Source organism: Melopsittacus undulatus, chromosome Z (genome assembly GCF_012275295.1).
Source record: "Melopsittacus undulatus isolate bMelUnd1 chromosome Z, bMelUnd1.mat.Z, whole genome shotgun sequence".
Lineage (NCBI taxonomy): Eukaryota > Metazoa > Chordata > Aves > Psittaciformes > Psittaculidae > Melopsittacus > Melopsittacus undulatus.
In genome coordinates, this window is record NC_047557.1 from 64,747,936 (window position 1) to 64,892,114 (window position 144,179).

General features: G+C 40.4%; 1 protein-coding gene across 1 annotated transcript; it reads left to right on the plus strand.

Annotated features, from left to right (window-relative positions):
• The first annotated feature begins 18,104 nt into the window (after positions 1–18,104).
• Positions 18,105–105,828, plus strand: CSNK1G3 (casein kinase 1 gamma 3). Its single transcript, XM_034073098.1, has 13 exons — positions 18,105–18,248; positions 38,326–38,737; positions 41,813–41,853; positions 49,097–49,166; positions 64,757–64,905; positions 66,196–66,430; positions 77,529–77,614; positions 77,745–77,829; positions 87,743–87,891; positions 88,900–88,995; positions 91,222–91,317; positions 105,522–105,628; positions 105,813–105,828. The coding sequence occupies exons 2-13, from the start codon at positions 38,560–38,562 to the stop codon at positions 105,826–105,828; spliced, it is 1,308 nt and encodes a 435-aa protein (XP_033928989.1). The 5' UTR covers positions 18,105–18,248; positions 38,326–38,559.
• The last annotated feature ends 38,351 nt before the right edge of the window (positions 105,829–144,179 follow it).

Genomic DNA, 144,179 nt, shown 5'->3' on the forward strand with positions numbered 1-144,179 from the left:
ATTAGAAAGTACTAATATAGAGGGATGTTATTTCTGAAACCTTTTCAAGGCTTGGAGTGGTCCCTTAAGGTTATTCCACTCTTTTTCTTTTGACATCTATTTTCAACTACAGATATGTCCTGATAGAATCCAAGCCTTTTTCTTCATTACCTTTCTTCTAGAGTCTGGAGGGATTGTTCCAGGCACAAGGATAGTTCATTATCTTTAATTCAGGAACATACTGTATTCAGTCTAGCCTGTGTGGTTAATCATATAGTTCCTTGCTTAGATTTTGTGAACTTCAGTGATGCTTTGGTAACCCAGATCCTTATACTTTTTTCCTTCTGGCATTTCTGATTCAGAGGGAAAGAAGCAGAATGCATACATTTCATATTGCCAGAGCTTTTATTAACTACACTACAAATAGATGAGATATGCTTTTCTCACAACAAGTATGTTGGTCTAGAGCCCTTAAGGCATATCCTCCTCCCCTCTCTTCTCCCAGCTGAGATTTCCTGTTCTTTGTCCTAACACCTTATTGTCATTATTTCTCAATTTCCACACCTTCAAAAAACTCAGGGAGCCACGTCCTGCTAGATAGCTTTCATGTCCTACTGTCAATGGAGTGGACATTCTTAATTTGTTTGCAACATAAACTATATAGTGGAACTGGGATTAAATACCTTTATGCAGTGTGGATTCTACCCAAAACTACAATATTCTTTTGCCACAAGGAGAAATAAAGACTGGGACTTACGCCCAATTTGAACTGAAAAAAACCTCCAAACCCTAAAACCTTCAGTGCAGTGTTTTGAAAGGAGTAAATTGCTTACTCTTTGAAAAGAGTAAATTAATTTTGAGTTAGATGATACACAGAGATGGATCTTCAGTGGTACATTGGCTTAATACGAAGGAATTTCCAATTTTCTTTAGATAAATGTCACCATTCAATTTTTTACCTTATAATGCCACTTCACTTCTTAAAAACAAGAGTTATATAAATCCAAGCTTGATTTGCATTTTAAACATATCATAGACATGTGTACCAATCTGATTTTTCAGATGCTGCAATGATAAACTTTCCTGGACAACACTTACAAGACCAAATCAGGTAGCAGTTGAAATGCGAGATGAACTCCAAGACAGTGTGTTCTTAATGTTTCTTCAGATTGGATTGCCATGAATACAAAGTAGCAGCAATGTATCTTTTCAAAGTAATTTTCCTAACAGAATAGGGAAGTGAACTTTTCTTCAGATGAAAATAGAAAGTATGCCTTGATACCTCTGGGCACTGATACATCTTTGTTTTCAGAAAGCAAAGGAGGGAAAATTAAGAAATATATGGGCTAGACAATTCAGAGATCTGCTAGCTGCTTCAAGATAGTTATATTCCAGTGCTTCATTTGCTTACATAGGAATATAAATCAGAATATATATAACATTTGCAATCTTTAAAGATAAGCAATAACTAAGGATAAAGTGTAATCTGTAAAACTAGAAATTTGCTTATATGATTTTGGATTGACAAAAAATTTCTTCAATTTAACTGATTAAAGTAAAATCTAAATTCCTGAGAAACTCTCCCCATGGAAATAAAAATATAAAATAAAAAAAGTCTAATAATATGAGTATAGCAACCTATTTGTATAAAAACCCCCTTGTATTGTATTTACCTCTCTACCCTTCCCATGCATTCCAATTTTATTATGTAGCAGCTTTCAGAATTCAGAATAGATCACAAATGCAAGGACTTTCACAGAAATGCAGTTCATAGAAATGTCCTTGATCTTGTCATGGTAATCCTCAATCCCTGAGCTTATCATTTTGCTTACTATACTATTACTTTTTATGAATAAAGAAGGTAAGTTTTGTGGAAATAGCTATGTTTTTGGCACATCATTACTGAGTTTCAGGAGAAAATTATATAATAAATTATATAGTAGTGGTAACACAGAGCGAAAAGGAACCCTTAAAATCAGACTTCTTTTGAATTAATGAAAAGGCAATGATATAGAAACATAGAATAGTTAGGATTGGAAAGGACCTTAAGATCATCTAGTTCCAACCCCCCTGCCATCACCAGGGACACCTCACACTAAACCATATCACCCAAGGCTTCATCCAACCTGGTCTTGAACACTGCCAGGGATGGAGCATTCACTACCTCCCCAAGCAACCCATTCCAGTACCTCACCACCCTCACAGGAAAGAATTTCTTCCTTATATCCAGTCTAAATGTCCGCGGTTTAAGTTTCAACCCGTTACCCCTTGTCTTGTCACTACAGTCCCAAATGAATAGTCCCTCACCAGCATCCCTGTAGGCCCCCTTCAGATACTGGAAGGCTGCTATGAGGTCTCCACGCAGCCTTCTCTTCTCCAGGCTGAACAGCCCCAGCTTTCTCAGCCTGTCTTCATATGGGAGATGCTCCAGTCCCCTGATCATCCTCGTGGTCCTCCTCTAGACTTGTTCCAACAGTTCCATATCCTTTTTATGTTGAGGACACCAGAACTGCACACAATACTCCAAGTGAGGTCTCACAAGAGCAGACTAGAGGGGCAGGATCACCTCCTTCGACCTGCTGGTCACGCTCCTTTTGATGCAGCCCAGGATACAGTTGGCTTTCTGGGCTGTGTGTGCACACTGCTGGCTCGTGTTCATTTTCTCATTGACTAACACCCCCAAGTCCTTCTCCACAGGACTACCATGAATTTCCTTTTTGCCCAACCTGTAGCTGTGCCTGGGATTGCTCCGACCCAGGTGTAGTACCTTGCACTTGGCATGGTTAAGCTTCATGAGGTTGGCATCAGCCCACCTCACAAGTGTGTCAAGGTCCCTCCGGCTGGCATTCCTTCCCTCCGGCGTATCAATAGAACCACACAGCTTGGTGTCATCAGCAAACTTGCTGAGGGCACACTCAATTCCATTGTCCATGTCAGCAACAAAGATATTAAACAAGACCGGTCCCAACACAGATACCATTAAAAATGGCTTAAAGAGGGTTAGAAATGGCAAAAAAAGGCTTCAAAAGCGATAGAGAAGTGCAAAAACGGGTTAGTTATGGCCAAAATTGGCCCCAGAAGTGTTAGAGGTGTGCAAATCTGGGTTGTAAAAGGAAAAATATGGCTTCAAACAGGTTGCAAGTCGTGAAAAATGGTTTAAAACTAGTCAAAATTGGCTTTAAAAGGGTTAGAGATGAGCAAACATGGGTTAGAAATGGACAAAACCAGCTTAAAAATGGTTAGAGAAGTGCAAAACTGGCTGTGAAATGACCAAAGATGGCTTGAAGTGGGTTAAAAATGGCTTAAAGAGGGGTAGATATGACCAAAAATGGCTTCCAAAGGGATAGAGAAGTGCAAAAACGAGTTAGTTATGGCCAAAATTGCCCCCAGAAGTGTTAGAGGTGTGCAAACCTGGGTTGTAAAAGGAAAAATATGGCTTCAAACAGGTTGATACCTGAGAGACACCACTCGTTACTGATCTCCAGCCGGACATTGAATCATTGACCACAACTCTTTGAGTGCGACCATCCAGCCAGCTCTTTATCCACCGAGTGGTCCACCTATCAAATTGATGGCACTCCAATTTAGAGACAAGGATGTCATGTGGGACAGTGTCGAACGCTTTGCACAAGTCCAGGTAGATGACATCAACTGCTCCACCCCGTCCATCAGTTCCGTAGCCCTGTCATAGAAGGCCACCAAATTGGTCAGGCAGGATTTCCCCTTAGAGAAGCCATGCTGGCTGTCACCAAGCACCTTGTTGTTTTTCATGTGCCCTAGCATGCCCTCCAGGAGAATCTGCTCCCACATTTTGCCAGGCACAGAGGTGAGACTGACTGGTCTGTAATTCCCCGGGTCATCCATTTTCCCCTTCTTGAAAATGGGCGTTATATTTCCCTTTTTCCAGTCATCAGGAACTTCACCTGTCTGCCATGATTTTTCAAATATGATGGCCAGTGGCTTTGCAACTTCATTCCCCAGCTTCTTCAGGACCCGCGGGTGGATTTCATCAGGTCCCATGGACTTGTGTACATTCAGGTTCTTAAGATGGTCTCGATCCAGATCCTCATGTACAGTGGGCCCAAGGTCTAGGTTTTCACAGTCCCTGCGTCCACCTTCCGAGACTCGGGTGCTGTGGTCAGAGCCTTTGCCAGTGAAGACCGTGGCAAAGAAATCATTCAGAACCTCAGCCTTCTCCAAGTCCTGTGTAGCCAGTTCTCCCAATAGCTTCCGGAGGGGGCCTACATTCTCCTTAGTCTGTTTTTTAGCCGCTACATACCTATAAAATCCCTTCCTATTATCTTTAGCATCCCTTGCCAAGTTTAGCTCCAATTGGGCCTTAGCTTTCCTAACCTGGTCCCTAACTTCCCGGACAACATCCCTGTATTCCTCCCAGGCCACCTGTCCTTATTTCCACCTTTTATAAGCCTCTTTTTTCCTGTGATTTTTTCTCAGCAGCTCCTTATCCATCCAGGGAGGTCTCCTGGCCCTCCTGCTGCACTTCCTTCTAGTTGGGATGCAACACTGCTGAGCTTGTAGCAGGTGATCCTTGAATGTTAACCAAGAGTCTTGGGCCCCCTTGCCCTCTGGGGCTATATCCCATGGAACCTTGCTAAGCAGGTTCCTGAAGAGCCCAAAGTCTGCTCTCTTGAAGTCCAGGGCAGTGAGCTTACTGCATGCTCTTCTCACTGTCTTGAGGACCTCAAATTCGACCATCTCGTGATCACTGCATCCAAGACTTCCCTGGAGAGTCACATTTCCAACGAGCCCTTCCCTGTTGGTGAGCACGAGGTCAAGCAGGGCACCTCTCCTCTTTAGCTCCTTTATTGCTTGCAGAAGGAAGTTGTCTTCCACACAATCGAGAAACCTCCTGGATTGCTTGTGCCGGGCCGTACCGTCGCCCCAGCAGATGTCAGGGTGGTTGAAGTCCCCCATGAGAACAAGGGCCTGTAAGCGTGAGGCTTTTCCTATTGGTCTGTAGAGTTCTTCATCCACAGGTTCCTCTTGATCAGGCGGTCTGTAACATATCCCCACAGTAATGTGTCCCATCACTGATTTCCCCTTAACCTTGACCCACAAACTTTCTGTTAACTGATCACCTGTCCCCAGACATAGTTCCATACTCTCCAGCTTATCCCTAACATAAAGGGCAACTCCCCCTCCCCTCCTACTGGGCCTGTCTTTTCTAAAAAGCCTGTAACCTTCCATTCCAACACTCCAGTCAAAGGAGCCACCCCACCATGTTTCGGTGATGCCTATTATATCATAGCCCCGTAGATGTGCCCACATCTCTATTTCCTCTTGTTTATTCCCCATGCTACGGGCATTTGTATAGAGGCATCTGATGCGAGCTCCAAATGAAGCCGGCTCAGTGGCTGGAGTGGCTAGAATATTACTACATTGCTCAGAGTATTTATTATAGGTGCTGTCAACTGACTGGGTGTGTTGGGATGGAATGATGCTCCCCTCCCCAAACACAACCAGTTTAAAGCATCCTTGACAAGTCTGGCAAGCCTCCCAGCAAAGCCACTCTTCCCTTTCTTTATCAGAGCACTTCCACCACCCGCCAGTAGGCCTGGCCTACAGATGTGGGCCCCATGTCCAAGACACCCAAACCCTTGACTATGACACCACCCTTTTAACCATTTATTAACCTGTCCAATCCTCCTTGCCTTTGGAAGGTCCTCCCCTGTGTCTTGGAGAATTGTCGAAAAGACTATCTGAGCTCCAGAGCCCCTGACCACCTCTCCCAGAGCTCTGTAGTCCTTCTTTATACTCCTCAGGCTACTACTGTCTATATCCCTAGCACCCACATGTATCGCTAGAAACGGGTAATAGTCCGTGGGACTTACTAGAGCAGGCAGCCTCTCCTCAACATCCCTGATCCGTGCCCCAGGTAGGAAACACACCTCCCTTGCGACCGGGTCAGGCCGACAGATGAGCGCTTCTGTCCCTTTCAAGGCAGAGTCCCCTACTACTACAACCCACCGCTTTTTCCTGGTGGCACCAGTAGAGATCTTCTGTACCAGTGCACCAGCCGATTGTTTCCAATGCAAGTGCATTTCCTCATCAGCCCCCTGCAGGACAGCAAAGCGGTTCTGGGTGGGTACAGCAGATTTAGGAGGAAGCCCCTTGCTTTTAATTGCTCTCTTCTTCCTTTGGTTGTTTTTTTTTTTGTTACTAATTCCCAGCTTCCCTGATCAACAGCCCCTTCTTTTCTCCATGAGTTAGAGGGGAATCTTGAGGCCCCTGTGCTGTTTGGTCCTGGAGCAAGCAGTCCTGCTTCCTCTCAGCTTCCCTGACATCTTGCAGCTTACTGACAGCATCCCGTAGCTCAGCCACATGCTGGAGAGGGCCTCCATCAGGGAGCAGCGAGCACAGCCCTGCCCATTCTGCACCTTTCCCTCACAAGACCAGTGCAGGCACTCTCTACACTCCAAGCTCTGCACCGCAACCTCCGCACTTACCGGCTCTGTCTGGGTGCCTACGCTGGCCACCACCGGAGCGGCCGGGGCAGAGCTCCCAGACCAGACCCTGGTCGTACAGCGAGTGCTCACCATCCCGCTCGCCTGCCCGCCCGAACTGCTGCGCAAACTGCCTCAGCCCGCTCTGTTTGCCCGCTCCTGGTTGCCACGCTCCCTGGGTAGATTTTTAAGCACTCACAGTTGGTGCCACTCCTCCTGTCTCCGCCCCCAGTGAGTCACCTCCTCGCAGTAGCTGAGCTCTTTGCAAGTCCTATCGAGGACTTGAGGCTCCCTCCTCAGTGGCTCTTGTCGCTCTGTGGTGAGGCGTCTGGACGTTGATCTCCCCCGGCTCCGCTCTGGTGCCACAGGCGTCCTTTCTGAAGCCACCCCCCTCAGAAGCCAAGCAATTAGTACATTGTCCTGTATGTTCCACCTAATGGTATAAATGGTTTCTGTTTCTGGATGAAGCAGTAAATTTTACTTTGCCCTCCAAATCCATATGAATGAAATGTCCAGAAATATAATAGCCATATCTTAAAAAGATACATAAGGCATCTTTAGGGCTAATTGTCAAATAAAGGCTGAAAGCATTCTAATTCATAATTTGTGGAATAAACTTTTAAGAAATGCACAGCATAGATAGAAACATAAATAAAGCCAAGAGAATCTCCTTTTGAATGCAAGTTATCAGCAAAGTTGTTTTTTAGGGCCAGGTTCTGCCCTGATCTCCTGTTTGTGCAATATAGTTCATTGATCTCAACATTCAGAGAAAGTATAAATTCAGTGATCAATCCAGTGCAATATTTATATCTGGAAAACCAAACAAAAGCAATACAAATCTAAGTATGAATTTTTACTACTATAAAACTAGTTATTTCCAACAGGAAAACAAGATTAGGTGATGACAGCTATGATTTGCTTCTCTTTAACATTTTAATGAGAAATATGTATTCCCATCCATTTCTGTAAGTATAATAGGATACATATCTTCAGTGAATTCTCCAGCTCCTACTGGTCTAGGTAGTACAGCCATAATTTTGTTATATAGCTCTGTTTATGATCAATTCCTCAAGTTAAGGAAAAATTTTTAGTGTGAATGGGTGGAATGCTATTCATTGGGTGGAGAATTAGAAAGCCAAAAGGTAGGTGGAAAACCTGTAGAATCTGTTCTGTTTGCTCAGTACAGTGATAGACTTGAGCACGTTCATCATTTGCCATTAATTTTTCCATAAATATAACCAGTTTTATGTAAAGGTGGAAATGGAAACTCACAGTTTATAGAACAAGGCTGGAAAATGATTCCTGAAATGTAAATAAGAAACACAAATGGCATAGGTTTTGGTATGTAAGAGTAAAGTTCTAAAGGAACCCTTGCGATTCTGGATAGTCAAAGGTACAGCATACACAGACTCCAAAAGATATCACACGGCAGATACAGACTCCAAAAGATTCCTAAGGTGGCGCACAGGAGTCTTTTGTGTTGAAAAGGAGGAAGCTCTTGATGTGTGCTAGAAATCGGGTTTACACATATTTTAGAATATGTGATCTTCTAATAAGTAACAGGATATTCTTGATAATGTTATATGACACTGAAAGAAAAGTATGTGTCTTTGGAAAGAGCTGGAGTGATTCAGCAAAAAAAAAGAAAAAGAGTCCTCTCGTCTGAATACAGGTCTGTTCCCCCATATACTTCCTATTTAAATGATCTCCTATTGCATTTTGTGACCTTTGACTATACTCAGTTAATTAACAAATTAACTTGGTACTGTTATGAAATATTTTGTCTGATCTCTCAGAATGAAAGAGTTTCATGGGAAGCAGACAGAATACAGACAGTGGTGGGATTTCCTTTGGAAAACACTGAAGGCCATCATCTGACATGTGAGAAAGAGCAACAACTCTAAAAGATGATGAGAGGGAGGCAGAAATGTCTACAGAAAAAAAAATACAAAAAGTTTATTCTGTTCTTTTATCAGATGCTTCTAATAAACTTTTTTGTTTGCTTTGTTGTCCACAAAGCTTGTCTGGAAATGGTTAGGGGGAAGAGTCAGTTACCAAGGAACAGCAGTTAGAACAATGGCTGGAAAAAGTAAATTATGCATTGCAGAAGAGTTGCTTTGTTTGTACTCTCTATGCACCAAGAATTAGTGATTTGTCACTAATTCACAATTGATCATCTCAGATAGAATTCAGACAATTTATAAACCAGAGAACATGATTTGAGGGCGGATATTGGGGGTAAGATGGGTAAGAATCTACATTCAGGCAAAGGACTATTCATTGCTTCTCTTCAAGGAAAGGGTTAGGAAGAACCACAGATACTGGTGAAGCCACACGGTGAATCATTTAGCAGCTGGCATAAAAACCAAATACAATTTATAGTGTGTTTTGTAACATATTAGCAAATGCAGCATTTAAAAAACCCTAGAACTTGACTAATTGCTATTATAAAAGGAAGCAGAAATATCGTGGAATACCTTGAAACACATAAATAGTTCATTTGTACTCCCACATTAAAAGAGAAAAATAAACACAAAGATATAGTGCATGAAAAATATGAAAGATGTTTACATCATAGAAGTATTTCTTCTGCGTGGTTTTTTAAAAATTGAACTTGAAGAGTTGTGGATTTAATTTCTAAAACATTGAAAATAGGGTGAAGAGAATATAAGGAAGTTTATACTACTAAAAGAAAAAGTTACTCTAAAAAAATCTATATTAATAAGAGAAAGATCCATTTTTAAAAGTCTGTATCAGCTTTAATTAAATTAATTATACTGGATGAAGTTGCCAAGCCACTGTCCATCATATTTGTGAAGACATGGCAGGTGGGTGAAGTTCTGTCATGGTTTAAACCCAAATCGCACAGCTCGTTCACTCACTCCCCCCCTTGCTCCCCCAACTCACGGAGAGTTAGGAAGGAGAATCCAAAGAATGTAGCCCCCACGGGTTGAGATAAGAACAGTTTAATAGCTAAAGTATAACACAAATCACTACTGCCACTGTTACTACAAATAATAATGATAAAGCCAATAACAAGTGAAGAGAATACAACGCCTCATCAGCCACTGACCCATAACTCACCCCACCCTGCCTGACCGAGCACTGACTGATACTGCCTCCATCCCCCCAGAGCTCCTGCCCTTCCTGGTCTCTCCTGGTTACCTCCTGGGTATGGCGTGCTATGGTATGGAATACCTCTTTGGCAAGCCTGGGTCAGGTGTCCTGTCTCCAGCTTCCTCCCAGCCTCCCTTCCTTCCCTGGCAGAGCATGAGGCTCAGTCCTTGGACAAACCAAACATTTGAGCAGTAACTCAAAACATGCTTGCTATCAGCAACCATTCCCAGCCCGAAAGTCAAAACACAGCACTGCACCAGCTACCAAGAAGGAGAAAAAATGATTGCTACTGCTCAGCCCAGGACAAGTTCCCACTGACTGGGAAAGGAGAAATATAACGCCCTTTTTAAAAAAGGGAACAGCTAGAAAACTACATGCCAGTTTCAGTTTGGTTCCCACCAAGATCATGGAGTAGATCCTCCTGGAATATATGCTTAGGCACATGTACAATAAGGAGGTGGTAGGTGACAGCCAACATGGCTTCACTAAAGCCAAATCATACCTGACAAATTTGGGGCCTTCTATAACAGGGTTGCAGCCTTAGTGGGTAAGTGAAGAGTGACTGATGTCATCTACCTGGAATTGTGCAGGGCATTGGACACTGTTCCACATGACATCCTTTTTTCTAAACTGGAGAGGCATGAATTTGATGGATGGATCACTCAATGGATAAGGAATTGACTGGATGGTCACACTCAAAGAGTTGTGGTCCATGGCTGAACGTTCAAGTAGAGTCAAGTGATGAGTGGTGCTCCCCCAGGGTCAGTAATGTGAGAGGTGCTGTTCAACATCTTTGTTGGTTAAGTGGACAGTGGGACTGATGCACCCTTATCAGGTTTGCTGGTAACACCAAGCTGTGTAGTGTGGTTGACATGCTGGAGGGAAGGGATGGGATCCAGAGGGTCCTTGACACACTTGACAGGTGGGCCAATGCCAACCTCATGAGGTTCAACAAACAGAAGTGCAAGGTCCTGCACCTGGGTCGGGACAATCCCAAACACAACTGGATTGAGAGCAGCCCTGAGGAGAAAGACTTAGGGTGCTGATTGACGAGAAGGTCAATATGAGCCAGCTTCAGCATGTGCTTGCAGCCCAGAAAGTCAACAGTATGCTTGGCTGCATCAACAGGAACATGGCCAGCAGATCAATGGAGGTGATTCCTCTTTTCTATTCCTCTCTGGAGTACTGTGTTCAGCTCTGGGGCCACTAACATAAAAAGGATGTGGACCTGTTGAAATGAGTCCAGAGGAGGGCCAGAAAGATTACCAGACGACTGAAGCACTTCTGCTATGAAGAGAGGCTGAGAGAGTTGGGCTTGTTAGCCTGGAGAAGACTCAGGGGAGACCTTAGAGCAGACTGCCATGATTTAAGCCAAGCTCATAACTCAGAACCATACAGTGTTGAGGCAGGAGTCATGGACAACGCAGAGACAATCAATGTGATCAAGTGATTGCCAAAGTTTATTCAGATACAGTGCTCCTTTTATACCCTTACACCCTTAGGTTTCTTTTGTAACAGCCTTGGATACTGAGCTCTAATTGGTTAGTCTAGAGGTTTGTCGTGGTTTCAACAAAATCCGCACAGTTCACTCACTCACTCCCCCCCTTTTGCTCCCCCAAGTCCCGGAGAGCTAGGAAGGAGAATCCAAAAAATGTAGCCCCCACGGATTGAGATAAGAACGGTTTAATAGCTAAGGCATAACATAAATCACTACTGCTACTACTACTACAAATAATAATGATACAGCAAACAACAAGTGAAGAGAATACAACACCTCACCAGCTACCGACCCATAACTCACTCCACCCTGGCCGACCGAGCACCGCGTTCTCCTTCCTCCATTTTCCTCCAGAGCTCCCCCCTCCTGCTCTCTCTCTCCCAGTTGCATCCTGGGCATCACATGCTATGGTATGGAATACCTCATTGGCTAGCCTGGGTCAGGTGTCTTGTCTCTCCTTCCTCCTGGCCTCCCCTCCTCCCCGGCAGAGCACGTGCTCAGAAAAGGCCTTGAACAAAAACACCCTCAAAACATGCTCGCTATCAAGCAACTGTTCCCAGTCCAGAAGTCAAAACACAGCACTGCACCAGCTACAAGAAGGAGAAAAAATTACTGCTACTGCTCAACCCATGACAAGGTTACTACCATTTACAAAGCTAATGTTTATAACTTGTTATAATTGCAATTAAATACCTTAATCTAAAAATACAGTGGGAAACTACAACCTTGGCAGAGATCATTCTCTGCACGTTTACAGTAGAAAAGTACAGAGACCTAACAAGACAATTGATCTTGCTTATGCCTGCCAAGAATCTTTTTACTTTACAGTAATAAGGTTCAGGGTATTGGGATCGCTCACTATGAAGCCTTGGCTCTTTAAGAATTCCCACAATGCAGCTCCTCACTCACTCCTCCTTCCTTCCTCCCCTGATCCCAGAGGGATGGGGAGGAGAATCGAAATAACATAGCTCCTACGGGTTGAGATAAGAACAGTCCAGTAACTAAGGTATAACACAAACCCTCTACTGCTACTACCAGTAATAATGATAAGGGAAATAACTAGGGAAGAGAATACAACTGCTCATCACCTGCTGACCAATATCCAGCTTGATGCGAGCAGTGAACTAGCCCTTCTGGGTAACTGCCCCCAGTTTATATAGTGGGCATGATGTGCTGTGGTATGGAATACCTCTTTGGCTTGCCTGGATCAGGTGTCCTGTCTCTGTTTCCTCACGACCTCACCTCCTCCCTGGCAGACCATGAGACTCACAGAGTCCTTGGTCAGAGTAAACATTACTGAGCAGCCATGAAAACATCGGTGTTACCAGCATTGTTCCCAGGCTGAAAGTGAAAAACACAGCACTGCACCAGCTACTAAGAAGGAGAAAAATGATGTCTACTGCTGAACACAGGGCACAGACTTCCAGTACCTAAAGGGTGTCTGCATGAAAGCTGCAGTGGGACTTTTTACAAGGGTATGAGGTAGTCAGACAAAATGGAATGGGCAGGTATAGATTTAGATGAGATCTTAAGAAAAAGTTCATTACTATGAGGGTGGTGAGGCATTAGAACATGTCCAAGAGACATCATGGATGCCCCATCCATGCAAGTGTTCAAGGACAGGTTGGATGGAGCTCTGAGCTACCTGGTCAAATGGCAGGGGTGTTGGAACCATAAATGGTCTTTAAGGTCCCTTCCAACCAAAACCATTCTATGATTATGATTCTATGACTTGTAATGGTTTCATTATACAGTTTAACAGGTTATTTCCCCAGCTGTACTAAAATAGATTTTGATGCAGTTCAGATGAGGCACCAGTGAAGATCTACATGTCCTCTTTCTGCTTTTTTCATGCAGCTGATTTCCATCAGCTTTTAAAAACTCCTTATTGTCCATTAGCGTAGAAGACGTCAGCCTGAATATAGCACTTTTTCACGTCTCTTGCTGACATAACAGTATTCCTCTCAGGTTATAAGCAGTTCTGAGGAGACTGCTAAGAAGTCAGCTCAACTGACAACTTTGGATTAAGGAAACAAAGTAGTATATTTACATGTGGGTCAGACCACATAAACAGCCAAAGCCTGTGTTTGCTTTTTTATTTAAAGTAATGACAACTTCCTAAAATTTTATGATGTATGAGGATGATGTATTACAGTGATTCTCAAACTAGGCAGGGTTTTTGCTGTCACCATAGAAATGACAGTACTACACATGCAATCACACAAGTTCCCGATTCTTTGCTGGGCCCCAGTCAAGCACAGCAGAAGACAATCCCCACGTTTCTCTCTCATGGTCTTAAGTCCAGGTTCCTTGCTGCACTCTCTGCACTCCGAAGAGAACTATAAAAGGCTACTTGTGGTCCTGAAATTTTGGAACCTACAAGTGTACCTCAACCCCAATCTGCAATCAGTGGAGTGCAGCCAAGTAAGGTCTTTTTCCTTCACAAACAGTATGTGTTGCCAAGCTGCATGAACTTTAGAACAAATGAAAAATAACCAGTGTTGTTTGTTTTCTCTGTTTGTAGGCACATATTCAAGGCAGCCAGGAATAGACTCTCTCCACTGCCTCTCCACATAGAACTAAAAGTTTGCTAAGTGCTGGCTTATGATTCTGTAGTTTAGTATTCTGCAGTAATTTTTGTATCAGTAACTGGGAACTCTTGGCCTAGAACAACAAATATTAAGGGAGTCAAAATTAATTTGGGTGATCCAGAAGAAAGAATTTACTGCAGCAGCTTATATTCCTGCCTGTTTAGCTCTATTCTTAGGTATTGAGATCTTCTTAGGTATGTGGATTAAGTTACAGGATCCTGAATGGCAGAAATCTGAAAGGACTGTGCTGAAGATACCACAGTGAGAGCAATCAGTATAAATGAGCTTGACTGGCTTAAGTCATATGACAGTGGAAAAAAGACCAATATCTAGAACTGAATATGAGTTTAAAACATTGGATGTAAGGAGGAATTTTATGATTATTTCTTCCACGTGTGCAAAAAGAACAAAGATCTTAACAAACTGGAAGACGTTTTTAAGAGAAATCTGAACTGTAATACATAAAAAGCAGAAGTTATGCCTGTGGGGTTTTTTTTGTGCAAGTTTTTCATTTACTAGTATCTAATAATTGACTATTTTAATATAGCATGAAGGAATAAGTTCATTGGGAAACATTGCATAAATGAAATTGTGTAGGCTTCTGTAAATGGCTGTTGAAATCTCAGTGCAAAATGATGAATATTAAACTGAAAGTTGTAATTTTACAGGGAATGAAATATCTTGTCAACTTTATAAGAAAGTACTTCCTAAAAATTAAGTGCTTTGAAAAGTTAAGAGGCATGGTATCTAGCAAGTTGTTATTTTGCTGTGTGTGCAGGAATTTTCAAAGGAGTCCATGGAGGCAATAATGCTCAGTCTAGGATTAAACATTTCAAGTATTTTTTCCTCCACTTGGAACAGCATTCATGCATGTACACTGCAGGATGCATCACATTAGTGCTGGTTTTGGCTGGGGTAGAGTTAATTTTCTTCATAGTAGCTATGTTTCAGATATCTGCTGAAAACAGTGTTGATAACACAGGGGTGTTTTTGTTATTGCTAAGCAGTGCTTACTTAGTGTACTTCAGCTTCTCACACTCCCTACCAGCAAGCAGGCTGGAGGTGCACAAGAAGCTGGGGCAGATACAGCCAGGGCAGCTGACCACACACCATATGGTGTCCTGCTCAGCATATAAAGCAGGGGAAGGAAGAAAGAAGGGAGGTGTTCAAAGTGATGTTGTTTGTCTAAGTCACCATTACACATGATGGAGCTGCCTGCCCATGGCATGATGGAGCACCGCTTTCCTGGAGATGGCTGAACACCTGCCAGCCCATGGGAAGTGGTGAATGAATTCCTGGTTTTGCTTTGTGTGCACAGCTATTGCTTCACTTATTGATCCACAAGTTTTCTCACTTTTACTCTTCTGATTCTCTCCCCCATCCCACTAGGAGGTGGCTAGGTGAGCAGTGTTGTGGGGCTTAGTTGCCAGCTGGGGTTAAACCACATTATAAAATCAAAGCCATCACACTGATTTCTTGTCTTATATACCTGACATACAGCATGCCTTATCTGTGTTGTTCGTAACGATTAAGAGTAGAAACACATTTTACACGTAGTAGTCACCCACTTTCTTCACCATTGCAGCCTTCTTAGCACCCCAGAGATGCACTTTTTGTTTAAAATTCTGCGATGTGGAAGACATCTTTCAATTGTGCCTTATGTACTTCACCTGAATCCTAAAATTACAGGTTATTAAGTAATCTGCTGAGCTGAACTAAAGGCCAAGGAATTGAATTTAAAAAAAAAAATCAGAAACCATAACTTAACTGGAAAAATACCCTCCAGCTTTTTTATAAAAATAAGTCTCCACTTGTTATTATATTACGACTGCCTGTTTAGAAAAGGTTGAGAAAAGCATATGACTATTATTGAGGAGTCCATTTCTGATTAAATTTGACAGAAAATTTGTCAACAGATTCTACAAATCTGGAATTGTAGTAATCCAAGACTTATTTTTCTCTCTGCTTAATTGCTTGTAAAAGTGGATTGCTTACGTGTCTCACAGGATACTGCAATACTAATGGCAATTAAGTATATGCTTACTCTTTGATGAAAGCATCTGTTACAGAGGGAAAACTTTAATGCAAAACAACACAAACCTGTCTGCATTGTTCCTACAAGTTCCCACAAGGTCCTGCAAGGTCCTACAACTGGGTCGGGGCAATCAGAAGCACAGCTACAGTTTGGGCAGAGAAGTGCTTCAGAGTAGCTCTGGTTCACCAAGGACTTGGTGGTGTTGGTTGATAAGAAACATAACATGACCCAGTTTCAGTGTGCTCACAGCTCAGATATCAAATGTGTGTAGGGCTGCATCGAAAGGAGTGTGACCAGCAGATCAAAGAAGTTGATCCTGTCCCTCTATTTTGCTTTCATGAGATCCCATTTGCAGTACTGTGTACAGTTCTGGTGTCTTCAACATAAGGAGGACATGGAGCTGTTGGAGCAAGTCCAGAGGAGGGCCAAGAGGATGATCAGGGACTGGAGCACCTCCTGTATGAAGAAACGATGAGAAAGTTGGGGCTGTTCTGCCTGGAGAAGAAAAGGCTGTGTGAACTCACAGCAGCCTTCCAGTATCTGAAGGAGGCCTACAGGGATGTCAGAGAGGAACCCTTCATCACGGTCTGTAGCAACAGGACAAGGGGCAATGGGTTAAAATTTAAAAAAGGGAGTCTTAGGTTAGATATAAGGAAGAAGTTCTTTACTGTTATGGTGGTGAGGGACTGGAACGAGCTGCCCAGGGAACATGTGGCTACCCCATTCCTGGAACTGTACAAGCCCAGGCTGGACCTGGCTTTCAGCAACCTGATCTAGTGGGAAGTGTTCCTGCTTTGGTGGCCATGCCCTGGGCACAGCCTGCGGGGCTCCCTCCTGCGACGCTGTGCAACAGCTAGGGTCTGGTCAGCTGAGGACAGCGCTGCCTGCACTCTCAGCCTGGGAGTCAGCGGAGCCCTTTCTCCCTACGGCCGAGGGAGGCTCCCGCAGCCAGGCTCAGGCACTCCTGCAAGCCCTGCTCCCTCCCAAGGATTCCAGTGGGCAGAGAATGTCAGCCAAAGCCTTGGCAGTGTACCAGGGCAGGCTGAACAGGGCCTTGAGCAACCTGGTCTAGTGGGAGATGTACCTGCCCTCGATCTTAAGGTCCTTCCAACCCTAACCATTCTACAATTCTATGAAGTCCTTGCAGTCATTCCTACTCTGCTCGTCCTGTTCACAAAACCACAGAATCATTTAGATTGGAAAAGACCCTTACAATTGCCTCAAGGCAATTATCAGTAGGTTTAAATAACCAGATTCCTTTAAACATAAGCATATCTTTTTTAATGGGAGTATCATGGCACAGGTTGCCGATAGAGATTTTATGGCAAAAGTAATTAAATTTCAACTGAGACTAGGAAATACATGTAGGAAAAGAAGAGCAAATGACTTCTGTAAAGTCTCTTGTGGCTATATTCTTTGTCCTGGAAAGATTTCTAGAAAGCTCTGGAAAGATGCAAACTTTCCTTAAAAAATTATTTGGACAATCAATACTTCAATCTGTCCGAAGCTCCATGTTATTCCTTTCATCCTCTTCTCTATATTTATAATCACTGCAGAAACAAAGAGAAAAAAAAGCTGTTAATAAACTTTTAAAGCTATTTTTAAGTTTTCGAATGGAAAAAAACCTAAACCACCCTCAGTATATTAAATGCTACTCTTCCCTGACCAGAGAACTACAAGATGGGTAATAGCATTGCCGAGAAACTACCAAACATGAGCATTCCGCACGGAAGGGTACTGGCGTTCTGGATACTAGTGGAGGGGACATCAGAGGACTGAGCAGAGGTGTTTCCAGACGCGCCCGCCTTTTCTCTGCAAGGGACCCAGCCGCGCCCGGGCACAGGGCAGACTCTATACGCCGTTCCCACCTTAACCAGCTACCTTTGCCCCTGCTGAGGAGAGCGGCCAAGTGCAGCAGCTCATCGAGGCTTAAGGAAAGGGTAACGAGCAGCTGCGGCGGGAAGACTCACCGCGCGCCTCCTCTGGAAACAGACCTCGCAGTTGCGGGGGAACCGGCGAACCGACCGGCTGCGAGGAGCAGCCCAGACCACACCCCCGCCCCAAGCCGCACTCTAGCTCCGTCCCCACTGCAGACCACTTCGAGCACAGAGCGACCGCTATCAGTCCCTCCGCGCTAAGGCGGCACCTACCAGACACAGCCACTCCCGGCCCCTCCCTCATTGGTTACCTCCTCTGCCCACCAGCAAGCTCTGCCCTCTCCCGAGGCCTGGCGTGCATTTCTCGCCTTCTGATTGGTCAGAGCACCCTGTCAATCTCCGCAGAGAATGGCTGGAGGCGCCGGTGGTTGTCGGCCTCATGCTCCCTCTCCTGTCTCTCTCAGGAAGGCTCCGCCCACGCGCGCCCCTCAGCATCCGGGCTGTAGCCTTGGTTGCCCCCTGCCTCGGCGCAGCGCGAGTGCGTCCTTTGCGGCAGGATCCATCTCTGAGCTCCGGCATTAGGGCAGGGAGCGGGGCCCACTCTGCTGGACTGACACCGAGGCCGCCGAACCTCTTCCCTGCAGCACGGTGCAGCCGGCTTCCCACGCTCAGCCACAGCAGTTCCCGGTATGTAGCTGTCCTGGGCCGCCTTTCGGAGGGGCGTTGATCGCAACATCTGCAGCATCTCTTTCAGCTGAGGCCTTTTAAGTGAATCCCTTCCCCTCGCTCCGGTAGCCCGGGGGCAGAGCCCTGTGTGTGCGGGCTCGAAGGTGGCGATCGGAAGGAGTGGTGGGGTGGGGAGAGCGGCGCCGGCTGTCCCGTAGCCAGCGCGAGTCCTCGCTGCTCCCACTCCTCTAGGCGGGAGGGCACCGGGCGAGCCGGGCGGGGGCATCGCTTCAGCGTGGGCCGTGACTGGCGGCGCGGAGCAGCGTGACAGCTCGCTGCGGGCGGTGGAACGGCTCCCCGCGTTCCTGTCGCTTCTCTCCTGGGTGGCAAAAGCTGTCGCAGGAGGCTTCGGCTGCCCTCCCCTGAGGAGCAGGGAGCGTTGATCGCGGCGGGTTCGTTTTCTTTGCTGATCGCCGATTTCGTTGCTGCTGGCGGTGGTTAGTTCCACCGAGCACTTAGTGGTGGTGTAGGAGCAAAGTAAGTTCGTTTCACCGTTCTGCAGAAGCAGGTTGCTGAAGTGCATTTGTACTGGCTTGGTTAGCCGATTAGAGGCAAACTAAGGTGCCAGTACTTACTTATCTAAGCGTTATTTGCAAACGCACTCTGAATATATGTTGGTTTTAAGTTTAATTCATTAAAAATCTCAAGAGTGTTGTTTTAGGTGGTTTGCAATGAAACTTTTACAAAGCTTATTTTCAGGCTTCCCTGGCAGACCCTTAATCGAAGTTTTTTTTTCTTATACACATTTTGCATGTAAAATATTTTGTAAATAGATATTTGGGTTGAAATGTACACAGTGCAAAATTATCCTTTATTTTGCATGCTCTTAAGCGTGATCAGAAGTGAGGCACACTGTTAAGTGTATTGGGTATTGCTACCTGCATTATGACTACTTGAAGGGGTAAACAATTTATCTGGCCCGTACACTCACACCTTATCTGAAAACTAATGAATTCCTGGCAGGCATATTTAATCCTCAACAGCGCTGGGATGTGATTTTTCCTTTCAGAGGTAAAAGATGAGATTGAGGTTTCTTTGTTAACTATATTTCAGGATATGCCTTCTGCTGACCTAAACATCCTTTTGTCAGTTTCTTTTGAAGGAAGAAGTTTCAACAAGTGAAACAGTATTTGCAGTGAAAATAAGAGGTATTTTATTGTGCTGGCCTGAAATAGAGGAATTATTTGGTCAACAGCAGACAAATTCATAAGCTGAGAATGACTTTCAGTTAATTCAGTTAATGAAATGAATCTTTTTGTCTTGTTCTGTACTGTTATAAGCAAATGCTTATAACATGTAAATTAATTCCGGAATCTAGAGTGCCAGATACATCATATATCCTGTAGCACTTTTTCCTGTGTGAGCAAGATAAAGGTATTCAAGGTTAGTTAAAAGATTCAACCTGTTTGGAAGGCCCTGTCTTAAAATTTTTTTGAAGATGTTATTCTCTTAAAAGTCACTGAACCTACAAGCAACGTTTCTTCATCCAGCCTTCTCATGTACAACTAACAAGATTGAATTTACTTCTTGTGGTAGTTTTTCATTTTTTAATATTTTTGTAACTAGATTAAATAAATTTTTAAAGCTGATGCAATGTATCAAAATTTAGTGTCTCAGTTGCATCTGCAGTGTTCCCTGTGATAATAGGATTGTTTATGCTTCAGTTGTGGCTATACTAAGTTGTTTCTGTGATGAAAAGTATCAAAGTTACATACATTTGTAGCATCTTTACTTTTGTCTTAAAATTGTGTTTTAATAAAATTTTAGGGAGTCTCCTGGTGTCATATCAAAGTCATAACTAAACAATATATTAAATATGAAGAATAGGGAAGTGGCAGTAGCTCTTTTTTTTTTCCAGTATCTTGTAATTGCATAAAAATTGACTGTCTGAAGAACAGGGTACTGATAGCTGTATTAACTAAGTTGTTTTTTGGTTTTTTTTTTTCTTTTTAATAAGTCATACCAGCAAATCAGTTTTTTCAGTCTGTTGCAGACAAAACATATAGCTACTTCTTGTTCCTTAGGTTTTTCTTTTTGCTTTTAACTGATTGCTTTGGAATGGCACACACAAAAATTATAATGCAGTTAAAGGCACACAGAAAACACAGGAAGAATGAAGTTGTGAAAGTGTTTGGGTTGCTGCTGATTTACATTTTCACTGATTCAGCTGGAAACTACCAGCAAGAGTTTTCAGTCAGTCCTGTGTACCCCACCTGCAGCTGTGTGAGCAAAAGAGCTGTCACAGTGTATAGGGAAAGAGTGGGATAATGCTTTTCACGAGGAGACATTGGTTAGGTGATCTTAAACTGAATGTGATATCTAGGGGTTATTTATCAATGAAAATGGGATTATACACTCCCAAGGAGCAACTAAGGTACCCTGTAAGAGTTGGCGAAAGTGTAAGAATTACAAGTTTGCTTTGATTCTGGACCTTTAACATTCTTTCAGTAATGTTTTGAGACTTCTATAAAATTATTTTATCTGATCTATTAAAAGGCAAAAAAATAACTTATCTAATTGTCATATACTTTCTAGCAATCCTTAATTTGATGATTTTTTTATTTTTTAATGCAGACATTTTAATGCTTCCTCAGTGCTGCTGCAGAACCAATGCAGTGAAATTAAGCCTGCTGCTGTTGAGCTTCTTTTCTGAGTGCAGTTCTGTGAGGCATCCTAGACATTGTCACTGGGGCTCTAGGGTCTTATGGGGCTATAGCTGAAATAGTGCAGTGGAGAAAAATGTATGTATTTAAGCTAAGCAGTTATAAATGAAAGCACATTAGGAAGAAAGTAGCTACAAGCAAGGCTGACGATCACAGATAAGACAGTGACTGGAACATCTGTCCCTCCCCGTGACCTTAGGTAAGCCACTTATAATTCCATGTCTCCTCTTCTGCACACGGAGAATGTAGAAGAGGAAACATTACACACCAGTCTATGCTGTAGAATTGGTTTGCACTTTGGTTACTTAAGAGAGCTTTTCAAAGCAGTACTTTCAAAAGGATATTCTGAAAGTCTTAGGAAGTAATACTCAGCTTTGTTAAAAAAATTTAGGTTAATTTATTTTGATCAGATTTAGCTCACCTGTGTATTTAGTTCTAGGGTTCAATTGATATGTTCATTAGCTGAAATGAATGAGTAGGTGGATTCTTTCTAAGAAGAGCTGCAGAGAATATTTGTGAACATTATATATGCAACACTTTCAGAATATTACAGATCTATGTTTATTAGTGCATTCTCCTAATGTACTTACTGAACTGCATTATCCTTTATCCATTGCACAAAGCAACACATTTCATGGTACGTGGTTCTCGTTTCACATTTACCTTTCATCCACATTTGTCTCCCTTGTTTATTCCTTTAGCTGTTTTTGAATATATCTACATATGAAAAAAAGCTCAGCATGCAAGTTTTTTAGGAAACCTTTTTAATACAAGATAAATAATATCCACTTTTGGCTTTTTGGCTGTTCAGAGAGGGGTATTTTATCCAAATTTGTGTACCCTATAAGTATGGAAAGATGATGGGGTTTTTTTGTTTGTTTGGTTTTTTTTTGCTATTTGTGTGCCTAGTATCTTATTGCTGCCTTGTGCAGTGTTGTTAGGAATGGGAGAAGACATATTGATCAATTAGAACTGTCTTTGCAAAAAGCATTTACTCAGATAACTGTAGATCTTAGAAGACCATAACAGACACACAAATAAGATTTACATATTTCAGGTAGGTTGAAGCACAGAATCAGACTCTACAACTCTACAAGTGGGGATATTATAATTAGTTTAGGTACTCATTATCATAAGTCTCCTCCGTCTGGCGCTTGCGCACTGCCCTCTGATAGTCATGGGCAGGGGTCTTCTAGATGAAGTAAGTCTTCTTCCCACAAGTTAGCTGAAACCAACCATATCTGCAAATTTCTGATAGCAAAGATTAGAATAGTGTGACCTTCATGCAAAATTTATTGCAAGCAGAACAGGATGGGCAGGCAAGGAGTATCGTAAGCTAGCAGATGTTTGGGAGTCACAGTCTTCAAACTAACTGATAGTTAGAAGGATGGTAAGAAATAAGTCACTCATTAGAAGGATGAAAAGAAGTAATTCCCTCTTGTTAGTAAGACTACTAAATTCTGTTAACACACCACAGGCATACAACACAAACATTGTTCTCTATGTTAGACCTAAGTTAAAGTAAAAGTATTTTAACCCTATGTTTTCCAGGCACTTGCTTTCCTTATATCAGGTTTATTACTTACTCTCACTTCATGTAAAACATCACTAATGTAATTACAACAGTGCTTTCCTATGCTTTATGATTTTCCATCTAAGCTTACTGACCTAAACTTTTAACATACCAAGACTTTTAAAATAACTATACTGCTTAGCTAAAATCTGTTAGTAATTTAATGTAGTTTTTCTAGGAGGGATATTCTTTTTCCCCAGTTTAAGTGGATGTAATTTCCTGTGTGGGAATTTATACTCTTCATCAACCACATGCTGAATTATTTTTGATTAAGACAGGATGTGGAGTAGAACAGTGAGGTTAATGTCCTCTTCAGTAGCATGAAAATAGATGTTTTGTGACAAGCAGGGCTTGGGTTCCAGTTTAAAGTGTGTGGTTTGTCACAATTTCTTGTAGTCTCTGTATTTATTCCCTGAGGTGCCCTGCTCTTCATTCAGTAAACCATGTACAATAAGAGAAAGTAAATGGAGCAGTTTCAAACAGAGGCGTAGTTAATCGTGATGTTTGTGGCAGTTAGGCTATGGAGGTCATTGTGAGCAAGTGCTGTCTTTTCAGAGATGCACTAAACCAGCTGTGAAACAGCAGTCATTGAAATGATATTGCAGGCTGTTGGGAAGGTTGTCTTCACTACTAACAGGTGTTTCTACCCCTACCTTATCCCTGGCTGTTCAGTTTTGTATGTGTCTTCCACTGAGCTGATTCAGCTTCTGTTCAGAAGCAAGTTACTGTTGAGCATGTGAATGTTCTACTAGGTTAGTGAGTCTCATTTCTCTATAGAGGTGTTTGAGCACTGAGACTGGTCTGAAATAGAGCAGCAGGTACCTGTGGCCAGATGCAGCAGTGGAGAGGCATAATGCTGACCCCATTATATTGTCTGATTGCAGGGGGGCTGGAACTAGATAATCGTAAGGTCCTTTCCAACCCTAAACATTTTATGAGTTTTTAAAACAAAATTTCAGACTTAGATCATATTGTAGCCTTAAAACTGTTCTTTTGGTTCAGTTTAGGTTTGAGGTGCTAATTTGTAAATGTTCATCCCTTATGTTTGGAGGGCTGAATGGGCTGTATTCTTGTAGAAAAATACTTTTGTATTTCATATGCTTCAGAAGAATGGGATTCTTGGCAAGGTACCTTTGTGACACTGGAACTTGTGATTTATTCCTGGGTAGGATGCACCCTTGCAGCCTAGAAGAAAGTACCTTTTACAATTTTAATATTGTATTGTTATGTGTAGAAAAATCTTGAGTACCTTTCTGTATTTAAGGAACTAAGCGTTTTTCAAATTAGATTGTTATATTTGAATGTGAAAGACTTTTCCTGTTTGAACAGACTTTTCTTGTTTTTTGGTTTTTTTTTTTTTTTTCGTGTAATGATATGGAACAATCTTATAATGGTAATCAGTGTTGCTTTAGAGGAGTTCCACTATCTTAAAATTAAGTAATAATTAATTTCATGCATTGTTGATGTAACATTAAATTTAGATAAGGTCCATTTAAATTCTGGAGTAATCTTGGAAAGAAGTAATATTATAGAGGTTTCAATCAGGGACAGGGTTGCTTTAAGGACATGGGAGATATTTTTCACTCTAAATTCGACCATTGGTGTTATCATACTTGTGTGTTGCTAACACTGGCTTTTGAAAACAAAGCAGTTCAGTGTGTTTTTCTATTCTCTTTCTGTGGAAGATTGCCTCAAACAATTGCTACTCAGTAATTTCTTAAAGCGTTCCAGGAGTAGGTTGCTTAATGCATCAGGTTATGAAAATTTTTACTTCTGTTTTAACATTTGCTGCCAGTAGGCTGAGGTATCTCTAAATCATGGAGTGTTGAAACTAGAATCTACAGGTAAACAGGAGGAGAAGAATTTTACCAGCAGGAAAACAGAAGGGCCAAAGAACGGAGAAGTAAATGTCTTTGCCTTCCAGAAATGCTCTTTTAATGTTTGCTTTTAATTTTCTGATTTTGAGCTCTGTGTAAAATCTGTTTATCATGTGTGGAATTTTCTCTGAGGGAAAGAAATAAAAAGGTATTTTTTAGGGCTATAGGTTTTCAATCTGCAGTTCTCTCATCTGCTGCCTATACAAATGTGGAACATATTGGGCAGTTTTAACCAAGCTTAGATTTTTATGCCTCTGAAGATATGTACCTACAAGCTTAATAAAACCTAATTTAGGTAATAGTAGATACTTGTCAACTATCCACACTGAAGGATGGATGTTACCTGTTCTATGGGTTAGTAGCTTGAGAGCTATTCAGCTTCCAACTTGCGATACTGGGCAAACTATAGTACATATCTCTTCTTTGCTGGAAGTGAAAGTAAGAATTTTATTGTGGGAAAAAAAGAGGGGTTTTGCAAAAAATAAACGTCAATATGTAACACAGGGAGGCCTAGGAATGCTGTGGAAACATGGAAGATAGTCAACAGGCTGAAGTTACTTTGATGAAGCTCTGTGGTGTTAAGACACTAATCTGTGGAGAGCTAAGTTGTGCTAATATTGTTGCTTTTGAGGAACGATTTTCTTACTCTTCTATCTCAGGCGCCCTAATTAATAAGAGTGTAACTACACAGTGCACTCATCAAGACACGGACATTTTCTCACTTTACTGCATGGAAAATTTGTTTTAAATTAAAATTGGTGTAACTAGCTAATTTTCATCCGACCCTTGCAAAACTGGTATCAGTAGAAACCAGGTTGTTTTGTTCTTGGAACTTTTAATTTACACCACATATTTTCATGTTCAGTATTCTTTGGTTTTTATAGAAAGCTTTGCTTCACTTTTTTTCCTCCTCCCTCCTCACCCCTCCCCCGATTTCATAGGAAGTGATTCAGGAATAGTTGAGAGGGCAAGTAGGTTTTGGTAAGATCAGGATGAAGAAAAGCAGAGGTACAAAAACATATTTTCAGTAGTTCCACGTTGTCAAAGCCTGTGAAATTTCAGTATGTGCCTCTGGAGGTCTGGCCTCATAAAAAAGGAATAATACTCAGTACTGCTGGTATTACCATGATACTTGTGTAGAATCATAGAATAGTTAGGGGTGGAAAGGACCTTAAGATCATGTAGTTCCAACCCCTGCTGGTGGCAGGTACACCTCACACTAAACCATGCCACCCAAGGCTTCGTCCAACCTGCCCTTGGACACTGCTGGGGATGGAGCATTCACAACCTCCCCAAGCAACCCAGTCCAGTACCTCACCACCCTCACAGTAAAGAACTTCCTCCTTATATCCAATCTAAACTTCCCCTGTTTAAGTTTTAACCTGTTCCCCCTTGTCCTATCACTACAGTCCCTAATGAATAGTCCCTCCCCAGCATTCTTATAGGTCCCTTCAGATACTGGAAGGCTGCTATGAGGTCTCCATGCAGCCTTCTCTTCTCCAGGCTGAACAGCCCCAGCTTTCTCAGCCTGTCTTCATACGGGAGGTGCTCCAGTCCCCTGATCATCCTCGTGGCCCTCCTCTGGACTTCTTCCAACAGTACCATGCCCTTTTTATGTTGAGGACACCAGAACTGCACGCAATACTCCAAGTCAGGTCTCACAAGAGCAGAATAGAGGGGCAGGATCACCTCCTTTGACCTGCTGGTCACGCTCCTTTTGATGCAGCCCAGGATACGGTTGGCTTTCTGGGCTGTGAGTGCACACTGAAGCTGGCTCATGTTCATTTTCTCATTGACTAACACCCCCAAGTCCTTCTCCGCAGGGCTGCACTGAATTTCCTTTTTGCCCAAGCTGTAGCTGTGCCTGGGATTGCTCCGACCCAGGTGTAGGACCTTGCACTTGTCATAGTTAAACTTCCTGAGGTTGGCATCAGCCCACCTCACAAGTGTGTCAAGGTCCCTCTGGATGGCATTCCTTCCCTCCAGTGTATCAACCGAACCACAGAGCTTGGTGTCATCAGCAAACTTGCTGAGGGCACACTCAATCCCACTGTCCATATCACTGACAAAGATGTTAAACAAGACCAGTCCCAACACCGATCCCACTTGTTACTGGTCTCCAGCTGGACATTGAGCCATTGACTACAATTCTTTGTATGCTGCCATCCAGCCAGTTCATGGGATCACATCGTGATCTGTCAAGCATGACTATTTGATGTCTTGTTTTCTAGGTTTGTTTTTCAGGAGTGTAGCAGCATGGTAGTTAATGTGTGATGTGATTGAAGTTGCAAGTTATAAGATTCCAGAGTTAAAATAACTTAACTTGAATTTGTCACTTCTCTGAATTCTTACAGTAGAATGTGACTGTATTTACAGATAATGGTGAGAAGGAGTTGGTCTCAGTGAATTAAATATACTTTTAATTTTGAAAACTGCTGTTTACAATCACTTTGGAATGCTGGAGCACATAATATACCTTATTCTAAGTTATAACCTGAAAACAGAATTACTGTCTTTTGTACTTTTAGATTTTTTTTCCTTTTTTTTGCCATATAGTGCTGGAATGCTTCACTATTGTGCTTAATTTCGGCTTCAAATGTAGTTACGGTGTTAGATGGAATGCCATGCCATCCTTGCTTTGTTAACACATCTTTTGGATGTGTTAATTTTACAGTTTCTTTGGCCTAGCCTTAAACTGATCTATACCTTTCAGTTGTTCTGCTTTAACAGTTGAGTGCTGACGTTACAATGCTTAATGTAGTAAATGGAAACATCCATTATGTAGCATTAGCTAGCTCAGCATTAGCTTTCTGTCAGCTGTGGACAGCATACCCTGTTTCAGTGTGTGGGGGGTGGTGTCAGAGGAGTGAAAAAGATTACTGGAATGCTGCTTAATCATCAGTAACCTCCTTTCTTAGCTTTATAGTAATTAAGCTTTAATGCTGTCATTATTAGATTTGTAAAAAATTATTCCTTCTGTTATACCATGCCTTTCTGAAAACTAACATTCAACTGTACTCTGAAGTGATGATTATGTGATCCTGTGAGAAGAATGCATGCACAAAAATTTGAACCAAGTAAGTGCATTCGCTTGCATGGAGTCCTGAATTGAAGTCTGTGGGATTTTGTGTTGAAAGCCTATATGAAGTGGGATTTATGGATTACAGCCAAACTTTTCTTCTAGGTCCGTGAGAAAATATGAGTATTTATGTACTGAACAGAAAATAGCAGTCTTTGGTTGTTGATACTTACATTTATAGACATGAAGAGATTGCTCAGGGATCTTAGTTGTTACTTTGTTAGTTCGGTCTGTCATTTGGGGAAGAATTGTATTGAGGTAGGGTGACCTGGGTGCTGTACATGTCTTAATGATGTGACAGTATTTCACCGGAACTAGCAGCTGGGTTATGGAGAAGGCTGCATTACTGTTGGCTAGGTTGTAGTCTTTTGAGTGGCAAAATTAAATGTACAGATCAGATGATAGATTTCTTCATGTGACTTTAGACTTTGTACCAGGAAAAATTACAGTACCTTGACTAGAATGGGCTTTTTAAACAAGTTTCAATAAAGATAAGATGTATCTTGGTTAGTTTTTATATTGAGGGAGAGTTCTTTGAATGTGTCAATAAAGGTGTTCTGTTTGATGTTGTGTAGTAAAGAAGGATTATACATGGTTATATCATTGCTGATGAACTTTCTCTAGGGAATTTGAGATATATGTGCAAATTTAGAAGTTTATTCTAGAATCTTGACCTAATTATGGACATTGAAAATAATTATGGCAGTTGATACTGTAAAAGAGAAATGTATTTTTTGATTTTTTTTTTTTAATATATACACAACTTGCCAGGAAAACATGGCTTTTTAGAAAGCTTGCTTGTGTAAATTTTCATTCATTAATAAATCATTTGGACTTACCTTTTCAATTATGCTGCTTCTTTGTGTGAACTCTCATTTACATGTGTGTATGGACTGAGGCTGTGTGTATGTACAATTGCATTCAAGCATGAAAATGTTATATGGGGGGAATTTTTCAAATCTGTAAAAGTGAACAAATAGATATATTTAAAAAAATTATAATTTTCAGGAATGCTCATAATCTCATTTGCATGCCCAAATTCATAAATTCTGTTCTTTTGCCTTCCAAAACTGTTCTGTTAATCTAGAATGGGTTGATATTATAGAAGGCTTAAGGGGTGAGATAATCCTGGCTACTTATGAAAGTAGTAGGAGCTTGAGTGATTTTTTTTTTTAAATGCCTTGTGCTTAAACCGGAGGTGTTTCTTTACTGTCTTTCCTTTTGTTTCATGAATATTTTCCTCCCTTTTCTTGTGCTACTGTAGGCTTTTTCTAAAACTAGAGAAAAATGTTAGTATACTGATACTAGCAGTGATGTGGGATCTTGTAGTTAATGTGACTGATACTTAAGGAAGCAGTTACAGTTGCATGTTTTATTTGACTTTGTCACTTCCTAACAGTGGAATATTTTATTTAGCACATTTAATGTTGTCCTAATAGTTTTATTTAAACATAAATCTGGAACATGAAAGAGGAATGAAGTAGCTACTAAGTTTTTATTTTAAAGGTGACTTGCATATTAGAAAGTTAATGTCAGAATATATAAACTTGCACATAATTACAGTGGTGGTGCTGCTGCAGGCTCAATCATTTCGGAGTTGTATTAATAAGGTGCTTAAATGAGTTAGTATTTTATCCTTACTTATATTGGGTTCTAGAAAATCTTCATCACGCATCAGCAGAATAGGGTTCTTATGTGGCATATAATCTGGTAGTGTTAATTGGGATGTTTTCAGCTGATATCCAGAGAGAAGTGTAGATAGATATCTTTGTATTTCTAGAGATGTCTAAAATGTTACCTCGGTGCTGCTGCTTCCTGTGTGCCAATATTAGAATTCGAATTCTAGCAGCCTGCTGTTTTCTGGCAATAATCTGACTTTCACTGTAACTTTGAAGGGAATATTCTTCCATGAGAGTGGGTTAGTAAGAAATATGAGATACTTGTGTGATGATAAAAGTAAAAAGTGCTTTAAAATTGCCAGTGCAAATGGAGCTTTTGTTTTTTTTTTCCACCAGCTGGTGTGAATGTTTGTGTTTGAGCAGATGAGTATGATCTTTGGTAGTGATGCAATGTAAAGAACTGGCAGTTGTTACTAGGATGCTTGAAAAAAGAGAACTTTAATACAAATATGATTAGAAAATTTGATAGAACTTTTGGGACTTTTTGTAATTACCCTATTTTCTTATAGTTGGTGTTGCACTGCTCTGTTAGGTTTTGAATACTGAATCAAGGAGGAAAAGATTAAGAGGATTTAAAGGAAAATTTCTCCAGTGTCGGTTTAGGTAAAGATAGTTTTGCTTCATGGATTTTCTGTGGCAGGATATGTTTCCTAAATATATAATTTGTTCTTTAGGGTGATGTGTGAATTTGGAGCGATAGCAAAGTTGTTGAATGTATGGAGTGTATAATAGAACAGAAAACAGAATAGAACCTGAGTATGTTTTTCTCCCCCATTTATTTGCCATGTATATAATATTACATTGTTTTTGTTAGTTCCTTCAGGCAGTTTTCCTTAGTTGTTTAAGTAAATATTCTTCAAGTGTAAATCATTCAGAGATCATAATCTATTTGCTAGAGGAAAAAAAAAACAACTTATTTCTTCCTACCGTGAATTCGTTTGGGAGATATTTGCTTAATTTTAATTTCTGTATGTTTAGTTCTGTACGTATTCTTACAGAGTTTTCAGAGTTTTGAGTTCTTCAGAATTATACAACTGCACAACATCACTTTCCGCAAAAAATAGAGTATGATGGTGAATTGAAATATTGGTTTTGTTTATGCACCTGTATAGTACCATTGAAACTCATTCACCATGTAGAATTTTATGCAGCAGAGAGAGTGCAGAACAAACATTTCAAACAGGCTGGATTTTCCAAGTTGGAATCTTCTCATCTATTAAGAAGGCAAACTTCGTGTGCAAACCATCGATATGTAAAACCTATTCTGTAGAGTAAAAATGTCCCTTCAAAGAAGTAGCTGTCCGTCTGTCTTCAAATATCACTAAGTTGCTTATCAAACCATTATATCGTCTTAAGGGAACGGTCCCTTTGGTCCTTGCCTTGGCTTTGTTGAAGAAGTATTTAATCACCTGTTGCAATGTGGAATGAACATTAATGAGTTGTGAGGTGAAATGTACAAAAGTTTGAAAGGGGTAATGCTTGTCGGTTAATTATAGCATGTTCATTTAATGAGCAGAGAACTGAGCAAATCCTGCTGAACTAGGAGTAGCTACTGTATTTCCAAATTTAGCAGTTCAGTTACACCAACATGTTGGTGAATCCAAGCTGATAAGTTTTGCCTTTGACTTCTTACATCAAATGTGGTAAAGCCAGTACTGGCAGAAATAGTTAAAGTCTATATGGACCCAACAAATGCAGTTTTCCTCACATACTTCTTCATTGCAAATTGGGAATTTGTTTTGGGATGGTATTACTATAATCCTGTGGATAAGATTGTATTTGTTTGGTTAATTTGACTATTATGTTCTGTATTTAAGTCATGTGTTGATGTGAACTATTAGCCTGGCTGTCTTTTGCCATTGATTTTCATTTATGTTTCTAAAACCGAGCAGATGTTAGGTGTGTAATTCTGTAAGTCAACTGAAACATATGGCTAGCTAATGTCTTCACTCTTGCTTGTCTTTCGCCGGTCCTCTCCTTGCTTTTCAGGTAGTCTCTCTACAGTGGTTAGGATTAAAGTCCATCAAATAAATAACACATCTATTAGCTGATGTTGATTTTTGCATCTCAGTTACTCTCACTGCTTCCTTGTGGCTCTTCTAGTCTGTTTCATCTTTTATCCTCAACCTACGTGGGTTGTAGATCTAATTTCTAATTAAGATGTAATTACTTTTCTGGCTATGTAATCCAATAGTCTGCTTTTCCTCTAGAATGTGACCATTATGGTGAAGAAAAGATACTGCATTCAACAGTATAACTGTCATAGGTAAGTGCAGTGTAAATAAATACAACCATGAATGCCTTTGGTATTTCTAAGGTAAATACTTCATAAAATGTTGTACAGGAGCTGTACAGGAATATGAAGACAGTCTTATGTGCTCTTGTAAGCTAAAAATGCTAAGTTGTAAATGAAAACTTCTCCATTAATTGTAAGCTAAGATGATAGGTTGTAAACCGGGACTGCTCTATTGAGAGCAAGATCACCTGGTGCAGCCTTGGGGTATGTATAAAACAAGGGTAGACTTTGAAGATAAGGAAGGAGTAACCAAGACAGATGGGGCCAGTTCATCCCCCTGTAGTAAGTGAGTGTGAAGATAAGAAAGGAATGACTAAGACAGATGGGGCCAGTTCTGTAAGATAAAGAAATAAGGAACAAATCTGAACAAACTGACCTAAAATGCAGGCACAGATGTTAAGTAATTCACAGGAGTCTTTTCCACATGAACAAGCGCAGAGGTCAGTCAGTGGACACAGTGAGGAAGACTATCAGCAACCACCGAAGACCCCTCAAGATCACCACTCAGCAAGAAAGCACATGTGTAGTTAAAATACACATGCACTTTAAAATTAGTTCCAGGAAATCTAGTGAATATATAAAGCATTTCATGGAAAGGTTGTAAATACGCATAAGTTCATTGGATATATGGATGCTGCTTGTAGAATCCAGGCGTGCTCACCTTTGCAAAATGATTTGTGCGAGTGCCCAGTGCTGCAATAAAGATTTCCTGCCTTCCAGAACTCCAAATTGAGTCTTGGAGATTATCTCTGACTGTCTGTTGCAGTAGCGCTCTACTTATTTCAAGTAGCTGCAGGTTATTTTGTTAGGAAGTATTGTAGAAGAACATTTGCTGAAGACCAGTAACAAGTGGTGTCCCTCAGGGATCGGTGTTGGGACTGGTCTTGTTTAACATCTTTGTCAGTGATATGGACAGTGGGATTGAGCGCGCCCTCAGCAAGTTTGCCGATGACACCAAGCTGTGTGGTTCGGTTGATACACTGGAGGGAAGGAATGCCATCCAGAGGGACCTTGACACACTTGTGAGGTGGGCTGATGCCAACCTCAGGAAGTTTAACTATGACAAGTGCAAGGTCCTACACCTGGGTCGGAGCAATCCAAGGCACAGCTACAGCTTGGGCAAAAAGGAAATTCAGTGCAGCCCTGCGGAGAAGGACTTGGGGGTGTTAGTCAATGAGAAAATGAACATGAGCCAGCTTCAGTGTGCACTCACAGCCCAGAAAGCCAACCGTATCCTGGGCTGCATCAAAAGGAGCGTGACCAGCAGGTCAAAGGAGGTGATCCTGCCCCTCTATTCTGCTCTTGTGAGACCTGACTTGGAGTATTGTGTGCAGTTCTGGTGTCCTCAACATAAAAAGGGCATGGTACTGTTGGAAGAAGTCCAGAGGAGGGCCACGAGGATGATCAGGGGACTGGAGCACCTCCCGTATGAAGACAGGCTGAGAAAGCTGGGGCTGTTCAGCCTGGAGAAGAGAAGGCTGCATGGAGACCTCATAGCAGCCTTCCAGTATCTGAAGGGACCTATAAGAATGCTGGGGAGGGACTATTCATTAGGGACTGTAGTGACAGGTCAAGGGGTAACGGGTTAAAACAGGGGAAGTTTAGATTGGATATAAGGAGGAAGTTCTTTACTGTGAGGGTGGTGAGGTACTGGACTGGTTTGCTTGGGGAGGTTGTGAATGCTCCATCCCCAGCAGTGTCCAAGGGCAGGTTGGACGAAGCCTTGGGTGGCATGGTTTAGTGTGAGGTGTACCTGCCACCAGCAGGGGTTGGAACTACATGATCTTAAGGTCCTTTCCAACCCTAACTGTTCTATGATTCTATGATTTGTGTCTTGGAGAAACTTGTGGGAGCAATACTGTTTGTCTTCTAACATGTAGCATATGAAAAATGCACTGTGCTTACAATGTTTGTTTAGCAGGAATATGATAAAAGGTGCTAAGTTCAGTCCATATAAAAAAAGCAGTTTAATTGAATCTGTTGATTCAGCAGCAAAAGTGGGGAGGCGTATGTTACCATAAGCAGATTTGTGCATGTAATAGGTGCATTTTTGGAAACTGTGCGTCTTTAATGTATTGGTTTCATGCAATGTTGTCTTATGTTTAAGTGAAGCAGTCAATAAAGTGTTACTTAAACATTATGAAGTTGGTTTTTGCCGTGGAAAGGACTCAGAGACCAATATGATCAGACAAAAAGCCATTTATTGCAAAGCATAAACTCCTTATGTACTATTGCTTACACACACCTACAACAATTTGGCATATCATGATTGGATACTTGTCTTGAAGACCCTTAGTGACTAACACATAATTGGTTAAGCACAGGTGTGAGAACTTGACCTCGAACGCTTGCCAACAGTCCACAGTTCTCATAACTCAGTGAATTACAGCTTCTTCTTATCTTGCTTGCTTAAGCTTCCTCGGGCCTCCCACAGCCTTGCTGTATCTTTCAGAGTTATTCAGAGCTCATGTACCAAATATCCGTTCTCCTGTGAGAACACTGTCTCCACAGGTTTTTTTTTTAGAAAAGAATTCAGTAGTAAGTTTATTTACTACATAAGTATTTTATTGAGTTTTATTAGAGTATTTTTTCTGCTTTGTGATTTGCTCTCAAAATGATAGTAGCATTTGCAAAACTAAGCTACTTAGTCAATACTGAAGCTAATGCTTATGTTTGTCTCTTGAAAGCATTATAACTCATCTTTTCTATTACTGCATTCTCAGTTTTTAAAGTGCCACTTGGCAAGCAGCTTGTGATGGGTCTGAGTGCAGACACAAAAGTTCTGGAAACAGTGGATACTTAAATTGAAAAGTGTGTGGTAGGCTGTTTCTTCTAAGGAAAGCACTTGTGACTTTCAAAAAGCAGTTACAGGTTTTGAAACTTTATAAATTTGGAAGACACAAGTTGTGAGCTTGTAAATCCACTGGGTGTCTGCACCCAGGTGCTAGTAGGAGGGCTGCAGTGGCATCTGTGAGGAGAAGCCAGGACTGTCCTGTGCTGGACATGCTGCAGGGTACAGCTGAGCCCAGCAGTGAAGATGGTGGCATCTGCAGAAAAACATTTAATAAAAGGTAAAAAAGGCTGCACAGCAGCTCTGAGAGAAACAGTCCTGCAGATGCCAAGGCCAGTGCAGAAGGAGAGGAAAAGATGCTCCTGGCACCAGAGAAGAGATTCCCCTGCAGCCCATGGTGCAGAGTGTGGTGAAGCAGGCTATGTCCCTGCAGCCCATGGCGTTCTACGGTGGAGCAGATATTCACACTGCAGCCCATGGAGGACCCCACACTAGAACAGGTGGATAGATCCTGAAGGAAGCTGCAGCCCATGGAGAGTCCATGCCAAAGCAGCCTCCTGGCAGAAGCTAAGGCGTGTGGAGAAGAGCCCACACTGACCAGGTTTTCTGGCAGGAATTGTGCTGCATGGTGAGGACCTGTGCTGGAGCAGTTCTTGAAGGACTCTCTGCTGTGGAGGGACTCCAAGCTGGTGCAGGGGAACAGCATGAGGAGGAAGGAGCAGCAGGAGAGGTGCTGTTATGGACTGACCGTAACCCCCCATTCCTTGTCCCCTCTGCTACTTATAGAAGGGGATAGGGTGTAGAGGAGTGGGAAATGAAGGAGTGAAGTTGAGCCAAGGAAGAAGGGATGTGGGGGAAAGGTGCTTTCAAACCTTTTTATTTCTTACTATCTTACCTGATTTTAATTGGCAATAAATCTTATCCAAATCTAATCTGTTTTGCCTGTGACTGTAATTGGTGGGTGAACTCCCTGTCTTGATCTTGACTATGAGCTCTTTCATCTTATTTTCTTCTCTTTTTGAGGAGGAGGAGTATCTTACTGGTTCTCCAGTGAGAAGGGGGAGTGAGTTTCTGTGTGGGCACCTCACTAAAGATTAAGCAAAAGGGGGGGGGAGAAGTGCAAAAAGATATTTGTCATAACTGAGCTCAGTTTTTGAAACTGAAACTTCCCTGCTGTAACTTCTGTTTCAGAATGAAGACTGGAATTAAAAAATACTGGTAATGGTTTCTTAGACAGGATTCTGTTCCAAATTGGCTGTTTCAATTAATACATTATCTTACAAATTGTTGTATTGTGGAAAAAGGTATTTGGGTGTGCACGTAGGATATTTTTTTAAAATGAAGATTCTAAATGTATTGCAAGTCTTCATCTCTGGCAGCTTAATACTGTTAAGTGGTAGGCTCGGTTATGGTTCATACTTTAGAAATTAAAGCTCTTTCTATGATTACAGCTAAGTAGAAAACCTTGTATTGTGCAAATTAGTATCTTACTGGCAAAGCTTCAGTGTCTTCTTGACTGCTAGCATTCTTCTGGACAAGCATGCACACAGAGCAGCTAATAATGCTTTGGGCGAATACTAAATAATCTGGCCTTGAGTTTCCAGCTTGGCTACATGAGCTGAAATAGTGTGAGATTGGAAGTTTTTCCAGTGACTTTCTTTGGTTTACAAATGCTTTAAGAGATCCCTACTGCCTTAGTGCTGCTACTGGATTTCTCATGCCCTTTGTCCTCATGTTGCCTGTTTGCTAGTCTGTATTGCTGATGACTTACTTCTCAGCACCCTCAGAACCCAGCCTGTTATAGCAAAGTTTTTTGCTCAGTGAACTACACGCTATGCTCAGGTGATAGTTAAATGCAAAGACCAAAAGGGGAAGTCTGAAATAAATGAGAAAATGAGGACTGTGTTATGCTTCTACAATGAAGTTGTTATGTGTTAGAAGAATACAGTTTTAAATTCATTTGACATCTGATATTGTTTATGTGCTTTCAGGTAAGCTAAGGAAAATTTAAAAGCTAAGAATCCTATTAGCTCTGAAATTGGATTTGGATTTCTTCTGGCTTGCCTGCACACCCAGTTCCATCTATAGTCCTTGTGTTCTGTTGTGGAGCCCATTGGTATGAACTCTTAGAGCCTTTCACTGTTCCAAGGTGTTTTTCATTGTTTGGTGTTACAAAGATTTTGGTATGTGGAAAATAGTGACAGTTTAGCCTTTGACTGCTCCTGAGGATACCAAAGCATTGTGTTAGTAACTCTATGCTTTTTTTACACTTTGGTGATGACACTAATATGCTGTGCTTAGGAGCATTTCTTCTATTTGTCATGAAGCCTATGTATTGGCACTAAAAATTCTAGGGTTGTGCACCTTGTTATTTCTCGTTGGAGAGCCAATAAGATACAGAACATAAGTCTATTTTCTTTGGTACTTTATGCATTCTGATGCATCAAATGTGCTGGCCTTCTTTCTAAGTACTAAATGGTGCTCTTGAAGTCCTACCTTAACACACTCCATTTCTAGTTTTCCTATTTCTTCCTTAGATTTTGTAGCGTAGTGAAAGAGAAAAGTTTGCCGATTAACTCCCCTAAGTATATTCTTCTCAGGTCAGTGGTTTGGAAAGGGATTTCAGAGTATCTAGTGGTGGTGCTTGAACTGTCAAGATTATGTTGTAGCCAAATATGTTTGTGTTTTTATCTTAAATGCCTCTGTCTGTACCATACCACACCACTGCATTCATGACTCACTGCTGAAATCCTTTCCTTTGGATTAAGTCTGCTTGGACTAGAATCTGTAATTATGTTTTTCAATTGTTCTCAAACGAGGTTTTAATAGTACAGGTTATATGTTGGTCAGCTGTTGATTTAGTGGTTTTGAAATACTGCCTAGTTGTGACCCTGCTGTGAATATTCATGATTCAGAAGATACAATTATTTTTGTGGTTGTTCATATTCTTTGGTATCTTTACCGGCTCTTTGATATTTTTTTAAACGTTGTAATAAGCTATGATAGGAGTAGTGACTTTATGAGAAATGAATTAAAGAAAATGAAAGGGTCTTAAGATCAAAGGGTTTAAAATATGCTGCTGCTGACTATCTTTAAAATAGGCAGCACACAAATTACATTAGTTTTAGAGGATATTTTTTTCTGCAGTGTATTCTTGACATTGAAGCAAACGTAGCAAAATAGTTACGAACAGATATTTAGCTTACCCTGAAATTTTGCCTATCTAGTAGCCACCTATCTTCTTAATTTTGGGGTTTTAAACCACTGTTGACAAATAGAAAACAGTATCTGCTATTGTTATGGAAAACACAAAAATAGAAGCTTTCTTGGGATTTCTTGGCATTCTTTATTCAAGGAGTAAGCTGATACTATGCTTTTGCTGAAATCTGCATTGGAATTAGTGTCTCGGTAATTATGCCAAATGGTGGACAAGGGGAGTGGGGAAGCAAATATATGACTTAATTAAGTGAGGCAGGGAACTGTAGGAGTTACTGAAAGAACTGAAATGTCCTTGTCATGAGTTCATAAATTGTGCATCTCCAAAATTATAATTCACAAAAGACAGTGAAATTGTTTGAAGTTAGGATATCTTTCTGTATCTTCAATAACTGTGCAGCTTGAGCATTTCCTTAGATCAACAGATACTACTTGGACAGGGGGAGAAACAAGAGATAATATGCTTTCTTTTGCAGAGCTGGCATAAAATGTGATGAGTGTCTAAATGTCAATTTTAAGTGAGTTTACCTACTCAGGAAGTAGCTTTGTAGGGTTTTTTATCATGGGGTTTTTCTTTGTTTGTTTGTGGTTGTTTTTTGTTGGTTTTTTTGTTGTTTTTTGTTTTTTTTTTCCAACTGTTTCATTAAGCCCTGAGAATTTTTAGCTCTCTTCAGTTGTGCTAGCATCTCTTGCTAGAAAGATGGAGACTACAATCAGAAACGTTAACCTTACAATAGTGCTTTTCATGAAGGATCTGTAAAGCAGATATAACAAGTTACAGCTCAATTGTATGATTAGTTGATGGGGGGTGTAATTTGTGCAAGATTCTTACTGTACTGAAAAACTGTGTTTTTCTTTTAACAGAATTCCTCTAAAAACTAGTAAATATTGCTGGTGGTGTGCATTCTGGAGATTTTACTACAGATACTACCAAAGTTTTGTGAATGGGATGAACACACTGCTCCTGACTGCTTAGTGCCAGTAATCAGCTGGGCACTTCACTAGTGATGTTTTCATCCTCACATTGTCCAACTGGAGTTTGCTTATACTGATTTTTAAAAGGAAGAAGAAATCAAGGTGGAGTACCGTAAACTTGGCATGGACAATAAAAAGAAAGACAAGGACAAGCCAGATGAAAGAATGGCATGGCCTAGTGGGAGGTCAGGCCACAATCCACGTGGAACTGGTTCTTCGAATTCTGGAGTGTTAATGGTTGGCCCAAACTTCAGAGTTGGTAAAAAAATTGGATGTGGTAATTTTGGAGAACTACGGTTAGGTAAGATTCTTTTTTCTTTATTTCAGTTTACATTATTTGCAACCATTTTACGCAGTCCAGGCATGAAAATGTCTACATGAACACACCATATAGCTCTTCAAACTACTTTCAGGCTTCAGATAGGTTAAATTTGCCTTGCAGATCTTTTCTGGCTTGATCTTGACAAGGGCAAGTTCTATCGCATAAGAATCTCTGTAGCAGTAGAATTTCTGGGACTAAAAATCTTCTGTAAATATGTGCTGCGCTATTCTAAATTCAATCGTCTTTTTCAAGATGCTGGAAATTACTTAATGGTTAGTGTAGTTTGCTACCTTTCCTGGCTTCCTGAAGCAGTTTGTTTAAGATGTAGTTGGAGCTAGGTGTATGTGAAACACATCCTTCTACTGTAGGTCTTGCTTATAGAACTGTGATTTGGAGGTCTCATGTAGGAGCTGCTACAGTGTTTTTAATAGCAGACATGTGGATTTCTTGATTTCCTTTCCATCAGCAGCACTGTAGTGAGGCTGCAGAGTGAGCTGCTGTTACAGGGGTTCTGAGAATCCATCTGTAGAGAGAATCTGGGAGATAGGTAATTCAGGCATTTAGTTTCCCACTGATTGATAGAGACTACATGGTGGGTGTGTGCTTTTGGAAGAGTATATATTTAGTTTGGGGGGCTTAAATTTACATATGATAGTATGATTAGCAGGGTTTCAAGATCTGGGATTCTGGATGTGTTAGCAAATGTAACTTGACAATTAATGGCATAAATTTATTCCAGTATTCCTGTAAGTCCTGAGTTAATGCACCGCTTGAGTCTTTAAAGAGAGATGGATTACAAAGTAGGATGGTGGGCTGTGTAGCTGTTGTGTTTCTGTTGATCTTCTGCCTCTGGTAGAACTACTCATTGTCCTTGAGACAATGTTTTTAATATAGTGCTTGCATAAAATGTGATGTGTTTTTAGTATAGTGCTTTCTGGAGCCTTTATCAAGTCTGACTTCAAATGTAAACAAGGTTAGCTTATTAATACTGTAGAGAAATGAAAGATAACATTGGGAGCTCTGACTGGGGATAGTGAATTTAACACAGTCTCAATAAGAGGTACTCTTGTTATTCCTATTAGTAGTTAAAACAAGGTCGATATATTTTGACCTTTACAGTGTTGTGTACCACTGTGGGTCACAAGTCAAGCTGAAACTGCCTTCAGCTTTCCCTGAACTTTTCCAAACTGGCTTTGAATGCTAATTTTTCTTTTAAACCACTCCATGGACTAAATCAACCTGTAATGTCATATTTATTACTGAAGGCAACTGTAAAATAATGAAGTTAATTTTTTTCCTGTCGGTTATATTGTTCACAATGTACAGAGTTGACTACCTATTTCAGATCAATATCAGATTAACTCAATTTGCTTGCAGCAGATACCAGTGAAATAATCTATTTCATTCTAAATACAATATTGGTGTAGTTAAGACTTAAAGTCTGATAGTACTGACATAAAATATGACAAACAAGTAAAATAGGAGGAAACTAATAGTTTAGTGTACTGGCCTGCATTAGCCACCAGGACAAGTATAACCTTTCTTTTTTTAATGTCTGCATTATCTGCACATATAGTAGATATTTCAAATATTTACTGTTACTCGTGGGTCAAAATGTGTTAAATGTAAGTTTATGAAAGCAGGAGTTAAAATTGGTATTAGAGATTCTGATTTAAATTTATTTTTGCATTTACATTACAGTAGCAGGTAACTTAAAGTGGGCATCCTTCCTACAGGGATGTACACAAGCACTTTGTTTTATGTACTCCTGCAAACAGGAATATGTTTTGAACATGTATTTTAGGGTTGAATCTTAAAAACTTAAAGGAGAAATAAAGTTGTTAAAGCAGTGAAGTTGTGCTTCAAACAAAGCACACTTTTTGTTAAAAACATAACTCAAATGACTATAAGAAATAGCTGAAGATGTCTGGATTTCTTGGGGCCCTGGGTAGGTCTTGGAGTTACCCATGCTTTCAGTGGTCAGATCAAGTCATGCTGCCTATTCTGATACTATGTTTATTGTTGTAAAGCCCTCAGGTAATTTTGTGCTTGTAAAGATGATTCCTTAACAGTCATTTGATTTTAATGCATTTTTTTTTTCACCTTTGCAAAAGTGTCTCACAAGTGTTAGAGCCAAGATCATAGTCTGGCTATAAATGTAACTGCCTTCACAGGGAACCATTTTGCCTTGGTCTGGATCTTTTCCCTGTTTTCTTTAACAAAACTGAGCTAAACATGGAATATTCAGATACGAATAACAGTACAGAGAAAAGAGAAAGGCTTCTCATTAAAAACAGTATGCACAAAACTCATTTGAAGACTGTAGATAATTGGAAAGTGTTAGAAAGGCTTCTCATTAAAAACAGTATGCACAAAACTCATTTGAAGACTGTAGATAATTGGAAAGTGTTAGAAGTGACAACTTATTTTATTCTTTGCCTGCTATTTGTTAATTCTGCACCTGTAAAGCTTGTGTGATACTTAGTCATTGCATACGATGTGAATAAAAGCTTGTTGAAATATGCTTATCCAGTTACAGAATCACTTTAAGAGCACAAGACACATTTTCCAAATGGTATAAGCATTTAACTTGTTAATATCCTTATCCTGTTTATTGTAACTTTAAGCTTAGTAAATAACAGAATTGAGGGGAAAAAAAGAATCCTAGTTAATTCTAACTTTAATCAGTGTCTGGTGTTCCAAAACCATATGATAATTTAAAAATAAATGGTAAACAGTTTTCAGCAATATGGAAATGTAGAATATCACATCCTACTTACACTGGTTTACTAATTTTCAACTCTTCTAGTGTATAAAACTTTTGCAAACTTTATGAAATAGCTGAAACTGCCTTTTTTTGCACTATTCAAGAATAAAGTTCTCTTCAAAGTGTTGTATCTGGCTAATAAAGCCACATTTTTTTTTAATCACTAGCAGGACACCTAGCACCTTCAATCAAAAATATTTCAAAGGCTTTCTCAAGGTTTAAGTGGCATTTTACTTGAAAAAGAAAGCCAATGTCTCACATTTTTGTTTTTTGTTTTTTTTTTCAAGGAAAAAATCTATACACGAATGAATATGTGGCAATTAAAATGGTAAGTAAATTTTTTAAAAAAAAAGTATTTGGGATAAGAAACTAATCATAATTTTCCTTTCATATATAATGGTTTAATTGAAATCCTTAATAGTCTTGTATGTTTTCAATTGACTAGATGAAAGCAGTTAGTGATAGAAATTATATTCTTGATCCACATTGAATAAAATTATATTCTTGGTCCACATTGAATAAAAGCGGTGTTAATTGTCACTGTTCTCATAGCTATGTCTGTATTTGTGAAGCTGATGATTAACTGCTGCATCAAGGATAAGCTCAGCAGGCATCTTAGTAGATTCTTTTTCTATGCAACAAGTAGAGGAACACCAAATTTAATGTGAAACCAACTGACTTCAGGTGACTACAGAGAAGCTCTGGAAATTTTGCAGACCGCTTGTTACTTTAACACCCTTACTCCTGCCCCAAAATATTTTTCATTTGTAATATTGGAATTGCATATCTGTTTTGACAGACATGTTTTATTTGCAATGATGTGTAAAATGCTTCCTTCACTTACAAGCATGGTAAATATGGATATTTTGTTAATACGTCATTGTTCTTTATTTTCTGATGCTTTAATCCAAAGTACTCGGTTTACTTCATGTTTTGCTCCTGGATACTTTTTAACATCGTGGTAAATAACTTTTTTTTTGTTAACCAGTGTATTTCAAGGTGAAATTCAGTTGTTTACTTTTTGTTATTGAATGAATTTTAGGACTTCCATTAATTTCCTTTTGCTGCAGTAGAACAGAAAATTTTGCGTGGAATAGTATGGTGAATTTCTGGTTCCATAAAGTGAAAGGTAAACTATGGAAACAGAAATACATGACTTTAGATGGGGAATCTGAAAAGTGTTACAAATACATACCACAAACTCCTGAAAAATATTTATAAATATTTTTCTAAGCAAGTATAGCAATATCAGTTTTTATTTCGAAAGTAGTTAACAGATTTCAAACATTCAAGCTTGCAGCTTGAAGGAGAAACAATGGATGCAGTTTTGAGGACGTGTATGTGTATGTTACACCAGATTTAAATTAATTTTTGTTTAAAATATCTTGAACTTATTCTGTATGTTTAGTAGAACTTGAAAATGGTCTGAGAAATCTTCTAGTTAAAGGCTGTTTAATATAAAGCACATTTAGGCATAGTTTGCAAGGTAGTGAGTTTTATTTAATTAATTACTTCATGATGTGGAGCAAGAGAACTTTTTAATCTAATCAGTGGGGTTTTGGTGAAACCATTTCATTATATATATAACTATTAATAAACTCGGCAACTATTTCAACCCCTTTAAACATTCAAAGATGCTTTTCACCTTTTACTTTGTTTCCAAACTACTCAATCTTAGAACTGTAGAAAAAGCTTGATGCATCATTATTGAATAACTTACTTCAAAGTCACTAAAGAGCCAGTGTAGTAAAGTATGTCTGTAATTTATTACTAGTGCTTGAACTCTGAATATGTAGTTAATTTTTTGAGTTATCCTCTTATGTTAGTGGTATGAAAAGCTGAAGTGTCTTTGCAATAAACAGCAGATGGAAGGGATCACAGAGAAGATCAACACTGGAGCTTGCATCATCATTCTAAAGTAAAAATACATTTGCTAGCAGGTAGAACTAACATTTTCTTTTCATATGGTTCTTTTTTTTTTTTTTCTTATAGCTTTCATCTCTACAAGGTTCAATCTGTTAAAGGCAGCTGCATCAAATTGCAGGATTTAGGTGAATTTTGCTTTTTTTACTTTTTTTTTTTTCCTCCTATTGGAGACAGTGCCAAGACTTTTTTACTAACAGCTAGGTAGGTTGCACTTGCTTGTGGTGTACAGTCCTCTCCCGTTTAAAATGTAATCCTAACAGGTTTTTTTCCCTATCTCTGGGCTTATTCCCTTTGTGCTTTGAGAGCAGTTATTAGGCCTATGTTCAGTACTTGTTATTCTAAATGAGTCACTGTTAATTTCCTCTGTTTTGTACCTCTATAGTTCAGGTTTAGCCCTCTTGAATGGGGTTACTTGAATTATATATGTATTCTAGCTTGAGCAGTTACCCTTGGCACCTATGGCTGTGGTAATATCTCTCCTGCAGCATCCTAAAATAATATTCATCATGGTAGCATTCCATTGCTGACTTACTGTTTTCTTGCGAGCAGCAAGATGTTTCCTATGCCAGATGTTTTGTATATAGATGGTAACAGTGTACTCTAGTGCAGGAGGATTGTATAGGTTTCTCTCAAGAGCATGAGGTATAATGACTGCATTTATACAGCAGTTTGCAGGAGTGCTTCTGATGTTAAATGTAAATGGATTTTATAACTACTCTTTTGACTTAAAGTTTTTCTTGTGTTATTGTTTCCCCTATGATCAAAATTATACCTGTGTGTTCCTGGTTATGATGCTTATGTCAACTTCATGACTTACTGGTTTAATGAAATTGTCGAATCAGGTTTTTTTTGTGGTCATACAATGTATGCATTTTATATATATAAAGTTTCTATGTAAAGGCGTATATTTATTCTGGTAAAATGTGTACAGTTCCAGGATTTTACTCTTAATCTGGCTCTTTTATTATGGTCTGGTCAGGTACTCAGCTTTGAAAGGTTTGAACAGACTTTTTAAAGAACTGGAATGAGACCCTTAACACCTGGACTTTATCAGTTGTGCAGTGTCTAGTGGTGTTTGTACGTTTCTGCTGGTCTATTAATATACAAATTGGTTTCTTGTGATCAGGTAGTTCTTCAGCAATAAGGATTTGATATACATGAATTATACTTGTCCTCCACTCTTCTTCATTTATTGTTAAATTTGCTTCCTCTATTATATGACCCTCTACTTCACTTAAACCTCCTATTCCATATTCAGTTCTTACCCCTCCCTCATTCTTTTTCCCTTTCCCTTTGACAAATTTCTACATAGCCCAGACTTACCTCCTCTGCAGGATGCTTAGCCACTATTGAAATATTAAATGAAGAAATTCTGCTTGATCTGCTTCTGGAAATAAGTCTATTTTTCTTTCTATCTTAATGTGAAAGATAGCAAACGTGAAGTACTGCTCATTAATCTGTAATCTTTAACTCATTGATTCATTAATTATGTAGCTGTTAAAATTTTAGTCCTTAAAATTCTAAGTGGGGGGTGTGGAAAGAAGATAGTGGTTGGTTCCAAGGCTGGAATGGTATCATGGTGGGTTGGGTTTTTTTTTTTTTAATCCTTTTTTAACAAAATCAGTGCAGTCTAGAATGATGGCATTTCAGAACCTCTCTTGCAGACTGTACTAAATCTAAATCAAGTGTAACTCTGTTTATTAAACTGATCTTTTCCTGTAACAAGAGCCCTGTCTCTTAAAGATATTTTTCCTGGAAATAGCTTTTGTTTCCTGTTGCTTAAGAAAGTATGAAGTAGAGAGAGAAGGTATACTGAGTTCTCATTGGATTACTAATAAGACAAAAAGTAAGTAATAACTGTGTTTATATTGTGCTTTGGGTCAATGCCAGGGCTCTTGAAAATTTTTAACCTTAAGTTCAGAATAAGTAAACTGCCTCTTTTCTCAGAGCCCTTCAGCCTTGTGTTGGGCACAAAAATAACTGCAGAAAACTGCCACACATTATGAACTTGAAACAGATTTCACATTTCACATGTCTTTACCCTTTTGTTTGAGTGCATCTGTCGTGGTTTAAACCAAGTCCGCACAGCTCGTTACTCACTCCCTCCCCTTGCTCCCCCAACTCCCGGAGAGTTAGGAAGGAGAATCCAAAGAATGTAGCCCCCATGGATTGAGATAAGCACAGTTTAATAGCTAAGGTATAACACAAATCACTACTGCCACTGCTACTACAAATAATAATGATAAAGCCAATAACAAGTAAAGAGAATACGACACCTCACCAGCCACCGACCCATAACTCACCCCACCCTGCCCCACTGAGCACCGACCGATACCTCCTCCATCCCCCCAGAGCTCCAGCCCTTCCGGCTCTCTCCCGGTTACACCCTGGGCATGACATGCTATGGTATGGAATACCTCTTTGGCTAGCCTGGGTCAGGTGTCCTGTCTCTGCTTCCTCCTGGCCTCCCCTCCTCCCTGGCAGAGCATGAGCTCAGGAAAGGCCTTGGACAGAACCAAACATTTGAGCAGTAACTTAAAACATACTTGCTATCAGCAACCGTTCTCAGCCCGAAAGTCAAAACACAGCACTGCACCAGCTACCAAGAAGGAGAAAAAATGACTGCTACTGCTCAAACCAGGACAGCATCCTACAAAAGAAAAAAAGCATAGAAAACACTGGGTTCAAAAGAACCTTTCTGAGGAACTGAGGAGCTCTTGTTTCTGCTGCTCAAGTAGCTGGTGTTTAGTAAATTATGTATCAGTTCTTTGAAGGCAGCAGAACCCTCAGTCCCTCATTATGAGAGAGAAATACTGTTTTGCTGGGACAAAACAAGCTATTTTTTTAACATAGAAACTTTGAAATTATTAGACTTGAATGTAAAAGTAGCATAGTTGAGGTCATGTACAGAAGATTACAGGAATCCTGGAACAGTTCTTTCTTGTTAATTCAGTAAGAAGACTTGAGGTTTTTTTAAGTAAACAAAATACGTTAATTTATTTTGGTATGAGGAAGAGTTGGCTTCTGAGTCCTCTGGGATTAACATGATGTTTGAGCAGTTACGTGTTCCCAAGCTTATTTTTAGATGCTAAAATACTAATAAAAAGGAAAGATCTAGTATTTGCCATTGTTCTAATTCTTTAGTAGCTTTTTAAACTTATTCATTAAAGTTTAGTTATGGTGGTATATTCTTCACTAGTATGGTGGAAGATTACATTTAACTTGCCTTTGTCTTGGTTTATCCTTATCCATCTGTCTTTTCTCATTTATAAGTAGTTCACTGCATACTGCAAAGTCAGATGTACAGGAACAAAACAAATTTTATGTGAAGAACTTACACTGCTTGCCCTCTCACAAGTTGTGTTGAACCTAAGGTTGTGTTTCCTCAGTATGTTTGGAGTTACTCAACAGTAAGGAAGATACCTAAGCCTCCTTACAAAAATAAGGTAATTCCAGAAGACATTTAGCCAGTAAGTGGACTACAAGTACACATTACCACAGTTTTTTCACCATTACTGGAGGGAGTAAAAGTATTGTCTCTCTGCTAGACAGGGTTTAACTTCAGTCTTTGGCTGGTGTGCACTTGTCAAGTAGACTTGTTTAACTATTTTAGAACATTTGCCTTCTAGAACCTTACCAGAACTGTTTCCTGCTGATGACTGGAACAGGTAGCATCAATTTGAAAATGTGTAGATGTGTATGTAAAAAATTGGAAGCTGCTTCCTTTTGCTAGGATTTTTTTTTCTATTTAAATGGGTTTAATATCTACAAGCTATTGTTCACCCTTATAGTGGGGCCATCTTGTAATATTGAGTGGCAATTAAGTTATTAAGGTACTATCAGTTGAAGGCAAAACTGTATAATTGAAGAAAATCAAACTGCTCATAAGCCAGTGTCTTATCTTAGTATATTCAGCAGACATGCAGCTGACAGTTTTATGGACTAAAATATTTTCTTCTTAGCAGGCAAAATTACAAGCTTTATTTAGAGACTATGTAGAGAGTGGTATACAGACTTGTGTAATACTACTCAAAGCAAACTTATAATTACGCTTGTGTGGTTTTGCAGTGGGTTAAAATGTTTCAGTAGCATGCTTCATAGTGGATTTACTTACACCTCTGAAAGCTGAGTACTAAAGGTTGATAGCTATACTGATTTGATTAGGCCCATGTTTACAGTGAAGCATTTTGTTAAGGGATATCTGTCTTTAATACCTGACAGTAAATTTCATGTGTTCTTATAACCATCAAGCCTTTGGTGGCTCAGTTAGTCTTACCTTAGTAATTCTGTTTGTGAAGTATCAGCACCTCTTTGTTTTAAAAATTTGATGCTCATTTTTTTGCAAAGAATTCCAGTGTTCAGATAGAATGAATGCACTGGAGCACAAAAAGCACATGTTGCATTTTATTTACTTATTTATTTACTCTGTCTATCTATCTATCTTAGAAACTGTTACATTGACACCTATTTACTTCTGGGCCACAACCTTTGGCATCCTGGCAAAATCAAATGCATAAATGTACAGTAGCAGGGATTACTTGTACTACTTGTACTGCTTGGCTGTAATAGTAGTGCAGTTTGAAACATCTGCATGTTGGAAGGAGATGGGTTGAGGAGGAGTGATTTTCTCATTATTACACATAGTCCTATGGTTTCTATGGCCTAGATGTGCCACTGGGAAACAACACTGGACAATGAGCTATTGGATTCTAGAGAAGATGGTATGACGAAAGAGATGAGCACCTTAGTCAAAGTTAATAATATGCTGTGAATGTCCAGGTTATACTGATACATTGGAAGATGTTACATATTGCAAGAAACCGGGCATATATTCTAAAAGATGATGTAGGAAACTGTTTTAAGAATCTTGTGATATGTATCTTTACTCTGCTAAAGGAAATACTTGAGAAGTGAGTGCGTTCATTTAGGCTGCTTGTGTGTTCATGTGCTTGATCTCAGTCACTTTATTCTGTGAGACTGTTACATCTGTGTATGTAAAACACAGAACTAGGATTTCATTAACTTACCTAAATTATGTGGTGAGAAGAAAGCTTTAAACTAAAAACTTTTTTTTTTGTTGGTTTGGATTTACAGCGTACACTAATGCTACTTGATTTCTGCTAAACTATTACTCTTTGGTGATTTGTTGTCCGTCCTCTGTCCCGTTCCCCCGGTTCCCTTCCCCCCCCCCCCCCCCCCCCCCCGCCCAGATCCTAGGACAAAACTTCTTTTTTTTTAATTAAGATTTAGCTATTATGTATAATAGGTTTATGGAGAGTATTTTCGATCTGTTAAGATGCATATCAGTGTCACCTTTTGAGAGCTGCATGACACATCACCCATATGATTTGGAGAAATAGATTATTGTTTAACTATTCCATTGTGGGCCTGTGATTGGGTTTGCATGTTGGACCCCAGTCTTGTGGAGCAATACAAGATGTAAGTGTTCCTGTATACTCTAGTCTCACCTGACTGAGGTTTAGGTTTTTTACTTGCTTAATTTCCAGTCATTTTGGAAGAAACGTTCAACCTTTCCATGTGACTTGGAAGCCATACGGTTAGTTTGGCTGGTAGCAGGTAACTATTAGTTTTTAGGCTTTGGCAGAGAGGCTTTGTTTTAAATGTTGTTTTTGTTTTTAAATCAGGAGCCAATGAAGTCGAGAGCACCACAGCTACATTTGGAATACAGATTCTACAAGCAGCTAGGATCTGGAGGTAAAAAGCAGTATCATGCATTTTACTGTGATATAATCCAGGATCAGTTTTCGACAGTTTTCTGATTTAGGGGGATAAGTCTATTTATTAATATCATAGAACAGTTTGGGTTGGAAAGAACCTTAAAGCTCATCTAGTTCCAACCCCTCTGCCACTGTCAGGGACACTTTCCACTAGACTAGGTTTCTCCAACCCCATCCAGCCTGACCTTCAACAATGCCAGGGATAGGGAAGCCACAGCTTCTCTGGGCAACACGTTCCACTTAAAGCAGAAGAAAGCCCCATGAGTCAGTGGATAATGTATATATTTTTCTAATATTGTAAGAATCTTTGTTCTACTCTTTAAAGTGTGTCTGTAAAATCCTAAGGCTTATTAAATAAGTCTTAAATATCACAGGATGTGTGTGCATATGGGTACACCTAAAACTAAGCAGTCTTAGACTATTCCCAGTGTGGTCTCTTTGAATAAGCACTATAAGTGATCAAACTGCTAGTGTACTAATCACATTTTTGTTTAAAGTGCTATGATATTTGAACACCTTCAGTCCCAGTTTTATTTACTTCTAGTATTTACATACAGTATAAGTTGCTGATTACTAATTTTAAGCATCTTAATACTTTTCTAAAAAGTTTAAATGCAGTGTAAGTTTTTAATTTCTCATTTCACTCCCCTTGGTGCCTTTACACGTGTATTCTTATAATGGTTGCCTGAATCCTTTTATCACCTTTTGCTTTTACATGTGAGCTGTATCTAAAACTTCTCACATACTTTTGTACCTTTCACAAAATTTTATGCGGTCAGTTAGCAGGATATGAAGCTTCCTTAACTATGAAAGTAAGTACAAATCTTCCCTAAACCAGTTATATCCTAGGAAAAAAAAAAAATCTTGCGTACTTTCCTTGAAAATGTTCCTTTGATTCCTGGAATAGTTTTTCATAGTTCATGTAGTTAGTTAATTTTTCCATTTTTTAATAATGTAGAAATTGATTCTATAAAGTGGAGTACTAATAACTGATTTCTCTATCCACACTTCTACTATTTGTTTTTTTTTATTATCAAAGGCAACATGGATTTTTTAACAGTGATTTTAAAGTTATGCTTAAACTTCCAATAAAATATTGTGTAAGCTGAAAAGTCATCTCTGAAAGCTGGGAAATACAAAATGAGCATGTTTGTACCACTTTCATTTTGTTGCCGTGAAAGTGAGCATCAGAGTGAGTTTTAATACTTTGTAAATACTGCCTTTACTTTTTTTACTTAAAATTCAGGATCATATAATAATTGATGCCAGACTGGATAGTGTTTCACTAGTTAGGTAGCTTTCAAAATTTTGTACTCTTCTGTTTAGGGAGACATACTTTCCAATACTCTTGATTCGTATAGAATTTTTTTTTTTTGATGATTTAGTAGGAGTGCTCTGCAACCAGGAGTCTTTAGAGATAATTCTTTGCAAGACATAGCATTGTTTATTCCTGTTCACGGATGGAAAATCAAGCTGCAGAACAACCATCGAGTCTTATATGCTTGCAAATTGGAGAAGGTCATCAGGGTATATAATGTCTGTTTTTTTTTTAAGTAGTTGTACAAAGTCAGCATACTCTAGACTAGCATTGTGAAATAACCAGTAAGTGTAAAACAGAGATCTTAACTGCTTAACTAATAAGAGATAGCAACCCACAAGTTAGGGACATTACCCAACTGTGGAAACCATGTATAACTATATAAAACAGCAACAGACATAGCAGCGGAAAGTGATAAACTCAGGAAGCAGCTAATACTTCCTATCTAGAACAGGAGATTCTAAATGCAGATCTGCCCATATAGATAGTGTTGCTTTATAGGCAGTGGTTGTACTTTCGTAAGAGAGTAAACTGAGGAAAGTTTATATAAAAGAAATATCTTCCTCACAGCAAGTGAAGAAAATTTATTTAGCAGCAGATTATTTTACTTTCTAAATGTTTACCTGCACATTGTGCAGAAGAGTTCATTGTAGGAGGTGTAAAACAGCTATTCAAACAACTATTTGAAGTGTGTTATTGTGAGCTGATAGGTTTCTCTGATAAATAATTACTCGCTGTACTAGCAGTTCCAGTTGTCTGGAACCGTCTAACTTCTAGGCTTATAGAAATCTACATTTGTAGCCTTTCTTAATCATGGTGAAATAGTCGTTTCCTTAGCTGTTTATTCACACAAGTTTTACTGTAGTTTGACTGATAGCATTATAGTTAAGTGTAGACTTAATTATATTAAATAGCCTTCCCACTTAGTCTTCTCATGTATATATGCATACATGTGTATTAGTAGCAAGTAACTATTAAAAAATGGTTTCAGAATCAACTTGTGAAAAGGAAATAATACTCCTTTTTATTTCACTATTTTCTAAGCAGAGACATTATTTCATAGAAGCAAAATTTTTCACAAATAAGAACTGTTAATTCCACAGTTTATGCTACTATTCATGCTTAGTGTGTGTCGTGGTTTAAACCAAGTCCCCCAACTCCCGGAGAGTTAGCAAGGAGAATCCAAAGAATGTAGCCCCCACGGATTGAGATAAGAACGGTTTAATAGCTAAGGCATAACACAAAATCACTACCGCCATTTACTACTACAAATAATAATGATACAGCAAATAATAAGCAAAAAGAATACAACACCCCACCAGCCACCAACCCATAACTCACTCCACCCTGCCCGGCCGAGCACCGCATGCTCCCTCCTCCATCTTTCTTCAGAGCTCTACCCCTCCAGCTCTCTCTCTTCCAGTTGCATCCTGGGCATCACGTGCTATGGTATGGAATACCTCATTGGCTAGCCTGGGTCAGGTGTCCTGTCTCTCCTTCCTCCCGGACTCCCCTCCTCCCCGGCAGAACACGTGCCTTGAACAAAAGGCACTTGAACAAAAACAAAGGCCTTGAACAAAAACACCCTCAAAACATGCTCACTATCAAGCAATTATTCCCAGCCCAGAAGTCAAAACACAGCACTGCACCAGCTACAAGAAGGAGAAAAATGACTGCCACGGCTGAACCCATGACAGTGTGAAATAACCTGAAGCCTAAGGGATGAAGTACCTTTAGCCCTTATGAAATACCAGTTTATTTGCAGGTGGTATGGGGAGGAGGCAGAGGCATTAACATGTGAATGAATAGTTCTAGAAGAAAATAAGGTTATTTTTCCAAAGTGTCTTCCTGACAGCAAGTCAAGAAAATTTATTGAGCGGCAGATTATCTTACCTTCTAAATGTTTTTAACAGAGCATCTTAGTTCTTACTCTGATCTTTTGAGTGCCCTTGATGGAACAAGGCATTTGTCTACTACGAAGTATTTGCCTACTAGAAGTTTACTTACTTATTCTTGCAATGTCTGTTTTTCTTATTTTCTAATGATACTGTGACTTAGATTTTTTCCTTTTTTTTTTTTCTTTTTTAATTTTAAATTAATGTCTGTCACAAGAGTCCTGCTATTCTGCATCTTGAATGACAGGAAGATGGAAGACATTCTTGAGTGAAAAAAAATTAAGGGATCTTTTAATAGTTGTACTGCCTGAAAGAAAAAGGGAAAAATACATGAAATATGATAGATGTGCAATTTCTGTACACAGGACTTTTGAGCTACGAGTATTAATTCTTTGTATTTCATAAAAGGTACTTTTTGACTTGTATGAGAAAGCATTAACATTTCAAAACTGTTCCTTTGGGGAGAATCTACTCTTAAAGCAAGTTTATGATCTGTAACTTTACTCTCCAGTATGCTTTTTAATGAACACGCCTGTGAATGTGTAACATGTAGGTGTTAGGGAAAAAAAAAGGAGGAATCTTAAACAAGGAAACATTATATGTACTTCTGAGGCATTTTTGAAACATTTTGAATTATTCAGGGGAATGGATCTAAAACCTGTTAATAAGGGTTCTTAAATTAGTTTAAATATATGGCTTAGTTTAGTCATGTCATTATTTAGCTTTTGTTTAAGTTTTCGTTTAATATATCAATAGAGATTTTTATGCATATTGCTGTCTTTTCTGCCATAATTTTGTTATTCAATAACTGTGAGCATGCTCTCCTCATGAAGTTTGAGTTTAGTCAGTATGCAGAAATTTCTACTCAGCTGAATGAGAAACCTACATATAGATTTTAAAATGTCTGTCACTGTAATAAAATTTTAGCTGAAAGTGTTATTTTCTTAGGATCCAAGTATGAATTATAAGAAAACCTGATACATTGTCATAAGTGCAGTATTTCAATTTAAACTGTGTTTGAATTCTCACCAGAAATTGCACTAAGACTTCTGAAATTAATAGAAACCAGTTTTATATTTTTTGTTGATTTTTTTTTTCTTCATCATTTCATAGAATCATAGAATAGTTAGGGTTGGAAAGGACCTCAAGATCATCTAGTTCCAACCCCCCTGCCATGGGCAGGGACACCTCACACTAAACCATATCACCCAAGGCTCTGTCCAACCTGGTCTTAAACACTGCTGGGGATGGAGCATTCACTACCTCCCCAAGCAACCCAGTCCAGTACCTCACCACCCTCACAGGAAAGAATTTCTTCCTTAGATCCAGTCTAAACCTCTGCTGTTTAAGTTTCAACCCGTTACCCCTTGTCCTATCACTACAGTCCCTAATGAATAGTCCCTCCCCACCATCCCTGTAGGCCCCCTTCAGATACTGGAAGGCTGCTATGAGGTCTCCACGCAGCCTTGTCTTCTCCAGGCTGACCAGCCCCAGCTTTCTCAGCCTGTCTTCATACGGGAGATGCTCCAGTCCCCTGATCATCCTCGTGGCCCTCCTCTGGACTTGTTCTAACAGTACTATGTCATTTTTATGTTGAGGACATCTTTTATGCTATCAGTCTTTCTCCTCATGGTAAGAAGATGAGTTATGAATGTATTTGATGCAAAGTGCCTATAATCTGACTGCACCTATGTTCTGCGTGCTTTCCTACTAGGTACTAGGGAAGCACGGGGGGGGGGGTGGGGAATCGGTAACTGGTGACTCAATTTGAGTATTGAACAGTAAAGCTCAGAATTTTTTTTAATTTTTCAAACTTAAAACCTTATTAGTGAAACCTTCTAAAATACTTTATTTCATTGACTTTCTTTGACAGGCCGGTATTTATGGTTCAATTGCCTTTTGCCATAAGGTGTCTGTATAGACATTAAAGAAGTTATGTATTGTTCTTGTTGAAGACTAAGAATTATATAACTTTTATAGTCTGTTTTTTCTAACATCTCTCAATAACTCTGTAGGTCATTAATCATGATGGCTGGAAGTCTTTACAAGTGAATGAGGACTCTTGTACTTGCCCTTCTGGAAAGCAGAACAAAAGAATAGCAGGCAGTTCTTGCTGCTTAACCTGCCTTAGTACAGCTTGTGTCTGAAATGCTGCTGTTTTACTAAGAACAGGCTGTTACTATAGTACTTGTCTATAGCAATAAGGGATGCATATTGTCAGATTTTATTTTTTCATTTGTGATAATTTTTTGAAAGAGACAAAAGAGCTGTTCAGCTGTGGATTATCTGACTTCTGAAACTGCTGCATTAATGTTTCAAAGAAGGCAGATGTTCAGTATTGTTAATGTTATCTAATTTCTTTTGTACTTCTGTTTTTCAGCTGAAGGCTAGTTAACACTTCCAGGCTTAAAACTGGGAGTCAAATATTTTTCTTACAAGGTAACTATTAGCCAGTGCATGTATAAGTTATGTATTAGTGCACTGTGGAGAAAGATACTGATTTTAAAAGGTTATGGCCAATATGAAATGAATGCTAAGTATTACATTCTGTACATGAGAGTCTCTTTTGTGGTTTGGTACTATCAATTGCATGGTAAATGTACTCTGCATTGCCATCTAAAATAAGTTGTTCCATTTTATAGTCATGAGGGCCTGCCTTAGACACAACAGAATTATACTAGTTAGACAGTGGTAGCAAAATAATTACTGTTGGGTTAGAAGATACAAAAATTGTTACCAGATACTTGGGTAGTATCAGTAGTAAATGCTGTTGGTGTAAGAACAAGTCTGTATGTAGTCTTGAGAAGTTGCAGCCATGGAAATACTAAACATTTGTGCATGGTGGTGAAGTGCTGTTGTAGAAGAGTGGAGTCAGATCACTATTTCGGTAATTAAGCATTTTGAGCATGTTAAGATTCTCCAAATTGGTGGGGTTTGTTGAGAATCTAGTCAAGTCAGTTTGAAATATTTTGAATTTCTGATTTGTTACGCTACGTATAATACACAGTTTTGTGTTGACTGTATAAAAGTAACATAGTTAATGTTTTTTTCCCTTGTGTTTGATGTTGAAGAAGGTATCTTGTGTTTAAGATAGTGATAGGTGATTTTATTTATTTATTTAATTTTTAAATCATTCACTGTGAACCACTAAAAATGAAACTTTTGTGTCGGAGAAACCAGTAGGATTTCAGATTGCTATTGAGATCATCTCTACCTAATCCTCTGCCTTCCCCTTCAGCCTGTGGAAAAATGCAGCACAGCATAGTGTCATTGCAGTGTATCAGCATCTGTTCTGATATAACTCTTCCCAGGATAAAATTATCATCACTTTATTATGATTGTATGCTTCTTCTTTTCAGATGGTAGATTGTACTTTATTTGCTGTATTGATTTTTACAATATCACGAGGAAGCACATTAGTAACAATTCTGTTTGATTGTAGTGCTAGAAGTATGTTGTAGCTGGATTAATGTGACAACTGATCATTTTTGTTCATGGGTCTTACAGAAACAATGTAAAATAACACATGTTATTTTACATTTTTTGAAATATTTTGGAATTGGCATCTTGTATTTGCTGCTACTGTAGGATTAAATTTAGGGAAGTTACCAGTGTTTGAAGTGTGTTTGAAAAGAAGATGGTGATACATGTGTGAACATATTAATTAATTGAATGCTCCCAGTACGTAATTAAATATAGTAATAATTCAGTAGAATTTCAGATTTTAGCATATAATTTCTAAATCAATTGCATTATGAGTCTAACAGTCAGTAATAATGAAAGTTGAAGACAAAATGCTGTTAACTGCAGAGTAACTCAGTTCACAGTAATCTTAGTTTTTCATATGTAAATAATGTTTTATGAGTTCTTACTTGTGTGTCTGAGTTCTGTCACTTCATAAGCTGTCCATATATCTTAACAGTCAATATAAATGCAGACTGAATTTCTCTTTTTTTGTAATTTCACATGAATGTTGTTTTAAGCTATAATCTTACATAGGTAACTGAGAATTTGCTTTTAAATGGAAAACTTGTTTTTTTAATTTTATTTTTTTGTAATGCTATACTGCTTTTTTTTTTTCTTTCTACTTTGACTGGAGTTATGTAGGAGAATAAGCAATAAGCAGTTGAAGTATTTTTTAATCTATTAAATAAGTATGAATCTCTTGACTGAAGAGGTATCTTTTCACATGCATTGTTACTCTGTACTGATGACTGCTGTGGTTTTGTGGTGACTTATTTGGGGAAAAAACTGAGTCAGCTACTGACACGCTTCTAACAGAAAAGTTAAGCTGCTCAATTATTAATATAAAAGTGATAATATTTATTTCTAAGTGAATGATGATGATAACTCGATGTTTGGGGGTTTTTAAGTGTATTCCAACAAAAACTAGAGAAAATGCTGCTGGCAGTCTCTCTTTTTTATGCCAGTGCTTTCTAGCATTTGGCTTAAGGAAATGTAAAAATTTTTCTCAATTTATATTTAAAGTACTTTTTTTTCCTTACAGTAAGTGAAAGGGATCTGGCAAGAATGGTAGCTGCTTAAATTCAAATGTAGCTTATATAGGTGCATGTTAAAGTTTCTGAGAAACAATAATCATTTGCCATAAGTCTGGCAGAATGCAAAAATTTGTATTAATTTTTGAATGTGACATCACATACAGATTTCAGAGTTCAATCAGTGTTTTTTGTATAAAATGTAATAGGTAGCTGTAATTTTGAAGGAGGCTCTATTGTTCACTTTATAGGCCACAATGTTAGATGGGTATTTGATTTAATAAAATTTACAATAAAAATGTATGACAAATTCTGTTTTAGTAATTTAAATAGCTGGTTATATTAGATGTATTGTACTAGAAAAATCTTACACTTGTTTTGCTGTTTTCTGTTTTTTGCAAACTTATTCCTATTTTTGTAAATAAGAAATATAGTGTAAGTATTGTGTACGTGCCTCTAGCATGGCATTTTAGCAGTGCTGAAGTCATACTTCTTACATGATGTCTTATTCCTTGTTTAGAGTTTTACATTGCCGTGAATCATCATGGTTTCAGTAGCCATAAAGTGCTAAATTTCTGGAGATTGTATGGCCTTCTGTGTATTCTGCTTTGTTTTTTTGTAAGCTTGGCTTTGTGTATGCTTTTTCAGTTCAAGTCATAAACCATATATGGCACTATGCTGGATTTTGTACTCATTTACTTTCAGAGGATTTGGGCTAGATTCGGTAGTCTTAGTAGGAATACTTGTGTTTGTGACAAGTTGTTGAACTGTGTCTTTGCAGAGTACTGGTGCAAATGTGCCATAAAAGATCTTAACATGATAATTGATACACAGTCACATTAAGCATTGTAAATGGCTTTTAGTAAATTGAGTCCATTAAAATTAAAATGTTTTATTTGTGAGCTAGTGTAAATATCTTGAGATAAGCAGATGTGACTCAAATCTGAAAATAAGGACACGGTATTGAGTTGTAAATGTAGAAATGAATTAGGTGTTTTAGTAATGAAGTGGGAGTATGTGGCACTAGTTTTTGACCATAGGTAGGTTTCTTCAGTGGTGAAAGAATAGGACGTTACTTTAACTTCATAATGACATCAATGCGACAAGTACTGAATTCTGCACATAATTTAGATACCTCTTTTTAAAAAAAAAACTGATTTTGAGCAAGATATATAAGAACACTGACTTCTGTAATTTCACAGAAGGAAGGCTGGAATGCATGTTACAAGTTCTCAGTATTTCCTTCTTATATGCTTACACCAAAGTGCTTTGGTGTGCAGTTGAAAAGTGCAGTTGAAGTCAGACTAATTAAAAATGGAAATAAAGTACATGCTTCTAAGTGGTGATAAGTATTGCAATATCCTGTCAATAAAATAGTTCTTCATTTCTTTGTTTTTCTTATTTAACCCATTATTCTTGAAGACTTTTATAAAAGAGCTTACATTTGCATACCTGTTGTGGGGAAAAAAGCACCTTAGATACGCTTTTCTTAACGTTACTTTCTGACTTTTCTTCTGGCGATCTAGGGACAGGAAGAAATAATGCAAATAACAGAAGGATTTTAGGTTATTGTATTTCAGCAAAAGCAGTAAGACTATTTTGATTAAAAAACATCACAAACCTCTAGCACGTTGAACTCTTAATATGAAATTATTTTATAAACATGGGAAACTTTAGACACAGTACTCCGTAGCTGCCTTGTGGAAGCTGGTAACAACAGTCTTCTGGCTTTTATATTTTTGAAGCGTGTTTAGTATTTTAAAATGTTACAAAGAGGCACAGAGCAGATGCAGTTCTAATAGAGGAAACTAATGTCTCTTGAGCATGATTTGGAGTTAATGTCTTTAAACTTGCAAATAGAGGAACAGAGATTCTCTGAATATGTTTCAGGGCATTACACCTCCTTCCAGATTCCAAGGTTTTTATTTCTCTTTATATGCTTAGGTAGTTTGTGGTGGGTTTTATTTGTTTGGGTTTTTTTTTTTCATTTTTTTAACTGAAGTTTCCGTACATCTGTTGGATAACTTAATTTACTGCTGAACATATATCCACATTTCCATGTGTAATTACACCATGCCAGAAAATGAAGGCAGAAAATTCGAATTCTAGAGTTATGATATCCTCTTATGTGTACAAATATATTTTCTAATCATAGAATCATAGAATCATAGAATATTCAGGATTGGAAAGGACCTCAAGATCATCTAGTTCCAACCCCCCTGCCATGGGCAGGTACACCTCACACTAAACCATGCCACCCAAGGCTTCGTCCAACCTGCCCTTGGACACTGCTGGGGATGGAGCATTCACAACCTCCCCAAGCAACCCAGTCCAGTACCTCACCACCCTCACACTAAAGAACTTCCTCCTTATATCCAATCTAAACTTCCCCTGTTTAAGTTTTAACCTGTTCCCCCTTGTCCTATCACTACAGTCCCTAATGAATAGTCCCTCCCCAGCATTCTTATAGGTCCCTTCAGATACTGGAAGGCTGCTATGAGGTCTCCATGCAGCCTTCTCTTCTCTAGGCTGAACAGCCCCAGCTTTCTCAGCCTGTCTTCATACGGGAGATGCTCCAGTCCCCTGATCATCCTCGTGGCCCTCCTCTGGACTTCTTCCAACAGTTCCATGTCCTTTTTATGTTGAGGACACCAGAACTGCACACAATACTCCAAGTCAGGTCTCACGAGAGCAGAATAGAGGGGCAGAGATCACCTCCGTCGACCTACTGGTCATGCTTCTTTTGATGCAGCCCAGGATACGGTTGGCTTTCTGGGCTGTGAGCACACACTGAAGCTGGCTCATGTTCATTTTCTCATTGACTAACACCCCCAAGTCCTTCTCCACAGGACTGCACTGAATTTCCTTTTTGCCCAACCTGTAGCTCTGCCTGAGATTGCTCCTACCCAGGTGTAGGACCTTGCACTTGTCATAGTTAAACTTCCTGAGGTTGGCATCAGCCCACCTCACAAGTGTGTCAAGGTCCCTCTGGATGGCATTCCTTCCCTCTAGTATATCAAAAGAACCACACAGCTTGGTGTCATCGGCAAACTCGCTGAGGGCACACTCAATTCCATTGTCCATGTCAGCGACAAGGATATTAAACAAGACTGGTCCCAACACCGATCCCTGAGGGACACCACTCGTTACTGATCTCCAGGCGGACATTGAACCGTTGACCACAACTCTTTGAGTGAGGTCATCCAGCCAGTTCTTTATCCAGTGAGTGGTCCACCTATGAAACTGATGTCTCTTCAATTTAGAGACAAGGATGTCATGTGGGACAGTGTCGAACACTTTGCACAAGTCCAGGCAGATGATGTCAACTACTCCACCCCGTCCATCACTTTTGTAGCCCCGTCATGGAAGGCCGCCAAATTGGTCAGGCAGGATTTTCCCCTTAGAGAAGCCATGCTGGCTGTCACCAAGCACCTTGTTTTTCATGTGCCCTAGCATGCCCTCCAGGAGAATCTGCTCCCACATTTTGCCAGGCACAGAGGTGAGACTGACTGGTCTGTAATTCCCCGGGTCATCCATTTTCCCCTTCTTGAAAATGGGGGTTATATTTCCCTTTTTCCAGTCATCAGGAACTTCACCTGTCTGCCATGATTTTTCAGATATGATGGTCAGTGGCTTTTTAACTTCATTCGCCAGCTTCTTCAGGACCCGCGTATGGATTTCATCAGGTCCGATGGACTTGTGTACGTTCAGGTTCTTAAGATAGTCATGAATCAGATCCTCTCGTACAGTGGGCTCAAGGTCTAGGTTTTCACAGTCCCTGCGTCCGCCTTCCGAGACTGTGAATTTTTCTCAGCAGCTCCTTATCCATCCAAGGAGGTCTCCTGGCCCTCCTGCTGCACTTCCTTCTAGTCGGGATGCAACACTGCTGAGCTTGTAGCAGGTGATCCTTGAATGTTAACCAAGAGTCTTGGGCCAACCTTGCCCTGTAGGGCGATATCCCATGGAACCTTGCTAAGCAGGTTCCTGAAGAGCCCAAAGTCTGCTCTCTTGAAGTCCAGGGCAGTGAGCTTTCTGCACGCTCTTCTCACTGTCTTGAGGACCTCAAATTCGACCATCTCGTGATCACTGCATCCAAGACTTCCCTGGAGAGTCACATTTCCAACGAGCCCTTCCCTGTTGGTGAGCACGAGGTCAAGCAGGGCACCTCTCCTCGTCGGCTCCTCTATTGCTTGCAGAAGGAAGTTGTCTTCCACACAATCAAGAAACCTCCTGGATTGCTTGTGCCGGGCCGTACCGTCACCCCAGCAGATGTCAGGGTGGTTGAAGTCCCCCATGAGAACAAGGGCCTGTGAGCGTGAGGCTTTTCCTATTGGTCTGTAGAGTTCTTCATCCACAGTTTCCTCTTGATCAGGCGGTCTGTAACATATCCCCACAGTAATGTGTCCCATCACCGATTTCCCCTTAACCCTGACCCACAAACCTTCTGTTAACAGATCACTTGTCCCAGGAGAGAGTTCCATACTCTCCAGCCTATCCCTAACATAAAGGGCAACTCCCCCTCCCCTCCTACTGGGCCTGTCTTTTCTAAAAAGCCTGTAACCTTCCATTCCAACACTCCAGTCAAAGGAGCCACCCCACCATGTTTCGGTGATGCCTATTATATCATAGCCCCGTAGATGTGCCCACATCTCTATTTCCTCTTGTTTATTCCCCATGCTATGGGCATTTGTATAGAGGCATCTGATCCGAGCTCCAAATGAAGCCGGCTCAGTGGCTGGAGCGGCTAGAATATTACTACATTGCTCAGAGTATTTATTATAGGTGCTGGCAACTGACTGGGTGTGTTGGGATGGAATGATGCTCCCCTCCCCAAACACAACCAGTTTAAAGCATCATTGACATGTCTGGCAAGCCCCTCAGCAAAGCCACTCTTCCCTTTCTTTATCAGAGCAGTTCCACCAGCCGCCAGTAGGCCTGGCCTACAAATGTGGGCCCCATGTTCAAGACACCTAAACCCTTGACTATGACACCATCATTTTAGCCATTTATTAACCTGTCCAATCCTCCTTGCCTTTGGAAGGTCCTCCCCTGTGTCTTGGACAATTGTCGAAAAGACTATCTGAGCTTCAGAACCCCTGACCACCTCTCCCAGAGCTCTGTAGTCCTTCTTTATACTCCTCAGGCTACTACTGTCTATATCCCTAGCACCCACATGTATCGCTAGAAACGGGTAATAGCCCATGGGACTTACTAGAGCAGGCAGCCTCTCCTCAACATCCCTGATCCGTGCCCCAGGTAGGAAACACACCTCCCTTGCGACCGGGTCAGGCCGACAGATGAGCGCTTCTGTCCCTTTCAAGGCAGAGTCCCCTACTACTACAACCCACCGCTTTTTCCTGGCGGCACCAGTAGAGATCTTCTGTACCAGTGCACCAGCCGGCTGTTTCTGGTGCATTTCCTCATCAGCCCCCTGCAGGACAGCAAAGTGGTTCTGGGTGGGTACAGCAGATTTAGGAGGAAGCCCCTTGCTTTTAATTGCTCTCTTCCTCCTTTTGTTGTTTTTTTTTTGTTACTAATTCCCAGCTTCCCTGATCAACAGCCCCTTCTTTCCTCCATGAGTTAGAGGGGAATCTTGAGGCCCCTGTGCTGTTTGGTCCTGGAGCAAGCAGTCCTGCTTCCTCTCAGCTTCCCTGACATCTTGCAGCTTACTGACAGCATCCCGTAGCTCAGCCACATGCTGGAGAGGGCCTCCATCAGGGAGCAGCGAGCGCAGCCCTGCCCATTCTGCACCTTTCCCTCACAAGACCAGTGCAGGCACTCTCTACACTCCAAGCTCTGCACCGCAACCTCCCGACTTACCGGCTCTGTCTGGGTGCCTACGCTGGCCACCACCGGAGCGGCCAGGGCAGAGCTCCCAGACCAGACCCTGGTCGTACAGCGAGTGCTCACCATCCCGCTCGCCTGCCCACGCGAACTGCTGCGCAAACTGCCTCAGCCCGCTCTGTTTGCCCGCTCCTGGTTGCCACGCTCCCTGGGTACATTTTAAGCACTCACAGTTGGTGCCACTCCTCCTGTCTCCGCCCCCAGTGAGTCACCTCCTCGCAGTAGCTGAGCTCTTTGCAAGTCCTGTCGAGGACTTGAGGCTCCCTCCTCAGTGGCTCTTGCCGCTCTGTGGTGAGGCGTCTGGACGTTGATCTCCCCTGGCTCCGCTCCAGTGCCACAGGCGTCCTCTCTCAAGGCACCCCCCTCAGCAAGTGACTAACAATGGCCACTGATGGCCGGTTTGAATCTTCCACCGAGCCTCCTGTCTCCTCCCCTGGGGAGTCACCTCCTCGGGGTAGCTGAGCTCTTTGCAAGTCCTGTCGAGGACTTGAGGCTCACTCCTCAGTGGCTCTTGTCGCTCTGTGAATCCATTATCATTATGGGTAATTATAATTAGGGATGGTATTTTTAAAATTAAGAATACTACCTTGTACCATATTCTGTTGTGCAATGTGGTCTGTGCTCTTTTTTTAGTAATAGTAGTCTACTCTTGTGCAGTCTTTCTGATATGGTTATGATTGTGTGTGTTAAGTGTATTAGTACAGATATGGGTATGATTATACATATTTTAAAAATAAATTGAAGCTCTACTCTGCAGATAATTGAAGAATTAAACGGGATTTTTAGGGGTTATGTTTTCATTAGTCTCAATTCTAGGAAAAGAGATTAGTTGGAATGGTCTCAGAAATGCTGTGTTTATTTGCTTGTAGTTTCCTAAAGCAGTAAGGGTTTGGGTTTTTCTGATGTGGGTTTTTTTTGTGTTTTTTTCTTTGTTTAACCCAGAGCTATTGTGGACACAATTATAAATCTGTGCCCTGAGTGTAAGTAGTGCTGTGACAAGGTATGAAAAACTTGGGACTTTTGATGTACCTCAGAAACCACCCAGAATTAGCGATGGTTTAATTTTTACACTTGCATCTGATCTACAGAGATGGAAAGTGAAATCCAGTATTTCATTAGGGGGTATTCTCAAAATAGATTTTGTAGTTCTGTGTAGTACAGTATTGTAACAATGAACACCATAAAATACCTCACATTGAAGGAAAAATGCATTTCACAGAGTTGGATATTCAGAGTAAATGAAACACAGAGGATGTACATTGAAGAGCAAAAAAAAAAAATCTCAACTAACCAGCTTTAAGTGAAGAAAATTTATTCTGCTGAATGAGGAAGAGGTTCTGTACATATGAGGAAGTGCAAGATCAGTAGAGACAATGATATCAAGTTATTTTGAATTATATAGTCACACAATCCATATGTACAAAAAGGCAAAAGCGAAATTGGATCATAAGTCTTTGAGTGTTGATACTTTTGAACTTTGAGATTGCCTGGTTTCTAAAGGTAGGTGATAATAGAAAGCTATGAAGTCCAGACTTAATGTCTCCTTAAACCTGGGGATTGAGTACTCGTTTTGTATTTTTAAATTATTTCTATAGCTATGGTAGTTTTATTCCTGAATGTACATCTGTTGTTCTGTTGTAGCCTTAATTTAAAAAGTTTAAATGCCTTTTTTTTTTTTTTTTTTTTTTTAGGAAGGAGCTTATTTAAACCTCTCTTCATACCTTTTTAAAATCCTGCTTCAATTTACAGTTAACCTAAAACCTTCTGATTTTAATTTTTTAAGTCTTTCACTAGTCAAACATGTAATAATCATAAAATATTTAATGAAACTGGTACTACTGTCATTACTCCTGTTTTATCTTTTACCTGTAGTATTTATGAGGTTTTATTGTTGCTTTTGTGTGAAAAATGTATTTTTAGCTTCAGATCAGCTTGAAATCAGATAGGAATTTTATTGATATGTTCATTGGTCTTTCTTGATCACTTATAATTACTTCATATCTTTATTTTCCAGATGGAATACCTCAGATTTACTATTTTGGCCCATGTGGCAAATATAATGCTATGGTGCTAGAACTACTTGGACCTAGTCTGGAAGATTTATTTGACTTGTGTGGTAGAACATTTTCTCTTAAAACCGTCCTTATGATAGCCATACAGTTGGTAAGTAGAATAGATCTTGAGTTTTTGTTAGAATAACTAAATCAGTCTTCAATGTATTAAATGCTTATTTCGTTTAAGAGACTTGCACTGTCCGTGTTTAAAATTGGTGTTGGTGGCTGTTAAAGAGCCACCATGCAGTTTTAGTAGGAAGACAATATTATGTCACTTTCAGTTACTTTGTTCTTGTTACTTTGTTCAAGAATGATTGCATGAACATATTTCATTGTGTCTTCTGAGTTCTCATAATCACAGTCTGAAATGATGAATTTTAGCTTAATGTACTCAATTAGAAAAAAAAAATCCCAAATTTTCCTGAAATAAAAGTAGTTTTAATTCACAAAAGGAGCTGGATGATGGGACTCCTAAAGTAGCATAAATATTTTTCCTGGTCATTCTCAGAAAGAAACCAAGCAAACAAAAAATCAAATCCCCAAACCCATCCAGAAATACTAAAATAGGATAGAATTATTAAACAAAGATTTTTTTTTTTTCTGATTTGGTTCCCATCTGATGATAGGTAGATGTGGAAAGAGAGAAAAAGGGAAATAAAGCTTGCATTGTTTACTTTGATAGAATGTGTTTAAAATAAATTCTCATGAAAAATTAATGATACTGAACCTCCACTTCCCTAAATAGGTAGTGATATTTTTACCCAAGCAGGGTAAGAATAGCTGTTTAAAACATTACTGTAATTGTATAACAGGCCTGCAACTATAGACACATTCATCTTATTTACAACCAGACTGGCAAAGTTCATTTTTAAAATGCTCAGATTATCACAGATCATCTTTATTCAATATTTGCTGTTCTTCCTGTATATATACATTTTGATAGAAAATGATCCGGCTAGAGCTGAGGTTATATGCATACTGGTGAGCTCCCATTGCTTCTCTTGTTTATACCTTTAACATGTAATAGATCCAAAGGGAACTTTCTTCTCACTACTTGATGGCATAATTTTTGGTTTTAGTTTTAATGTGCACAAAATATACTGGGTACCAGCTGTTCTTAAAGAAGGTAACTTCTATTATATACTTGATTTGTGTCTCATGTCCAGCGTGCAATTTTCCAGTATACCACATACTGTATCTTTTTAAAGGATGTGCACAATTTTCATTGACTTTAAATGGGAGACACCTTGTTAAGAGCAACAGCTCTTAGGTTTTCAGGTGATGTGAAGGGTGATTTCCTCTAAATATAAAAGTCTATGCAAGTTATTTAGCTTCTACCACAACTTAATGTGGCAGCCAGAAGCTTAAACTAAACTATCATTTCTTTCTTTTATTAAAGATTTCTCGTATGGAATATGTCCATTCAAAGAACTTGATATACAGAGATGTAAAACCTGAGAACTTCTTAATAGGACGACCTGGAAACAAAACACAGCAAATCATTCATATTATAGATTTTGGTTTGGCAAAGGAGTATATAGATCCAGAAACAAAGAAGCACATACCATATCGGGAACACAAGAGCCTTACAGGAACAGCTAGATACATGAGTATAAATACACATCTAGGAAAAGGTATGTGTGCTTTTTAAGTGCAGAAAGAATGCAACAGCTGTCATTTGTCAGAAATCATCATGTTTTCAAGTTGTAATTTTTCTCAGTGTATAGTCATAATAACTGCAAGCTTTGTATAATGTGCAAAATTAGGGTTTGTCCTTGCAGAAATACTGTTTATGGGAATATGGTGTTCTGAGTTGCTAATCGTCATGGTTATGTCTCAGCAAACAATAGTTATTTTTGTCAGATATCCATAAAAGGAGGATAATGTGTGTATCTTTCTGTATCATAACATCTTCACATTAGAAACATACCATAGCAGGTTGGGTGGGTGGTAGGCAGATGTGCTTATTAAGGATACCAAAGTAAAAAGACTGCAAGACCATATGTTTTCAATTCTATCGTGCCTGTTTTTTGAGCCCTTTGAAATGCACCAGGTAGTGGAATAAAAGTAATTTATATTTTATGCTGATTTCTTGATTTTCTTGGTGGTTTTTAATTTTTATGCTGCTAATGAGGTTTTGTCAGACTAGTTAAAAGTTACGCTAGTGTTGTAAATATGATGCACAAAAGAAATGGCAGGGGATATATATAGAGAAGTTGTTATTGAATAATAATATGTGAGCACTCAAAGCAGTATCTTTTTGGATTTGGTTATTCCAGTTATATAGAGGTTTTCTAGTGAAAAGGTTTGACACCTTTGAATTTGTGTAAACAAGTTGCATGGTAACCACTAATTAGGTTGCTCTCACAGTTACTTTGTGTTAATATGGCAAATGAGAAACCATTCACATTTTTTAAATAGTAATAAGGTGTTTTATCAATAAAGTCAGACTGTGGTAGTTTGTGGTTAGCAGCTGTAGCTGTTGAATTGATGTTAACGTGGAAAAATAGAATCATTTATGTTGGAAAATACCCAACTGCTAACTGCCCACCCTTTAAGCTAACACTGCTAAGTCTACCATTAAACCATGTCCCTCAGTGCCACATCTACACGTCTTTCATACATTTTCAGGGATGGTGACTCCACCACTTCCCTGGGCAGCCTGCTCCAGTGCTTGACAACCATTTTGGTGAAGAATGTTTTCCTGATAGCCAGTCTAAATCTCCCCTTGTCCAACTTGAGGCCATTTTGCCTTGTCCTATCTCTTGTTACTTCAGTAAAAGACCAACACCCACCTTGCTGCATCTCCTTTCAGGTAGCTCTAGGGAGTGGGAAGATCTCCTGTGAGCCTTCTTTTCTCCCAAATAAACAGTCCTTCCCCCCTTCTCCCTCCCAGTTTTTTAGAGTTACTTCTGTGGAAAGTGTAGAATTGATTAATGGGTATTTCAGAGAGGTTCTGATAAGTATATGAAGCACCAGTGTATATTATTTTACTTATACATGAGGAATACTAAAATTTCAACAATATTTTTGTCAAAGAAACACATTTAATATCTAATATTTAACCAAGTCTTGTAGCAAGCAGTAGAGCTTTCTGAAATGCAGTTTGCTTTGCTAAGCACAGTAAGTGGATTTATATCCATGGAGCAGCTGAGAAACAATTACCCAGTTTGCTCTTCTGCTGCAATTTCAGGAAGGTCAAACTCAGTATCAAAACACTCGTCATCCACAATCAGAGATCAGTAGCCTCCAAAAGTTGATTTTGTTAGATACTAGCTACTTCAGAGCTGACAGCTATCTTTCCTTGCAGCTGTATGCCCACAAAAAAGACTCGGGGTGTTGGTTGATGAGAAACAAAACATGAGCTGGCAGTGTGCTCTCTCAGCCCTGAAAAGCCCTGAAAACAAGCATGTGCTGGGGCGAATCAAAAGGAGCATGGCCAGCAGGTCAAGGGAAGTGATCCCGCCCCTCTTCTCCACTCGCATGACATGCTGCATTCAGCTTTGGGGCCCCCAGCAGAAGAGAGATGTGGACCTGTTAGAGGGAGTCCAGAGTAGGGCCACGTAGATGATTGAGAGGGCTAGAGCACCTCTCCTATGAAGACAGGCTAAGAGAGCTGGGCTTCTCCAGCCTGGAAAAGACTCAGGGGATACCTTACTGTGGCCTTTCAGTAGCTAAAGTCTGCATGAAAACTGGAGAGGGACTTTTTACAAGGGCGTGTAGTGATAGGATGAGGGGAAATGGCTTTAAGGTGACAGAGGGGAAATTTAGATTAGAACTTAGAAGTTCTTTACTGTGATGAGGTTACCCTGAGAAGCTGCGACTGTCCCATCCCTGCAAGTGTTCAAGACCAGGTGAGATGTGGCTTTGGGAAACCCTGCCAATCATAGAGGGGTTAGAACTAGATGATCTTTTAAAGTCCATTCTTACCCAAACCATTCTATGATTCTATGAAGTGTGGAGAAATTTTGTCTCTGAGAGAAACTACCTTATAGAAGCAAGGACACCAGTCACATGCTAAGGGCTGCAGAATATTTGTATTTCCTTCAAACAGCGATCTGAATAAAGCCACATTATTTTTCACATAAACAAAATTATTTCAGGTACAGTGTCCCAGCCTGGGACAAAACAGCCAGAAACCCTTGATTATAATTCAGTTTCTGGAGCAAAAGATTATTGAATCTATTGTCTACACAAAGTTCAGTAACTCTGTGTCACCTTCTATATACTCCTCAGAAGAGTGGACCTTGGCAAATTTGTGCAAGTTTTGATGGCGTTCTGTACATCCTACTTCACAAATTAAAGAAATGCTGCATTTTTAGAGGGGAGTAACAAACATAGCAAAACCAAACTCCACATGAAGGAGACGCTATGGAAGTTAAGAGCTCCCATTCATAGTCTTCAGTGTTTGTTAGACCTCAGAGATCTTGATGATGAGTTGTCACCCAAGAAATGCCTGCAGAATAATCAGGTCAGGAACCACTGATCTGAGTCTGAACTGAAGTGGATTCATTACATGAGGTTATGCTTCTCTGCATGGTTTACCATCATCACTGTAAAGATTTCAGAAAGGCATAGAACTGGTATGAGTACCAACCCCTGAGGAGTGTCACTAGTCTCCACTTGAACAGCCAGCTTTTGACTGCAGCTCCTTGAGTCAAGCCAATTCTTTATCTACCAGGTAGCCCATCCATCAAATCCATAGGTCTCCAATTTAGAGACAAGGCTGTCCTGTGGGACTGTGTTGAATGCTTTGCACAAGTACAGGTAGATGACATCAGTTACTCTTCCCATATTCACCAACACTGTAGCTTCATCATCGAAGGCCACCACATTTGTCAGGTGTGATTTGCCCTTAGTGAAGCCATGTTGACTGTCACCAATGACCTCCTTATTGTCCAAGTGCCTTGCTGGTTTCCAAGAGGATCTGCTCCATGACCTTGCCAGGCATTGAGGTGAGACTGGTTGACCTGTTGTACCCTGCATCTTCCTTTTTTCCCCTTTTAAAAAAAGGTATTAAAGTTTACCTTTTCCAGTCAGCAGGAACTTTTCTGGTCCCATGGATGTGTGCACCTTAACGTTCCTTACATGATCTTGAACCTGATCTTCTCCTACAGCAGGTAGTTCTTCATTTTCCCAGTCCCTGCTTTTGCCTTTTGTGTCTTGGGCAGCATGACTGGAGCTCTTCTGTTGGAGATCAAGGCAAAAAGATCATTGAGTATCTTTGCCTTCTCCATGTCCTAGAGAGATTTCCATTTCCTTCTGGAGAGGGCCTACATTTTCTCTAGCCTTCCTTTTATCACCAATATACCTACAGAAGCTCTTGTTGCCCTTGATGTCCCTGGCTAGATTTAATTCTGTCAGGGCTTTAACTCCTGGCTGCTCTATTTCTCTGCATTCCTCCCAGCCTACCTGTCCTTATTTCCCTCTGTAGGCCTCCTTTTTTATGCTGAAGTTTGTCCAGAAGCTCCTTGTTCATCCACACAGGCCTCTTGGTGTTTCTGCCTGACTTGCCTTTGTCACCATGCATCACTCTTGAGTTTGGAGAAGGTGATCTTTGAATATTGACAGCTTTCTTGGCTCCCTTTTCTCTCCAGGGCTTTATCCAATGGTCCTCTACAAAGCAGATCCTTCAAGAGGCCAAAGTCAGTTCTCCTGAACTCAAGGGTAGCAAGGATACTGCACAGCACCTCTCACAATTGGATTCTCACTTGAAGAAGGACGTTATCATCAAGGCTTTCCAGGAACCTTCTGGATTGCTTGTACCCTGTTTCGTTGTCCATTCAACAGATAAAGGAGTGGTTGAATTTCCTCATGAAGGCAGGGCTTGTGAATGTGAGCGTGCTCCTGTCTGCCTATAGAGGGCTTCATCTGCTCAGTCGTGCTGGTTGAGTGGCCTGTAGCAGACCCCTGTTGTAATGTCCCCCGTCCCCGCCCTCCCTTTAATTCTGACTCATAAGCTCTTGACTAGCTCCTCATCCATTTCCAGACAGAGCTCTGTGCACTCCAGCTGGTCATTGACATAGAGGGTGACATCCCCTCACTGTTTCTCCAGACTGTCCTTCCTTATAGAGCCTGCAGCCTTCTGTTCCAACACTCCAGTCATAGGAGCCATCTCACCACACAGGAGCCCTGCAGGCCTGGGCACATAGAATCATAGAATAGTTAGGGTTGGAAAGTACCTTAAGATCACGGAGTTCCAGCCCCCCTGCCATGGACAGGAACAACTCCCACTAAACCATGTCACCCAAGGCTCTGTCCAACCTGGCCTTGAACACCACCAGAGATGGAGCATTCACAACTTCCTTGGGCAACCCATTCCAGTGCCTCACCACCTTTACAGTAAAGACTTTCTTCCTTATATCCAATCTAAATTTCCACTGTTTAAGTTTTAACCTGTTACCCCTTGTCCCACCATGTTTCTGTGATAGCTATTATCATATCCCCGTAGATGTGCACACATCTCTAATTCCTCTTGTTTGTTCCTCATGTTGCATCTCTAACCCTTTTTAGTTTCCCATGCTGTATGTGTTTAAGTTGGGCCTCTTCATTTTCAGGAAGGAAGAGAGGGATCTCAGAGAATGTAGGTTCTGACTGGAAGCTTAAGGAAGACAAAAATGTGCATCTGTAAAAGTCCTACAATTTTCTGTATTTAGTGGAAATCTAAGTTGTTGATAGTTTGGGGATTTCTCTAAATCCAGAAAAACAGTATACTGGGTTGTTGTCTAAGATACTTGGCTACAGAAAGTAAAGTCACATGAATTTGCTTTAATATGACTATCTCTAATAGTCTCTGTAACAACCACTGTCCTTTTTTTGACGCAAAGGTTAGCTATTTTACAATGGATCCCTGAGACTCTTGGGAATGAAACTCAGCTCTTCTAATGCTTATTGAAAGGCCAAATGAAGTCAATTACTTTAAACAGTACTTTTGGTACAAAATCAAAAGAGCCCCAGCCTTAGTTTTATAGTAGATCTATTCTGTTACCAGAGCAGTCATGATCTAGATTTAACATCAGTTTTCTAGGGACCAGTCTTCTTTGTAATCTAAACCAGCAAAAAAATAGTTCTATATTGGCTCAATTTTAATGCATTGTTTTATTGTAAATAAATGTTTGGACCTAAAATTGTATTAGCCTAAATCACCAAGTTATTCCAGAAACTCAGAGAAAACTGATGTTTTTGCAGGTACAAGCTGTGCTTTGTGGTGATAGGCCTCCAGGAGTCTTAGCAATTTCTACATGTCACTGAGTCAGTGGTGCAGAGTGAAGTCCTTTTCCAGAACGTGGACTCCCATGGGAAGTCCCCTAGTCTCCTTCTTGTACTCAAGGAGTTATCACTGGATCTGAGGGGCAGGAATTTAGCTGCCGTAGACAAATACGTTTCCCTGTGTAAGCTAACCTTGTAAATCCATAATCACATGAAACAGTGCTTCTAATGCAAACTGAGATAAATAAATCTTTGCTTCCTTAATTAAGGATACAAATTTTTTCCCATTTTTCTTAACAGCATGACATAAGGACGATGTGTCCTTATGATAAAATGGGTGTAGAACTTCATTTTTATATTTGAATCATTGAATTCAGGGTTCCTGGTTTTATTTGGGAAATGACCTGGGTTCAGCAGTAGACGTCAATTTTCACCGTCTTAGTAGCTGGTGCAGTGCTGTGCTTTTGTCTCTCAGCCTGAGAACAATGGTGATAACACCAATGCTTTTAGTTGCTGCTCAGTAATGTTTACTGTGACCAAAGACTTTCTGAGTCTCATGCTCTGCCAGGGAGGAGGGGAAGCCGAGAGGAAGTAGAGACAGGACACCTGACCCAGACTAGCCAAAGAGGTATTCCATACCACAGCACGCCATGCCCAGTATATAAAGTGAGGGCAGTTACCCGAAAGGACTAGATCACTGCCCAGTTGTGCTGGGTATCGTTTGGCAGGTGTAAGCAGTTGCATTCTCTTCCCTTGTTATTTCCCTTATCATTATTATTATTGGTGGTAGCAGTAGTGATTTCTGTTATACCTTAGTTACTGGACTGTTCTTGTCTCAACCCATGGGAGTTACATTCTTTCAATTCTCCTCCCCATCCCTCTGGGAGCAGGGGGGCAGGAAGTGGAACAGTGAGAGAGCAGTTGCGTGGTTCTGAGTTGTGGCTGGGCTTAAACCATGACAGGAAGGAGTGCTATTCTTTCTCTCAAAATATATTATTGTATGGGATTATATTATTTTTAGTAAAACTACAAATTCTGGATGATAACTTTCAAATTTATTTTTGCTATATTTAAAAGACTGATAGTTCAGGATGTGTAGGCTTGCTGTGTACTTTGTGATTACAATAATGAGTCTGTGTATCAAGCTGTGTAATCATCCAGGTAGCTAATAATGTGTTTTCTGATCCAGATAGTATGCTTCTACGCTTTCATCATTCCTATAGGAAGTATTAGAACTTTATTTGGAGGGGAATGCAGTGTTCATAATGAATGACCAAATGTCTGTTGACCTGTGTTATGGTTACTTTACTGTGTATGCTTAAAAAAGGATAATTTCTGGATATAGACTGCTGAATGGGATTCTAGTTTTTACTAAAATCAACCCATTGAGATGATTAATTTTTCTATAGATCTTCAATTAAATATAAAGATATTAGTGTATTACTTACTTAGCTAGGTTCAGGTGACCTCCTTAAAAGAAAAAAGACTATGTACATGAAAGTTTTTTTGTGTGTTTGTCATCTTGTGATTGTATTACCTTCTATAGAATCATACAGTAATTGGGGTTGGAAAGAATCTTAAGGTCACCTAGTTCAAACTCTGCTGCCATCGGCACGGATGCCACACACTAGATCATGTCACCCAAAACTCCATCCAACCTGGCCTTGAACACTGCCAGGGATGGAGATTTACCACTTTTTACTCAACCTCACCAGTGCCTCACCAACTTCAAAGTAAAGTACTTCTTTATATCTAACCCGAGCTTGTCCTATTTAAGTTTGAGCCTGTTACCCCTTGTTCTGTCACTACAGTCCCTAATGAAGAGTCCCTCTCCAGCATCCTTGCAGTCCCACTTCATGTACTGGAAGGCTACTATGAGTTCTCCAAGCAGCCTTCTCTTCTTCAAGCTGAACAGCACCAACTTTTTCAGCCCATCTTCATACAGGAGCTGCTCCAGACCCCAGATCATCCTCATGGCCCTCCTCTAGTCTTGCTCCCAACAGCTCCATGTCTTTCTTATGTTGAGGACACCGGAACTGCACACAATACTCCAAGTGGGGTCAAGTCTGAGAGCAGGGCAGAGGAGCAGGATCTCCTCCTTCGACCTGCTGGTCACACTCCTTTTGGTGCAGCCCAGGATAGGGTAAACTTTCTGGGCTGTAAGCACACATTGAAGCTGGCTCATGTTCAGTTTCTCATCAACCAACAACCCCAAGTCCTTCTCTGCAGGGCTGCTCTGATTCTCTTCTCTGACCAGCCTGTGGTTGTGCCTGACTCAGATGTAGGGCATTGAACTTGTCTTGGTTGAACTTCATGAGGTTGGCACTGCCCCTCCTCTCAAGCGTTTCAAAATCCCTGTGGATCCCATCCCTTCCCTCCAGCATATCAATTGTACCACACAGCTTGGTATCAATGGCAGACTTGCTGAGGCTGCATTAATCCCACTGTCCATGTCACCGTGTTGAACAGGATTGGTCCCAGCACTGACCGCTGATGAGCACCACTCCTCCCCAGCTGGACATTGCGCCGCTGACCACAGCTCCTTGCGTGCGGCCATCCAGCCAATTCTTTATCCACCAAGTGGTTCATCCATCAAAATGGTGTCTCTCCAATTTAGAGAGAAAGATGTCATGCAGGACATTGTCAAATGCTTTGCGCAAGTCCAGGTAGATGATGTCAACTGCTCTGCCCCTGTCTATCGTTTCTGTAGCCCCATCATAGTAAGGTCACCAAATTGGTCAGACAGGATTTGCCCTTTGTGAAGCCATGTTGGCTATTATCAATCACCTCATTGTTTTTCATGTGCCTTACTTAGCATGCTTTCCAGGAGAACTGGATCCAAGATTTTGCTAAGTAAATGGGTAAGAGTGACTGGTTTGTAGTTTCCCAGGTCTTCCATTTTCTCCTTCTTGAAAAGTTATTTTTTCCCTTTTTCCAGTCATCGGGAACTTCAGTGACTGCCATGATTTTGCAAATATGACGGACAGTGACTTAGCAACTTTGTTCACCAGCTCCTTCAGGACCTGTGGATGGATTTCATCAGGTCCCATGGACTTGTGCACATTCAGGTTGCAAAGATGCTCTCGAACCTGATTCTCTCCTGCTGCATGTTCTTAAGTCTTCCTCGTCCCAGTCCCTGCATCTGCCTTCCAAGACTTGAGCGTTGTGGTCAGAGCTTTTTCCAGTGAAGACTGAGGCAGAGAAGTCGTTGAGAAGCTCAGCCTTCTCCAAATCCAGCGTAGCCAGTTCTCCTGATAGCTTCCAAAGAGAGCCCACATTATCCCTAATCTGTCTTCTGTTTGTTACATACATATAGAAGCCTTTCCAGTTATCTTTGACATCCCTTGCCAGACTCAATTCTAACTGGGTCTTAGCTTTCCTGACTTGGTCCTTAGGTTCCTGGACAATATCCCTGTATTCTTCCCAGGCTGCGTGTCCTCCTTTCCACCTTTTACCAACTACTTTTTTCCTTCTAAGTTTTCTCAGCAGCTCCTTATCCACCCATGGAGGCCTCCTGCCCCATTTCTTTCTAGTTGGGATGCAACACTCCTGAATTTGGAGCAGGTGATCCTTGAATCAACCAGCATTCTTGGGCCCCCTGCCCTCTAGGACTTTATCCCATGGAACCTTACTAAGCAGGTTCCTGAAGAGGCCAAAGTCTGCTCTCTGTAAGTCCAGGGTGGTGAGCTTGATGCATCCCCTTCTGACTGTTCTGAGGATCAGGAGCTCGGCCATCTCATGATCACTTCAGCCAAGGCTGCCTTCGAGGGTTACATTCCAACCAGCCACTCCCTGTTGGTGAGTACAAGGCCAAGCATGGCACCTGTCCTTTTTGGCAAATCTATTACTAGGTAGATGAAGTTGTCTTCCACATTACTGAGGAACTTCATGGATTGCTTGTGCAACAGAACCTCTCAATCTCATTAAGTTGTGATGCACTAGGTTCAGCATACATCAGCAGCCCTTTCTCCAGCTGATGCTTGAAATCCTTTTCTGTTTCACCAAGTCCACTGCTGGTGGGGTTTTTTTTGTTTGTTTGATTGTTGTTTTTTTTTCAATTTTCAGGGGCCCTGCTTCCCACAAGGGCAATATAATATTAAAGTTTATTGTTTCTCATGTTTATCTTAAAGAAATTTGTAATTCCATCCCTAGGAAAGGATATTTGATTCCTGTTTTTTTGTTGCTCCAGATTGGTCAGTGAAGAACTCAAGTGGATTTAAGTAACATTTCCGTTTACCCCAAATTAAAGCAAACGATAAAATTCTTTCCCATAGAGGAGTCTTGAGGGCACTGTGAATGCAGTGATGTATCCTATAAGTATTTCCCACAGAACTATCCTACAGAAGTATCTTCAGTGGTCCAAAGTTTATAAAAAAAATAAAATAAAAATCTCCTTAATTAGAAATCATTTCAGGGTAAAGATTTAGAGTTTCTCAGTCTGTAGAAAGGACCCCAGTGAAGGAGCAATTGCCTCAATAAGGGGTGGTTTATTTGGTGTTTTGTTTTTTTTTTTTAAGAAGAGTTTAATATTTTTATCAGCGTGACCTGTAGAAGTTAATGCAAAAGAGAGGAATTATTACCCCTTAGGAAAGACCAAATACAACTATGCAAAACATTTTTGTGTTGTGTCCAATACCTTAGTGTTGCCCATAGATGGGCCATATGTTACACACTAGTTACATTTTTTTATGCTTGATTTTTTATTTTTTTTTTTACATAAAGTGCGCTGCATTGCATAAAACATATATCGTGAGCAGTGCTTATGAAATACTCACTTTCTGGACAGCCTGTCCGATAAAGGGTACAAGATTTGTACAGTCTACTGGAATCAATGTTTCCTTGACTCCAGTTCATGAGAGCCATGGAAGTCTACTGCTTATTCCTGCATTCTTAGTCTATGTGGTTGCATCAGGACAGCATATGGACTAACACTGCTCTACTACAGATGAAAAATTGTACCCATGTCAGATGGTGTCTTATGTAACTTAGCTTTTAACTCAGCTGGAGTGAAAGCAGGCTGTATGTAATTGCCTCTCTCTCTGTTGCTTTCTGATCAAATAGTGAGACTTCTGAGCCTTCTTCAGTCCACCTTTAGCTTACTCAGAAATTCCATAAGGGTCCCTGAGGAACAGACCATCTTTTTCATGATTTTATAGAGGAAAAATGAGTTTAGTTAAAGCTGTCTTACATTGTTTCAAGTTCACAGCTAATGGGTAAAAAAATATATGAATTAAAACCCAGCTGGTTCAAAATACATTTTAAAATAAAACAATTTATTTCAACAAGATAATCCGTTTCAGGTATTGTTGAGATTAATATATCTGCAGTCTGCATCTGCTTTTTTTGTTTTAGCTATGTTCTTAAGGGGGTCCATAGTACACAAGAAGCCCACCATGCGTTCAGTTTGACTTCAAGTACTTTGCACTCCCAATTATTTTTACATAATGTGGAAGCTGATTTTTTTAAATATAATGTAAAACTATGCAGATTGAATGTTCTAATAAGATTTGAATTTTGTTTCAGAGCAAAGTAGAAGAGATGATTTGGAAGCTTTAGGTCATATGTTTATGTATTTCCTCAGAGGAAGCCTTCCATGGCAAGGTTTAAAGGTAGTGGTCTTTTGATATCTTCCTCTGTCCTGTTTTCAGATCATCAACTTTTCTTACTATGATCTTTTTCTTTTTGAAAGTTTGCCTGCAAACTGTATAACTTCAGAAGCTTCTTTTGTTCTTGTGTCAGGCTGATACATTAAAAGAACGCTACCAGAAAATTGGGGACACAAAACGAGCAACCCCTATAGAAGTATTGTGTGAAAGCTTTCCAGGTAATGTATACTGTTAATGAAAGTTAATGTCATGACATTGATTTAGAAAACAAAACTGGCATAGGTAGTTGTTTAATATATAATCTCAAAAATAAATATAATAATGCTTCCAAATATGTGTATTATGTACTATGGTAATAGATACAGGAATAATTCTTTGAAGTGGCAGTAAGCTAATGCTGGTGTTCTTCAGATAGTTTCTTCTAAAAGAAACATTAAAAAATATACATACACTTACGAGGATCAACTTGACTACACATGTATCTTCACATGTAAAACTTTGCATCTCAAATTTAATAGCATACCCATTTTTAAAACAAGCTGCATTAGGAACAGCTTGGAATAATATCTAAAGTGACTTGCAAATAGTTTTACATGTCACTTCTAGTTCTTTTTAAGTGCGCGGAGAATTGATGAGGTATTGGAAAATTGGAGAGAAACAAATTTGACTTTTCTAAAAAACTGGGCTACCCAGCTTGGCACGGGGGGGAGCACACACATGACACCAGCATGATTTTTCCAGAATAAACACTCTGAAAAGTAATTGCAATATCATTGATAGGCTGAGAATATCATTGGATTTGCTGAGAGTACCTCTGAGTGGTTTGATTTCCTTTTGTTAGACCTGTTGGGCCCTGTGGACAGAAGGCCCATGACATTATGTCATGACATTAAACATTTGTTTTTGATGCTCTTTTTAAATATCCTCGGAAGTAATCAAGATGAATCTACTGTAGGAAGAAGAGTGTAAACCAATTTGAAATGAAGTATGTTGTTGCTGAATTTCAAACATGAAATGGTATTGCATAGATGTCTATGTTGTATCTGTTCATTATTTGAGAGCCTTGTGTAATTGAGAATGTTTGTTAAGCTTGCATATGGTAAGTTTGAAATTTGTAGGCTTGGCAGTGGGGATAGAATTGAAGGATCCTGACAGATTACAAATGCAGCCTTAAAAACATAAGTACAATTCAGTAAATCATATCCAAGGTACTTTATGAAGGTAAGATTGAATCCAAATTAAGAATTACTGGATATGGAATGATTACTTGGGTAATGACTTAAAATCAGTTCCAAAGTAAGTGCAAGTGAACAATATCATGCTTCTGTACTAAAAAAAAAAAAAAAAAAAAAAGAAAAAGTGTATGCTAAATCAGATTATATGAACAGGATATAGCCTGATAGACACATGAATGGGCATTTCTATTCTACCTGATTCTGCAAAGCATCAGCTAAAGAAGTGTGTTCAATTCTGGGGACTCTACTTGAAGAAAATACATCTTATTTTAAGGGTATCTCATAGATAAGTGGGAGTTCTTATATGCAATATTTGCTAGACTTATCAGCAAAGACTTGAAGAAATCAAGGTTCTTCTAGTCAAGATTGTGAGGGAAAGAAGTTCTGTAACTTTTGGCTGCTACAGACATGAAAGGGATCACTTGGCTACGTCCACAGCAGCTCAACAATGTAATGGATACAATTCAAAACAGTTTAGATTTGAACTCCTCCTGTGTTTCAGGTATAGTGTAAACACGAAGGGATTGCCATTGCAAGGAAGACTGTGGAGCTTCTTTCACTAAGCTGTGTGAAAACAAACTAGACAGACAGGGCTGTGAGATAGGGTGGTGTACTTGATGACCTTTTGAGATTCTTTTCAACCCGGTGGTAAAAATGAGTCCACTATCATTTTTTTTCTTATGTTTTTCATTTCACTTTCTTCTGAGTATTTAAAAAAAATGAAGTGAAATTGACTTTGGTTACAGAAATTAGAGCAAGTGTCTGAACATATGTTTGGTGAATTGCTGAAAATTTAAATGCAGGGGAAAAAGCCTGTTCTATAGTGTAAGTCATCTGCATTCAGGAATGTGTGCATGTCTTGCATGTTGATTTTTACCTAATTGTTAGAATCCTTTAAATATGTAATTTAAGGTGTATTTGGTGCAATTCTTGGAAATAATAATGCATGAGTAGCTCCATATATCTAGTGACTATTTCCAACAAATTTAATCAAGTACATGCTTGTTGACAGGATTGAAAATGAAACAGGGAAATGATATTTGACCTTGGAGAACACAAAAGATAAACTTCTTTGATGGCACATACATACATTTTTATAATAAATATATTATTGTATGTGGAAGTTTTTGCTTATTAGGTATCTGAGGATTTTCCGGATTTTCCTATCCTTCTTGTCACTCAAAACATAAAATAATTTAAATTCTTTTCAGTCAGCCTGCAGATTGAGATAGCTGATTGATGTCCATAAAGCAAGAGAACCCTAGCATCAGTGAAAGATTTTTTGGTCTATGTCACATGTAAAACACCTACCATTTTCATCCTCTGTTCTGTGGAATTGTACTGTCTTTGAGTGTGCAACACTGCTGCTGTTTAAAGCTGCATATAAAATATGAGCAAGGATCTAGACTCTGGAGTTTCTGCATCCATTGCATGATAAGGGTGATATTTGGTTTTCGGAGTCAGCCAGCTGTGACACATTCAGCTGAATTAAATGTCTCTGATCCAACCTTCATTCCTCTGAAGACATGCCTTGCATGCTTTGGTTCCACTTTACATTGAGAAGGTATGGTTAAAGAGGTCCCTAACAATGTCTCAATGTTTCTCCTTGCCTTCTTGAAATGCTGACCTCCTTGGCTAGAATTTCTGAAGAGTTTTGCTTGTATGCTCAGGTAGCCCTCAAATGCCATGGGATTCCTCCTATCCAGTGCTCCATCTGCTAAAAAATAGCACTTAATACTCTGTTTTTGTCAGAAATAAGTAATTTGGGTTTTCCTGGCACCCAGGTCCAAGATGTTGCCTCGCAACTTTCTGTTATCAATCTGGCCTCAAACTTTCACTTGTCCCCTCCTTCAACCCCACTCTCTGTGAAGAAGTTCAGCTTAAAATAGCTCCATCTTAGCACTGCCTCTGCACTTCTCAGCCATCTACTGTTGGAAGATGGGTTTCTTACAACACCTTGTTTGTACCATAAAATGTAAGGTTCTCCAAATTTACTGGAATGTGATGTGGGTGAGTGTACAGTGATACTACTGTGCTGCTTCTGACATACATACCTCTTTCATAGATCAGTAAGTGCATGTGGCATCTACTTTTGACTTCATTCATCTTGTGACTTTCTTGTCACATACAGGTGCCTTCTCATGTACTTTGGGACCACAAGAAAGCCTTTTGACTTGAGAATGACTTGTCATTTCTTTTCTCAGAATGGCTTGCTAATGGGTGGTTTCCCACTCTTTTATGAGCAACAAAGCTTCCTAAACAAGTTAGATTTTAAGAGATTTATCCACCTGGATATAATGTCCTAGGGCTCAGGTCAAGTGCTTCACCTGATCCATATCAGATTGTGAGAAGCTTTTGCAGTACTCTATTCCAAACCACTGCAGTGTGAATACCTTCTGCAGTGGAAGGACCTGTAGAACTTGGTCTTTTGTGTAAGTTTATTAACATTTATCTCTTATTACCATCTGCTGTTTTCTCAGACTTGTATTTCCACATGCTCCTAATTTCACTGACTCCTGAAGGAATTACTGAAAATATACATTTGTCTAATAGTATTGTACATAGTCACATATCTGAGAAGTTTCTGTACAGGATTTGAAGCTTGTACTTCAGATATTCATGAGTCCTCCCTTTCAGCCCTTGGATTCTTGTATTATTCTGCCCATTAGGATGCTTGTTCCTTACAGCTGTTTTCTCAGAGGCCTTTCCTGGCTTAAACCCATTCTCAAGAATGGAACTTCTGTATGACTTGCTGAGGAGGGTGGCTTGAGAAAGGACGCCTGTGGCATCGGAGCGGAGCCGGGACTGATCAGCATCCAGAAGCCTCACCACAGAGCAACAAGAGCCACTGAGGAGCGAGCCTCAAGTCCTCGACAGGACTTGCAAAGAGCTCAGCTACCCCGAGGAGGTGACTCCCCAGGGGAGGAGACAGGAGGCTCGGTGGAAGATTCAAACCGGCCATCAGTGGCCATTGTTAGTCACTTGCTGAGGGGGGGTGCCTTGAGAGAGGACGCCTGTGGCACTGGAGCGGAGCCAGGGGAGGTCAACGTCCAGAAGCCTCACCACAGAGCGGCAAGAGCCACTGAGGAGGGAGCCTCAAGTCCTCGACAGGACTTGCAAAGAGCTCAGCTACTGCGAGGAGGTGACTCACTGGGGGCGGAGACAGGAGGAGTGGCACCAACTGTGAGTGCTTAAAAATCTACCCAGGGAGCGTGGCAACCAGGAGCGGGCAAACAGAGCGGGCTGAGGCAGTTTGCGCAGCAGTTCGCGTGGGCAGGCGAGCGGGATGGTGAGCACTCGCTGTACGACCAGGGTCTGGTCTGGGAGCTCTGCCCTGGCCGCTCCGGTGGTGGCCAGCGTAGGCACCCAGACAGAGCCGGTAAGTCGGGAGGTTGCGGTGCAGAGCTTGGAGTGTAGAGAGTGCCTGCACTGGTCTTGTGAGGGAAAGGTGCAGAATGGGCAGGGCTGCGCTCGCTGCTCCCTGATGGAGGCCCTCTCCAGCATGTGGCTGAGCTACGGGATGCTGTCAGTAAGCTGCAAGATGTCAGGGAAGCTGAGAGGAAGCAGGACTGCTTGCTCCAGGACCAAACAGCACAGGGGCCTCAAGATTCCCCTCTAACTCATGGAGGAAAGAAGGGGCTGTTGATCAGGGAAGCTGGGAATTAGTAACAAAAAAAAAACAACAAAAGGAGGAAGAGAGCAATTAAAAGCAAGGGGCTTCCTCCTAAATCTGCTGTACCCACCCAGAACCGCTTTGCTGTCCTGCAGGGGGCTGATGAGGAAATGCACTTGCACCAGAAACAGCCGGCTGGTGCACTGGTACAGAAGATCTCTACTGGTGCCGCCAGGAAAAAGCGGTGGGTTGTAGTAGTAGGGGACTCTGCCTTGAAAGGGACAGAAGCGCTCATCTGTCGGCCTGACCCGGTCGCAAGGGAGGTGTGTTTCCTACCTGGGGCACGGATCAGGGATGTTGAGGAGAGGCTGCCTGCTCTAGTAAGTCCCACGGACTATTACCCGTTTCTAGCGATACATGTGGGTGCTAGGGATATAGACAGTAGTAGCCTGAGGAGTATAAAGAAGGACTACAGAGCTCTGGGAGAGGTGGTCAGGGGTTCTGAAGCTCAGATAGTCTTTTCGACAATTGTCCAAGACACAGGGGAGGACCTTCCAAAGGCAAGGAGGATTGGACAGGTTAATAAATGGCTAAAATGATGGTGTCATAGTCAAGGGTTTAGGTGTCTTGAACATGGGGCCCACATTTGTAGGCCAGGCCTACTGGCGGCTGGTGGAACTGCTCTGATAAAGAAAGGGAAGAGTGGCTTTGCTGAGGGGCTTGCCAGACATGTCAATGATGCTTTAAACTGGTTGTGTTTGGGGAGGGGAGCATCATTCCATCCCAACACACCCAGTCAGTTGCCAGCACCTATAATAAATACTCTGAGCAATGTAGTAATATTCTAGCCGCTCCAGCCACTGAGCCGGCTTCATTTGGAGCTCGGATCAGATGCCTCTATACAAATGCCCATAGCATGGGGAATAAACAAGAGGAAATAGGGATGTGGGCACATCTACGGGGCTGTGATATAATAGGCATCACCGAAACATGGTGGGATGGCTCCTTTGACTGGAGTGTTGGAATGGAAGGTTACAGGCTTTTTAGAAAAGACAGGCCCAGTAGGAGGGGAGGGGGAGTTGCCCTTTATGTTAGGGATAGGCTGGAGAGTATGGAACTCTCTCCTGGGACAAGTGATCTGTTAACAGAAGGTTTGTGGGTCAGGGTTAAGGGGAAATCGGTGATGGGACACATTACTGTGGGGATATGTTACAGACCGCCTGATCAAGAGGAACCTGTGGATGAAGAACTCTACAGACCAATAGGAAAAGCCTCACGCTCACAGGCCCTTGTTCTCATGGGGGACTTCAACCAGCCTGACATCTGCTGGGGTGACGGTACGGCCCGGCACAAGCAATCCAGGAGGTTTCTTGATTGTGTGGAAGACAACTTCCTTCTGCAAGCAATAGAGGAGCCGACGAGGAGAGGTGCCCTGCTTGACCTCGTGCTCACCAACAGGGAAGGGCTCGTTGGAAATGTGACTCTCCAGGGAAGTCTTGGATGCAGTGATCACGAGATGGTCGAATTTGAGGTCCTCAAGACAGTGAGAAGAGCATGCAGTAAGCTCACTGCCCTGGACTTCAAGAGAGCAGACTTTGGGCTCTTCAGGAACCTGCTTAGCAAGGTTCCATGGGATATCGCCCTACAGGGCAAGGTTGGCCCAAGACTCTTGGTTAACATTCAAGGATCACCTGCTACAAGCTCAGCAGTGTTGCATCCCGACTAGAAGGAAGTGCAGCAGGAGGGCCAGGAGACCTCCTTGGATGGATAAGGAGCTGCTGAGAAAAATTCACAGGAAAAAAGAGGCTTATAAAAGGTGGAATCAAGGACAGGTGGCCTGGGAGGAATACAGGGATGTTGTCAGGGTAGTTAGGGACCAGGTTAGGAAAGCTAAGGCCCAATTGGAGCTAAACTTGGCAAGGGATGTTAAAGATAATAGGAAGGGATTTTATAGGTATGTAGTGGGTCAAAAACAGACTAAGGAAAATGTAGGCTGCCTCCGGAAACTTTTGGGAGAACTGGCTACACAGGACTTGGAGAAGGCTGAGGTTCTGAATGGCTTCTTTGCCACGGTCTTCACTGGCAAAGGCTCTGACCGCAGCACCCGAGTCTCGGAAGGCGGACGCAGGGACTGAGAAAACCTAGACCTTGGGCCCACTGTACATGAGGATCTGATTCATGACTGTCTTAAGAACCTGAACGTACACAAGTCCATCGGACCTGATGAAATCCATACGCGGGTCCTGAAGAAGCTGGCGAATGAAGTTAAAAAGCCACTGACCATCATATCTGAAAAATCATGGCAGACAGGTGAAGTTCCTGATGACTGGAAAAAGGGAAATATAACCCCCATTTTCAAGAAGGGGAAAATGAATGACCCAGGGAATTACAGACCAGTCAGTCTCACCTCTGTGCCTGGCAAAATGTGGGAGCAGATTCTCCTGGAGGGCATGCTAGGGCACATGAAAAACAACAAGGTGCTTGGTGACAGCCAGCATGGCTTCACTAAGGGGAAATCCTGCCTGACCAATTTGGTGGCCTTCTATGACGGGGCTACAAAAGTGATGGACAGGGGTGAAGCAGTTGACATCAGCTACCTGGACTTGTGCAAAGCATTCAACACTGTCCCACATGACATCCTTGTCTCTAAATTGGAGAGACGACAGTTTGATAGGTGAACCACTCACTGGATAAAGAACTGGCTGGATGGTCACAATCAAAGAGTTGTGGCCAATGGTTCAATATCTGGCTGGAGATCAGTAACGAGTGGTGTCCCTCAGGGATCGGTGTTGGGACCGGTCTTGTTTAATATCCTTGTCGCTGACATGGACAATGGAATTGAGTGTGCCCTCAGCAAGTTTGCCGATGACACCAAGCTGTGTGGTTCTTTTGATATACTAGAGGGAAGGAATGCCATCCAGAGGGACCTTGACACACTTGTGAGGTGGGCTGATGCCAACCTCATGAAGTTTAACTATGACAAGTGTAAGGTCCTGCACCTGGGTTGGAACAATCCCAGGCACAGCTACAGGTTGGGCGAAAAGGAAATTCATGGTAGTCCTGCGGAGAAGGACCTGGGGGTGTCATTCAATGAGAAAATGAACATGAGCCAGCTTCAGTGTGCACTCACAGCCCAGAAAGCCAACCGTATCCTGGGCTGGATCAAAAGGAGCGTGACCAGCAGGTCGAAGGAGGCGATCCTGCCCCTCTACTCTGCTCTCGTCAGACCTCACTTGGAGTATTGTGTGCAGTTCTGGTGTCCGTAAGTGTCGTGGTTTAAACCAAATCTGCACAGTTCGCTCACTCACTCCCCCGCTTTGCTCCCCAAACTCTCGGAGAGTTTGTAAGGAGAATCCAAAGAATGTGGCCCCCACGGATTGAGATAAGAACAGTTTAATTGCTAAGGCATAACACAAATCACTTCTGCTACTACTACAAATAATATTGATAAAGCAAACAACAAGTGAAGAGAATACAACACCTCACCAGCCACCGACCCATAACTCATCCACCCTGCCCGACCGAGCATCAAGCGATACCTCCTCCATCCCCCCAGAGCTCCAGCCCTTTCCGCTCTCCCTCTCCCAGTTGAATCCTGGGCATGACGTGCTATGGTATAGAATACCTTATTGGCTAGCCTGGGTCAGGTGTCCCCTCTCTCCTTCCTCCCGGCCTCCCCTCCTCCCTGGCAGAGCATGAGCTCAGAAAAGGCCTTGAACAAAAAAAACACCCAAGCAGTAACTCAAAACATGCTCACTATCAAGCAACTGTTCCCAGCCCAGAAGTCAAAACAGCAGTGCACCAGCTACAAGAAGGAGAAAAAATGACTGCTACTGCTCAGACCAGGACATCAACATAAAAAGGACGTGGTACTGTTAGAGGAAGTCCAGAGGAGGGCCACGAGGATGATCAGGGGACTGGAGTACCTGCCATATGAAGACAGGCTGAGAAAGTTGGGGCTGTTCAGACTGGAGAAGAGAAAGTTGCGTGGAGACCTCATAGCAGCCTTCCAGTGTCTGAAGGGGACCTACAGGGATGCTGGAGAGGGAGTATTCATTAGGGACTGTAGTGACAGGACAAGGGGTAACGGGTTGAAACTTAAATAGCAGAGGTTTAGACTGGATATAAGGAAGAAATTCTTTCCTGTGAGGGTGGTGAGGTACTGGACTGGGTTGCTTGGGGAGGCAGTGAATGCTCCATCCCTGGCAGTGTTCAAGACCAGGTTGGATGAAGCCTTGGGTGATATGGTTTAGTGTGAGGTGTCCCTGGTGATGGCAGGGGGGTTGGAACTAGATGATCTTGAGGTCCTTTCCAATCCTAACTATTCTATGATTCTATGATTCTATACTTTACTAACCTGCCAAGAAGTTTGCACTGGAACTTCTTAGCTAGCTTAGTTAGGTTCTGGCAGCTAGTGTGCAGTCTGTACTTCATACACATTAATGACTAGGAAAGTTCTTTCCTGTTATCTTTTCAGGTCTTGGCCCTTTCAGAAGCTTCCTGGTTATCTCCACTACTGGGAGAATCTTATAATATCCATGTAACATCTCAATTTTTATACTGACATGGTTTTTAAACAGTGATATTAGACTGACAGATACTTATATCTGACCAGATATAAACTGGTCAGTTATTTTATGCAAAAGCTCAGGTAACCTTAGTATTTCTCTGGAGTGTTTCTGTATAGGATAATTGCTGTTTCTGCTCAACACCTTCACATAGCATGATGCCTGAAGCATTCAGCACTGTTTCAGCCTTCCATCATCATACTACAGTTACAAGTCAACAGAGCCTGTACTGAATTATTTGTGAGGAAAATTGGCATTGCCCACTTGTGGTATAAGTGGATCTTCTAAAGAAAGGTTAGATTCCAGTAGCAGATGTTCTTTGAAGACACAAGACTACCTTGTAGATTTGTATACCCCCTTCTTTCCTTCTCTTAGGCTTGTCTTTGTAAAATTAATTGGAAAAGTAAAATTGGAAAGTAGAGGTGTTTCCCCACTTTTTGGCACACAGTGCATCAGGACTGAAAGGTTGAATGGAAATTCTTAACAGGTAAATTAGTGTGGGGGTTGCTTGGTAAGATATGTTTAGAATATGGCTATTTTGAAGAATATTACTATTAAGTAACATTTCTTTCTGGTAAGTCACAGATTCATGGTGAGCAACTGTTCAGATGTTATGGTGAGAGACAGAAGTTACATTAAAAAGTAGTAGTAAGTGCTGATTTTTGAGTGCCTTTTAAACAGGTATGACAATTATGTGCATTTCTTATTTATGTAGAGGAAATGGCTACATACCTCCGTTATGTGAGAAGGCTAGATTTTTTTGAAAAGCCAGACTATGACTACTTAAGGAAGCTCTTCACAGACTTACTTGATCGGAAAGGCTATGTGTTTGATTATGAATATGACTGGATTGGCAAACAGTTGGTGAGTACGGTATAAGGTACTAGTAATATCTGAGTTTTTTTGTGTGATCCGTTTTGAGCCATCGTTAGTCTCGAGTTTCAGAATACACATGCATCTCATGGCTGCTGTTATAGTTGCTATGACAAACCCATTTTCAGATGCATTTTCAAACATAATTATTCAGCTTGAGATGTTTAATATTGAGTCTCTTTTCAAACATATACTCTTTAACATCAGAGTAAATCTGTTCGATCCAAAATGAAGTTACAGGAATTCAGACTGGTTTTTTTGTTGAAGGAGTTTAAAGCAAAGAGTTTAAAACTTTGTAAGTGATTGTCGTTATTGCATGCATTTTCCTGCTTTGGGGATTTCCTTGCTTCCAGTATTCTCAACATGTAGAGCATACTTTTCTGTACCTGAGGTATATATACTCCAGATATTTATCGGTCTGTTATGAAGAAACTGTGTATATGCATTGTTTCATTCAAATATGATGTAGAATGTCAGTCTCCATCACAGTGCATCTAAAGTTAGAGAAGATGCTGTGTTTATGGGTAAAAGATTAATTTTACAACACCTCAAAGTCTTCCTTATTTCTTTTTAATAAATAGGGAAGGGATTTCTGTGTGTAAGTTTGACATTTTCAGATTATACATTTTACCTTGAAGTTTCTTGTGTAATTCTCTGAAAGCATCATAGTATTTTACTGCTAAATCTTTTTTCAGTGTTTAGCATTAAAAATCATCACTTCAAGCCTTTCTTTCAGGCTTTTACCAGAATGTCGCAAGGGCTACCTGCAGAAAATAATCAGTCTGGAGTCTTTCAGAAAATTAATGTCTGATGTAGTCAGAATTGCTAATTCTAAAATTATGTAAGTCTTGGTTTACCCTCTTTTTCTAGACTGGTGTTGGCAAATACCTAGTAAAGATTTTGGTTTAATTTGATTATTTTCATTAATTTCTATTACAAACCAGTAACTTTTGGTAAGACTTAGACTTACCTTTTGCTATGTATTATTTATATTTGTAGCCTACTCCAGTGGGTTCAATACATTCAGACCCTGCACTGTCTTCAAACAGAGAAGCATATCACCGCAGAGATAAAATACAACAATCTAAAAATCAGGTAAAGTACTCATATAAGATTACGAACATTGCTTTGTCTTTTGCCTAATGATTTGTGGTATATTGTTTCTTATGTTAAAACTCCAAAATAAAATTGACTCTTTGTCTTTTCTTTGGTTTAAGTAGATCCTTAACAGTGTCTTTCTACATCTCTAGACCTTAAAGTGTCCTGAAAGGTTGCTTGTTTGGTGCTATGGTACAACATACTGATACTTAGAATCATAGAATAGTTAGGGTTGGAAAGGACCTTAAGATCATCTAGTTCCAACCCCCCTGCCATCACCAGGGACACCTCACACTAAACCATATCACCCAAGGCTTCATCCAACCTGGTCTTGAACACTGCCAGGGATGGAGCATTCACTGCCTCCCCAAGCAACCCAGTCCAGTACCTCACCACCCTCACAGGAAAGAATTTCTTCCTTATATCCAGTCTAAACCTCTGCTGTTTAAGTTTCAACCCGTTACCCCTTGTCCTGTCACTACAGTCCCTAATGAATAGTCCCTCTCCAGCATCCCTGTAGGTCCCCTTCAGATACTGGAAGGCTGCTATGAGGTCTCCACGCAACTTTCTCTTCTCCAGTCTGAACAGCCCCAACTTTCTCAGCCTGTCTTCATATGGCAGGTACTCCAGTCCCCTGATCATCCTCGTGGCCTCCTCTGGACTTCTTCTAACAGTTCCATGTCCTTTTTATGTTGAGGACACCAGAACTGCACACAATACTCCAAGTCAGGTCTCACAAGAGCTGAATAGAGGGGCAGGATCACCTCCGTCGACCTACTGGTCATGCTTCTTTTGATGCAGCCCAGGATACGGTTGGCTTTCTGGGCTGCGAGCACACACTGAAGCTGGCTCATGTTCATTTTCTCATTGAATGACACCCCCAAGTCCTTCTCCACAGGACTGCACTGAATTTCCTTTTTGCCCAACCTGTAGCTCTGCCTGAGATTGCTCCGACCCAGGTGTAGGACCTTACACTTGTCATAGTTAAACTTCCTGAGGTTGGCATCAGCCCACCTCACAAGTGTGTCAAGGTCCCTCTGGATGGCATTCCTTCCCTCTAGTATATCAACAGAACCACACAGCTTGGTGTCGTCGGCAAACTCACTGAGGGCACACTCAATTCCATTGTCCATGTCAGCAACAAGGATATTAAACAAGACCGGTCCCAACACCGATCCCTGAGGGACACCACTCGTTACTGATCTCCAGGCGGACATTGAACCGTTGACCACAACTCTTTGAGTGAGGTCATCCAGCCAGTTCTTTATCCAGTGAGTGGTCCACCTATGAAACTGATGTCTCTTCAATTTAGAGACAAGGATGTCATGTGGGACAGTGTCGAACACTTTGCACAAGTCCAGGCAGATGATGTCAACTACTCCACCCCGTCCATCACTTTTGTAGCCCCGTCATGGAAGGCCACCAAATTGGTCAGGCAGGATTTTCCCCTTAGAGAAGCCATGCTGGCTGTCACCAAGCACCTTGTTGTTTTTCATGTGCCCTAGCATGCCCTCCAGGAGAATCTGCTCCCACATTTTGCCAGGCACAGAGGTGAGACTGACTGGTCTGTAATTCCCCGGGTCATCCATTTTCCCCTTCTTGAAAATGGGGGTTATATTTCCCTTTTTCCAGTCATCAGGAACTTCACCTGACTGCCATGATTTTTCAGATATGATGGTCAGTGGCTTTTTAACTTCATTCGCCAGCTCCTTCAGGACCCACGTATGGATTTCATCAGGTCCCATGGACTTGTGTACATTCAGGTTCTTAAGATGGTCTCAGTTTTAATCATTGTCTCTTCCCTATATGCTGTATCATCTCTTGGGGTTCTAACATACGTGTAAAATCTTTTCACTTCTTTTTTGGGTTTTTTTTGTTTGTTGTTTTTTTTTTGTTTCTTTGGGGTTTTTTTTTGTTTTGTTCTTTTGAGTTTTTTTTAGCCAGGATAATGACCAAGGTGGTAAAAGCATTAGGAATTTAGATCTGTGTCCATTTATCTAAGGTAAGTAACACGGTTGTGCTGGACTTCATTTCTCAGTTTCAGCTACTTTACTGCTGTGTGAAAATGCATGTGTAGATACATAAGTATGCATAAAATCTTGATATACAGCGCATAGAGGAATTATAGTGCTTCTGTGCTTTTTAAAAATAATACATGTATAATTGTTAATTTTTGGAATTTTTCTTTTTTTGCATATATTCCTCATGCATTAAAAATGATAGTCAACAGACCATAGGGCAGCCTGGGACTCGCAGCAAGCCAATCCACATAATTTGAGGGCTCATCTAGGAGCTGACAGACATGGTGGCTCAGTACAGGTATTTTTCTTGTTCTTTGCATGACTTAATCAGTCATCTTACATTATGTAATACTAGTTTCCTGTAGTGCATGACATGATTACTATTTTCATATTAAACTCTCTTTTCAGTAATGTTCAGAATGTTCGTATTATTCCCTACTCCACAGTTGCCTAGCTGAAATTAAATCAGGTGCAGAAAACTGTATCATTATGTATGTGGAATTTCTATGTGCTTCTTAGTGACAGCTAAACCAATGGAGCTATCTCTTTTTGAAGGAATATAGATTTAGATCAGTGCAAGCAACTGAAGTTTAGACTTTTGATGTGTTTTGGTTGTATTAACAAGTAATCCACTGTTGACTGAATCCAATGTTGTTCAACCTTCCCCCACCCCTGCCATTGCAGGGTGTTGGAACTCCATGATCTTCCAACACAAACCATTTAAGGTTATGATTTTTGCTCTTTAAGCAAACCTCAAAGTGTTAAGTAGGCATTTTTGCTTAAAATCTGCTATTTTTGTACAAACAATAGTTGATTAGAAGAATGTTTCACAGGGCAATACTTAACACTTATCAGTGGAAAGTGAATAGAAACCAACAATCTTTCCCATGTTACTAGTGTTTTTCATCTTTAAAGAGCTTTTTTTCCTGGTTTGCTCTTAATTTTATTATTTGGTGTCTTGTTCTTTGAATATATTTAGGGGTAAGACGATTGGAATAATATTTCAATAAATAGAGGTTTTTATAGAAGGATTCAAAGTGCCAGCTGTGAAGTCTATATGAAATTTTGGGCTTTCAGTCCGAAATTAAAATAATTTATCTTTGTAAAGTGTTATCTGGGGAAATGTCATGGTCTAACCACAGCTGACAGCCAAGTACAGTGCAGCCATTCTCTCACACTGCCTTCCTTCCTTCTTGGGCAGAATGGGGAGGAGAATCAAAAGGATGTAAAACCCATGGTTGAGGTAAGAACAGGCTAATAATTGAAATAAAGTGCAATATGATACTAATAATTATAGGGGAAATAACAAGGAGAGGAATATAAAACTAGAATAGAAAAGGAAAAAAACCACCAATAAACAGCAGTGATGTACAATGCAATTGCTCACCACCCACCAATCAATACTCAGCCTGACCTGGGCAGTAATCTGGGCCTGTGCTGTGGCAGGGAATACCCCTGTGGCTAGTTTGTGTCAGGTGCCCTGTCTCTGCTTCCTCCCGGCTTCTTGTGCCCCTCTTCACTGGCAGAGCATGAGAGACTGAAAAGTCCTTGATCAGGGTAAGTGCTACTGAACAACAGCTAAAACTTCAGTGTGTTATTGGCATTGATTTCAGACTGAAGCCAAAACACAGAACTCTGCCGGTTACTAGGAACAGAATTAACTCTATTGCAGAGGAAACCAGGACAGGAAAAAAAAATGCTTTCTTTGTCTGCTGCATTGTTGATTCTGACAATCCTAAGTTACATATGTTTCTCATGAAGTTTTACTTTGGATAAAAATTGACAATGCTTGAAGAAAGAACGAAAAATCCAGGGGAAAACAGTGCTGTAGTCTCATCAGTGTGATAATTCCATATCTTTTAAATTCTTTGAAACCCAGTTCAAGCTTTACAGTTTCTAAACTTTACTGCTTTAGAAACTGCTGTCATACAAGAAAATTATCAGATAATAATTAATCACTGTGTATCAGGAAAAGCTTAAAAATTGTTCTTTGCTTGCCTTAAGAAGTATTTTTAAAACTTGACCTGGATATTTAACTTGAAGTGCGTTAGTTCCCTCAATAACATTAGTTTTAAATGTAGTAAGTTATCTTTTGAAAAGTGTATTAATGTGGAATCAAAACTAGATTCAAAATTATATCTTCCAAAATTATTAAATTTCTTTTTTTTTTTTTTTAATTTTAAGTTAGAAAAATACATGTTTAGCTTGTTAAATTCCAGTTACTGAAACTTCCAAATTTTATAACATATTGCTCTTCTGGCAGTTGGAGCACTTAAGAAATCTTTTATTTTTTCTCAGGTAGAATGTAACAATTGCAGAAGAATTTATTCATCGTAATAGATATTAAACACTCTTTGGGAATGGAAGAATATTTTCTAGGAAATACTAGTAGTATTCCTTTATGTTAATATAATATTATTCTTTTCATTCTCAAAGAATGTGGGCATTCTGAGATCAGGTCCCTTAGATCACCAAAGACTAAGCAGTTGCCATGTGAAAAGAGCAGTTTTCAGAAGTGCAGCCACTCGGTGTGTGTCTTTGAAGAGGCAGTGTATTTTCAAGACATCTTAATTGTGGAGCTGTCATTAATTAAAGGCACTTACAAAACCACATAATATCTTCAGTTTTGTTTTGAAGTTTGAGCCCTTGACTGTTGTCAAATCTTTGTCAAACTTTGTTGTAGTGATACTAACTGAATCATGCTGTTTCGTCGGACAATTAGCTGGCTAGTTTAGCTGAATTCCTAACTGCCCCCAGGAAGACAAGTTCTAAAAGTGCCACAGATAATTGTTTAAAGGAAAGCTGAGTCTAAAGTATGAAATTAAAGTGTGGGTTTTTTTTTTCTGTAACATTAGTGAGTCATTGCTCATCTTTGAGATCCCTTGAATTATCCATTTCTCTGCAAGAAGAAAAAAAAACCTGGCAGGTAATTTGGAAGTGACAGAATGTTTTTCAGGTCTCTGCTACTAATCATTTGTAATACTACTGTTGGTGTTGTCTCTAAGATCCTTTTTTAGAAGATTGTTAAGATATATTAGTGATGTGAACCTGTTGGAGCAAGTCCAGAGTGGGGCCAAAAAGATGGTCAGTGGGCTGGAGCACCTCTGCTATGAAGGTGGGCTGAGAGAGCTGGACTTGTTCAGCCTGGAGAATAGAAAGTTGAAGGGAGATCTTCCAGTACCAAAATAGGGCCCACAAGAAACCTGGAGAGGGACTTTTTACAAGGAAGGGCATGTACGGACAGGACAAGGGGGTATGATTTTAAACTGAAAGAGGGGAGATTTAGATAAGATATAAGGAAAATATTCTTCAGAACTGGAAGGGTAGTGAGTCACTGCAACAGGTTGTCCCAGGAAGCTGTGCTATCACATCCCTGGCAGTGTTCAAGGCCAGGTTGGACGGGACTTGGAGCAACCTAGTCTAGTGGAAGGTGTCCCTGCCTGTAGCAGCAGGGTGTGAACTAGATGATCTTTAAGGTCCCTTCTAACTCAAACCATTCTATGATTCTTCACTGTGACATTTTAAATTGAAGTGAACTGAATGTTGGTATGCGTGTAGTATAGCAGCCCGTTTTTCTGGTTAGTGTAGCCTTGTTAATGAAAGCAACTTCTACCTACCAGCAGTTCATTCAGCTACTTCCTGTGTCTGCCTTCTTGTAAACTTGCCTTAGTTCCCAAAAATGTCAGTTGTACAACACCAGATTGTTTCCTTCTCTGCATGAACTGGAAACTACTTATGCAGTCATAAAGACTGTACTAATCTGTTCATTACTTCTTTTTCATTACTTGGTAACTGGTCTTCTTTCTCTTGTCCATTCTCTTTGTTTTCCCATTTGGAAATTCGTAAAAAGGAGGTTAAATTAAACGATCAGGTTAAAGAGTTCCCTGTGCAATGCCACAGGGCTTGAAAGGTTCTTAGGAACTGCTTGAAGGATTAGATATTTGATATAAATTGCAAGACATCTCTCCTTAAGGAAGTCAAGATAGAAGTGAATTAGATGAAACAAATCAATTTCCCTAAGCTTTTGTGAATTAAAAAAAAGTTAATTCTAGTGTGGCTTTTTTTTTTACTTTTATTTTTATTATTCTTTTTGTCTTAACTGGAAACTTTTTGAAGGTAAAATATAGCATTCTGTAGTATCACTAAGGAATTGCTTGGCTTGAATGCTGGCTTTATTATTTGAAGGGCAGATAATTCAGTGACTGAAATGGGTAGTGAAACAAAGGATTATTTCTATCTTTTTCAAAGTACTGCATTTTTTATTGTAATTACAAGCATGAAAACCAGCAAAATTTTGTTTTATGAGAGACTTTTTGAATTATTTTTCAACATAGTAGGTAAAAGATTAGTTTATATACTAATCTAACACAAAGCATGGGACTAGCCAGATTTACTGTTACTATCTCTTGGTTAACATTCACGGATCACCTGCTACAAGCTGAGGAGTGTTGCATCCCACTAGAAGGAAGTGCAGCAGAAGGGCCAGGAGACCTCCTTGGATGGATAAGGAGCTGCTGAGAAAAATTCACAGGAAAAAAGAGGCTTATAAAAGGTGGAAATAAGGACAGGTGGCCTGGCATGAATACAGAGATGTTGTCAGGGTAGTTAGGGACAAAGCTAGGAAAGCTAAGGCCCAATTGGAGCTAAACTTGGCAAGGGATGTTAAAGATAATAGGAAGGGATTTTATAGGTATGTAGTGGGTCAAAAACAGACTAAGGACAATGTAGGCTGCCTCCGGAAACTTTTGGGAGAACTGGCTACACAGGACTTGGAGAAGGCTGAGGTTCTGAATGCTTCTTTGCCACGGTCTTCACTGGCAAAGGCTCTGACCGCAGCACCTGAGTCTTGGAAGGCGGACGCAGGGACTGTGAAAACCTAGACCTTGGGCCCACTGTACATGAGGATCTGGTTCGAGACCATCTTAAGAACCTGAATGTACACAAGTCCATGGGACCTGATGAAATCCATCCGCGGGTCCTGAAGGAGCTGGCGAATGAAGTTAAATGCCACTGGCAATCATATTTGAAAAATCATGGCAGTCAGGTGAAGTTCCTGACGACTGGAAAAAGGGAAATATAACCCCCATTTTCAAGAAGGGGAAAATGGATGACCCGGGGAATTACAGACCAGTCAGTCTCACCTCTGTGCCTGGCAAAATGTGGGAGCAGATTCTCCTGGAGGGCATGCTAGGGCACATGAAAAACAACAAGGTGCTTGGTGACAGCCAGCATGGCTTCTCTAAGGGGAAAATCCTGCCTGACCAATTTGGTGGCCTTCTATGACAGGGCTACAAAAGTGATGGACAGAGGTGGAGCAGTTGACGTCATCTGCCTGGACTTGTACAAAGCATTTGACCCTGTCCCACTGTCATGGGTTCAGCCGTGGCAGTCATTTTTCTCCTTCTTGTAGCTGGTGCAGTGCTGTGTTTTGACTTCTGGGCTGGGAATAGTTGCTTAATAGTGAGCACGTTTTGAGGGTGTTTTTGTTCAAGGCCTTTGTTTTTGTTCAGGTGCCTTTTGTCCAAGGCATGTGTTCTGCTGGGGAGGAGGGGAGGCCGGAAGGAAGGAGAGACAGGACACCTGACCCAGGCTAGCCAATGAGGTATTCCATACCATAGCACGTGATGCCCAGGATGCATACTGAGAGAGGGGGGGCTGGAGGGGTGGAGCTCTGGAGGAAAATGGAGGAAGGAGCACGCGGTGCTTGGCCGGGCAGGGTGGAGTGAGTTATGGGTCGGTGGCTGGTGAGGTGTTGTATTCTTTTCGCTTGTTATGGGCTGTATCATTACTATTGTGTTATGCCTTAGCTATTAAACCATTCTTATCTCAATCCGTGGGGGCTACATTCTTTGGATTTTCCTTCCTAGCTCTCCGGGAGTTGGGGGACTTGGTTTAAATCACGACACCCACATGACATCCTTGTCTCTAAATTGGAGAGACATCAGTTTGATAGGTGGACCACTCACTGGATAAAGAACTGGCTGGATGACCTCACTCAAAGAGTTGTGGTCAATGGTTCAATGTCCGCCTGGAGATCTGTAACGAGTGGTGCCCCTCAGGGATCGGTGTTGGGACCGGTCTTGTTTAATATCCTTATCGCTGACATGGACAATAGAATTGAGTGCGCCCTCAGCAAGTTTGCCGATGACACCAAACTGTGTGGTTCTGTTGATATACTAAAGGGAAGGAATGCCATTCAGAGGGACCTTGACACACTTGTGAGGTGGGCTGATGCCAACCTCATGAAGTTTAACCATGCCAAGTGCAAGGTCCTACTCCTGGGTAGGAGCCAATCTCAGGCAGAGCTACAGGTTGGGCAAAAAGGAAATTCAGTGCAGCCCTGCAGAGAAGAACTCGGGGGTGTTGGTCGATGAGAAAATGAACATGAGCCAGCTTCAGTGTGCGCTTGTAGCCCAGAAAGCCAACTGTATCCTGGGCTGCATCAAGAGGAGCGTGACCAGCAGGTCGAAGGAGGTGATCCTGCCCCTCTATTCAGCTCTTGTGAGACCTGACTTTGAGTTTTGTGTTCGGATTCTGGTGTCCTCAACATAAAAAGGACATAGAATTGTTTAGAACAAGCCCAGAGGAGGGCCACGAGGATGATCAGGGGACTGGAGCATCTCCCGTATGAAGACAGGCTGAGAAAGTTGGGGCTGTTCAGACTGGAGAAGGCTGCGTGGAGACCTCATAGCAGCCTTCCAGTATCTGAAGGGGGCCTACAGGGATGCTGGAGAGGGAGTATTCATTAGGGACTGTAGTGACAGGACCAAGGGGTAAACGGGTTGAAACTTAAACAGCAGAGGTTTAGACTGGATATAAGGAAGAAATTCTTTCCTGTGAGGGTGGTGAGGTACTGGACTGGGTTGCTTGGGGAGGCAGTGAATTGCTCCATCCTGGCAGTGTTCAAGACCAGGTTGGATGAAGCCTTGGTGATATGGTTTAGTGTGAGGTGTCCCTGGTGATGGCAGGGGGGTTGGAACTAGATGATCTTGAGGTCCTTTCCAACCCTAACTATTCTATGATTCTATGATTCTATCTGGGGAACTGGTATTCAGGCTTGCCTTCGTTGTCTTTTAAGTGGTCCTTATCAGGCTTCTGAAGGACCGTATATTTAAGAAACTAATCTTTCCCACAATTGATATCTCCTTATTAGATAGCAGGGCTAGTATTTTGTTTGCCATATGCCTAGAGGGTAGCAAGAAACATGATGCATATGCTTCTTCATGTGTGTACTTTTCAAATTAAAGTTTTAAAGAAGTGATTAAATTTGAAGAAGCTAAATTTAAACCATTATAAGATCTGTTATCAAAGTGCTTAAAGTTGTTTCATATTTTTCAGTTTAGTGGTTAATCTTCCATTTATATATAATTGAGTACCTTGTTAATCTTCAGCACTGCAGCACTTCTAATTTGAAACTTAGTTTGAAATATTAGTCTTCAGAAACTGAATTATGAAATTTGGTGACATTTTGTTGAAAAATGTTCACGTAGTTTTAGTCAAGAAAATGTTTGGGTGCAGAAATGTAGCTTCAATATCTGCATTTTTCTCTACAACTGTATACAAATCTATTAAGAGATTAATTAAGGCTCCCATCTTTTATTAGGCTGCTAAGGAAATCCTGTCCAACTCAGGTCATAAGTAGAGAAATGAAATTAAAAGTGTCTGTTTAAGCAGTATTAGTTTTATGTATTGGTTCTTCTCTCTCCTTTTCCAAAGTTACAGCTTTTTATGTAGATCCACTATGATGCATTTATTTGTACGGTATTTATTTATACGGTACATCCTGGCTACAGAATTTGTTGTACAATACCTTCAGTGCAAACACTCTTCCAGGTGACTTACTCTGGTTCAGTTTTGTTACATTCACATATCTTTCCACCTGTGTCATAAGTTTTGAGTTGATTGGCATGTAGTTAGAAGTGTAATGGTTGGTCTAACTTAAGCCTGTGTGCACCAAGCTCAGGAGTGTACAAGTGTTCTCACTGCTTCGTTTACCATGCATTATTTGTCTATTACCAAATGCACTTTTCGGACAAATTGCAAAATAATTTACTGATGTCACAGGGAATTAACTTCTGGCATTGTAGGTTATTTTAGCAAATTACAGAACTTTCAGTTGTGAGATCATACAGTCGAATAATCTTACTGCTACAGGAACTAAAGCAGTGTGGCCTGCCTCTTGTGCTTTGAATGAGTCTTTGTTATTTTCTTTAAAATGTAAATATTTTGCTCTGTTACAAGTGTATTAATTTTTTGGTTCTGCATCTTACTGAGACCATTCTTATAGTTCTTTTCAGCAGTAGTAGTCTAGATTGAAACTCAGGCCATTTGTGATTCTGGAGAAGCATGATTGATGCTGGTTTTTGGACTATCAGTAAATAATATCCTTTGGTTCATTAACAGTTTCAGAGGTCTCAACACTTTCCAGCACTCTTTCCTTTTATCTAAATTAAGCCATACAACAGGCAGTTATACTTGATTGTATTTGGTTTTGTATTTGGTGAATGTGTCAGGTGTTTGTATACAGGAAGGACTGAAGGCTCCTTGATCTCTGTCTCCTTGACAGAGACTAACCCGGGCAAGGCAGGTCTTCCGCTCACTGATTTGAAGTCTTATACAAAGTTTGTAGCAAAGATTCTTAGAGAAAACAGCCAAATTAATAAGAAAACACCTTAGGGCAAATGCTGCCTTGAAAAGAAAGACTTCTTCCACAAATGTTTTGCTAAAGTAGAATTCTTATGTATTTCTGACAATGAATGTTTAGTGCTTCTACCATCCCCAGTGATACGAAACTAAGCTTAAACTACCATATTGAAACTCTACTGGCTTACCTGGTGTCACAGAAATAAAGTCCAGTCTCCCAGAATTCTTCAGTTATATTGTCCAGAATTCAAATAACTAGTCTTGGAATCTCACATTTCCTTTTACTTTATCACTGGGCTGAATGGGGGTTTTGGCAGTGGTTCCTATTCTAGTGAAACTGAAAAAGAAGAAAACTCAGCCTGTTGTAGGCATGTGGCATGAAAAGTGGCTTAAGTTCAGCAATCTTTGAAGCTCTGTACTTGGTTCAATAGGAACCACAAAGCAAACCTCAATATGCAAGGCTCTGTTAGCCTAGGTTATAAATAGATGAGGAATAACTCCTACATTAGGATGTTGGGGGTCGAGCATGGGCGCTTTAACAGGCCTACAGCAAGCTGTGAGAAAGTGAACCTCTGACCCCAGGCTAAAAGAAGAAGCGTCAAGATCAGCAAAACAGGAACACAATAACAAGATGCCAGAAGCATGATGTAACGCTAAGCTGAAGCGAAGGTGTGAAACCAATCAGGAGAGGCAAAGTGGAGCTTGTACCCCTCGTGGGCAAAGCGAAGCAGCCAATCAAGTAATGCGTGATCGCGTGTAAGACAGTATATTAAGAGCAGCCTTGTAATCAATAAACGGAGCATTTTGTGAACCTACATCGTATCGGTGTTTTCTCCCCTCCACCTGGCCGCGGCATTCTGGTGACCCCGACGTGATACCAGGAGAGAGAGAGGCCGCGGACGAGAGAAGGTGGAGATCCCGGCTGCCCGAGAGAGGCAGGCTGCCCGAGAGAGGCAGGAAAAGAGCTCAAATTACGTGGCCACGGCTGACCGGTGAGTCAGGCAGACTGCGGTCTGGTTCGGGATGGGTTTCGCTGTATCAGCGATAGGAAAAGGCTACGATAGAAGGAGTGCTATGCGTAGCGAAGAAAACAGGGTACTCGATACCCCGACAGGAACTTGTGGACTTTTTATTTTTTGGTGCCGATGAAGGGGGTTGTTAGAAAATACGGGACAGTTATTCTCCAAAGATCAGTGGCGTAAGGTAGGGGAAGAATTGTGGGAGTCGGTGAAGCTTTTAATCTCGAGACTTGGATAAAATTACTAAGGAAGAAGCCCCTGATTTATGGATGTTTTCAGTCCTTCCTAAGGTGAAGGGAGCAACCGTTAAAGAGGACAGACCTAAAGTTAATGTTGAAATGGTCGAAGACACGTTACCCAGAGATTTATGAGTCTACCGGATTTGAGATATCCTTGTGGAATGGGGCAGGAGTTAAGCTGTGGAATGCAGCCACGAAAAGGCAATGATGCTGTGAAAAGTTCGTTAGTCATTTGGAGAACTGTTTTAGAGATGTTAAAGTCAAAAAAAAATGAGATCATGGAAACCAGTGCCCCCCCTCCCCCCCCCCCCGAATCTCCGCCAGTTGCCGCTATGGCTGCGAAGATTGAAGATGGGGATGAAGATGATGCTTTTGATTCAGGTCCTATTGACCCCGAGAAGGAGCCTGTGCACGTTCATCAGTTTGCTGTTGCTGATCCTGAGATTCTGATGCCTGATAATGCCGATGATGACCTGGATGGTGCTCTTGACCTGGAGCCTATTCATCCGGAAAAGAAGCCTGATTTATATCCCCCATATCCTCATGATAAAATGGGTAGCTGTAAAGGGAGAAGTGAGATGGCTGGGGGATGCAGATGTATTGCATGGTTTCTTGTGGTGTATATGCTGGTTCAAAACCCGCAGTGGGGAAAATCTCTTGTATGCTCTTATCAGGGGTATCGGGCAGAATGTGTCAGACCGTGGAGTTGGGACCCCATATACACTCCTTTGATACAGTCTCTCTGTGATACTCATGTACTAGAAGTTGGTAAATAAAGTATGTCCATGTTTCTATCGACCTTGGAAACCTTTAGAGGTATTGCTGGCATTCTTCCGATATAGGCTGGCCACCTGTGTCGGAACGAGTGTGCATTTTGGTCAGTAAAAAGCCCAGCCTCATGCGATGTGAGGGAGGTAGAGCCTCTGCGGGGACGCCCGCTAAGGTTGAGCCTGCCACCTCGCAATACAATGATGCTCTCGGAGCTGGTTTCTGTAGTCTTCACAGGGTCCTTGTGCACACATCCTGTATGGGGACTGTGTAGTGGGAACAATGATCGTCTGGATTTTGGTTTCAAATATTGAGTTGTGTGGAGTGTGCGTTGTGGGACCCATGAGTTTGTTGTGTCTGGATGTTGTAATGAGGGCAGACCGTGTTCTGTATATTTTTATGTTGTCAGGTTCATGGTAAAAGTTTAACAGGTAGCAGTTTAACCTTTCGGGCACAAAAAGGTTAATGCAAAAGTGCAGTGCAGATTTGGCCGGTGGTTAGCTGTGCAAAGCAGGGTGAGCGACTTCGAAAGAAAAAAAAAAAAAAAAAAAAGAAAAAACAACAAAAAGAAAAAAAAAAAAAAAAAAGAAAAAAAAAATCGAAAAAAAATAGAAACAAAAAATAGAAAAAAATAGAAAAATAAAAAAAAGGGTAATGATAAACACATTCTAGCTGTTATTAATGACTGTAGTTTTGATGTATATTGCTTAAAGCTTGTTTTCCAGACAATATGTATGTGTAATCCAAAAAAAAAAAATCACTTGAGGGCAACTGAAAGTAACAGCTTGAATGTGCATGCTTGTAAAGTAGCTATTATGGAGGTTGTGATTTTGGCATATAACACCACCTGTATTTACTAGCCAGTTGCTAACAAGAAACTATACCTTGTATTGTATGGAATTGTCACTTGTGAAAGAGATGTTAGAGCATGCAAATTTGCAGTAGCTGCTAGAAAATGCTAAGGCAAAAGCTAGAAAGATTCTAATATGATGGTACTGCTACAAAGCAGGTAATGGAACAAATTAAGAGGGTGGGAGAACTCCACTGTAAGAAATTGCTTTGGTTAGTCACTCACTGTCATTAGCATCTTCAACATGCTGATGCACTCTGTGATAGTTACTCTGCTAATGTAAATCTGTGTGTGCTTTGCTGTAGTAGTGACTTGTTACTGGGTGAAGCAGGTGAAACTCTGCACTGACAACAAGGTGCAAGGACTGAGATTGACCAAATGCCTGCTACCACAGTCAAGGGCAAGACTGGGTTGGCCTCTGTGTCTGCCACCAAGAAGAACCTTTAGCTCCGCTGCTGGCTGCAACCCAGCAGGCGTGGAGCGGTGGAGACACATGCCATGCCAGACCTTGATGTGAGGGATGGCCTCCACTGTTATCAGAGAGCCATCAGGAGAAAAGGGTAGGCCCAGCTGTGTACAGCTATCAACAGGACCAATACTGGCTGCCAGCGAAACGTACAAAGCCGCAGCAACTCAGCAACATAAAGAAACAGCAATGATACAAATCTTTGTAAAATCTTTGTAATATCTGTTCTATTATTTGTGACCGTGGGTAAGGGACAATTATACTGAGCACATCTGTAAAATCCCAACTATTCCAACCTGTTGTATGGTGTGTAGGATTCACTGATATGCCACATGTTATAAAGGTTCAAGTGACTTCAAATCAGACTAATCTTACTGAAATAATGCTACCTAGAGTAGTGGGTTGTTATGTTACACAAGTCAAGCAGTGACAGAGCAGACTAAACCAAATTGTAAAAAACTTTAGTAAAACTAAAAAGGGGGAGATGTGGAGACAGTGTTCTCACAGGAAAATGAATATTTGGTACATGAGGTCTGAATAACTCCGAGGGATACAGCAAGGCCATGGGAGGCCCGAGTAAGCCTAAGCAAGCAAGATAAGAAGAAGCTGTAATTCACTGAGTCCTGAGAACTGTGGACTGTTGGCAAAGGTTCGAGGTCAAGTTCTCACCCTGTGTTTGACCAATTATATGTTAGTCACTAAGGGTCTTCAAGACAAGTATCCAATCATGATATGCCAAATTGCTGTAGGTGTGTGTAAGCAATAGTATATAAGGAGTTAATGGCTTTTTGTCTGATAAAAAAAAAAAAGGGGGAGTGTAACTCCTTGACTGTTAACACTGTACAGTTTACTTCTGCAGCTGCTTCACATCCCCTTTGCATTAGAATGCTTCTGGGCATGTGTTGTATGAATCTTTCTGATCATTCTGAATCTATTCACAAGAAATTGTTTGAACTTAAGAAAAATACTGTAGAAACAAATCCTATAGACTCTTGGTTAAAATTGTTAGGAATAAGTAGTTGGTTAAGGAGTTTAATCATGATGGTTTAGCGGACCAATAATGATTATGTTGTTAATTTTGTTTTTTGGACCTTGTTTGTTACAATGTATTATGCAACGCATGCAGCAGATGACTAACGCTTTATTTGAAAAAAGAGGGGGAGATGTTGGGGGTCGAGCATGGGCGCTTTAACAGGCCTACAGCAAGCTGTGAGAAAGTGAACCTCTGACCCCAGGCTAAAAGAAGAAGCGTCAAGATCAGCAAAACAGGAACACAATAACAAGATGCCAGAAGCATGATGTAACGCTAAGCTGAAGCGAAGGTGTGAAACCAATCAGGAGAGGCAAAGTGGAGCTTGTACCCCTCGTGGGCAAAGCGAAGCAGCCAATCAAGTAATGCGTGATCGCGTGTAAGACAGTATATTAAGAGCAGCCTTGTAATCAATAAACGGAGCATTTTGTGAACCTACATCGTATCGGTGTTTTCTCCCCTCCACCTGGCCGCGGCATTAGGAGGAAACCTTAGAAGTGTGAGGTGAATAGTAACATTATGATGATGATGACTTTCCTTCTCTTTGCTTTCTTCTACCTTAATCTTTGATAATGTTTTCCAGATGTTTTCTGAGGGCTTTTGTATTACTTCACCAGAATGATATTTCTCTGTTATGTTCCTTGACCAGTAATTTTGCTGATACTTTGTACCTAGTAGACTTCTTGGTACTCTAATGAGTCAGTCAGTACTGTCAGCCGCTCTGACCAGGTTTGCCCTTGTCTGCATCTAGTTAACCATCTTCCTGACAGATTCTGTGAGGTGAACAAGCAAGATGCCACTGGAATAGCTTCATGCAGAAAAGCTGAGAGAAAATGCTGGGTTGCATTTAGTTTAAAGTCAAAACAAACATTACCAGAGAACCAGAGCTGTCCTGATGGCTCAAGAATTTACAAAGGAATTTGAGAATAAATTAATGGGAATTAAGATTAATCTAAGTTTTGTATTGTTTTGTTTTGGTTTTTTTTGATGGCAGTAAGTATGCTCGTGTTCTGATAGTGAAAAACAAATACCACCAACACTCTCAGGTGTAGAATGTGTCTTAAATTTCCCTTCCTTTGGTGAGTACTCTTTGAGGTACAGCTGAAACAGGCCACACAGAAAGGAAAACTAAGAATCTTAAGTGCACTAAAGAAGCAGAGATAGGGTAAGACAAGACTGACTGAACTGATACCAGGAAAGAGGCTTGTACCTTCCCTTAAGGCTCTGAAGAGACATGAGTGTGATGAACAAACCTGATAACAGAATTGCTTTGCTTAGTTCGTTCACTTTGAGTTTGCCATGTAGTTGTCAGTTCCAGTGGTAGATATGAAAGAAAAATGGCAGGAGTGCAGGGATGCAGGAATAAAACATGGAAAAAATATTGTTACTGGAATAAAAAGAATTATGGAATAAACGAGAATGACCTTTTTTTTTTGAAGATGTATCTATGGCACTAGCATAATTTCAGGTATTTCTGGTGATTTCAGGTAGTAAGCTCAACAAATGGAGAACTGAACGCAGATGACCCAACTGCAGGCCGTTCAAATGCACCCATTACAGCTCCTGCAGAAGTAGAAGTACTGGATGAAACTAAGTATGTCCATCTTTTTATTATCTTACGATCTTGTGTATGCAGCTACTTTATTTAATTTTTATTGTATAATAATTAAAAAATATTTTAAAAATGCCACTGATGGGGGGCAAAACTATATAGTGCTATAGTCAATTTTGGCTTTAAATATTTAAATAATAAATTTTCTCTAACTTGTGCTTTTTAGGCTAAGCCCTCAGTAACACATCTCTACAATAGAGAAGTGCGTGTGTTTTTGATGTTTCAACTAATTTTGAAAAATTATTTTAAGATAGTTTTCTGACTATCAAATTACTTGTGAAAGATGTAAAATTCTTCCTCTGTGTTCCTTCTGATTCTCTTTTTTCCCCTTGCTCTCTTTCTATATAGCTGCCAGAAAGTGTTGAACATGTGGTGAGTTCTCCAGCACCTGGAGGCAAAAATAGCCCTAGGGGCTTTGTTTTTGTTAGTTGGTTCAAAACTAATGTCAGAAATCTTTAAAATAACAAATCCACTTGAAAATCACATAATATGTTTTAGTGTTATTAAAAAACTGTTTTTATAGTTACACCTTTAGGAGCTATTTTGCCTGCTTCAAATCTTCCTTGCTTTTAAGTTGTGTAGTCTGTAGTGTACTTTATTTAATATTCTTAAGTGAGTAGTAGAATATTTTCCTACTTGCTGTCTTGTTTTAGAGGGAAAAACATTCTTTCCAGATGTTGTAGCATTCCACTAGTATTTTAACATCTAGACAATAACTCACTTATATAAGCAAGTAACAAATGCTAGCAAATACTTGAAATTTGCCCATTATCTCTGAAGTGCAGTATTTACCAGAGTATTAGTCTTTGACAACCTGATAGCAAATTACTGCAACATAACTTCCGGGTTCCTTAAAGTTACAGTGTAATGAAAATGGGAAAATGTTAAGGTCTGTTAACATGGATGGGCAACTTACATATATATGTCTGAGTGCTAAAGTCAGACTTGCAAAATATTCTTCATAGTTAAAGGTGGCATAACTTTCAAGGTGTTTTTTCTATAATATTGCTTGGAATAGGATTTTACAAAGGTATGGATCTAGTTTATCGTAAAATAGAGGCACTCATGTATAAGAGATAAATCGCTAGCACATGAGTCCAGTAACCATTCATTAATAGCAATAAATTTTGTAGGAGCTATTTTCCTAAGTTTTAGATAAAGGGAAATATCTCAAAGTAATTTTTTTTCTTGAAGTTATTGTTCTGCAGGTACTGGTTTTTGTATATAAGATTTATGTGCATGTGTAGTTAAAAACTGTGAATGGAGGTGTCTCTTGTACCACACTTGTGCCTAGCTTTTTGTGAGCACTGCTAAGACCACTTCTGTACCTGCCATCTTGCAGCGTACTGTATTATTGTTATTATGGCAAGAATTCAGTTTTATTATGCATATATATGTATATTTAAAGCAAAAAAAGAAAAAAAAAAGACCCCAAAAAGCAAGGATGTTGATGGACTGCACATAGAGCAATCCCCAATCCCTTCCCTTTGGATAAATGCCATGATAACTTTCCTTTTGTCCAGTTTATGCACACACAGGAAAAGATTTAATTTCTAAAGTTTTGAGTACTGCTTACCACAGTAAAAAGTAAGAGAATTCTCAGAAGCCAAGGTGCTGCAGCTGCTTTAAAAGCATAGAAGCTAATTTCCTCTGTGATAGGAATAACTGATAGACAAATATGCTATCCTTTATAGCACAGTCTTTACAAGTTTTGTTACAGACAAATACCTAGTCTCAGTATCCTACTCTTTAGATTAATATTTTTCAATGTGAAACACACAGATGAGTTTTCCAGTGGTGTTTATTTAAACTGCAATTTCCTCATTCACTATTTTGTTTTTTTTTTGCGGTTAGATTAGTTTTATATTTTGGCACTGATTAAACACACACCCAGCATTGCTCTCAGCCATCAGTGTATAGTTATGCATCTTTTTAGCAGGAATAGTACTTTAGAAGGTTTAAGTAATTTTATATTTTGATTTTATAGTTACATGCTTGATATCAAAAAGTATTGTGAGACATTTTAGCATCCATTTGTAGATCTTACGCTGCTGAAGATTATGAGGAAATAGACATTTCCTTTTTAAGAAGACATTATTGTATCAAAAGGCTCTCACTTTGCGCCTCTTCCATAATCTTTTCTCCATTTGAAAATATTAACAAAGCTACCATCTCTACCTGATACCTCATTTGTAACATTTCCTCCTACTCAGAGGAGATGAGCATGAATATTTTTTAGAAACAGTTCATCCTTTACTCTAGATGTTTTTGTAGTTTTAGAAGCTTAGCATGGCTACGTCTTCATTTAAAAGTCTGAAGAAATGGTTCCCTGTTGTGTGATTTTTAACTATGAACATAAATACTGTTTAGCTGAATATTAGATTTCCTGTTAGAATTTCAGTGGGATGCTGTAAATCAGAAAGGATAAGGCTTTTTTTTTTTCCACTAAGCTTTTTATTGTTTTGGGGTGTTTACCCAGCACTTCTATTGTTTGATATGTATTTATGCACCCACATGCAGTATATATTCTAAATCTCATGCTTCATGCATCTTTGCTGTTGCTGTTTATAAGTAGCAAGCATGACTTAACAATGGAGGTTGAGCATTGGGTTTTTCAGTGGGCTGTGGGAGTTTTTGTGTGTGTGTTTTGGGGGTGGGGGGGCTGTGGAGTTTTTTAAATTATTTTATTTTTTTGTGTGTGTTGTTTTTTTCAAAAGTAGCTTTTGTCCCTATTTCAGTTACTACTGAGTGTAACAACTAGAGTTGTAAAGTCAGGAGAAGACTAACATGATCACTGTTCTGAACTAGTACTTGTAGATCTTAATCTTCTACAGATGGTCTTCCAGTTATCACTGATCAGTCAGCCTTTTTTCCTTAACTCTTTACTAGCCTTAACTCTTTGCTAGCCATCAGAACAGTTGCTTCTATGAAGCATGTGTGATTTGGATAAACAAAAGGGCCTGCCATGGGATGACAGAGAAGGCCAAACAGGAAAAGATGGTTTGATCTGGCCTTTTTACATTCTGCATTCTTTATGCCACTTTACTGCAGGATTATTGATAGGTGTTTAAAGTGCTGCCCAATTTAGAAGACAAATATGAAAACACAGCTATCTAAACACAAATGAAAACTGAAGATGATTTAGCCAGTTGTGCCAAGGGGCTGTTCAAGTGGTAGAGGGAAGGGTATTTAACAGAAAAAAGGTATGATAATGTAGTAGGACAAGAAATGTTCATAACCATAATACTGAGATTGCTACTTTAGCTAATATTTCAAAATCACTTTAGATTCTACCAGTAAAGTTGTTTCTTGAATTTTATAACTTGGTATTATACTGCCTGCTATAGACATGTTTTATATCATATAGAGGAAGAGGTTAGTGTCATTAAATACCTTTCTTTAAAAAGAAATAAAAGACGATTTCCTAGAAATAGAAATTTTCAGGTCAAATCTATTATACATTTGGAATACATATTGAATAATATGATAAATTTGTGCTTTAATACGCATTAATAATGCCTCTATCTGTAGTTTTTATGTATGGTTTCAAGCAATGTAATGATTGTTGAAAGTGATAATGACATCCCCCTCTAGTGACACTATTCTTCGGAACATGTCTGCATTTCTATTATAAATTATATTCTTCAAGAGATTATGTGTATGGATCTCTAATATCAGGGTTATGTTTCTTCCATAAAAATTATTATCAGGCATTGTTGTCTGATCTGTCTTACTACCATGTTAATGTGTGTATATTTTAAGTGACATTTATTTGGCCTTGGAAGGTTTGATAGGTCTAGCATTTCTAGGTTGTTAAATACACATTTCAGTAAGTTTCCAAGCCAGCCCTGTGGTTTGCAGTGCTCTATGGAATTTGCGTTCTTTTAAACAATTTTTAGCTATCATATATATTATGAAGGGATTTATTTCTCACACCAAATACAGCATTTAGTGACATTCCCTGAACTAGAATACAGTTGAGTAGTTGTTACACAAAAGCAAAACAAACCACACAAACAAATTAAAAAAACCCAAAACAAGCAAGAAACCACAAAACCAAATCAAAAACCTGACCAACAAAAAAAAACAACAACAAAAACCTTAACCAATATGACACAACTCTTAACAGAAATTATAGTATTATGCAAACACCAGAAGACCAGGAGATAAAACAAACAGTGCTTTATGTTGGTTAAAGATAGAACTCCTGAATTCCCCATTGCATGATGGCCTTCTTGTCTCCTTGACAGAAAAGTAGCAAACTAAACTGGCTATGGAGAAAATAAGGTTGAGTATCAGATTTGCAGCAGGGATGGATCAAAATTTTCTGGGTAGGAAAGCAAGAAAACCTAAAATGTCCTTGAATTACACAGCAGATCCACTCAAGCCCTGAACATTTAAAAAATGTGATCTGCTATTCTTTGAGAGATGCTCCATATAAGCAAAATACAGTTAAACAGTGAAGAGTTAAAATTCCAGATTGTCTTTTTTAGAATATAAATCAACTGTCTGCACACTTACATCTCCCCGCAGTTATTTGTAACCTGTGTTCTGTATGTAGTAAAATTATGAATTAAGACAAAAAATTTCCATAAGCTTTCTCTAAGGCTTCCTAATCTGAAATAGGTACAAAAGGGATTTAGCATCAGAATCCAGGGTAGGATTTCCTCATTTACAGGATCACAGGATAATTCACATTGAAAGGGAGGGGTTACTGTACTTTTTTTTTTTTAATGTATAAATGTTTGTTATGTATACGTGCACAAAATACTTTGGAAAAGATTGGGGTGATAGATGGATTAAACTAATTTGGACTCCATGCATGTGCATATAAATTCAGAGCTTGAGTGGTAGTGTTAGTGGCTGTAGACAGAAGCTAGGAAAAAGGCTTAGTAGTTAGGGTGATATTTCAATTGCAATTGGTGTCTTAAAAAACAGTTTCTGACTGTCTTAGAAGTACTTTAAAGTTAATACGGTGGTATTTCTGCTAGCTGTAAAAAATATTCATCTATGTAGTTTCCCCTTACTGAATTTTAATTTTCGGCTTCCTTTCCACCAATAACCAATTTTGTTTTCCTACTGAAAGTTGTGTAACTCTCAGAGCAGCTCTGATCTGCTTCTGCCCACTGCTACTCTTTCAGTGACGCAGCAACAGGGTGCCTTGGAGGTTTTGAGAAGGTAACTTCTGTGTCCCCTTACTTTGGATTTTGTTCTTGCTCCTCATAGAACTTTATTTTCAGACCCTTATTGTTCCTCATTTTCAAATGCTTTCCCCATTTCCAATATTCCAAACTAAACCAACCTTTTGAATTTTAGCGACATAAAATGCCTGGTGAACTTGAGGACTTATAGTTTATTCATGGTTTAACACACTTGAGTGTATAGCACCTGTAAGTAGGAACTCGGTAACCAAACTACAGAACTCTATGGGACAAAATAAGGTAGACAGCTTGCATGTCCACTTTTGATTGAAAATTGTGAATACTTCCCCAAGTGGAATTTCTGTTCTTAAAGGTGGTGGTCAGGAACTTGGTGTTGCATAAAAAAGAAGTAAATGGGGCAAGAAGGCCAGGAAGCTTCCATGGATGGATAAGGAGCTGCTGAGAAAACTTAGAAGGAAAAAATAAGTTGATAAAAGGTGGAAAGGAGGACATGCAGCCTGGGAAGAATACAGGGATATTGTCCGGGAACCTAAGGACCAGGTCAGGAAAGCTAAGACCCAGTTAGAATTGAGTCTGGCAAGGGATGTCAAAGATAACTGGAAAGGCATACATATGTATGTAACAAACAGAAGACAGATTAGGGATAATGTGGGCTCTCTTTGGAAGCTATCAGGAGAACTGGCTACGCTGGATTTGGAGAAGGCTGAGCTTCTCAACGACTTCTCTGCCTCAGTCTTCACTGGAAAAAGCTCTGACCACAACGCTCAAGTCTTGGAAGGCAGATGCAGGGACTGGATGAGGAAGACTTAAGAACATGCAGCAGGAGAGAATCATGTTCGAGATCATCTTTGCAACCTGAATATGCACAGGTCCATGGGACCTGATGAAATCCATCCACAGGTCCTGAAGGAGCTGGAGAATGAAGTTCCTAAGTCACTGTCCATCATATTTGCAAAATCATGGCAGTCACTGAAGTTTCCTGATGACTGGAAAAAAGGGAAAAAATAACTCAATTTTCAAGAAGGAGAAAATGGAAGACCTGGGAAACTACAAACCAGTCACTCTTACCCATTTACTTAGCAAAATCTTGGATCCAGTTCTCCTGGAAAGCATGCTAAGTAAGGCACATGAAAAACAATGAGGTGATTGGATAATAGCAAAGGGCAAATCCTGTCTGACCAATTTGGTAACCTTACTATGATGGGGCTATGGAAACGATAGGACAGGGGCAGAGCAGTTGGACATCATCTGCCTGGACTTGCGCAAAGCATTTGACAATGTCCCTGCATGACATCTTTCTCTCTGAATTGGAGAGACATTAATTTGATGGATGAACCACTTGGTGGATAAAGAATTGGCTGGATGGCCGCACGCAAGGAGCTGTGGTCAGCAGCTCAATGTCCAGCTGGGGAGGAGTGGTGCTCATCAGCGGTCAGTGTTGGGGACAATCTTGTTCAACACCTTTGCTGGTGACATTGACAGTGGGATCAATGCAGCCTCAGCAAGTCTGCCGATGATACCAAGCTGTGTGGTACAGTTGATACTGGAGGGAAGGGATGGGATCCAGAGGGACTTTGAAATGCTTGAGAGGTGGGCCAGTGCCAACCTCATGAAGTTCAACCAAGACAAGTGCAAGGTCCTACACCTGGGTCAGAGCATCCCAGGCACAGCCACAGGTTGATCGAGAAGACATTCAGAAGCAGCCCTGCAGAGAAGGACTTGGGGTTGTTGGTTGATGAGAAACTGAACATGAGCCAGCTTCAATGTGTGATTACAGCCCAGAACGTTTACCCTATCCTGGGCTGCACCAAAAGGAGTGTGGACCAGCAGGTCGAAGGCGGAGATCCTGCTCCTCTGCCCTGCTCTCAGACTTGACCCACTTGGAGTATTGTGTACCGTTCTGGTGTCCTCAACATAAAAAGGATATGGAACTGTTGGAAGAAGTCAGAGGAGGGCCATGAGGAGATCTGGAGTATGGAGCACCTCCCACATGAAAATAGGCTGAGAAGTTTGGTGCTTTTCAGCTTGAAGAAGAGAAGGCTGCGTGGAGAACTCGTAATAGCATTTCAGTATCTGAAGGGTGCCTCTAAGGTGTGGGGAAGGACTCTTCCATTAGGGACTGTAGCAATAGAAACACAGGTGTATGGTTTCAAAACTGAAATAGGGGAAGTTCGGGTTAGATATAAGGAAGAAGTTCTTTACTGTTAGGTTGGTGAAGCATTGGAAACAGGTTGCCCAAGGAAGATGGTAAATGCTCCATCCCTGGGGGTGTTAAGGGCCAGGTTGGATGGAGTCTTGGGCAACATGGACTAGTGTGAGGCAACCCTGCACGTGGGCAGGGGGTTGAAACTATGTGATCTTATGGTCTTTTCCAACCTTAACCATTCTATGATTCTAGACTGAGTGATCATTAGTGACCAGCTAATTGTGAGGCAGGGCTGCACACAGTAACTTCTAAATTATTTCATAGCAGATTTAAAATAGCAAAATTTCTCTGCTCTTAACCACTGGACTTGTTCAAATTGCTGCAATAACGAAATATTTAAGGTCTCATTCCCTGTTATATTGCTCCAAAGGCTTAGGTATTTTCCTGCGGGGAATTGTGCTGACTGATGAGCGTAAGTCAGCATCCTGCCCCTGGCAGGTCGGGGTTGGAACTACATGATTTTTAAGGTCTCTTCCAGCTAAAGCATTCACTGTGATTCTGTAAGGCTAAAATTACATGTAAATGAAATAGTTTTCTTTGTGCATTTATTGTTTTCCTCTTTATTTTCAAAAACACTTTCTGGACTTCTGCAATCATCCTCGGTATTATCTATCTTGAATTCCCACTAATTCTTTCCTGATTGTAGGGGGTGGGTTATTTTCTTTTGTTTTGTGTTTTTCAGTTATTTTTCAGATTGCCTTATTTACTAGTGAAATTTGCAGTTTGCCAATTTTAGTTTCATTCATGTAGTATGAAATAAGCAGTAGAAATAATGTAATGTATACCTCAATATACTCAAAGGTGTTATTTTTCTAACTGCAGAGTATTCATCACAGCACTGAATCAGATATTAACTAGATTGTTATGAACATTTTCTTTTAAGTTATTTGGGGAATCACCTTTGGGAAAGATTTCCCAAATTTGGCTGATGAAGGAAGGTTAAATTGTTTTCGGTAGTAACAACAGTAGAGTGTAGAAGTGCACAGTCCAGGGATTACAATCTGAAGCTCAGGCTTCAATTGGTTGTATTACCAGTTAATGTGAAAGAGTACTGAAGGTAATGAACATTCCTTATTCTTACAATTTTAAAGCCAGACTATAATGCTTATGCTTTTAATACCTCACACCATTGTTTCTAAACTTAAATCCATTTCTATTATAGCTTTCCTTATGATACTTTTTTCAAGTAAAGGTGAAATGTGTCAAAAATATCTCTACTTCAGTGTCTTTCACTAATAAATCAATCACCTACAATAGAGCTTAGTGTGTTCCTTATGCTGGCTGTACCTGAACCACATACTTCAAATGAAACAAGTAAACAGTTTAGTTTGTGTTTTCTTTTTATATCATATGTAATTCATGTCACATCTGCAGGTGCTGCTGTTTTTCAAGCGGAGGAAAAGGAAAGCCATTCAGACGCCACAAATGACTAGAACCAGCAGAACATGGGGAAATGGCTTATTTGTTCAACTGCTGTCTTGTGATGTTGAAAACAAAAAGATTCCACCCAAACCTTTGTAATGACCACACGTTTTCAAGGGCTCCCTTAGAAACAAAGTCATGCCTGTTTCCTTTGATTTGGTTCTCCTGCATCCATCTGTTTTGTTTCTTTAATTCATGTTTTCTGAAAGCTTTAAAGTTTGTAGAGTATGAATGCTACTTTGACCATCAATAATGGACCAATGAAATGGTACAAATGAACAGTATCTTCAGCAAAACTAAACTGAAAAAATATTTCTCCTGTACTAGGAAGTATTAGCAATGTCTTAGCTGAAGACAGATGGTCATAAATCTGTTACTTGCTTTTGATACGCTGCTATAAACTCAATCTTAAGATTTCTTTTTTGGCACCTGCATTGATTTCTTTTGTTTCCAGTGTCGTGGTTTAAACTAAATCTGCACAGTTCCCCCTTGTTTCCCCTCCCCCATTCACCTTCCCAGTCCCGGAGGGATGGGAAGGAGAGCCAGAGGAATACAACTCCCACGGATTGAGGTAAATCAGTCCAGCAATCAAGGTATAACAGAATCACTAACGGTACCAATAACAAATCAATTTTAGAGGAGACAAACAGGGAGAGAGAATACGATACCACCCCCACCACAAGGCCAGCCCAGAAGAGAGAGAGCTCCCCACTCCCCTCCTGGCCAGCTTCCAGTTGCCTCCGGAGCCCAGCCCGGAGTGTTAACCCCTTCCCTTGGTCAGCTTCCAGTTCCCTCCCCGAGCAGGATGTGCTGTGGTATGGAAATACCTCCCCGACTAGCCCAGACCCAGGCGCCCTATCTCTCCCTCCTCCCTGGCAGAGCATGAGCTACTACGAAACCATGACATTATCCACACTTATTCATACCATTCACGTCATGCTCAGATCCCACATTTTCAATATACCATCATATATATATATATATTATAACAATATATATATTATATACATCTGCATACACCCAGACAGATAGAAAGAAATCATTTCTTAATACATGGACCAATCCCTATAATGCAATTGAGTCCATTTGGTCCATGATGTTAAGTTTGTAATAGTCTTTTGTAGCAGGAAAGTCGGTGTGCAGTGCTGAGTTGTGCCTGCCGATGTGCTGATCATCCTTTACTGCAGAACTCATCTGGTTCTATCAAAGTTCATTCTCGGTTGGACGATGGTTAGAGGGAAGTCAGGGCCAGTCGCTGGTGGACCTGAATACATCTAGTTGATGGACTATAAAATATATACACAGAAAGCAACAACGTTAATAATTAAGTCATGGGCTGTTTTCCCCTAAATCAAATCCCCTTGAGGTATACATTGGACTTCCCCATCTTCCTGCATTACCCACCAAGTGTATCCGGGTCGTGAGCAAAAAGCAATCCCACGAGTGGATTTGCCTTGACCGAAACAGGAGTAACCCAGACTGTCTTCCTTTTTAGCCAAATTTCTCATGTGCCACTACAGGAACCTTGTCCCCCCTCTACAATATGTAAAAGTTCTGACTGGTGGGCCAGCCCTGTTGGCAGATCCTCTGGTGCTTGACCAACCAGGTGGCCTTTTGGTAAATGTGGATCCCAATGCTTGAAAGTTCCCCTCCACCAATTGCTCTCAGTGTAGTTTTTAACAGCCATTGTACGTTCATTTTCCCAGAGGCTGGGCATGGTAGGGGATGGTGATATACCCACTCAATGCCATGTTTGGCCAAGTGCCTATAAGTGGTTCCAAAATGAGTCCCATTGTCTGACGCAATTCTCTCTGTCCTTCCTGCGGGGTTGGCACATGTTGCACAAAATCTGTTTCTCAAGGCACAGGATAGTGTTCCGGGCCGAAGTGGCGGTGGGCACAGCATATGTTTCCAGCCATCCTGTGGTTGTTTCCACCATGGTAAGCACATGGCGCTTGCCTTGGCGGGTTGGTGCGAGTGTGATATAGTCAATTTGCCAGGCCTCCCCATATTTATACTTCAGCCATCGTCCTCCATACCAAAGAGGCTTTAAACCGTTTAGCTTGTTTAATTGCAGCACATGTCTCCACAACTCATGAATAACCTGGGCGATAGTGTCCATTGTTAAGTCCACCCCTCCACCACGAGCCCATTTGTACGTTGCCTCTCTGCCCTGATGGCCTGAAGTGTCATGGGCCCACTGGGCCAAAATAATTTGCCTTTATGTTGCCAATCTAAGGTCCATCTGAGCTACTTCAATCTTAGCAGCTTTATCCACTTGTTTGGTTATTGTGGTGTTCCTCAGTGGCCTGACTCTTAGGTAAAGTGGGCATCTACATGGCGTACCCCTCACCACACAGCTTCTGCACCCGGGGCAGCGATATCTTGCCATAATGCAGCAGCCCAGATGGGTTTACCTCTGCGTTGCCAGTTGCTCTGCTTCCCATTGCTGCAACCACCCGCACAGGGCATTTGCCACCATCCATGAGTCAGTATAAAGGTAGAGTACTGGGCCAACCTTTTTTGCTCAGCAATGTCCAGGGCCAGCTGGATGGCTTTCACCTCAGCAAACTGACTTCGATTTACCCTCTCCTTCAGCAGTTTCAGCAATTTGTCGCTGAGGACTCCATACAGCTGCCTTCCATCTCCGATGCTTTCCCACAATACGGCAGGACCCCATCAGTGAACAAGGCATTCTGCTTTTCACTTTCCTGACAATTTATTATATGGTGGTGCCTCTTCGGCACGCATCATCTCCTTCTCTGTTGACATTCCAAAATCTTTGCCCTCTGGCCAGTCCATGATGACTTCCAGAATGCCTGACGACTGGGATTTCCTGTCTGGAGCTCGTTGTGTAATTAGTGCAAGCCCGTTTACTCCAAGTATCATCAGTTTGCATGATGTGTAGAGGAGACCCTGCCTTTGAACATCCAGCCCAGCACTGGCAAGCGGAGTGCCAAAATGAGCTGTGCATCAGTGCCAATCACCTCCGAAGCAGCTCGAACTCCTTCATAAGCTGCCAATATCTCTTTCTCCGTTTGGGGTATAGCTGGCCTCCCGAGCCCTTTTGTATCCCCGACTTCCAAAAACCAAGGGGTCGACCTTGAGTCTCCCCTGGAGTTTTTCTGCCAGATGCTCCAGGTAGGACCATTCTCCCCAGCTGCGGTGTACAGTACATTTTTCACATCTGGACCTGTCCGACTGGTCCAAGGGCCACTTCCTGAACTATCCTCGCGTTTAATTTGCTCGAAGGCTTGTTGTTGCTCAGGACCCCATTTTGAAATCATTCTTTTTCCAGGTCACATGATAGAGAGGGCTTACGATTGAACTGTAATTTGGAATGTGCATTCTCCAGAACCCCACAGCACCCAAGAGAACTTGTGTTTCATTCTTATCAGTTGGTGGAGACATTGCTGTTTATCTTATTGATATACTTCGGTAGGAATATGTCTACGTCCATCTTGCCATTTTATTCCCAAAAATTGAATTTCCCATGCAGGTCCCTTGACTTTCCTCCGTTTTTATGGCAAAACCGGCTTTCAGCAGGATTTGAATTATTTCCCTCCCTTTCCTCAAAAACCTTCTTCAGCTGTATCACCCCACACAATATGTCATCGATGTATTGCAATTGTTCCTGGAGCTTGCCCTGTTCCAGTGCAGGTCTGGATCAGTCCGTGGCAGATGGTGGGGCTGTGTTTTCCACCCCTGGGCGTCAGTTCCAAGTGAACTGGACACCCCTCCAAGTAAAAGGCAAACTGTGGCCTGCACTCTGCCAACAAAGGAATTGAGAAAAATGCTTGGCAATATCAATCGTGGCATAACCACACTTGGCTGCCTTTGACTCTAATTCATACTGCAGCTCTAACATGTCCGGCACGGCAGCACTCAATGGTGGTGTGACTTCATTCAGGCCACGATAGTCCTACTGTTAGTCTCCACTCTCCGTTAGAACTTTTGCACTGGCCATATGGGGCTATTAAAAGGTGAGTGGGTCCTGCTGATCACTCCCTGCCTTTCCAGTCTACAGGATCAGATTATGGATGGGAATCAGGGAGTCTCAATTGGTGCAATATTGCCGCCGGTGCACTGCTGTGGTCGCAATTGGCACTTGTTGTTCTTCGACGTTTCAGCAACCCCACAACAGAAGGAATCCTCTGAGAGACCAGGCAAGGTGGACAGCTGCTCAATTCCTCAGTCTCCAAAGCAGCAATACCAAAAGCCCACCGGTACCCTTTTGGGTCTTTGAAGTACCCTCTCCTGAGGTAGTCCATGCCGAGCATGCGATGGAGCCTCTGGACCAGCCACAATGGGGTGCTTCTGCCATTTCTTCCCAGTCAGGCTAATTTCAGCCTCTAGTACAGTCAACTCTTGGGATCCTCCTGTCACTTCAGAAATATAGATGGGTTCCACCCCTTGACAGTTCGATGGCATCAGGGTACACTGTGCACCGGTGTCAACTAGAGCCTTATACTTCTGTGGGACTGATGTGCCAAGGCCATCTGATCCACACAGTCCAGTAAATACGATTGTCCCCTACCTCCACCTGGCTGGAGGCAGGGCCCCTCTAATAGTCATCGTCGTCACAATCTTGGACACCTAAGTTGTGTTGAAAGGGATTATTCTTCTTTATCACAGGAGCTGGAGTAAAATCAGCTCTTCCGCTCCATCTGGGAACCTGTTCACTAGAGACTGAAGCTGCAGCTCTCATGGGGCGATCAGTCTTGGCCCTTGCTCCTCTCTTCAGTTCACTCACACGTTCCTCCAAGGCTGAAGTAGGTTGTCCATCCCACTTTGTCATGTCTTCTCTGTGATCCCGCAGGTAAAACCCATAGGGTGGCCCGTGGTGTGTATCTTATGTATTTTCTCTCTCGAGCAATAGTACGCCTTTTGTTAATAGCTGAAACGGGTGTTGGCACACGTGAGGAGCTAGATAAATCAGACAGATCGTCCCCTCAACTGTTTGAGAGCATGAGACAGTTTTTCCACAGCTGAGATGATGGAAGGGGTAAGATTGTCTTGAATTCTTGGAGTTTATGAACCATTTCATCCACTGTTAGTGGTGCTATGTCATTCCAGGTTACCGTTGCCAATGGATGGGCATATGGACGACCGTGCGTTTCGTGTAAGCTTTCGCCACATGGGTCGTGTGCATTCGACTTCATCTGGGTCTATGTGTACATTCCCCACTATTCGGCTTGGTGTGGTAGATCATCTCTACGATAGCTGATTCCCTCAGGGACTGGATGCCTTTGTCCTATAGTAGTCCACTTGGCCGAACGACTCATAACATCATCCCTTGTATGGAACCTTTCTTTCACAGCTGCCAAAAGCCGCCTCCAAAGACTGAGGGACTTTTTCTCTCTTGCAATTGCTTTTGTCAATTCCCCCTTCTCTAGCAAGTGATCCCAGCTGCTTGGCTTCTGTACCTGCTAGTTCGTGAACCATTGGCCCCATTATCCCAACATCGGAGCAGCCAGGTGATGATGTGCTCCCCTGATTGATGGGTGAAATCTTTTCGCATATGCCGCAGCTCAGTTGAGGTCTGAGATCGAGAAGTCAACCTCTTCTTCTTCGTCGTGTGATGATGACCCCTGATCAGATACTAGACCAGGTAGTGGATGCATAGTTTCTTCATCCTGCCTCTTCCTTCTTGCCTCCTTTCTGGTTTTTCTCTTGTGTACAGGAGCAACTGATATGGTACGAATTGGTCCTCTAGTTCAGCTGCAGTGATTATCACTGTAGTTTGAGTAGCCAACTGTACTTGTTGCTGGGGTAGCTGCACTGTCTGTCACAGTCGAGGGTTGAATAGCTGCTGTACTCGTTACTGGGGTAGCTGCACTGTCTTCACAGCTGAAGTTTGGGTAGCAACTGTACTTGCCGCTGGGGATGGTGTAGCTGCTGTACTTGGAGTTGGAACAGCTGTGCTGACTTCTGTGTTGCTCTCAGATCCAGGGACAATTTTTTTTTCCTTTTGAAGGTGTTGGATAGTGTCGATCAAGGCCCTATAAGCATAGGCCAAGCCCCAGCACGTTGCTGTAATTTGTCCATCTCTGGTATGGCCAGGACGACAACACACCTCATTTAGGTGTTTTACTAATTCTTCTGGATTCTTCACTTGTTCGGGAGTAAAATTCCAAAGTACTGGAGGGGCCCACTGACCTAGATGCTTGCCCATACTATCCCACACACCCTGCCACTCATGGCTGTCCAGCCTCTGGAAAGATCTCCTGGTCCTCCTATGTAGTCGTTTAACCCCAATACAGGACCAGACCTGACTCCGCTTAACTCTTGAAATCAGATGAAATAACTGTGAGCAAAACACACTCTGTATGCGTGCTACTATGGTGATCCCCATCACAATCAGCATAGAAGTCTCAACAGTATTAAAAGGCCATTCAAAAACTTCAAAACCCTCAAATGATGTTGTAGGACCATCTGGAGAGAACACTGGGAGGACAGAAGAATGTCTCCTTCACAGGTTGACCACCCGAGAAGGAGAAAAAAAGATGTGAAATTGCTAAGCACTTCTATTATATACCTCCCAAAATATAAAGTTGGTGACCATACCGGGAGCATAAACCAGATCAGTTTCATGATCAATGCTTCTATTGTATTACAAGTCATTAACATAGAGTACAATGAGGACCAGAACCTTAGCCCAAACCCCATACTTGATAAACACTAACACAGCTAATATATATGAAAAGTAATTGGTAAAATCCTGAAACCGTGAGATCAAGAGAAAAAACCTGTGAGAGCCAATAAAAACAGCATTGTGACAAATGACTATAAATCCCTGTCAGATTTGTTATTATTTCGTGGGTTTTGTGCCCCACGTTGGGTGCCAAAAACTGTCGTGGTTTAAAACTAAATCTGCACAGTTCCCCCTTTGTTTCCCCTCCCCCCCTCACCTTCCCACTCCCGGAGGGATGGGAAGGAGAGCCAGAGGAATACAACTCCCACGGATTGAGGTAAAATCAGTCCAGCAATCAAGGTATAACAGAAATAACTAACGGTACCAATAACAAATCAATGTTAGAGGAGACAAACAGGGAGAGAGAATATGGAATACCAACCCGCCGCCACAAGGCCAGCCCAGAAGAGAGAGAGCTCCCCCCTCCCCTCCTGGCCAGCTTCCAGTTGCCTCCCGGAGCCCAGCCCGGAGTGTTTAACCCCTTCCCTTCCGGTCAGCTTCCAGTTCCCTCCCCGAGCAGGACGTGCTGTGTATGGAATACCTCCCTGACTAGCCCAGACCAGGCGCCCTATCTCTCCCTCCTCCCTGGCAGAGCATGAGCTACTGCTGAACCCATGACATCCAGTTATACAGTACTGGTGAACACAGTAATCAGTTTATCTGCATTAAACCCTCTCTGTGATATCATGGTAAAGTCACTTTCTAAAGATACTGAGGAGGCTGATTTAATTGTTGATAGTTGTCTAAATACTACTGAAACTAATGAAAAGAAAGTATATGTCTGGGTTTGAAAACTTGCTGCCATTATGCCTAGAATGGAATTGCAGAAAAGTTAAAATAATAAGAGATTTTTATATAAAGAATACAAAGTTTGTATAATTTAAGTCGGTCTTCCAATAGTAATAGCAAAATTGAAACACCTTGATGAAAAATCTACAGAGGAATTCTGCCAGAAGAAAGAAATACGAATCTGGTTTAAGTAGACTCAGTATTAAAGCCTATTCGTTCACTAAGATAACTGACGATTGACAACATCTTTAAAATATGAATGTGCCATGTAATGTTAGACATCTGTTTGAAAATTATTCTACTCTTTAATTTAGAAAACAAAGGCAGTGGAAGTGAATTTGATTTTTTTCCTCTGAGTACTGGCCTATATCACCAAAAATTTCACAAGATTTTTTTCCTGGAAACTTCTCATCTTTCAGTGTAATGTAACTACTGTAGTAGGATGGAAAAACGTGTCAGGTAATTCCCCACTGTCCAATGAAGAACCTGCAATATGAACAAAGCAGCAGTTCTGTAGACAAGGGAAGCTCATTCTGTATTTCTTCTTGAGAAAATATGTGCTTCTTCTAAAACCATAATGACAGAAATGTGATTTTGTTTAGCTGACAGTTTGTGGTAGTTTAAGCCCAGCTGGTAATTCAGAACCACACAGCCACTCACTCAGTCACCCCCCTTTTTTTCCTCCTCTCGCTCCCAGAGGGATGGGGAAGGAGGATGCACAGAATGCAACTCAAACAGGCTGAGATAAGAACAGTCCAGTAACTAAGGTATAACACAAAACCACTACTGCTACCACCAATAATGATAAGGGAGATAAGAAGGGAAGAGAATACAACTGCTCATCACCCACCAACCTATACCCAGTCCAACTCCAGCAGCAGTCTAGCCCTTCCAGGTAACTGTCCCCAGTTTATATACTGTGCATGATATGCTGTGGTATGGAATACCTCTTTGACTAGTTTTGGGTCAGGTGTCCTGTCTCTGCTTCCTCCTGGCTTCCCCTCCTTCCTGGCAGAGCATGAGACTCAGAAAGTCCTTGGTCAGGGTAAATATTACTGAGCAGCAATTAAAACCATCAGTGTTACCAGTGTTGTTTCTAGGCTGAAAGTCAAAACCACAGCACTGCACCAGCTACTGAGAGGAGAAAAAATGATGTCTACTGCTGAACCCAGGACAGTATCCACCCCTTATTACATACCATTCATGTCATGCTCAGGTCTCAATTTTTTTTCAATATACCATCACTCTTGTCTCATATATAAATACATATATATGTATACACACACCCCCACACACAAAGAGACAGAGATACCATCCTTAGTGCATGGACCAGTCCCTAGAAAGCTGCTGAGTTCATCTGGTTCATGATGACAGCTGGGACGAAGCACCTGACACAAACTAGCCAAAGGGGTATCCCATACCACAGCATGTGATGCCTAATATATAAACTCAGGGGAGTTACCTGGAAGGGCTAGATCACTGCTGGAATCAGACTGGGTATCATTGGCAGGTGGTGAGAGGTTGTAGTCTCTTCCCTTGTTATTTCCCTTATCATTACTATTATTGTTGGTAGCAATAGTGGTTTTGTGTTATACCTTAGTTACTGGACTGTTCTCAACCTGTGGGAGTTACAGTCTTTCAGTACTCCTCCCTATCCCTTTTGGGAGTAAGGGGAGAACGAAGGGGATGGAGTGAGTGAGCAGCTGTGTGGTTCTGAGTTACTGTCTGGGCTTAAACCATGACAGTTCTTTGTGGAGCCCAACATGGGGCTAATGTGCCAGGCTGTCTGATCCACACAGTCCAGTAAATCTGATTGTCCCTTACCTCCACCTGGCTGGAGGCAGGGCTTCTCTAATAGTGATCACAATATTGGTCTCTTACGTTTTGTTGAAAGGGATTAGACTTCTTTATCACAAGAGCTGGAGTAAAATCAGCTCTTTCTGGATCATCTGGGAGCCTGCTCACCAGAAATCGAAGCTGTGTCTTTCATGTGATGATCATCCTTGACCTTTGTTCTCCTCTTCAATTCACACACATGTTCCTCCAGAGCTGAGGTAGGTTTTCCATCCCACTTGCTCATGTCTCCTCCGTGATCTGGCAGGTAAAAACATAGGATGGCCTGTGGTGTATACTTCCTATATCTTCTCTGTTGATCAGTAGGACGCCTTTTGTTAATACCTGAAACATGGGTTGGTACATGTGGGGAGCTGAATCTATGGGATAGATCATCTCCCAATTGTTTGAACTCCTGGGACAGTTTTTCCACAGCTGAAATGATGGAAGGGGTGAGAGTGTCTTGAAAACTCTTGGAGTTGATGAATCACTTCATCCACTGTTGGTGGTACTGCTTCATGCCAAGTTATTGATGCCAGTGAGTGGGCATATGATGATGGTGCACTCCATGTATATTTCCCCGCATGGGTCACGTACAGTCAACTTCATCTGGATCTGTGGATGGATTCCCAGCATCTAGCCTACGATAGATCATCTCCAATGGCTAATCCCCTCAGAGACTGGATGCCTTTCTCTAGCATGGTCCAGTTGGCCAAATGACTCATAACATCGTCCTTGCATGGAAACTTTTCTTTCAGAGCTGCCAAGAGCCACCTCCAAAGGCTGAGGGACTGTTTCTCTTCTGCAATTGCTTTGCAATTCCCCTTTGCCTAGCAAGTGATCCTGGCTGGTTGGCTTCACTACCTTCTAGTTCGTGATGGTTGGCCCCATTGTCCCAGGAGCAGAGCAACCAGGTGATGATGTGCTCCCCTGTATGATGGGTGAAATCTTTTTGCATATTCTATGGCTTGGTTGAGGTCCAGGGTTGAAAAGTCATGTCTTCTTCTTCCTGTTACTCTGATCCATGTAATAATAACTCTTGTTCAGATGCTGTCCCATTTAGTAAGTGCATTGGGTCTTCATTTTTTCTTCACTGTATGTCTGCTTTTTGTGTTTCTTGTTTGCTTTTCATCCTGGCCTACAACGGCAGCTGATAATTGACACGAACTCCTTTGGTTTAGCTGCAGTGATTGTCACTGCGGTTGGAGTGGCTGCAGGATCTGTTGTCAGGGCTGGTGCAGCTGCTGTGCTTGGGGGTTGAGTATCACCAGCAGCTGCGCTGTCAGATGCTGTTGGGGTTTGAATAGCTGGTGTACTTGTCACTGAGGCTGGTGTAGCTGCTGTACTTCGAGTAGCTGCTTTGTCTTTTGCTTTGTCATCAGATCCAGAGACATCTTTATCCCTTTGAAGGTGCTGAATAGTGTTGAAGAGGACTCTGTAAGCATAGGCTAAGCCCCAGCACGTTGCCATGATTTGTCCCTCTCTGGTATGACCAGGATGACAACACACCTCATTTAAGTGTTTTACTTATTTCTCTGGATTTTGCATTTATTCAGTGATGAAGTTCCAAAGCAGTGGAGGGGCCCACTGGCCTAGATATGTGCCCATACTGTCCCACACACCCTGCCACTCATGACTGTCCAGCCTTGGGGAAAATTTCTTGGTCCTCCTGTATTGTTGTCTAACCCTAGACAAGACCCAACCCCGACTGCTTAGCTTTTGAGATCAGATGAAATGGTCATGGCTAAAAACACACTCTGTATATGTGCCAACATGGTGATCCCCATCATAATCAGCAGGCAGGTCTCAGGGGTACTCAAAGGCCATTCAAAACCTTCAGAACTCCCAAATGATGCTGTAAATAGTTTGGTGGGGGAGCTGGGGGTGTTAAGGGAATGTTTCATCCATAGGTTGACCACCCGAGGAGGGAAAATCAGATGTGTAATTGCTAAACACTTCCATTATATACCTCCCAAAGTATAATGGTGATGACCACACTGGGAATGCAGGCCAGATCAGTTTCATGATCATTGAGTCTATTGTATTACAAGTCATTACCATAAAGTACAGTGAAACAACAACCTCAGCCCAGGCTTCTCAGCTCATAAAACAGCAAATACCAGCTGTAAGTAAGGTATGACATGCTGAATCTCAGATCAAGAGCAACAATTTTGAGAGTCAATAAATCAGAGTTGTGACGAGTGACTATTAATCCAAAGCAATGAATTCTCATCACAAATGCGATTAGACACACTCTGGTCATATCTGTCGTTATCTCAAACCTTCGGGCTCCACGTTGGGCTACACAAAGAACTGTCATGGTTTAAGCACAACCGGAAACTCAGAACCATGCAGCCCCTCTTTCTTCACTCCCCCGCTTTTTCTTCCTCTCCCTGCTCCCAGAGGGATGGGGAGGAGAGCTGAAAGAATGTAAATCCCATGGGTTGAGATAAGAACAGTCCAGTAACTAAGGTATAACACAAACCACTACTGCTACCACCAATAATGATAAGGGAGATAAGAAGGGAAGAGAATACAACTGCTCATCACCCACCAACCTATACCCAGTCCAACTCCAGCAGCAATCTAGCCCTTCCAGGTAACTGTCCCCAGTTTATATACTGGGCATGATGTGCTATGATATGGGAATACCTCTTTGACTAATTTGGATCAGGTGTCCTGTCTCTGCTTCCTCCTGGCTTCCCCTCCTTCCTGGCAGAGCATGAGACTCAGAAAGTCCTTGGTCAGAGTAAACATTAGTGAGCAGCAACTAAAAACATTGGTGTTATCAGCATTGTTCCTAGGCTGAAAGTCAAAACCACAGCACTGCACCAGGTACTGAGAAGGAAAAAAATTACTGCTACTGCTGAAACCCAGAGCACAGTTCTTGGAGAAGGTGTGTGAAAGATAGAAGAGACTAGGCGTATTTGTTGACCAAAACTCAGATTATCTCAATTTTTTATAATTCTTTGAACTAAGTAGCTGGTTTTTGTTTTTAATCCACTCACGCCTTTTGGCATCCTTATTTATTTTTAATCTGTTTTGTGGTAGCATTTAAAGTGTGTATTAAAACAAGGGCACATCTTTGAATTCATTATTGCATTTACAAGGATTTTAATTGTATTTTGTAATTTATATCTCCTTGACAGCCAAAAATGTATTTTATTATAAGTGCTCATATGTACACTTTGAGCTTTGTCATTATTACTGGTTTTGATCTGAAGTTTGTCTTTAAAATACTCGAACATGGCCTACAAAAATATTCTGTATAACAAGTTGTAAGTTTTCACCCCACCAGTTTGTGTTACTGTCTCAAAATCATTAAATTATTTCTATGCTTTTCTTTGAGCTGAAAAGGTAGGTTACTTGACCATTATTAAGGAAAAACATGTCCTTGTTTGTAGTACTTAACAAAATTTGTTGCTTTGTAAGATTTGATTTGAAATTTTCTCACACAATTAATTTTGAGGTTTTTGATCTGTATATTGTTTGTATGATCTGAACTCCATACACATAATAAGAAAGTGTGTGTATTATGAACTGATAATATTTGAATATGTAAAAGCTGTTTTTTCTTTTCTGAAATGGCTAGTATCTAGGCACTTGCTTTTCAGCAATATTTTTTTAAGTGCTTGATTTTAATGCTGAAGAAGGTTTTCTTCTAGTAAAGCAGTAATGCAGGTATGTTTAGGTTATGCCAGTATGATCTGCATTTATATCCTTTATTTTTCCTCTCTAATGAAGTAAATATTGGCTGGATAGCTAAAATTGAAATACATATCTGTTTAAATGTAAGACAAAAAAATAAAGATAGTTTTTTAAAACTTGCCTTTTTCTCCCCTTTCCTACAGTCAAAACGTTACTCAAAATGCTACCTCAAAATTAGTGTTATGTCTGCTTAGTTAACAGATGTTATTGTTATATGATTTAATATACCTAATGGTAACAATAGAGTGAAGAGACATCAATGCACATGTTTGTAACTAGGAAATCTACTCAGGGTCTATGTGCATTAAAGTCTATGCTGTCTGTGCCAGATATAGAATAAAAACCATTACAGATACTGTGACATACGCAATAAATCTGTCTTTAATTTTGCCAGGTATCTTTATCTAGGAAAGGAAGACTGGTAATTAGTTCCTCAATCACAACCTTTTTTTTCAGTAGAGTTGATTGCTTGTTTATATGATTTGATATGATATAAAACCGGCATATTTACTTGAGCACAATGTTAATATGTAAAATCTGTTGCTAGCCTTCTAGTTAAGACTCTTAGCACTTTGCTTCATAAGCAAATATTTTCATTTGCTTGTACTTTTATGGATCTACAGAATTATTGCAAGTAAAATTTTTTTAACTTCATGGTGAATTTTTTTTTATTCAAACAGATTTTCTTTTTGAGACTTAGAATTTTAACACTAGAATGCTTAAAAGTACACCACCATGTATTTTTCAGTAGTTTTTCATGAGCTTTCAGTATCTTTTTTGAAGGATATTTCAAACATGAGGTTGCAGAATCATCATTGCAGAATCATTAATCAAGAATTAAGCCACACTGCACCTTCATTGATTGTTTTATCAAAAAATAGTGTATTTTCTGAGAATATCTTTCGCATTAAGTTTTCAGGATAAATGACAGTAACTGTGATTTTAAGGACATAATCAGTTCTCATGCTCAATTTTTATTTTTGTTGGGATTAACTGAAGGGGCTGAGGAGGGAGACGAGGGGCTGGACAGGGCTGCTGGAGGTTCTCTGCTGCTATGTCAGCTTTTGGCAGGGCCACCTTCAAATGGCAGTGATGCTGCAACCTTCCTTCTGGGAATGGAGAGAAGCTTCTGGGGAGATGAGAAACACACAGGCACCTGGAGGTGCTCAAGGCTGCTTTTTCACTGGATATTGTTGTATCAGAGCCAGCACCTTCCCAGTGATTTGGAGCACCCAGTGCTGTCCTGCAGGGCACAGGAAGGATTCTTGTCCCTAAGGCTGATCCATGCAGGGGCTTTTTGCCATTCTGGGTTGCCCCTGAGGTGAATGCAGGTTGCAGGAGTGAAGAGGTCAGGCAATGGTGTTCCTGGTAGGTGTGACCAACCTGTGGGGTCAGGGAGCAGGTCCTGCTCACATGCTTGTTGAGCAGCTGATCACCAATTTGGAGTCAGGAAGGAATTTTTCTCGGGACAGTGTGGCACAGGTCCCTAGGGTTTTTTCACCTTCCTGTGCAACATTGAGCAGAGCCTCTTCCCAGGGCTCTTCTGTTCTGTTCTGGGCAAGTTCTTGCTGCTCTTGCAGCAATTAGATGCTGCTTCTGTGACCTGAAGACATCACTGAAGCCCTGGGTTTGCAGTCAGGAGTTTTTCCCCCAGGGATGCTGGCTGTGGTCCCCAATCATGTTTTGCCTTGCTTGGCTGCACTGAAGTCAGGGCCATGTTGGTAAGGTAACTGCCCACTCTTTTTGCAGCCTGACACACTGTGTGCCCTGCACCTCTAAGGGGCTGCCTCTTTTCAGAAGTCCCTCTATTCAATAAAAGTGCAGTTCTGTCTTCGATTTGCATTCATGTCATGTGTGTGTTGGTATCAGCGGGAGCCTTCACCTCCAGCTGTGCTGTCTCCCCTGGCACATCCACTCCTTGCCCATGTGCCTAGCAGCACCCTGGCACAGTGGGAGGGGTGGTTGATTGCCCAAGCCCAGCCTGGGTCAAGGTGTCTCTGTAGCCAGAGTGCAAGGCATGTTCAGCTGCTGCTTCCTGGCCATTCAAGCTCAGCCTCAGGGATGCACCAAGAGCTGCCTCCAGCACCTGGTGCTCTGCGCACCTGTGATTCTCTCCATTCAGGTCTGCCTTGGCACTTGGATGGTGCACCACAAGGGTGGACAAAGCCCTACTCACATCACACACTCACCCTATGTTCTGCTCTCCACTGCCAGCTTTGCCCTCAGACACTCCTGTCCTTGCTACTCACAGATGGTGGGAGAGTAGAGAAGGAAACAAGGGGAGACTGCCTTCTCATCCTTATGACTTCTCCAACTTAGAGCACTCAGGATGGTGTTTGTGCAATGGGGACAAGAGGGGAGTTCCCATGAACACAAGCCTGACACCATCTTTGTCAGTGCAAGGTCATGGTCAGCAAAGGGTGCTTTCTCAGGCTTTCTCAAGCTGTGTGGTTCTGTTGATACGCTAGAGGGAAGGAATGTCATTCAGAGGGACCTTGACACACTTGTGAGGTGGGCTGATGCCAACCTCATGAAGTTTAACCATGCCAAGTGCAAGGTCCTACACCTGGGTAGGAGCAATGCCAGGCACAGCTACAGGTTGGGTGAAAAGAAAATTCAGTGCAGCCCTGTGGAGAAGGACTTGGGGGTGTTAGTCAATGAGAAAATGAACATGAGCCAGCTTCAGTGTGCACTTACAGCCCAGAAAGCCAACCGTATCCTGGGCTGCATCCAAAGAAGCGTGACCAGCAGGTCGAAGGAGGTGATCCTGCCCCTCTATTCTGCTCTCGTGAGACCTGACTTGGAGTATTGTGTGCAGTTCTGGTGTCCTCAACATAAAAAGGACATAGAATAGTTAGAACAAGTCCAGAGGAGGGCCACGAGGATGATCAGGGGACTGGAGCATCTCCCATATGAAGACAGGCTGAGAAAGTTGGGGCTGTTCAGCCTGGAGAAGAGAAGGCTGCGTGGAGACCTCATAGCAGCCTTCCAGTATCTGAAGGGACCTATAAGAATGCTGGGGAGGGACTATTCATTAGGGACTGTAGTGACAAGACAAGGGGTAACGGTTTGAAACTTAAATAGCAGAGGTTTAGACTGGATATAAGGAAGAAATTCTTTCCTGTGAGGGTGGTGAGGTACTGGACTGGGTTGCTTGGGGAGGTAATGAATGCTCCATCCCTGGCAGTGTTCAAGACCAGGTTGGATGAAGCCTTGGGTGATATGGTTTAGTGTGAGGTGTCCCTGGTGATGGCAGGGGGGCTGGAACTAGATGATCTTGAGGTCCTTTCCATTCCTAACTATTCTATGTTTCTATGTTCAAAGTCAGGTTTGATGAGACTTCAAGCAATCAGATCTTCTGAGAGATGTGCCTGCCCTTGGCAGGGGGGTTTGACGAGGTGATATTTAGAGGTCTTTTTCAACCTAAACCATTCTATGGTTCTATGACAGATATGGCTCATAATTCTAGTTCACATCTGATGGCAGTTCAGGGACTGTGCTGCTGGGATTCCTCCTGTCCAGTTTGTAAATACCAGGTAGGTGAGTATTCTAGAAAAAAATCCAAAACCAACTAAACAAAAAAAAAAAAAAAAACCAAACAAACAAAAAGTGTTCCTGTCTGAATTCTGGGGCATTTTTGTTTGTGATAAACTAACTTTAGATATCCTGTTTTCAGATATTTTGTAGTTATTCTTTTATGAGCTATGTATGTCTTTTAATGTATTTGCTTGATGCTGTTATCTTTTGAGATTTTCTGTTTTAGTTCAACTTTTAAGAATATATGCCATAACTTTTGAAACAATTACAATAGCTATTGTGAAAGAGTACTTTGACATCAGAATGACAGGTGAGATTTCAGGTTTTGTATGCCATATTTTACAAAGCTTTTTCAAACTGCTTTTTCAAAAAACAGCTGCCAATTTTGAAGAAACTGTCAATATGCCAGGTAGTTTCTCTTAGCAGATGTATTAGCACAGGGTGCAATTTGCTGTGCAGATGGGCAATACAAAGATTTTTCTTTAATGTCATGGATGCTGGAGTCATGTTGAGTCTCAGTTTGACTACATGGCACTCAATCTCTAAAGGTTTCTTGTCAGTGCTTACAAATCTGACATGTTATGAGGACAGTACAGAGTAACTGGTCTCAGTTTGTTGTGTTGATAGGGGTAAGAACTAGCAAGACAGACCTTCCAAAAAGATAAATGCAATGATTGGTACCAAGTCTTGTGATAAATGTCTAGTTTGCTCAGAAGACCATTGTATATATAACGGTTTTTAAACAAATCTTTCTGAGTAGTATCAATACATTTTACTTGATAGCTATGGATAATTAAATCAAATTGAATGGAGACCAAAAACACAGTTATCTGATTGGATATAAAACAGTTCCAAGAAAGATGATGCCAAAAATGCACAGTCAGCTTTTTTTTTTTACCTTTTTTTTTTTTTCGCTTGCTGTTTCTTAGCATGAGTTAAGAACTCTGCTATTGAAATGTGTGGTTATTTTCCTTCAGTCTCACTTTGAACTGTTTATGACCATATTAAAGAAAAATGGTTGGGTTTTTTTTTGTTTGTTTTTTTAGAGAAAACCTGTGTAGTAATTTCTGCTTAATTTTGCTATTACTCTGATTGGCCTCATTGATCAGATTGGGATGTCCAATAATATTTACGTAATATTATGTGAATAATTAAACAACAGGTGTGATGCACCTTTTAATACTTGTTTCTCCTTTTATTAGAAAAACTTGGGTTAATGGTTTTATTCCAAAGACTATTCCAAAGAATAATATTTACAAAATTCAGTACAAAAATTTAGACTATATGTATTGGTCTGAAGAAATGTTTCACACTAAGGATAGCTTTCAGGAGAAGAGTCTCTGTGAGGAAGCTATGCTATTGAATTAGTACTTACCACATGTGTGCCGTACTTCATTACACATCTTACTGCACTGCACAAAACTACAGTTAAAAGTACAGTCTTAACTTTAACCTAATGAGAATGTTTAATGATTTGTTATGATCTTCTTGGTAAATCTGATAGTTTAAAATTTTATTCATAATAAACACACAAAATTTGTATCTGAAAGTTTTACCTGATTAAGAAGTACGTCTTGTCTGCATAGCAGATGAATTGGTAAATGTGTGTGTAATTTCTGAGATCTGAATTATACTTCATTATTCCAGTATCTTATGAAGTCATGACTTCATGATATGGACTATAATTGTGATGGCAGTTCATTCGAGTCCTACATTGCTGTTATACTTTAGAGATTAAGGCATCAGACATTTTTTGTGACCAAAGTCAGATTTTAAAATTCATATATATTTGTACACATAATACAGTTATTGCTGTTTCAAAGGCAAAACCCTTGCACTAAGATTGAGTGTGATTGTTGTATAAAACTAATTGAATTAAGCATACTGTCTGCAAAGGAATAGGAAAGGGAAAAATGAAGAGACAGTAAGTTAAAAGCCTACTAGACTCTGATATATTTAAAACAAAAAATTCTTATGTATGTTCTTTTTAAAAACAACATGATGTTGCCTAGTGTTCATCTGGATGATCCAGAATATGAAGCCAATTCAGTACTAATATAAAAGCTTAACCATTTTAGAGTGATTTCTATTGGTTGGTAATTTTGTGTTCTGATAAAAATTATTCAGCCTTTTCACTGCAAAGACCTTCTTTAGGGTATGCCTATCATAAATCAACTTGTGTGAGCTATTGGCACACTAAATAAATACGATCCATACAACTACAACAGCTGATGTGGAAGTTGTCTAATAGTCATATGCAACTGCTGTGTTTTTGATATAGGAAACATATTAAAGGTACTTCACAGTGATATTTGATTTCATGTTGGAATTGCTGTCTAACAGATCATCCATGCAAATGATAGCATATAGAAGTCCCTGGTCTGCATTCTTCCAAAGTCAAATAATTTTTAAGGGGCGTATTCTAGAGAGGAGTTATAACACTATGTAGGTGTTGAATTTGGTCGATGAGGCAGAATTTAACTGTGCCAAGAAGCATGTCTGTAGCAGCCAAACTATTTGGGCTGTTTATGTAGTCCTGTCTAGGAACACTCTGTAACCATTCTGTAATACTGCTTCTCAATATTAAGTCTACAAATACCATACAGTGAACATACATACATAACAGTGAACATCCATATCTTTGAAGTATGGCATTCAGTATCATCATTTTATTATCATATGCTAGCAGGTTTCTAGATGCATTTGATGGGTGAGCCCAAAACTTGGGTTATGGGCTGAAGTACTGTGCATTCGTTTGTTTGAATTATGTATGTACATATTAATACATATTGATCATTTAGCTTGTATACATATTAGTGCATATTTATATAGATGCTTATCAATGCATATTAATATTATATTACATATACATATTTGAATATGTAATATTTTGACCTATCATAAATTGCATATGAGTGTGATAGTGGGCAATGATGTACTGCAACTAATTGCAATTTGTGTATTTCCTATCAAAATAATAGTAATGACCTCACCACCATCTCCATATAATGTTCTTTTTCATCACCATTGCTGGATTTCATTGGCTGCAGCTGACATGCTTTGATTGGATTGCTGTTAGTTTTGAGGTTGTTTCCATCAAGCTCCATATTTTCACAAATACAGTATTTGCCTCAGCTAATCTCTATCCTTTTATGAGTGTAACACCTTGACAACAAGCATTTGTAGAGCCACCCTCACCAGATGCTCATGTTCGCTCTCTTTCCCAAGCTAATTGGATGGCAGGTAGATTTCCAACTTCTTAGCAGGGTTAATTCCCTGTGTGAAGGGAGGAGTAAGGAAGTATTATTGTTGTGTCACAGGAGCTGGGCTGTCTAGGATAGGGGGCATGGAGCTATTGAGGGAGAGAACCTGGATCAAAACATTTTATGTTTTGTGGATCAAAACCACTTGTGCAGACACAAAACATATCAACCCAATTACTGATCTTGTGTTCAGTATCTTAAACTGCTGTAAATGTTGATACCCTATGAATAGGCATTCAATAGGTGTCTCATGTAGCTAGTCTACACAAAAAGACTAAATATGTTTTTTAAAAATTATCTTACAAATATTTGTAAGGTTCACAACTCATTGAAATGGTATCACTTTAAACTGTACAGCAGAGCATTTTTAGTGAGCATGCAAGCATGCTTACAAAGCTCAAAAAATGACATCTGTCTAAATGTATTTATTTGCTTAAAAAAAATCTGATTTTTTAACTAGAAAAATGGGATCAAAATTTCAGTAACTGTCTTTTTATGGTAACAATATCTATTGCTCTGAGCCTTCTAATAACTTTGGAATTCTACTGTACAAATGTGTAATCCAGGAATTAGCACAGTAGCTAGGGCTGCTATATAGAGATGCCCAGCTAGGAACTGAGGTACTAGTGTGCAGATAAACTGAATTAGAAATCAATCACCTCTTTCATCCTGGAACTAGATTTGTGCAGTTATCCTGATTGATCTGGTTGAATAAGAACATGAAGCTTAACAACTTATAGATCTCTCTGGGTTCCTTTCTTTGAATGCTTAGTCTAGAAAGGTAAAATTATTTTGCCAGTGGGATAAGAATGCATGAATAGAACTCAGGCAATGTGTTTGGGCTTTTTTGATTTCAGCTGTATTGCTCAGTAAGTTTTGAATCTGAATATTTGATATTTTCATTCTGTAGGCAGGGCAGTACTGACAGTAATCTATATGCCTGATTTAAAAGACAAATTAGGGAGCTGGAGAAAAAAAAGCAATTTTGGCCAACACTCTACTATAGGTTATTATAATAAGTAATTTAAAATGTATGCCACAACTGAAAACCATGAAAAAGTACATTTTCTTTTATGTGAAGCTGGCATGAACGTCATTGTCAGAAATAGCAGGAAATATTATTTCTACAGTAACTATACAACACTTTCAACCCCACAGCTGTTAAGCAGAAAGCTTGGCATGAATAAACATAAATAGAAATGGTCAGGTCACATTTCAGTGAGAGTTCATGTTAAGCAGTAATATAAATGTAAGAGCATACAATGAAATGGAATTCATAATGTAAAGATCAAACCTGCCTATGAGAGTCTTTTAAGGAAAGCTGTTAGACTGAAAAGATTCCAATTTTGTTTTAATAGATGGTAATGTAGTACAACAAAACTAGGGCATTTCTGCTGGATAAAATGTGGTACAAATCAGGGCTCGATTCAGCTTAAAACGTGCATCTGCTTCCATGTGGATGATCTTACCATGCAATAGAAACTTTCTTTTTAAACATGTGTGTTTAAAATGATCAAAACAAGATAAAACAAAAGCATAGATAAATAGCCAGCTGCTATAAAGTTAAAAATACTCATACACTGAACTTTATGGTTGCTGAAGTGTCTTAGAGACTTAAATTTAAACATTGCTTATTAACATAAGTAAAATATCAGTTTTTTTCACTGATTCTGTGTGCTCGTTACTATTTTCCTTTAGAAAGCATGATAACTAAGACCAGTGTAGGAGTGAGCTTTCATAATCTATGGAAGAAGGTGCAAAGCTAAAGGCACAGAATCAGTTTGTGTGGAAACTCAGCAGGTCAGTTCTAGTCAGTGTTTCATGTGGTGACACTGGTTGTCTGACTCAACAGCTGTGAAGCTTTTAGTGAAGTGTATTTAAACTAATATGGCCATCAGAAACCATGAGCAGGTGTCAGGTGTTAGACAGGTAATTACAGGGACATTTCTAATGAATATTTGTGACTTTTTCCAAATGTAGTTTTTTCCAAATATGCTTAATTCAAATTAAGAACGAAGCGTGAAAACAGACAATGTTTTGAAAGTCACACTGCAAGAACAGCCCTGTTGCCTGTGTATTTAGCGGAGTGGTCTGTCACCCTCAGTGATCATTATCAGGTACCTAAGAAAGAATGTCAGAAAATCATAGAATGGGTTGGGTGGAAAGCTTATAGAGATGCTTCCCCGAGTAGCTGCCTCTTTCAGCGTTCCACAGTTCAGGCACATTCTCAGTCACAAGCAGTATTTATCAGTTTAATAACCTCAGTGAATTTTATGTTTTCTTCTGTTACATTGCCTGATTGCTTTCTGAACTCCAACTTCTGCATGTATCCAGAGCATCTTTGATTTCAGCTTTCCTGTTCTACACTGGGTTAACTGCCATGTACCCCCTTTCAAGATACATGCTTGGAAGATCTTGCTATTATCCTTCCTAGATTAGTTCAACAGAGTTTATCCAAACCCTCATCTCTCTATTTCTTCTAATTTCTTTTCTTTTTTAACTTCTGAAAATATGCATTAACCCTTCTGTGTGAAAAAACTTGTAATTCTGTGCAATAATAGTAGAATTAGTAATTCTATGCAATAATAGTAGAACTTCAGAGGCTGGTGCTCAAAATATAAGATCATAAAATGCTACCACTTGACTGGGGTAGTTCTGTTACCTGTAAAACATCCAACTACTCATCACAGGTTCAGCTCTTGCATAACAGCAGTGAAAGCTCTAAGGCACACAAAGCTGGTCAGGCTATACCTCAATACTGTGTTCAGTTTTGGTACCTGCTATACAAAAAAGATACAGACATGCTGGAGAAGGTCCAGAGAAGGGCCACAAAGATGATCCAAGGGCTGGGAAGCCACATGAGAAAAGACTGAGAGAGCTGGGTTTGTTCAGCCTGGAGAAAAGAAGGGTCAGGGGAGACCTTATCACCATGTTCCAGTATTTAAAGGCTGGATACAGAGAAGATGGAGACTCGCATTTTGCTAGGAGTCACATGGAAAAGATGAAGGGTGATGGGCACAAGTTACTCCTGGGGACATTTCAGTTGGATACAGAAGAAAAATTTTTCACACTGAGAGCAATCAGCCATTGGAATAATCTCACCAAGGACAAGGTGAATTCCGCAATGTTGGACACTTTTAAGATTTGGCTGGCCAGGGTGATGGGACATCTGTCCTAGGTCATGCTTACCTAGAAAGGTTTGAGCAGATTATCCTTGAGGTCACTTCCCACCTGGTATTCTATGATTCTATATTCTCTATTGTTGTGACATAACAGTGGTAGGGAAATTCAGAAACAGCTCAACATTAGTTGAATTGACAGGTTCTGATCGTAGTCTTTGTTGCACTGGCATGTTAACCAGCCCTAACATTCAGCGCTGCACTCTTTTTCATATTTATTTTTGCTCTAGGGTTGTTGTTTTATTTTTTGGTTTGTTTCAGTTTGGTTTGTTTTTTTTTGTGGTTTTTTTTTTTGTTTGGTTGGTTTTGGTTTTTGTTTTTTTTTTATTTCTGTTGATAACACATTGCACTATTTTATAATGTCAGGGAAGATAATCTGGAATGGACAATCTCTACCCTTTTTATGTTTAGAATGTCTGTTTTAAGAACTTGCATATTTTATCTGTACTTAGTTTTTCATTTTTCTCATCTGCTTACACTATGCAAACAAGTTGGATTTGTCTTCAACTGGTCATTTTCTGGAGCATTTAGTAAAAAGTGAAGGTCTTTGTTTCTGGGCAAATAAATTAATATTCAGTTGTCTTCTAATTAAATACTTCATTTAAAAGCACTTGAGGCAGAAATTCAAGATGTCAGTGATTCGAGTTGTGATCTTGGAACACATGAAAGGAGCAATACTAACGCTGCAGTATATTCACCACATTTCAGGGGAATTTGGTTTTGTTTGTAATGTTCATGGCCCGTTTAGATACAGGGCTCCTAAAGTGAACTTTTCTTCAGGAGTCTTTCTTTTCTGTCAATGTGAATTCTCGGCTGAAGTCTTGATAAAGATTTCTAAGTGTTGATTTGTTGGTTTTTTTTGTTTGGTTGGTTTTTGTTTTTGTTTTTCTGACCATCTGACAATTATATCCCCTAATTCCTTTCAAACAACAGTGGTAAATTACACTGAAGTTATAGGAAGTGCTATTAACTACCATTATACATAAGTGCCTGTAACTAATTCTAACTCTATTTTGTTCATTTTGTCTGTCTTCATGATGCTGTTTTCCCTTCTATTTCAGTACTCATTTTAGCCTGTGTATTCATTGACAGAGGCTTGCCTTTACTTGCAAGGTGAAGTATCATACTACAGCATTAATATTTATAGAGGAAATTGTCTTCTAACACTCTGTGTAACAATGCTCAGTAATAACAGACAGAATACAAGTTTTTTGCCTGCTGTCTTAATACTGTAACTTACGGATTATGAACTGTTTACAGTTAGGCATATGAAAGCATATGGAATGAAAGAAATTGAAATGTGAAAGCATATGAAAGAAATTCTGGAATCATAATAACTGGTTTCAGTAAACCCAGTCTTCTACTATATCAGCAATTGGCCACTTTAAGCTTCTGGTTGTAAAACACTAGAGAGCACCTAATAATGCTGTAACTTCATAAAGGTTGTATTGGCTGCTAGCCTATTATGCATGTGCCTTTCACTATGTATGACCCTTTCATGGATAATGCCTTTAACAGTTTGACTGGTGATGGGTTAAATTTGCAGGCATATGTTAAATAGCTGGCTTAGATCACCCTTTCTTCATGAGGAAAATACACTTTATATCAAGCTGCCCATGCAGAAATTATGCATGGAGGAAAAAGTCATTGAGCCCACTTAAATTAACCTGATTGTTTCACAGGCAAACCAAATAAAGAAAACAAGTCTTTCCCCAAGTAACTTTCTAGTAGAAAAATGGCTACTTTATTTCCCATATCTACATATTTCTTATTAGACAAAAGCTATGAAAATGGTTTTAAACACATTTCAGCCACAAAATGTTCATTTAAGTTTATTGTTTAAGGAAAGCCTTATCACCTATTCCAGTCAAACTCAATTTGTTTTGGGAAGGTAAACTGGACTTTTGTATTTTGGCTTTCCTGTTCTACCTAGCTCACAGGAATGCCATGAACAGCTTTGCTGTAAATATTTTGGAGATGGTCACATGATGAAGATTAAGGGTCTTTCTCTAACACCTGAAACTTGTGGACTATTATATAGCACTTTAAATTATGGTCTCCGTACAACTGCAGAGTGTTTGCCTTTTTCCCCTGGATTGTGTGTGTAATCAAGTTTATTTCAGAAAGTGACAAGAGCCTGTTCATTGGACAGGAGAATAAAATGTACTTACAGATGTTTTGAGTGACGTAGAATGTATGTACATAGATGATTGTCCAAGATACTTTGAAGGAACCAATACCTTTTCTGGCCTGTCTAGACCTTGAGGGGAGGCCTGTCTGGTTTAAATCATCACAGGGTATATGCTGCCTTTTGTTACACCCCTTACCATGGTAGATGGTAACAGGCTGAGTTTCAGGCGGCCAGCAAAGCTGAGGATGTTTAGGCAACAGCAGTATCTGCCCTCTTGAAGAGCTGCTTGGACCTCAGAATACATAGGACATGCATGGAAATATACATGGCATGTACGGAAATATAAATGCTTGCATGGAAAATACACTGGGATTTAAAAAAATATATTGTACATTCTGCCAAATGCTTGTTTCTGAGTATCTCCAATTCTAAAGAAATAATCAGTTTGATGAATGCATTTTGCATCCCTGCCATCTTGTGTGTGTGTGCTAGCTGGGAAGCAAGAATGAGCGAGAAGCCCGAGCTGAAAATTCTTTTTTTTTTTCCCGATTTTTCCACTTGATGGCAGCATTGACTACGAGTTTGCACCGAGTTTCAACGTCCAAAGCTAGGCTGAGCTCTTGTTCAGCCTCGTTAAACATCAGTCGTGTAAAAGATTGATAGCAATGCAAATGTATTTATAACCACTAGAGATAGCCACCTTCCACCCCAATTAGCCTTTGAATTGATTTAGTGAGAAAAACATCTATTATGGAATAAAAGTCTTAGAGATTAGTGTTGCATTATTTCACTACGTTTGAAATAGCTGTAGGTAAAAAGGCCTTACAGGCATCAATAAGCTTTAATATAATAAAGTGCTTTTAGGCTACATCAGAAGCAAATTACAAGTCGAAGTTTGTTTGCTGAGTAAATATAGCTACATGTATGTTGGGTTATCCTGGGCTTCTGTGGTATTTACAAAATCTTATAAACCTTTTTTTTTTGTTGTTTTATTTTTAAAAGGGATTAGTTCATGAGAAGTTGCTTACAATAAAATAATTGATGACAAAAATGTGTTTGTTTTTTCAGGGTAACAGAAATCAATTATGTTTTGGAGTTGTCTATTCTTTTCTCTTTGTTTTTATATCTTCTTTTCCCAAATACAGTTTGCTGAAAAGATCCTGGAGTGAGAGGGATGGTAGTGGCTCATTGTGGAGTGTCAGTCCTAAGTACATCCTGATGACTAACTGGTGCTGCTAGGAAAGGATCCAAGAAAGAAGAGAGTTCTTTTCTTAACATGGAGCAAAAAGAAATTATTTTAAAAAACTGGTACGGTTTAATGCTTCTAATTTAAAGACCTAATTTAGGTCACATTGAGTTTTCATTGCAGGTGAGAAATACTATTTCTTTGACAGGCAAAATTTCCCTACTGTTTTACAATACTGTACTGGTTTTGCTACTTTGCAGCTATGATGTAAATAAGCTTTCTTTCTAAGGAGTACATTAATAGCTTTAGAAAACAAAACTGGAGCTGTAGCTGGCTGCTTTCCTATTAAGATTCCCTTCCCCCCTTTTCTAGTGTAAAATCTGTGCAACTCTTTGCTTTCTATTTATGTATTCATTTGTGTTTATATAAAGAATGAAGCTTAATGAAGTCTATGCAGTCACAGCAGGATAAACCACTGTGAGATCAGATGAGGCCCTGTGCTGTGGGTGAGAGCAAGACCTTTGAGCTGTGAGTGTTCTCATTCTTTTCATTGTTCCTCAATCCATCTTTATTTAGTACGTAGCTTCTGTTGTTAGCACCATTTGAACATAAAAGGTAATTTCAAAGCACACTTCTGTTTACATTTATGTAAAAATTAGAAGTTATTGTGATTTTTATGACAATAGAAAAATACTTTATGCAATTCAGCATGCTCAGTTTGGGGGATGGGATTACAAAGATTTACTTCAAGTCCCCACAAATGCAGCTGCGACTATTTCAAAGGCCTGTCTGAAATTTACCTGAATTCACGAAAAATACCTGTTTCCAAATGGCAAAATATTTTTTTTTGGTGCCAAACAAAAACATTCTCCTTGGTCTGATGTTATAACTGTATTTGATAGTTTGCTTTCTAGCACTTATTCTATGAATATGGGAACAAAGAAAATGGTAAGAAAGAAACAAATCAGCAATGTTTGTTTTTCTTTGAAAGCACAACAGGACTGCTTGCTAAATATAGATTGACCTTTAAAAATTGGAGGAAGAAAAGTAAAGTGAGTAACTACTTTTATTTTCTTTTGTAACCCTCTTTTGGACATCTGCAGTGCACTGCAGCATTGATACTGGATCATAAAATGGTATCCCACTTAGTGATATTCACTTATTGTGAAGCATGCTCAACAATCAATCAAAAATCAGCTGAAAGAAAAATCTCCTGAGGGCAGCCTAGATCTGATTGGATTTGTCTTTATGTGTGTGTACATAGTTGTGAGATATGTAAGTGTTAAACATAAATGGCATGCATACAAACTAAACTAGGATTTAAAATATATATTGTACATTCTGCAAAGCGTTTGCTTCTGCATATCTCTGATTCTAAAGAAATAACCAGTTCTATAAAAATAGTGTCCAGAGAGCTAAAATTGTCATTGATTTTTAATTTAAACAAAAGTTATTACAAATATATATCCATGTCACTTAAAGCAGTTTCATTGCTTACAGCATACAGGAAATAAAATTCCATAATTACATTGCCATGTGTATAGTAGCACAACTTCCAAGGTTCAGAGGTCACTGACAATTAGCATAAAATTTAAATTAAATTTCATTAAATATTTTTCATTTTTATTGCTTGAAAATTTGACAGGAGTTTATGAATGTTAAATATACATAATGCATTCTGGCAGAAAACCTTAGTTGTCTTTTTTTCCTAAAGTTTGCATTTTTAGATGTTTAGTTTTGTATTTGGTTCATAGGAAAGGGTTTATGTTGTGCTTAAGTAACCAGATAGTGCTTATTTACCATATAGACAAGGCTTTATGCAATATCTGTAGCAGTCTGGGAACACAACAGTGCAAATAAGATTAATAAAAAGGCAAAGGTAGTAATCCAGCTCTGGTTAAACTTTTCACAGGGCAGCAACAAAAAAAGGCAGTTCAATCTGTAGCAGTAAGGTTGTATTTATATTTGTTCAGTTTTGTTTATCTGATTTTTCCATACAGAATTTTTTTCTTCCATTTCTTCTCAAATTGCATTATATATGTAGTGATTAAGATCCATGTTCTAAGTCTAGCAGATGCTTTTCTGAAGAATTGTGGAAGACCTTTCTGCAATGACATGATTTTAAACAACGTGTTTGGACAGTAGTGGGTAGAATCAAAGAAGAGACACTATTTCAGTTTTCTCTGTAGATGTAATTTGAATGGTTATAGAATGGTTTCCACAGCAGTATAAGGATATGAAGGCAGGAGCATGTCACACAGAACCTACCTTAACTTAATTTTTCTTGTGTCCTGATTGACAATCTCAGACATGCTAAGAGGATCTGTACAGCCAGCTGAATCCTGAATCTGCCATTTATACGGCTGTGGAAAAGAAGTAGACCTTTTGTTGGAAGGCATTGCTAATGCTTCTTTTAAATGAGGGCAAGTGGTTAGCTGTTCTCAGAGATGTGATGGCTCAGTCTCTCATCATCTGTGAAACTGTTGCTTGATGCTGATGTCCTTTTTAGATGTCTGTTTTCTGAGAGACTGGAAAATTTTAGTTTATGGTATTTCCCCATGTGCTAGTGAAAGTTATTTATGTCTAGTGAAAACAGGGGTATGACTGGAAGTCAGCTATCTAAAAAGGCACTTTTCAGAAAACTGAAATCTACAGCACCTCACTTGAGTGAAAGCGTTTTCAGACTATACACGAGACCATAAAAAGTACCTCTCATGTGCAAACCTTTGAGAGGAGAAACACTAAACATGAAACCCATAAATAACTCAAAAAGCTTTCCCATTCTTAGCAGATGAGAATATTATCACAGATATGCAATATTTTACATATGCAAAATATTGGTTTAAACTTAAACTTATTGGTTTAAATATTGGTTTAGGTATTGGTCAAATATTTGTTTAGATATTAACTTAAACATGTTGGTTTAAACTTAAGAATGCATAAGAATTTTCCATGTTACAGAATTTAATCAAGCCTTGAACCAAGGAAACAAGGCAACATACCATTATCTGGTTTAGTGTACTACAGATTTGTAGGATTATGCATATGGAAAGTATTAATTAATTACTCGTTTAACTCCTTATGCATCAGAATATGTCTTGTAAATGGCTATCTGAAATCACTGCAAGAAGTTTCCGGATTAAATTTGTGGTAAAATTAGCATGTTTTAATCTCAGTAGGGACATGATTTCTACTGAGAAAATAAATGAGCTCTAAGCAGAGGTGAAGCAAACTCTCAAGAAACACAACAGAGATACAGAGTAATGATGATATTATACTTGAAGGTCAGTTTGAGGTAATATCAGGACTTTAGCTCAAAACCAGAAAAAATTTATTTGCTAGAAAATCACTGTCTGTGTTGGTAGCGTTGTAAACTTGTATGTGTACTGATTGCTAGACATCAATTGGTATGGAAGATGATGG

Bases quoted from the DNA above. Each gene is read 5' to 3' on its own strand.
- CSNK1G3 (XM_034073098.1), top strand. From the start codon at position 38,560: ATGGACAATAAAAAGAAAGACAAGGACAAGCCAGATGAAAGAATGGCA. The intron at 49,167-64,756 runs GTAAAAAGCAGT...TTTATTTTCCAG, and splicing joins CAAGCAGCTAGGATCTGGAG to ATGGAATACCTCAGATTTAC. The intron at 77,615-77,744 runs GTAGTGGTCTTT...TTCTTGTGTCAG, and splicing joins TTCCATGGCAAGGTTTAAAG to GCTGATACATTAAAAGAACG.